Here is a 122,710-nt window from a genome sequence, read left to right on the forward strand (position 1 = left end):
TCATAGGTCTGGGGTCTAGGTCACTGTGACCCTGCATCTGTCTCATTCCCATGAATGTAGTTATCTTAAGAACACCTTAAAGGAATTTCTTCAAGTTTGGCACAAACATCCACAATGAGTCCACGGTGAACTGATCAGAATTTAGTGGTCAAAGGTCAACGTCACTGTAACCTCGTCTGTCGCATTCTCGTGAATCTGATACCTAAAGAAGACCTGGAGGGAGTTTCCTCAAATTTGGCACAAACATCCACTTTGGACTGAGGAATAAACAGATTAAAATTTGATGGTTGAGGGTAAAAGGTTACTGTGACCTAACAACTTATGTTTTTGGCCACAACTGAAGAATTTATACAGTAATTATGACCAAACTTGACACAAATGTCTAACAGGATAAAATAAAAAGAAATTTGGCACTAACGTTCACTTTGAGTCAAGGATGAACTGATTAGAATTTGGTGCTCAAAGGTCAGAAGTCACTGTGACCTTGCATCTGTCCCTATCTCGTGAACACGATATGTCAAGAATGGCTTGAGAGAATTTCCTCAGATCTGGCACAAACGTCCACTTGGGCTCAGCAATGAACTGGTTAGAATTTTGACCATAACTTAAGAATTCATACACTAATTTTGATAAAACGTCACACAAATGTCTAACAGAATAAAATAATGAAGGTCAAAAGGTCAGAGGTCAGCTTGACTGTGACATCATCATGTTTTAACGTCATATCTCAGGAACAGAAGGGGAGACATTTGGTCAGATACTGAATTGGTGACTCTAATCTTGAAACTGTGCTGATTGTTTAGATCTTCTGTGTGTGAAGCATCCATGTTTTTGCAACTTGACACGGAGGCATACAACCGTGAGGTGGTAAATCTGGTTTATATATTTAGAGGAGAGACTGCGTATTTAGATTTTGAAAATGTGGTCAGTTTATCCAAAAATGCCTTTTTGGGGAATTTTCTCAAATGTTCCTGTGAATGTGACGACCCTCCGGCCTGGTGTTGTGTCTCTGTCGTCTCTGTATCATTTTGATATGTGATAAAACTCCTGAGGGACAGGAGGTCTCAGAGTTTAAATCTAACATTTGTTGCTGCCACATTAGTTTGTATTAAGATGATTATTATTTTATTTAAAACAGTGAAGTTTGTTTTAACATGTGCAGGTTGTGACTGAGAGGAAATCTGCTCCATATAAAAACACCAGAATTGTCCTTTATTCTGCAGCACGCTTCCCTTCACAATAAAAGGCCGGGCGATTTGAATATGACCTGAAAACATCCTGATAATGTTTCCTTTAACCTCTGCTGTGATGTGGTGCGCTACAGTGGACAGCGCTGCATAATGAGTGTGTGAGTAAACAGTCGGGGGCTTCACTGCTTTAATCCTGCGCGCTCATGTTCGACCTCCGCACGATTAGAAACATGATCACGGCTCCGTCGTCGTGTCTGTTTGACATTCAGAGGTTTATTCAGCTGCACGACGCCTCGGGGCGACCAACACACCACAGTCAGTATGTTAACATTCATTAAGATCAGCACACAGTGTGGACAGAGGCGCACTCAGGGTCTGATGGGCCACAGTGAGCGTGGGCCCCTGAATACCAAACCCTCTATAATCTGATGTTTCTGTGGAGTCAGTGGGGTTAATCTGATACAGGCAGAGGTGGGGGAAGTAAATGAAGCAGTACCACAGTGTGCAAATACTCTGTTACAAGTACAGTAAATAAAACTTTCTCTTACTGTGCTGGACAGAAACATTTGTCGTTTAAACACAGATAAAGTGTCAGCTTTTTGTCAGCATTAAAGGGACAGTTCACCCCAGAATCCAGAAAACATTTACACATACAGATGTCTGCCTTCTAGATTACACTCAGTTTGTGAAAGAAAATATAAACATCAATGTCACGTTCCAGAAATCGTGAACTAGTTACTTCACAGACCTTGTTGTGAGCAGTTTCATGTAGGAACTGTTTTCTTTCCACTGAACTACACCCACCTGCTGCATCACCACGCAAAGAAACTCTACTGTCAGCTCACCTAGCATCACTGAGTTAGCTGACGTTACAGCTCAGCCGAGGAGGACAGCATTAACGTTAACATCTTGTGCTGTCATGAGCATGAGCCTCGCATCCTCGATGTGCAGTGCCATGTTTATATGTGAGAGAGGGCAGACGTCTCACCTGCTGATATCTCCAACACTCAACAACTCACCAAAACGCAGCTCACCTGTTTTTCCATGACACATTTTCAGCAACAAACAAGCAGTGAAAATGTTTTGTTGATGATCATATTCACATTGCACCATCAATCACTCAAGTCAAATCAAGTTTCAATGTTTATATCTGTCAGAGACATGAAAAAACTAAAAGTATTTAATTTTGACGTTGATGTTTGATGTTGATTGGTCAGTAGAGGACGGTCACTCTGGTTTTATGTTTATTTGTTGATGGCTCCCCATTAGCTGACGCCTGGACGAACAGCTAGTCTTCCTGGGGTCCATAGTCATAAAACTCATAACATAATACAAAAAGTATACAAACAAGAATACATAATTGAAAAATAATAAAATGGAGTATATTAAAAAAGAGAAAAGACAAAAGCAGAGAAAATAAATGACAGACTTACAACATTCTCAGTATTCTCAGTTTTCTCTTGAAACAATTCCTGTCTCTGGTCCTGTGAATATATCTTGGGAGTAGATTCCATAAACTTGTGGCTCTATACAAAACTGATTTCTTCAAGAAATTGGATTTAGGACGTGGCAGAATTATATGCTCATTGCTGGCAGCTCTTGTGGAGTGTGAATGAATTTCATTGGTGTAGATTATCTTTTGAGCAAGAAATTGTGGAGTTTTTTCACAACACTATAAAAATTAACCAATAAATTCATTAAAATTCTTCTCTCAACATAGAGCCAACCCAAACTGTAATGCATATCAATTGTACTTGTCAATGTAACCTCTGTTCATACATCAGTAAACTACAACTATAAAATTACTTCATTCACTGGGCCGACTGCCGGCAACTTTTAAGGTGGAACGTTAACTTGTAATGTTACTCAATGCATGAGTTGATGACGTGAATCCATCAGCACACCTTAAATTTCACTGTGACAACTTTGAGCATCACTTTAGTTTTTATATGACACACACTTTTAGTAATGACTTTAAAAATATAGATTAATTTGGAGCGGATTATGTGAAGGTCATATATTCTAATCCTCACTTCCTGTGGGCTACAGCAACACTAAACCCCTGAGCTTGCCTGAGAAGGACTAAATGCACAAAGCTGCTATTTTTAAATATCCCATGGAGAGAGACTCTCACTGCAGCCTGTTCTATTTTGTTGTGAAAATGTGGGCGTGCAGCCTCGTTCTGTGGACGATAAACCAGGTGCAGACTTCCATCTGTGTCACCGCTGATGAGGAAATACAGCGAGTGCTGGACGGAGCAGTGAGTGACAACAACCCCGCCCACATTTAAGAGGACTGTCTGAACAGACCCAGGGTCTAGGTACCATGTCTGAAGGCTTACTGCTGGTTCCAAAGGTGCTGGACTGAAAGGGTTTGGTGGAGACGGGGCTTATGGATTCATGGGTATGTGGAGAATCAGCTTTCAGTTGAGGAAATACAGATGTTACAGCAGCAGCTCTGCAGCTGCACCAGTGTCTGTGTGATCACTGCACACATGAGCGTTTGGAGTCATTTTAGTGTTCTAGTGTAGACGGAGATATTTTGTAAAATGATGCTGTGTGGACAGATTTTTTTTACAGAGGGAAAAATACCTGTTTACAAAAATATATTTACGTACAGACAGGGCCTCAGTCACCATTGTATTACCTCACTCAGTGATAGACAATGACCCCAACAGAATCTTATTTAAATGAAAATCTTTGAGATCAATCAGCATTTCTTGATTATTTTTTCTTCTTTTGGTTTAGTTCAGTTAATTTTAATATCACTAGATTAAGTAGGACCATGCTTATCTTGACTTGTCATATATTCACTCTGCTCTCAGCTCCTCTTTGGTCTTGAGGGTGTTGGTGTTAAATGAAATGTAAATCATCATATTTTTTTCAGCCTTGTAAACGGATTGTATTATTTGTAAAACATAAATTAAAGCATTCAAGGAAGATGAGTGTATTTTCTATCCAGATTTTTATAACTTGCAGATGCTGATTTATATTTTTATGTGTATATTTTTACACTTTATGAATGGTGTAAAGAATGTTTCCTGTGCAGCATGAGGCCGTGCTGCTGATTTAACAATAACAGAATCACAGGATCACTGGGGATGTAAATGTGACGCTGTGCAGCTGCTGTGTTTTACCGGCCAAACTGTCATCATGAGATGTTTTCACACCTTAAAGATCCTGTCCACACACACACACACACACACACACACGCTGGCACAGTGCTGCTGTTCGTGGCTGCAGAGTGTCTGGGGAGAGGCGGTGGACGGACGGGTCACCCAGCTCGGTTGGCAGCTCGGCTCTGGCCTTGGCTCGGATCGTCACCGCCGTCTGCGTGCACTCATGGTGTTGGCAGGTCACACTCAAACCAACAACCCCCCCCCACCACCACCACCACCACCCTCTCCTGGCTGCAGATTACACACCTACATGCTGGACGGGAGGTGAGGGGTGGAGGAGGGGGATGATGGGGGAAGGGAAGCCCTAACTCCCTCAACAACCCCCCCAACACACACACACACACACACACACACACAGTCCTGATGTCAGCTGGCTGTGAAAGGCGGAGGCTGACCGCTCGCTGTGATTAAGCACCAACTGGGCTCCGGCCAGCGGACTGGAGCCTCGCCATGCTGCCCCGTCCTGCTCCTCCACCAGCCAACATCCTCCTCCTTCATCTCCTCCTCCTCCTCCTCTCTGAGGACATGTCCACACTCAGCTGGCTGAATCTGAAAACTCATCTTTTCTTCTCTAGTTTGGCCTCACGTCCTCACCAAGTGTTTCACACCCAAGAAGAAGAGGTTTGTGCTCCTCAGGGTTGATTTACAAACTGATGGTCACAATGTGAGGAGGGCAACTTCCTGTCTTTTCCAACCCCTCTTCTTCTGATGACTCATTCTGAGACCATGGGTGCATCCCAGGTCTCTTAACTTGCATCCACCTTTCCCTCACTTGCGTCTTTTCCTTGTGTCTTCGTCCCTCCCACCAGGGATGCATGGAGAGACATGAGGAAACCATGTTAAGGGAGGAAAGAGGAAGTATGTTTGCAGGAAAATGAGATGTCATTTTCTCAGAACGGTCACGTGAAGTGAGTGCTTCACATGAAAACAGACATAATGGTCATAAATCAGGCAAGGCAATTCAATATGAAAGGACATTTAAAACACTTTACAACATGGATTAACTGATTCATAGAGTTGTAAAACTATAAATCATAAAATCAAGGAAGATTTTAAGAGTTGCAGCAGCGTGAAGCATGAATAGAAAGTAAAAGCGCAAACACAAATAGTTTCAGACCTGTACGAGGACGTCAGAGCGAGTTAAAGTCTAAAGTGAACAGATATGTTTTTAGCTTTCTGTTAAAAATATTCAGCGAGCAGCTTCTCTGATATCTGTGTGTTCACAGCTTTGAGGCGTCACTGACAAAGGCTGCATCCCTGATCTTCTTCCAATAAACCAGCAGCAGATGATCGCAGTGTTCTTGGAGGCAAATAGTTAACAAGGCAGTTATAGCTCAGTGGTGTTTTTTGGAGGTCAGTAAAAGGTTTGTACAGTCGTCGAGGCGACTTTAAATAAAGACATGAATCAGTTTCTCTGCATCTTTTTCATTTAGAAAAGGTCGTACCTTAGTGATGTTTCTGAGGTGGAAAATGTCTTGGTCATCTTGTTAACGTGTGAATCAAGGATCACACCAAGACTTGTCACCTCAGAATTTAATCCAGGGAGTTAAATGCCCCAGATTATTGAGCAGCATGTCTCTTTTTGTTTTATCAGGATTTCAGTTTTGTCTTTATTTAACTTATAAAGTATTGCTCATCCATTTATTTATTACCTAAAGACAGGTCGTGATGAAGCTTATGGCTGCAGCATCGTATGGCTCAGCACAGATGTACAGTTGCGTGTCATCTGCATAACTATGGGAACAGACATTTTGTTCTCTGATGATGTCATCAAGTGGCATCATGTACAGTGACAATAACAATGGACCAAGGTAGATACCTTGTGCAACCCCAAAACAGAGGTCATGTTTCTCAGACACATGATCTCCGAGACTGATGTAAAACTTCCTCCCTTAGATGTTTTGAACCAGTTTAGCACAAAGTCAGAAAGACCAACCAACTGTTCATTCAAAATAATATATATGTATATAATATATGATAGAGACACACAGTTATCACTGGAAGAACAGCAGCAGTGTTTTCTCTCCGTTTAAATTTAAATTTAAAATTTGAATATTGAAACTCATCAACCCGAAGTTCAGGAGTGATCAGCTTCACATGTGACTGATTGGAGATGACCATCATGTAAAAGATGCTGACAGACACACTCTCTTTGACTTCAGTTGTCTCCATGACAAAAGATAATGGCATAAATAACACATCGTGAAAAGAAAAATCTTACAAAGCTACAGAGCAAAGCAGGGAGCAACAATCAGTTCAGTCATTCAACACTAGATTGAATTCTGCTGCTTGACAGTCAGTGGTGTAGTGGAGGGTATATGCTGGTATATGGAGCATACCTGGCTGTTTACAGTACACCGACGTCTCAGCCAAAAAGCCACTGGAGCATATAGCAGAGTAAGCCCACTTCCTCCTTGATAACCTACCCATCTACCTCGTAGTACACACACCTCCTCAACTAGTGCTGCACCACTGCTGACAACGTACAAGCATTTCAAGACAGAGATTTAAGCTGGGACTGTGACTGGTGAGAATACTGTGTGTAAAGAGATTTTACGCCTCCTCACTGGCAACATTATGTTTTCATGTTCTCCGTCCCATTCTCATGAAGGTCACATCTTGAGGGCATTTCTTAAGATTTGGCACAAATGTTCACTTTGAGTCAAGGATGAACTGATTAGAATTTGGTGCTCAAAGGTCAGAAGTCACTGTGACCTTGCATCTGTCCCAATCTCGTGAACGCGATATGTCAAGAATGGCTTGAGAGAATTTCCTCAGATTTGGCACGAACGTCCACTTTGGCTCAGCAATGAACTGCTTAGAATTTGATGGTCAAAAGTCAAAGGTTAATGTGACCTCACAAAACGTGTTTTTGGCCACAACTCATGAATTCATACACTAATTTTGACAAAACTTGACACAAATGTCTGACAGGATAAACTAATGAAGTGATCGTCATATCTCAGGAACAGAAGGGGAGACATTTGGTCAGATACTGAATTGGTGACTCTAATCTTGAAACTGTGCTGATTGTATAGATCTTCTGTGTGTGAAGCATCCATGTTTTCACTGACATGGATGGAGACTTGATGGGACTTTGGGGGCCAGGCAGAGGACAGAGTCTCTGCAGATAAATACACCTTTACGCACAGAGAGTGGGTCATAAATGATGACTGGGAGGGATACTTCTGTATGAGTCTGTACATTGTGTAATTTTAGTAAATCTTAAAACTGTTTAGATCGGCTCTTTCACAGAGTTTCATAATTTATTAATCCAATTTGTGAAAGCAGTGGCATTCTGCATGTTTCACCTTATGCTGCTGCCGCAGTCTTCAGACTTGTTGCGTTAAAAGTGTTCTGCTGGCCTCAGACTACACAATATCAACCCAATAATAACCCAACCTGGCAGAGTTAGGGCATCGGCTCGGATGACAGTGGACACTGGACGTGACAATTGAGCGTTTTATCCTATGTAGTGAGTCATAGTAAATGACAGCTGACGCCTCATGATGCAGCTCATCCTCACTGTGACCTCGTCACATGTCCACGTTTGGTCATGGACTTTCCACGTCCACATATGACGTCCAAGGTACCCTGGGTGTGTTGGTTGTTGACGTTCTGGGACGCCGTGTCAACTTCAGCCTGTTACATGCATTGTCTGTTTTCAAAATACACTTCTGTTTTCACAGGAAATGTACAGTTTGCATCCATCTATCCATTCATTTTCAAACGGTTGGAGTGAGAATGTGTTGGTGAGAGAGATATAGATCACCGGGGGACTCAGACTTCTTCTGCAAAAGGCCAAGGATTTGGTGCTACGCCTTTGTGTAAAGTCTCCAAACTGAACTCCCTGCGTCACAGTATTTTGGTTTATTTCTGCACATTTTCACACCTTGCATATATTCTCAAAACTGTGAAAGATGGCATGGTCTTTAGTCAGTATTTTGCACATTTACATTACATTGCACATCCTCCTCATGCAGCTCTTTTTGCTCTAAAACAAATATATATATATATATAATTGTCCATATTTTTTATTGTAAATTTCTATTTAAGATACATAAATAATAATGAAAGGCATATAGCTAGAATAAGAACAGAAGTAAAACAAAGCAACGATTGTGATTTCACTTAGAATAAGTACATGATTGAGTTTCATGGACCTGTGTTGTTAAGTTTACAATATTAGCCACTTAGTGATGATTTGAGAACATTTTTGGACCCATCCATCAACCCATCAGTCTTGTCGCTCTTTAACATCACCTGACTTCCTCCATTGCTCCCATCATACGACCACTAGACTGGTGCACTGACTTGAGCGTAAACATTTGCTGGAACGACTGCTGGTGTCAAATCTTTGCTTAAATTAAACCAGAGTTATCTTCATATCCGTGCAGAGTAGAGACGTGATCAGAGCTTCCTTCTGACAACCAGAGTCACTGATCTAATATTCAATCAATATAGGATCAATCAAAAAGCATCACATCAGATCAGAGGTGAACCTCACATGAAAGTTACATATGAAAGAGAGAGAAAGATGGCTTCCTGTTCAAAGCAGAAACACTGTGGACCTTAGCCCAGCTCCAAAGATAGAACGCACACACACACACACACACACACACACACACACTCAGCAGGACAGGACTCTGGCTGATGATGCATGAAGTCCGGACTGCAGCCAACTCCTCTCCAGCCTCGGCGAGCTAATCTGAAGCTACTGCTCGCCTGCTGCTTCACTGAGCGTGCTCCATGGGATGCACGCCATCCAGCCCGCTGCCGCTCCGCCTCGCCCAGCCTGTAGCCTCAAGTCTATCCATCCATCCCTCCATCCATCCATCCATCCACCCAGGCCGGGTTAGCCTGAGCCCACGCCGCCTCTAAACACGCATGATGGCCGGGTTTCAGCAGGACCCCCGGGGACGGATGGAGAGCACGGAGATGTCACGTCAGAAGGAGTTTGTGGTGATATTGACTTGAGATGGACGAATGAATCATTCTGAGGAGATGACACAAGGTGAAGGTTTTTAATGCAAATAGTTTACACTTTCACTGCTGAGCATTTTACCAGTCATCCCTCTGTTAAACTAACCTGCAGAGATGAGAAACATGCTACAGAGAACACCACCTGTAAACATGGCCAGATTCATTTACAATCGCCGGATGAAGACTGCGGCTATAAACCTGCCATCAGCTGGCTATTTTGGTTGGCATTCTCTCTCCTCTTCTCTGTGTGCTTACAACCACCATTGAGCTGTTAAATGGTCCCAACAAAATCAAAGATGTGATCGCACAGCAGGAAAACAAAACAAAAAAAATCGGTAAGCTCCTCAGGCTTCAGTGCCAGGGGCCAGCACTTTTGCTCTTGGACCCTGATTAAAGCTGCAAGCAGCAATGAACGGGCCCTCTCTTCCCGATTATACCACCCAAATTTGAAACGATTCCAATAAACTTTAGGAGCACTTTGAAAAAGTTTGCGTAAAATACACAGAAAATGCACAAAATTCAAAATGGCTGACTTCTGGGTGGGAGGACCTAATGCAATCCAAATAATTCAAGGAATGTGTGTATCACATTTTGTGAATGTTGGAGCAACTTTGTCCCATCTGCAGCCTTTCCTGCATAAGACTGCTAAACACACTGAAGCCAATCGCCAAATATTCACGTAATGTTCACAGGTGTCCACGTGGGCCTCAGGTTTTGAGTTATCCAATAAAACAAGGCTGTCAAAAATTCTGTCAATGGGAAAAAGTAGGCTGGAAGTGCAAACTAAAATTATACCACCAAATAAAAAAAATGGCCACTTCAAACATGTATGCAGAGTTTTGTGAGTTTTTGTGCATCCCAAAGTCCCCAAACATGTGTTTTTAAAATGAGAATTAACACATGAAATCCAACATGGCTGACTTTCTGTTGGGGGAAAAAAATGCAAAACATTTCTGAGTTGAGGGCAATGATCCACACCAATTTTGTGAACATCAAGTCAAGTCAAGTTTATTTATATAGCACATTTCATATGACAAGCATAAACTCAATGTGCTTAAAAAGGCAAGACAGATAAAATCATACATGCCAAGAACATACCATTTCATAGGCAATACATATATAAAACATATAAAATAAGGATAAAATAAACAAGAACATTTCATACATATAAAATAAAGATGAAGCTTTTAATACAAACACTAGACCTGATTAAAAAATTGTGAAAAAAGATATGTTTTTAGTTTGCTTTTAAAAGAAGATATTGTTGCAACAGACCTGAGATCATGTGGTAAAGAGTTCCAGAGAGTAGGTCCGTAATGACTGAAGGCACCTTGAGCTGATTTAGAATGAATTCTGGGTATAGTGAGGAAACCTTTACTTAATGATGTCAGAGGTCTTTCCAGTATATATTCAGTGAGCATGTCAGAGATGTAGGAGGGTGCTAGGCCATTCATGGCTTTAAAAACAATAAGTAAAATTTTAAAATCAATTCTTTGTTTTATAGGAAGCCAGTGAAGAGAAGCCAGAACAGGAGAGATGCGTTCATATCTTTTGGTTCTGGTTAGTACTCTAGCTGAAGTGTTCTTAATAAGCTGAAGTCCAGTGAGTGATTGCTTTGCTAGTGAAGCAAAAAGTGCATTACAATAATCAAGCCGACTGGAAACAAATGCATGAACGTACTTTTCAGAATCTGAGAGTGTAAGGAAGGATCTAACCTTAGAAAGATGATAAAAAGCAGTTTTGGAGATATTACAAATGTGTTTTTGAAAGTTAAGATCAGCATCAATAATTACACCTAAATTCTTGACATGCTCACAGGGTTTTCCCAGTAGGAGAGACAACAAAGTGCTAATTTCGTGTCTAAGAGCCTTTGGACCTGTTAATAAAATCTCTGTCTTGTCCTTGTTTAGCTGTAGAAAGTTTCTGGCCATCCAATACCTGACATTAGTAATGCATTGGATGAGATCATTCACTGGTTGATGATGGTCGGCAGAAACAGATATGTATAACTGGGTGTCGTCAGCATAGGAGTGATATGATATGTTGTGTTGCTGAATAATGGGCCCAAGCGGGAGCATATACAAATTGAACAGTAAAGGACCAAGAATGGATCCTTGAGGAACTCCATATGGAATGCTGACTTTGTTTGATTTAAAATCACCAACAGAAACAGAGAAGGATCTACCAGAGAGATATGAAGCAAGCCAGTTGAGGACAGTGCCTTTAAAACCTAAACATTGTTGAAGATGCTGAAGGGAACATTATCCACACCATGGCGTGCGCTATGGAGCCTGCTGGCCAATTTTTGAGCATCCTAAGACCCTCAAAAATGAGATATCATTGTAAAAAAAAATAAAAGTCTCTCTGACTTTTACTCTGACTTTATGCTCTGTCCGTAATAATCACTAGCGATTACAGTAGGGTCCTCACACCGGTCGGTGCTCGGGTCCTAAAAACTGACTGTCACTGACCTCCACGTACGTGTGCCATGTTAAGTTACACAGACTTAGCAGCTGAATACCTTATCACTACCTTTTTATTTTTTACCTTAATCATTCTGTTTTGGTTTTTAGATCTTGTCTTTTTCAGCTGCCAATTCAGTTGAATTCAAAAAAGCTTTATTGGCATAGGAAACGTACTTTTGCAATGTCAAAGCGTGAAAACAAACAAAAAGTATGTATGACATTTAAAGATTTACTACAATAAAGAAATGAACAAATATGGCTCTGTAACATTACCATCTAAAATTCTAAGGCGGATTAACTGACAGCAAACAAATCAAATCTAATCTCTCATTGTCTTTTGCACAGAATCTGTTTCGCTTGTTTTTGTCTTCTAAGTCCATCTGTTTCCCAGAGTGAACTGGGAAGTTTGACATTTGGGAGTGTCCTTGAACGCACCAACAGGAAGAGTTTTCCAGACAAACTCAGCTGGCACCACCTGCAGCAGCAAAAAGTTTGACTCCATCTGAGTCTGACCACAAAGAATAACCTGCAGGAGGTTTCTCTGCAGACTTCACTTCTGCTGTTCGGGATGACTCTCAACAGGAAGTAAGTCTGAATTCATCTGTCAGATATTTTGAATTAACTGAGAAAACACTTTGCTCATTATTCACACTGCTCTTCTGACTATAGTGCGTGTAAGATCACCTGACCAGGACTTTGGCTCTCCTCTCTGAAACAACTTCTCCAAATATTTTTTTTTTTTATTTTTTTTACTGTTTTGACTGTGTTGGTCCAATGTGCATTTCCTGTTGTTTTCTACTATTTTTGTTTGTTTGTTTTTTCCTTCCAACTTTTATCCTTCCAATCTTCAATGCATGGAAAGCACTTTCTGACTCAGGGAGGAATTTATGTTTGGCATGCATTGTGTCTTTTCAAAATACACATACAAGTTTCTGCTGCTTAGATGCAACCAGTCTTTTTCAAAATACACTTCAAACAACATCGGTAAAACACCTCAACTTTATGTTTATTTCTTTGTGCAACAAAAGCATGTGGTTAGGTTTAGAAAAAAAAAACATAATGGTTTTGCTCAGCATTCAAACAGGAAGTGAACAGCAGCCTCTGGGGTAAAAGTCCGGGGTTCGTTGGACCAATCCACCTCCCCTCCCACCGGCCTGATAGGGACCTTCTAGCTCTTTATATTACGCTGTTACCTGCAGCGCTTCAAACTGATCCCGTCTGGTGATGTTATAAACTGGCGCTGCTGGACTGATGATGAAATCATTGACAGAGTGGCTGTATTTGACAAGTTGGGAATGAGAACAGGCAGATTTTAGACGGTGGCCATAAGTGGAACTACACCGTCCAGGTTCATCACGTGATGCCCTGCGGCCCAAAAAGACTTTTTCCCATCGATCTGTAAATCAGTGGATACATTTTTTTTGAGTGTCACAACCCCTGTGAAATGACCCTTTTTACTATCCAGATTTGATCCATTCTGTCTGACAACATTTGGAAAGTTCAGAGGAGCTGCAAGATTAAACAATTTTCAAATTAGCGGAGCGCTAAACCGGAAGTTAGCAATTTGGCTGCACTCGGCCACTGTGAATCCAGTGTTGGGCAGTAGCGTCACTACAGGTAGAGATGTCACTCTCAGCAGCGTGGTGGTGATGTCACTACTTTCTGAGTCAAATAGCTTTTCAGAAGTGAAACTGATTAATTGACTGAGCAGCAGAGCAGCGTTCACAAAAGTTCCACGCTCTTTTTTTCCCAGGAAAAGCTCTGAGGTGCAGCCGACTGTTTTTCTGTGGAGGTCTGGATAAAAGTCAGGATAATAAGACTGAGGAGAAGTCATGTGACTGACGCCAGCGCCACACTGTCATGGTGTCAGGTGTTATCTGCAGGACACGTTCATGTCCTAATGTCCCAAAAAAAAAAATTACTGTCTTTTATTTATGATGGTTTTACTGAGTGAAAAATATATTGTGGAATTCAGTTTTTGAATCAGTGACAGAGCCATGCAGAGAGCAACAGGCCGACTGATGATGTCATGTTATTGGAGGCCAAATTTAAAAAAATAAAAGAAAAGAAAAGAATGAAAGTAAGATCGCACGAACTCAGACGAAGACATCCATGAAACTTGTTTTGGTCCAACAATCAGCTTATTAGATTTTTGTTGATCGTCTTGGATCTTCAGTAATAACTAAGATTTTGAAAGCTTTGTTTTCAGTGACAGGAGCAATGTGTCGGTGAATCGAGTGATGACTGTGCTTTGGTCCAGTGGAGATGCACCGATCGTGCAGCAGGATGCCTTCAGGTCTGCAGTGATATTAGATCCAGAGTTTTGGCGTCTCGGTGGGTCTCAGCAGGTCTCTGCAGGCCTTCAGCTACAGGACACTATCACAACCCAAAACCACTTTAATATCATGTGTGTGTTTGGTTGTGTGCCCAGGTTATCCTGCGTGTGTTTGTGATCCTGAGAGCGGACTGCCAAACGGCTCCTGGAGGCCCCTGGAGGTTCCTGTTAGCTCGCTGTCTCTCGCTAACGGCCCCCGTTCTCATATTAATCAGATCCATGGACTCCGTCAGAGGTTGATGACTGTGGTTGTGTGTGTGTAGACTTGTTGGTGTGTTGATGATGTGAGAGGAAAGGTCAGAGGTCGTCACTCAGTAACAGAGGAAGAGGACGAGGGGCCGGCTGTCCTCGCGGCAGTGAACGCACCGTCGAGCCGCTTCCTCATTTCATGTGGAAAAACCAACTAATTACGTGGAAATATGATAATATATTACGCTGGGGGAGCCCCCCGCCTGGCGCCGCTCATTACCCAGACTCCCCCACTCCTTCCCTCCCTCTTTCTCTCCTGGTATTTCTCCCAGGGAGTCTCGCCCTTTCACGACTGGAGAAACATTAGCGGCCAGTCCGGCTTGTTTTGCATCAAGACGACGCCTCATTTGCATAATCTGAGGATGAGCTCCTCCCTCCTCATCACTGCCAGGGGAGGTCAGACTCCCCCCAAACCCTCCCCCATCTTCCTCAGGAGGTGAAACCCCTCCCACACCACTTCCTCCTCTTTCCTCTCGTCCATCCAGTCGTCTGCTTCAGTCCAGCCTCACCTGATGCTGCTGGCCACGCTTCAGGCAGGTGTGTGTGTGTGTGTGTGTGTGTGTGTGTGTGTGTGATCCATTCCCCCTTGTTGAGCCCCAAGGCCCCCCCCCCCCCCACTCTCCCGGGGGATGAGGATGGAAGGAGTAGGGTGTCAGTCAGTCAGTCAGTCATTCTGACCTATTAAAGCTGACAGGTTCCCAGTGTGACTCTGAACCTCCACTGGTCACCAGTATGACTCTTTAATGGGAGTAATGGGCCTGAGAGGAGATCAGGCTCAACTATAACAGACACACAGACACCGAGAGACACCGTCAGTAAGTTGCCACACACACCAGTCGTGTCTTACAACGAGGGACGCATGATACGGCCGACAGCTAATAATTACCTGCTCTTTATGGTCGATACTGTTAATTTCACATTTTTGTATTTTAAAAATAATATGGGATGCACAATATATATCGGGCCGATAATGAGACATATTCATAATTCTGCATTATTCTGATTAGTAAAATTATAGCTGATAAATAGCACCGATAATTCAAAGCCAGACTGCTTTCATTGACTGAACAAGGGCAGCATCTACACACCGACACAGTGGCGGGCGCTACGTGTACCTTTAAACTTGGTTTGTTAGCTGCCAATGAACACAGAAAAGAAGAACAACAACTGCAGCAGCTGTCTAGAGGGCAGAACATGTTGCAGTGTGGACGTCTTTCACAGTTCCAGAGGAAGACAACAGGATTGTGCCAAGAGTCTGATCTCTGACCACCGAACAGGTTAGGCACAGCGCTGGGGGACTGTCTCCAGAGTGTTAGCACGAGCTAATTAGCAGCAGTGGCTAACATCCAACACAGAGCCTTTAAAAGGCTACACTGCTGCTAAAGTTAGTGTTTATTTGCATCATTACCTCTCAGACTGTGTGTGTGTGAGACACTTGTTTGTCTGAGTTGAGTGTTAATGTGTGAGGTGAATCAGGAGCCCTTTTTGGACAGGAATTGTGCAAATTAGCAGGAAAGCCCAATCAGTGTTTTTTCAGCATTGGCAGAATAAAAACAAAATCGGGGAGTGCAGCAAAATGCCGCCTACCTACTTTTGTTTATACAGAATGCACCTTTTTCGGGGCAATGGGGGGCGTGAGCAAGTAACAAAACGTGTAGCTCAGCGTGTGACGTAAACCGTGACGTGGGAGGGAAGCCGTGAGATTCTCTCGTAAGTCGGCCTGTTCTTCTCCGTCCCCGTCATCTGACGGTTAATGGCCTCTACGTTTGCGAGGACAAGGAGGGCGCACAATTCCTTGTCTCCCCAGTTGCTCATCTTTACAGTGTCTGTCAGGTTTGTGTTTCCCTCTTGCTACTAGCTGCTCGCTAATTCCTGCCAGCAGCTGTTTCCTGTTTATCCACCGCCAGTGGCTCGCACGTGCGGCGTCATCAACAGCTCCTCCCACAAGTCATCAACAGCCCCTCCCGTTGCGGAAGGCTGCCTCGGTCTGTTTAAACCAAAAAGGTTCCTCCAATATGTCTACCCTACAAGGCGGAAAATTGGGCACCTCGGATCAACTCGCCAATCCGGCTCTGTGTGTCTAAACGCTCGCAGCTTGGCAGCAAAACGGCCCAACATTCGTGGAAAATCTGGCAGTGTAAAAGGGGCTACCTACTATCGCTAGTATATTGGGCGTGACAATATAAACATTTCATACAGCAGATGTAAGGTGGTGCTGCAGATATTGATGTTCGTCAGCTGTCAGTGTTTGTCTCTGTTCGTAGAGACTCCACTCAGCAGTGTAGTTTATACAGAGAATCACGCAGGAACACTGGGCTTCATCATCATCATCCTCTGTCTCACTGCTAACGTTAAATTTAATACTGATTAAAGTCATTTTACTTTCACATCCTTGTGTTTATGATGTTCATCTGTAGTGTAGGGTCATATGGGGGCGGGGCCAGTGAGAGTAGACCTGATGTTGGCAGGTATGAAGAGTCACACAGTCTGTTGTTTGTGTTTGTTGTGTTTACATGAGTGATTTCAGTTTGATTTGCTGCAGTCAGAGCTGTGGAATATTAAATCATCCATCTTTGCTCACTACGGCCTTTCTTACCCTCAGGTGAACAGAAACTACAGGTTATACACTCCTTTTTTAAAAGACTAAAATGTGAAATTATCGGTTATCCACCATGCGAAGAAAAAAATCCATTTCGGTACATCCCTAAAAAATAAGTTAATAACTTGTAGTTTAGGTTCACCTGAGAGCAAGAAAGGCCAAGGTATAGTGAGCAAAGATGGATGATTTAATATTCCAGCTCTGACCGAACCAAATGCCGAACTCAAACCGCTGAGTGACGTCATGGTAGCTACGTCCGTTATTTATACAGTCTGTGGTTCTACGCTGTAGACAAATTATGCGTTAGCTTGAATTTGTTTGAACTTGACTTTTTGGAAAAGCGACAGCCCTAAACAGAGGACAGTATGTACTATGTGTAACAGGGCAGCGGCTATTATTATTGATTAATCTGGCAATTATTGTTTTTTCTATTTATGGATTAATATTGTCAGTAAATGCATATTATTATTTTTGGTGCTCTTGTTTTTATGCTTCTATGCGGATGATAGCCATGTTCTTGAGTTGTCTGTCCCACTCTTGTTCATGGGATGTCTGAAGAACACCCTGAGGGAGTCTCTTTAAATTTGGCACAAACATCCACTGGGACTCAACAATGAAGTGATCAGATTTTGGTGGTCAAAGGTCAGAGGCTGCGGTAAATTTGAACCTGCATCTGTCTCACTCTTGTGAACATGATATCTCAAGAACACCTTGTGGGAATTTCTTCACCTCTGGGACAAACGTCAAATATGAATTGATTAGAATTTGATGGTCAAAGGTCACAGTGACACTGTCTGTTGCATTCTTCAGAAAATTTTGTTCATGGGATATCTGAAGAACACCTTAAGGCAGTTTAAATGCACAAATGTCCACTTGGACTTATTGATGAACTCATTAGATTTTGGTGGTTAAAGGCCAAGGTCACTGTGACCTTGTGTCTGTTGTCTTCTCATGAACGTGATATCTCAATAAGACTTTGAGGGAATTTCCTTAAATATGGCACAAACTTCCACTTGGACTCTAATCAAAGGTCAAGGTCAGTCTAACCTCACAAAACATGTTTTTGGCCATGACTCAAGAATTCATATGCTAATTAAATACAGTACAGGCCAAAAGTTTGGACACACCTTCTCATTCAATGCGTTTTCTTTATTTTCATGACTATTTACATTGTAGATTCTCACCGAAGGCATCAAAACTATGAATGAACACATGTGGAGTTATGTACTTAACAAAAAAAGGTGAAATAACTGAAAACATGTTTTATATTCTAGTTTCTTCAAAATAGCCACCCTTTGCTCTGATTACTGCTTTGCACACTCTTGGCATTCTCTCCATGAGCTTCAAGAGGTAGTCACCTGAAATGGTTTTCCAACAGTCTTGAAGGAGTTCCCAGAGGTGTTTAGCACTTGTTGGCCCCTTTGCCTTCACTCTGCGGTCCAGCTCACCCCAAACCATCTGGATTGGGTTCAGGTCCGGTGACTGTGGAGGCCAGGTCATCTGCCGCAGCACTCCATCACTCTCCTTCTTGGTCAAATAGCCCTTACACAGCCTGGAGGTGTGTTTGGGGTCATTGTCCTGTTGAAAAATAAATGATCGTCCAACTAAACGCAAACCGGATGGGATGGCATGTCGCTGCAGGATGCTGTGGTAGCCATGCTGGTTCAGTGTGCCTTCAATTTTGAATAAATCCCCAACAGTGTCACCAGCAAAACACCCCCACACCATCACACCTCCTCCTCCATGCTTCACAGTGGGAACCAGGCATGTGGAATCCATCCGTTCACCTTTTCTGCGTCTCACAAAGACACGGCGGTTGGAACCAAAGATCTCAAATTTGGACTCATCAGACCAAAGCACAGATTTCCACTGGTCTAATGTCCATTCCTTGTGTTTCTTGGCCCAAACAAATCTCTTCTGCTTGTTGCCTCTCCTTAGCAGTGGTTTCCTAGCAGCTATTTGACCATGAAGGCCTGATTGGCGCAGTCTCCTCTTAACAGTTGTTCTAGAGATGGGTCTGCTGCTAGAACTCTGTGTGGCATTCATCTGGTCTCTGATCTGAGCTGCTGTTAACTTGCCATTTCTGAGGCTGGTGACTCGGATGAACTTATCCTCAGAAGCAGAGGTGACTCTTGGTCTTCCTTTCCTGGGTCGGTCCTCATGTGTGCCAGTTTGGTTGTAGCGCTTGATGGTTTTTGCGACTCCACTTGGGGACACATTTAAAGTTTTTGCAATTTTCCGGACTGACTGACCTTCATTTCTTAAAGTAATGATGGCCACTCGTTTTTCTTTAGTTAGCTGATTGGTTCTTGCCATAATATGAATTTTAACAGTTGTCCAATAGGGCTGTCGGCTGTGTATTAACCTGACTTCTGCACAACACAACTGATGGTCCCAACCCCATTGATAAAGCAAGAAATTCCACTAATTAACCCTGATAAGGCACACCTGTGAAGTGGAAACCATTTCAGGTGACTACCTCTTGAAGCTCATGGAGAGAATGCCAAGAGTGTGCAAAGCAGTAATCAGAGCAAAGGGTGGCTATTTTGAAGAAACTAAAATATAAAACATGTTTTCAGTTATTTCACCTTTTTTTGTTAAGTACATAACTCCACATGTGTTCATTCATAGTTTTGATGCCTTCAGTGAGAATCTACAATGTAAATAGTCATGAAAATAAAGAAAACGCATTGAATGAGAAGGTGTGTCCAAACTTTTGGCCTGTACTGTATATAAATGTGATGACATTTTATATCCAAAAGGTCAAAGGTCAGCTTGACTGTGACATCATCATGTTTTAACGTCATATCTCAGGAACAGAAGGGGAGACATTTGGTCAGATACTGAATTGGTGACTCTAATCTTGAAACTGTGCTGATTGTATAGATCTTCTGTGTGTGAAGCATCCATGTTTTCACTGACATGGATGGAGACTGTAGCTGCAGTGTGACTGGTTTACAGAGGGATACAACTGTGAGGCAGTGGTTCTAGTTTTCCGTGTATAAATAGGAACATAGTTTTGACCCTGTAGCTGCAGCCCTAATTTCTATATTCTCCTACATAACGTGTGTTTATTGGTTGTGTAATGTTGTTGTTTTTTAGTTGCATGACTAACTATAAAAATGGCAGCTGTAGAGACGACCCTGGTTTCATGTCACATGATGAAAGAGATACTCCAAACACCTGATCGTAACTGTGTGGATGCTCATTTGTCATCTTCTTTGCTGCTCCTCTGCAGACAGGAAGTAAAAGCGTGCACTTTACATGTGTGATAATGATGTGAAACCCTGAGTTGTCGTTATTGTTGTCGTCTCTCACAGTCTGTGGATCACACTGACACTGAGCAGGCAGTAATGATGGAGGAGTATTCCAAGTTTCACTGTGAGTCTCTTAATAAAGACGTGTTCCTCTCGCTGTGAGAGGGAGGGAGGGGGAAGCCGCCTGTGGACTCTGGATCTTCATGGGCCGGTGCCATCGAGCTGAACGGGTGCCACGAGGCTGGCAGCGGCCCGGCGCTCTGATTCTGCTGCCAACCCAGCGCCGGTGGAGAGGCTTCAGTGGACGGAGCTGCTGCTTTAATCTCTCACTGCAGAAACCCTCGGCTTCGACAGAGAGGCTGTCTTACCTGATAATTACTGAACTCCAGAAAACTGTCTTTCAAAGCCGCGCGGGCCGATCCTCCTCACTTTCTCGGCCAACAGATCTGTTAGAAGGCGTCGGCCGCCAGCAGAGGGAAGGCCTGCAGTATCCAGCTCCACCTCTGCAGATTCAATACCCAGAGAATCCCAGCGCTCCATCAACACACAGACAAAATGTTCTCCAAGTTCATGGCCAACAAAAAGAAGATTCTTCTTCTTGTTTCTTTCCTGCCTCCACTCATCAGCACAGACTGTTCCAGGATTTAATTATGGGTCAGTGAGGAAGGGAAATTAATTTCAGGCAATGGAGGAGTCACGGCGTCAGGCTGACAGGGGCCCCCGGGGGCTGAGGAGGAGGTGGGCAGGGGGCCAAACGCCATGGCAAAGTCTCGAGTCACCACACAAAGGGTAGCAGTCAGAAGTGATCAGAGAGTGCCGGACAGTCGGCTGGACGTCAGTCAGAGCTGCAGCGACGTTTCTGGCACCGAAGCCTCTGAATAAACCTAAATCCAGTGTGACAGACGCGCCTCAACTTCAGACAACTTTCTTTATCTGACCTCTCACTGCTGAGGTCACAACACAGAGACGTTTTCTTAGTTTTATTTTTTTTTTTGTAATTTTTGTAATTTTATTTTCTTCACAAAACCATTTCTGTGTACAGACTCACAGAGAAGCTGTTTTCTGTCCCTTCAAGTCTAAAATCAGTAGTAAAAATTTTAAGTTGCACTAAAGTCAGACAGTTTAAAGGGAGCAGAATTAACAGATAAAAAAACAAATAATAATTTTAAATATAAATATAAATAGAAATAGGGGCGGCATGGTGGTGTGGTGGTTAGCACTCTTGCCTCACAGCAAGAGGGTTGCTGGTTCGATCCCAGGTGTGTGAGCCCTTTTGTGCGTTAGGGTTAGGGGTTAGGGGTTAGTTTGCATGTTCTCCCTGTGTCAGCGTGGGTTTCCTCCAGGTGCTCCAGCTTCCTCCCACAGTCCAAAGACATGCAGGTTAATTGGTGACTCTAAATTGTCCGTAGGTGTGAATGTGAGTGTGAATGGTTGTCTGTCTCTATGTGTCAGCCCTGTGATAGTCTGGTGACCTGTCCAGGGTGAACCCTGCCTCTCACCCAGTGTCAGCTGGGATAGGCTCCAGCCCCCTGCGACCCTCAAGAGGATGAAGCGGTTAGAAAATGAATGAATGAATGAATAAATAGAAATATACACATCATTTCATAGAGAGATGATATTAATCAGATTTTGGGGGATTTAGTGGCGTCTAACTGTGAGGACTGCAGATTACAACCACCTGAAACTTCTCCTGGTTAGAATTCCTTCAGTGTTCGTTGTTCAGGAGCTGAATTATCCACAGAGGTCTCCTCCTCTGAAATACTGAATGTCTCTATCTAGAGTCAGTGTTTAGTTTGTCCATTCTGGGCTACTGTAGAAACATGGCGGTGCAATATGGCGATCTCCGTAGATATACACAGCTCAGTCTAAGGTATGTAAAACACAATGATTGTTATTTCAGGTGATTCTACATCAAAGCTTATGTCTGCTCTGTTAAATGGTATCTCCCAGGCGCATTACATCATCAAACCATGTGATGTTTGGTATTGCCCGATTCAGGAAGCTCTCGACTTTTCAAAAGTAACATTGTTTTTCTTTTATTTATTCTGTATTTTGCACCAGAGCAGCCTAAACACACAAAGTCCAAAATCGTGATGAGTGGTGACAAGTCATGTCATGCTGTTTTTCAACGGGAAAAGTTAAAGGATTACTCACGATCTTATGTGGAGCTGTTAGCGGGCACGTAGCTGTTTTATAAAAGGTAAGAGTCTCACTCCTACCACTATTTCTGGCTGAGATATACCATCTAGAAAGTGGGATCATATCTTTCACGTTTCATATGGCTTTATTTGGTGATATTTTATGGTGTTTCTGTGTCATAAACAACATCAGCTATCATAATCACACCTGATTTCAATAATGTTTGAAGCTGGCTGAGTGTTGTTTGATCACTGATAGGACTGTTTTGAAGCTGAGTGAGCACTCTTGTCATTTGGAGCTCCGCCTGGATCTTGTCATGGTAAAAACACTGTAGAATGGTCATACTTTGAGCAGTCTTCTTCAAATTTGAAACAAGTGTTCATTGATAATGTGCCTACAGCCCCACAGTGTCATTTACCTGCTCAGATGAAGCCACAGACAGTTATTCATCCTGAAACACATTTTTTATTTTATTTTAGGCAAAATCTTCAATTTTTTATTGACTTCAGAGGCCCATTACTCTGTCTCTGTATCACCTAGAGTGTTTCTGACACTTTCACAAGAAACTTCAGGGAGTTTTCTTTCTGGCAAGACCTCATGCATGCATGTAGTCAGAGCGGCTCAGAAGCTACAGTCATTTTAATTTGGGTATGTCATTTTAGGCGTTTTTGCTACAAAATGGGGGTGGAGTACATTGTTTTCAGCAGTGATCCAAAATGAAAATCTGCAGAATTCTGAGGAATGTTTTTTTTTTTTTTTTTTTAATAATAATAATGTGATAATAGACAGTATTCATTTATGATAACAATTGTTTTTGAACAAAAAGAACCTCACACAGTACATTAAACACTAAAATGACTTCAGACAGGCTGAAAGAACTGCTTAGAAGATTTTAATCGAAACTTTGAATCAGAAATTTGATTTAATCATGAATACTGCAATAAAACATGCAAACACATGTTGGAAAGGGCGATCAATAAACTGTGGGACACATGGTCTTTAACAAGGAAGCTTCAGTATGGAGCAGAGAGGATAAACATTAAATCTATTAACAATCTGTTAACAGTAAATGACATTTCTTCTCACCACACGACTCACTTTGATTTAAATGCACAAGCTGGTGGAGGAGACAGTGACGACATTCTGAGTTTTACAAGCAGCATTGATAATTTGAAAATCTGCAGAGTTCTGCGGGCGCACTGGAGCTTTAAGGGTTAAAACAGTCTCATCAGTAGACCAACAAAAACCTAATAATGCTGCGTATGTTCCTCATTTTTACCCTTTCATTTTAGTGAGTTTAACTACCTACTACAGTACAGCTACAAACTAAGAGACCAAGAAAAGAAAATCAAAAAGGTTTGCGTGTACATGACAAAATGATTTAGGCATTTTTTCAAAGGAGTTTCAAAGGTGTGTTTGTTCTTTAGTGGGTCAGCAAGTGTTTAAAACAGTAAAGTGTAAAAGCTTTCACAGCGTGGATGAGTGCTGGGCTGAAGAAGAGGAGCATTTAAAGATTCTACATGAATCATCCTTTTGTCTTCGCTCAGTGGAGATCACAGATGTAACTGATGGTAACAGCTGGACGAGGCAGAAAACAGGAAAACAAACACATTCCTGATTGGTCGCTGTGCTGATATGATGAAGAGTGACAGCTCCGAGACCTCGTCCCGTTCAGTAGTGAAAGAAGCATTCAGATCCTTTACTGAAGTAAAAGTACCCCAGTAATACTGCACTGTGAAAATACTCCACTACAAGTAAAAGTGCTCCATTTTAAAACCTTGCTGAAGTAAAAGAATGTAGGTGTCATTAGCCATGAAAGTCAGTTTGAAGCAGTAAAATGTTTTCCACTTCTCTCTGATGTTTTTGGATGAATATTCCTGCTGCATTAATGTGTGTGTGTCATTTTACTGCTGTAGATGTTTAAGGTTGTGTGAGTCCATTTTTAGGGGCCATACACATTCAATGAGGGAGCGGCAGACACGCTCAGACGCCAGAGCAACGCCATTGCGCCACGCACACATTCCTGAGTGCCGATTTTTCAGGGTGCAGTAAATATCAGTCTGTGATAAATATGGAAAAGTTGATCATGTTCGTGCAGATCTGTCCCACAGACGACAGGCCTTCACACTTAGAAACAGCTCCTGGAAGAAGATCAGCCCTGAGGTAAACAGGCTATATGATGCCTGTTAAGATGCAACCTGCCACTGTGCTCTTGAAAGCTGGCACAGAAAAGGCACAAGAGTAGCGCCCAGAGCCTCCAAGCGGTTAAAAAAAAAAAAAATTGTGAAAAAAAAAATCTAATTGTGGCGACAGATGTCTTTATTGTTGCGGACCACCACAAATGTACGAATGTGTGGGAAACCCTGACCACTTAGAAAAACAACCCTGTTCTCAGCTTTGTGATGATGCATCATCCAGCTGATCCAAGAGGGTTTTTGAAGAGTTTATTAAACTTATGAAGTAGGAGAATTTTTGCAGCACAAGTGAACAGGCAATCCTCAAGTGCAAAGTTAGTCCACTAAACAAGCTTTTTTTCCACAAAGACCGCCTCATATCGTTAGGATAAATGTCAGAGAACATATAGAAAACGACATGTAAACGTGTTGTCTTACCTTACCGGTGTGCTGCCATGTTTGTTTACCATTTAGCTCTGCTTTCCAAAGCGCGGCCGAAATATATCTCGCGAGAACAAGCAGCGATCTCATATCGTGCCTGAAATCTCGCAAGAACAAGCAGCAACAGCTGGAAGGCAGAACCGGACAGTAGCCTGAAAAGTTCATTCATTTATTTTATGAAAGATTTATAGAATAATGGCTGACTTTTTGCCAGACTTCAACTTTGTGGAGGAGGAATTTGATTTTGCAGAGTTTGATGGCCGCCCTTATTTATTTGAGCCAGAATACACTGACGAAGAGCTTCGTGAAATTGAAGAACGGAGGAGGAGAGAGAGAGAGGCGCAACAGGTAGAGGACGAGAGAGGAGGAATGGCTGCCGCAAGGCTGCGTAGCTCTGGAGATTGGTGATGTACCTGTGAATGCTGCACCCCAGTGCCCACAGAAGAGGAATGCCTCTGTTGCAAGGAATGGGACCGGTTGCAGCCTTATTTTCAAGGTCTGGATGTGACCGAGGACGAGACACCTCCACCTGGAGTAGTATCCAGCTGGGCTTTATCTAGAGCTCGCAAGATATATTTCGGCCGCGCTTTGGAAAGCAGAGCTAAATGGTAAACAAACATGGCAGCACACCGGTAAGGTAAGACAACACGTTTACATGTCGTTTTCTATATGTTCTCTGACATTTATCCTAACGATATGAGGCGGTCTTTGTGGAAAAAAAGCTTGTTTAGTGGACTAACTTTGCACTTGAAGGTTGCCCGTTCACTTATGTTTTAACAGGTCTGACGCTACTATGCGCCCCGGCTGTATCTAGGCTAACGGCTAACATGCTAACTATTATTTTTATGTCACTAGTCACTTGAAATAAATTTAGGACGATAGAAGACAGGTTGAAATAAACCGAAATTTCCCTTTAAGGGCTGACCTGAATAACCAAAAATACTAAATAGCCTTGTGCATCAATATTTATTATTTCTAGTTGTTCTCAGACAAGAACATTTAAACTTAGTGATGGTTTTGTGTCGAATACCAGCGCTTGGTCAGTGACTTCCAGCCTCAGACACCCTGACCAAAAAAAAAGCCGTCCTTTTACATCGGCATGATACACTGCTGGTTGCATTTATTGTTTAACAGCACCAGGCGGCGTCAGGGGGAAATACGGTGGGACAACAGCGTAGGGAGCGAAAGTCCGAGTGGGGCAAGTCCAACAACCTCCAACTTTCACCCGGGAGACCGGCGTTTGCTTCATGTAAGATTGTAAAGCCAAACCCTGTTTTTTTTTTCCTAAACCCAACCACATGCTTTTGTTGCCTAAACCACATGCATGCAAGTTTAACATTAACTGAGCTTAACTGTTCACTCTGCTGGGTCTAAAAGTTTGGATTAACTCGCAGCAGCTGCTCCTCTTATCCATCGATTTGATCAGCTCTGAATGGATCGACTAATCAAAGAGTCACAAACTGCTGCTGAGGAAAAGAAGGAACTCATGTAGAGCTTCGCTTGCGCTGTGTTCATGGACCCACAAAAACGTATTGATAAAAATAGGCAACATCTAATAGTATTAGAAAATGAAAATACTTCAGTACAAGTATCTTGAGTAAATATACTTAGTTACATTCCACTGCTGATAATGAGAGAAGAGAAATGACAGAACAGGCCGGACATCCTAACCCATCAGATTTCCTTCCTCCTGAATGGATTTCCCAGCGATCATCTGACCCTCCACAGACCACATGTGTTCAATCACTCAGACTGTGAGGAGGCTCTCTGACTGCTGAGCTGACACACCAGCACACCGCAGCACAGAGAAGAGAAAAACAAAAACCACCGACCACATTTCCAGAGAACTCTGTGACCTCTGACCTTTCCTCTGGTGCCAAATTCACAAGAAACATTGAAATCTACCGGGCAGATTTCAGTCCAGTTAACTGAGGACTAGACAATGAATCCCTCCACATCTTAAGACACCTTTTCACAGGCGTTACCCCCCCCCCCCCCAGAATAAATGTCACCTTTTATTGAGGATGTTAAAACTGAGCACAAGTGTGATCTCCCAGGTTGTGAAGCGGTCGTTTGTTACAGTTGTGAAGAATCAGGATCACTTTCCTTTTTTACTGCTGCTTCTTCCATTAAACTGGATTTATTTTTCCTACATCACCTGTAGAAGCAATCCACTGCTGTGTGTGTGTGTGTGTGTGTGTGTGTGTGTGTGAGAGAGAGAGTGTGTGTGTGTGAGTAAGTGTTGGGTAAGAGGTGAAACAGGTCACCTCCGCTCTGTTTCTTTCACTCACTTGTGAGCAGCGTCTCGGTGGGGGAGTGACCTGTGTTTGTGTTTTAATGAGGGCGACAGACTGGAGCAGCAACAACAGCTCTGTGACAGATATAAAAAACTCTCCTCGCTTACCTCGGTGGGTTTTCACACAGGACTCGTGCAGGAGAAAGAAAGTGTTTGGAGGCTGAATTTGTTGCAGCAGTTTTAGTGGCATCTCGCAGTGACGACTGCAGAGTACGAGCTGAAGCTTCTCCTGGTTAAGTAGGATTTATAATTGTGCATCAGCTCTATGCAGAGCCATGCCCTCGCCTGCGCACGTGGCCTACACTGTTATGAGCATTTATCAATTTCCCATGTTATGTTTTTTGTTTTTATGCTGTATGCTTCATTCTTCTGGACTGTAACTGTAAGGCAACAATACTCGTGCAGCTCCTGAGTCCAAGAAGAATCTTCCTGTGGGGACAATAAAATACATCGTATTGTATCCTTTCTCCAAAAGGGTCAAAGTGTCTCCCATCAAGTCTGTTTTTACAGATCACAACTTTTGTGTGGGAAGTGCCGTACACTTCCTTCAGGCCTTGTTTTGTGCGTATGCAAAGTTTATAAATGACACCCCTGGTGATTAAACCACCATAAACATCGGATGAAATAGTTTCATGTTACAAATCAGTGTTTCTCTGACACTGTTTGGCATGTCAGAGGCGGGCTGCCAGACCAGCACCTGCAAACGTGTGTTCACTTTTTTCTCCGATAACTTAAGATCCAGATGTTCAGGAGGTTTTTACCAGGAGCTGAGTTATCTGCAGAGGTCTCTTCCTCTCCAGAACAAACAGACCAGGTGATTTAAACCAGTAAAGACACTTCCAACGCTGTCCTTAGCACGGGCTGCTAACTGTGGTGGCCAAAGTAAAAACATGAATGTCCCTATCGAGAGTATTTGGTTTGTCCATTCTGGGCTACTGTAGAAATGTGGTGGTGTAACATGGTGATCTCTGTAGACGAGGACCTGCTCCCTGTGTAGATATAAAGGGCTCATTCTGAGGAATCAAAAATACAACGATTCTTATTGTCAGGTGATTATGAAGTTAAGAAAACAGACTGATTATATTTCTGTCAGTATATCCCCCTAAATCCTGCATTGGAGCTCAAAGTACTTTTACTTTGCTGAAGCTCACCAAATAGTCCAATGAATGTTTTTTAAAAGTAACTGCAGTGGTAGAAAGTAACTAACTAGATTTACTTAAGTACTGTATTTTATTGCAGTTTGTAAGTACTTGTAAGTGAGTGTTTCCATTTTATATTATTTTATACTTCTACTCCTCTACATGTCAGAGGGAAACCTTGTGCTTTTTACTGCAGAACATTTCTCAGCTTTACAGAGTCAGATTATTAATACAAAATATAATGATGATGTAGGGGCGGCACGGTGCTGTGGTGGTTAGCACTCTCGCCTCACAGCAAGAGGGTTGCCCCGCACTCCGGCTTCCTCCCACAGTCCAAAGACATGCAGGTTAATTGGTGACTCTAAATTGTCCGTAGGTGTGAATGTGAGTGTGAATGGTTGTCTGTCTCTATGTGTCAGCCCTGCGATAGTCTGGTGACCTGTCCAGGGTGAACCCTGCCTCTCACCCGATGTCAGCTGGGATAGGCTCCAGCCCCCCCGCGACCCTCAAGAGGATGAAGCGGTTAGAAGATGAATGAATGAATAATGATGATGTATCTTACTATATAATGATGAAAACTCTGTGTGTGTGTGTGTGTGTGTGTGTGTGTGTGTTCCATGTTTTTCTCCTCACTGACTCGGTCAATCCATGTGAAATTTGGCACAGTGGTAGAGGGTCATGGGAGGATGCCAATGAAGCAATATTACATCAATTGGCCAAAGGGGGGCGCTATAGCAACCCACTGAAATGTCAAACTTTGAATGGGCATATCTCATGCCCCGTATGTCGTAGAGACATGAAACTTTGCACAGAGATGCCTCTCCTCATCAGGAACACATTTGCCTCAAGAACCCATAACTTGCGCTTATATAGATTTTCCGCCATTTTGAATTATTTGAAAAACACTTCAAATGGATCTCTTCCTAGGAAGTTTGAGCGATCTGCATGAAACTGGGTGAACATAATCTAGGGACCAATATCTAAAGTTCCCTCTTGGCAAAAGTTGGAAAACTTACTAAAACTGAGCTTCTATAAGGCAATGAATATTGCGGAGGGCGTGGCTCATCACATAAAGGTGTATAACATCTCAAGGGTTTCACCCATCACCACGCAACTTTGTAGGCATATGACCTCAAGGTGACTGGAGAAATTTAACTCTAATTGGCAACTGGGTGGCGCTATAACAACAGAAAAATGCTTCAAAATGGCTAAAATGCGACCGATCGCTGTGGCTCCCCCTGTGGACCAATGTTGGTGTTGTTTCTAATGTTTGGTATGACTAAGTCATGGTATGGTATGCTGTACATAATCACAGAAACTGTCAGTGTGTCATTCTGTCAGTCAGTCATTCTGTCTGTCCCACGTTTTTCTACTCACTGACGTGGTCAATCTATGTGAAACTACACATAGGCATTGAGGACTGGCATAGGTAGAAGGTGACAAAGCTACCAATGGCTATGGATAACTTATTATAGATTAAACTACCTAGCAGTAAATGAAGTATTTAAAAGGAGCTCATCCTTTATGAGCTGCCACATTACAGTGATGAACACATTAAGCTTTAGTTATTATAATCCAATAATGTAGTTTTGAAATGAGCCGTTCCTTTACTTTTGGAGCGTTAATAAAAATTGATGTTAATGTATTGGTACTTTTGCTTGAATAAAATTTTAAAAGCAGGACTTTTACTTGTCAGAGAATATTTTTACCACGTAGTGTGGCTGCTTTTACTTTAGTAAAAGATCTGAGTACTTCTTGAATTCTTGACCAACATTCATGAGATGAAACTTTTTTGTCGTGCAGCAGTTGCAGTACAAATAGGAAACAAGTGCAAATAAAACAGAATATAAACAATAGTCAATGTAGCATTTCAATAAATCTGATCACACAGGCACCGTCTGTAATCGTGATTACAACTGTAATCACATGAGGTCCTCGGGTAGTTCTGGTCTCGTGGGTCCAGGTCTTTGGTGTGGTTCAAAAATGAGAACAGAAGGTGAATTTTCATATTAATCTGCGTCACAGAAAGAAATAAAGACATAGAGAAAGAGAGGGAGAGTCAGAGGCAGTGGACCAGGGGGGCTGTAAAAATAAAAGTCCTGGAAACCTCTCAGCACATTTCCTGTCTGCTCTCCCTCTCTCTGGATTTTGGCTTCAGGACAGACTGGAGGAAACTCACTCGCCCTTTGTTCTCCCTATCTCACAGTTTACCCCCTCTTTCCCTCCCTCTCTCCTCTTTCTCTGTGCCGTTGGATGCCAGACGTCTCGGGTTGATGGCGAGCTGTGGAATAGAAGGGGGGTGGTGGCAAAGTGTGAAGTGTGTGTGAACGTGTGTGTGACAGCATTCCTCGTCCTTTGAGCGTGTGCAGAAGGTGAAGAAGACGAACAGAGAAGCTCCAACAACTTGGAGGTAGGTGCCAACCAGCTTTCACACACCCTTGATTGTTGCTCTCTCTCGTGCCGACACACACCTCCAGCAGGCCTCGACACAGAGGAGAAACACAAACTAGAGGAAAATGACGGGATTTCCTTCCTTTTATTTCCTTGCTCTTCTGTCTTTTGGCTTCTTTGTAATCTAAAACACTTGCAAACACAGTCATTCATGGAAGTGTGTCCCTTCAGTTTTACAGGCTGAGGATGTGATTAGAGCGGCAGGAGTTCGGTGGAAACTTTCTCGGCAGTGTTTTGTTGCAGTGTGTTGAGCTCCTGCAGGGCTGCAGCTGCTACCTGCTGCAACAACACAGAGCTGCTGCAGACCTGCATCTGAACTCACTGTGTGGACAAATAAACTCACCATACAGACAAATATTTGACTTTGTGGACACAAACTCATGAATGGACAGCTCAACTCACAAATAAATTGTTAGACGCACAAACCGTTAAACGTACAAACAGATAAACTGACTGTATGGAGAGATAAACTCAGGTATGAAAATATAAACCCAGGAACACACAGATAAACTTAGACATGGAAAGATACATTTATATGGGAACACATTACCTCATGTACAAACATATAAACTTACATACTGACATATAACCCTGCATACGAACAGATAAACTCAGATACAGACAGATAAACTCAGGCAATTCATGTATTAAAATGTGACATATAACGTTACGTACGAACAGATAAACTCATAGAGGAAGAGATAAACTTCTGCATGAACAGTTAAACTTAAATATGAAAGGATGAACTTATGTTCAAACAGAAACTCACGTAAATAGATAAAGTCTTGTACGAGCAGAAAAAACTCAGACAAAAAGATTAACTTACATGCAAACAGATAAACTCACGTACAGATAAATAAATGTATGAACAGTTAAACTTATATAAAATAGCTAAAGTTATGTATGAAAAGACAAAACTTATGTACAAACAGATTAAGTTAGTTACAGACAGATAATCTCAAGTACAAAAGACAAAATTAAATACTAACATATAACGTTACGTTCAAACGGAATAACTCTTAGACACAGAGAAACTCACAGATGATCAGATAAAGGTATGCATGAACAGTTAAATTTAAATACAAAAAAGATAAACGTATGTACGAATAGAAACTCACGTAAACAGATAAACTTGTACGAACAGATAAACTCATAGACAAACAGATAAACTGACGTACAAACAGATAAATTAATGTATGAACAAATAAACGTATGTACAACATATAACCTTACTTACAATCAGATAAACTCACGGATGAACAGAAACTTATATACAATAGCTAAAGTTACAAATGAAAAGATAAACGTATGTACAAACACAAGTTATGTACAGACAGATAAACTCACTTACAAACGATTAAGTTAAGTACTCATATATAACGTTACGTATGAACAGATAAACTCATAGAGGAAGAGATAAACTTATGTTCGAACAGAAAGTCATGTAAACAGATAAACTTTTGTACGAACAGATAAATGAATGTACGAACAGATAAACTTATGTATTAAACATTACCTTACGTATGAACAGAAAAACTCACGGATGAACAGAAACTTAGATACAATAGCTAAAGTTACGTATGAAAAGATAAACTTAAGTATGAACAGAAATTTTGATTCAATAGCTAAAGTTACGTTTGAAAAGATAAACTTACGTACGAACAGAAACTTAGATACAATAGCTAAAGTTATGTATGAAAAGATAAACTTACGTACGAACAGAAACTTAGATACAATAGCTAAAGTTATGTATGAAAAGATAAACTTACGTACGAACAGAAACTTAGATACAATAGCTAAAGTTATGTTTGAAAAGAGAAACTTACGTACAAACAGAAACTTAGATACAATAGCTAAAGTTACGTTTGAAAAGATAAACTTAACGTACAAACAGAAACTTAGATACAATAGCTAAAGTTATGTATGAAAAGATAAACTTACGTACGAACAGAAACTTAGATACAATAGCTAAAGTTACATATGAAAAGATGAACTTATGTACAAACAGAAACTTAGATACAATAGCTAAAGTTACGTATGAAAAGATACACTTATGTACAAACAGATAGTTACGTACACACAGATAAATTCACATACAAAAGATAACGTTAAGTACTATCGTATAGCGTTATGTACAAACGGAAAACTCTTGTACGAACAGATAGTTACAAATGAACAGATTAACTTACGTGTGAACACAAACTCACTTACAAACAGATAAAGTTATGTACGAACATATAATCTTACGTACGAACAGATAAACCAACGGATGAAAAGATTAAGTTAAACACAAATAGCAAAAGTTATGTATGTAAACACTGCGTACATTGGTGAGCTCAGACACCAGTAAAATGGTTTCCTTCATCATTTTCTTCCATCGTGGCCATCATCACACGTGTTGTCTTTACTAGTGGTACCAGTAGTAACTGGTGAGGTAGTGGCTGTACTGACCATGACAGTAGCATTAGTGGTTGTAGCATTTGTCACAGTGGTATTTGCAGCAGTAGTTGAAGTAGCCTTATTAGTATTCTGTGTTTTACTGGAGAATCTCGGAATCTTTTGTCACTTCACTGTATAAAACATGTAAATCTGAAGGAAACACTGAACACTTGGTATGTTTGGAATGAAATGTGGGCACAGTTACCAGCTTCAGACAGCCCCAGTCCAGGAAGTGTCAGCATCAGTGTTCAAAGGCCCGTGTGGGTCTGACTGTGGTCGGATCTGAACCTAATTATCATGTTTCATTCAGAGCCGTGTCAGTTCACCTCAGAGCTGCAGTGTATGTTTCCTATTCAGCAGCCGTGAGTCACTTCCAGTCGCTGCAGCAGCTGGTGGATCATTTAACAGACGCCCTGCCTCAGCCTGCTGTTTGGATCCAACGCTCAGTCGTTTCTGCAGAGACAAGAACACCAATCCTCAGGCTGGAAACTGAGTGGAAGTATTTCTGTTATCTGCCTGAAGGACTTGGGGTAAAAAAACTTTATTTCTAAAACTTTATCTGGCGTACCAACCTGTGTAAGCTAGGCTACAACCAAACATAAACCCCATTTACACTTGGCTTTCAAATGAATTTTGGTGACTGAACACAAGCGGACAGTCGAGACACATCAACGTTTACAATTGTGTCTTACATTGTGTCTCCAAGGTGTCCCGCTGTCCACTTGTGTTCAGATTTCGTAGCATCAGTTTGTATCATCAGGTTGTATCAGTACAGCTGAAGATATCGTCAGCAGAATCCAATATGTCTCCTTTCCAGTGTTAATTTTGTTGATGGAAGTGCATTTGTCAATGACCTTTTTTCCATGACGAAAACAAGAGGATGACAAGCTAACAATAGATCTTGAAAAAAACAAATATGACGAAATCTGTGTTTTATTTTCATTGATGAGACGGGATGAAAATCACAGTGGTGAACTATCGGACACTCAAAGTGAGACAAGAGGAGAACTATACGGCCAACAACTGCTATGCTTGCATTTATTTTCAAATGCCTGATGAGCGACAGGCTGTAAACTGCACCAGGATGTTTGGGTTGGTGCGAGTTGTGAGCTGTAACTCAGCAGTAAATAATCAGCTGTGTGTGTCTGACTGTGGATGGTGGAGCTGCTGAATGGATTTGTGGAGTTTGTTAGTTGCAGCGGTGGCTGTTAGCAGCTAGCTCCGCTCGCAGCCTTCACAGCTTCACCCCGCAGGACTCCACTCAGTCCGGACTGGAGAAGGTTTGTGGGTTGATGGTGTTTGACAGGCAGGTAGGAGGCTCAGTTATCTGTGAGTGTAGCTGTGCTGTAAGTAAACAGTCTGAACTCAGATCAGTTTTCTCTGACAGAGATGAAAGTTTAGTTTGAATCACCAACTCTGTGAGAGGACACCAGTTTAAACCTCCAGACTAACATGTTGCACATGAAGAAACAAGTTATGTTTCTGCTTCTTAACAGTCACATGGATAAGTCAGAGTTTACAATGAATCTGGGGACAAATCCTAGTCAAAAATCTAATATGATAATAAACTGTATTTATCTTGCACCTTTTAAAGCACAGTTACAAAGTACGTTACAAAACCGAATAACAGACAAAACAAATAAAACAAAATAAAGGCAATAAAAACAGGAAACACGTAACAGAGTAAAACACACAATAATAAAGCAGGTAAAATCGCTGAAAGGCAAATTTAGGTTTTCAGAAGTGACTTAAAGATGACACTGAGTTTGCAGCCCTGATCTCGTCCAGCAGGTCATCCCAAAGTCAACAAGCTCTGACTGCAAAAGCTCTAGAATGAATCTAGACCTCTGAACAACAAGAAAAGATGCATCTGAGGATCTCAGGGTGCCAGAGGGAACATAGAGTGATACAAGATCTGTTATATAACTTGGAGCAAGGCCTCTCAGGGCTTTGTAAGTAATCAATAAAATCTTAAAATCAATTCTAAAAGCAGCAGGTAGCCAGTGGAGGGAGGCCAGCATCTGTGCGATGTGGTCGTGTTTTCTAGTGCGAGTCAAGATTCTGGCAGCTGAGTTTTGGATGAGCTGAAGGTGTGAGAGGGATTTCTTTTTACTGTTGCCACAGAGCGAAGGAATTGCAATAATCTAAGTGGCTGGTAATTTGTTGGCTATTTGAGTTTTTGAGACCATATAGAGATTTTTCACCATGATCAGTGTGTGCTCGGAAATCATCCTTTAAACCTGTGAAAACTCTGCTGGAGAAAAATTCAAGTTTGTAAACCTGTAGAAATTATTTGCTGTTGTAGGAAAACAAAATAGGACTAAATGAAATGTTTATACAACATGTCACCTTGATTCTAATTTCTGATTCCTGTAGTAGCCTAATTAGGAAAGTTAAAATAAATTTTGACCCAAGTAATGACTAAAAGTTGACTCAAACATTTTGAATATGAAGGGTAAAAATGACTAAAATGTGATTAAACTAATAAACAATTCCATCTCAAGATTCAGACTGAATCTAAAATAGCTGCCAAAATTGACACCGGTCCTTTCAAAGGGCAAAACGATTGTGACGCAACACGTACGGGCAAATTAAAGAGCACTGATGTGCTGTCAGACACCTCATTACTACACTGACAGTACATAAAATACATGTAACATCATTAAAGACATGCACCCAGCTGCTGCTTTAAAAACACCAATCTGAGGCAAAACTAAATCCTGAACAATTTACAAAGTTTTCACTAAGCTTTGTGGATTTTCTGTGACAGCGTGATAAAGATCACACACATCCTGATCTCCATGTAAGGTCTGTCTCCACAGAGCTGCACTCACATCCAGCTCTAACCAAACTAACGAACCGACGCTCGTCTGCCTGGATGGGAAGTGACACGCCGGCTCCAGTTGGTGCCCTGCTTTGATCCTGAAAACACCTCCTCCCCCTCCTTCCCCCCCGCTCCGCCTGTCCTTTGCCATTTCCAGCACCTCTGCGGGGTCACACAGATTAACCCCTTGTTTCCTGCAGTGGGTTTTAGTTTTGAAGTGAAATGGAGGGTGAAAGCGTTTTCCGGCTGGGAGTGTGGGGCAGCGGGGGAAGAAGTGGGGCCAGCCAGCTGCATGCTGGGAGTTTTTTGGAGGATTTAGAGGAGTTTTGGGGCAGTTGTAAGGATTTAGGGCTGAGCAGCTGATCATTTTTAAGAGTTTTAAGGGGTAGATGGTGACGTTGGAGAAGGTTTGGAGCTGTTCAGGAGCTTGTCTTGTAAGTATTCACGTAAGAGCATCCTCAGATTCAGGGGTGAGGGGAGAAGTTTGTGTGTTGGACGAGGTCAAGGGTCACGTTTACAGCTGTTTGCTTTTTTTTTTTCAATTAAAGGTTTAGTGTGTAAGATTTAGGGGGATTTTGTGGCATCTAGCAGTGAGGATTACAGATTGCAACTAGCTGAAACTTCTGGTTAGAATTCAGAGCTGAATTATTCACAGAGGTCTCTTCCTCTCAGAAACAAACAGACCAGGAGTCAGATGCATAAAACTGTGTGTAGGCACAAAGGCAGAAATGTGCAGACGCATTCTTTTCATCAGATTTATAAAGCTGTGCGTACACCTGATTGTGTTTTATGAATCGCCATCATTGTGGGGCTTCCTGCACACACGAGCCTCATTTCCAAACTGTTTTCCTGTCGTGTAGGTGTTTGGGTGTGGATGGAGGTCTCAGCAGCGCAGTGTGGACAAACTCAGAGTTATATTTGTTTGTTCTTCAAACTCTCCTGCAGGTTGTTGACACCAGACTAAAGAAGACGATGTGGTTGGAGGCAGAGTGAATGGAAAACACTGACTTCTTCACTTCAGAACACAACTATTCACCCAAACCTGTGCAACAAGGAAGCCTCACTGATCCAAAATGGCCGCTGTCAGCGTGCTGTTGCTGCTGGCCATGTTGGCCGTCTGCAGCGGGAGTCTGGTGGTGGTGAACTCGGGTGTGGAGGTCACCAGAGGTCGCTTGGTGTTCATCACACAGAAGGAGCTGCAGATCAGCGTGGATCCGACTGCCGACTGTAAGGTGGAGGTGGTGATGAACGAGCCTGTCAGTCAGAGGGTGGGGAGGCTGACTCCACAGGTGAGGACACACCTGCTGCACATATAGAGGTACAGATAACAGTGGTGTTACTGGTGTTTGGTTCTCTGCAGGTGTTTGACTGCAGCTTCCTGGAGGACGAGGTGAAATATGTCCACAATGGAAGTCCTCTGCTGGACGAGGACACAGTGATGCTGAGAGTCTACAGGTCAGTTAGCAGCAGTGTTAGCATTCAGCTGAAAACACACCGGCGCCACCGCCCCAGCACACACAGGACGCGTCACACTGCAGCTCGTCAACAGTCGACCACACAAAGTTATTACTACTTTTACTGAAAGATCTGAAGCTCTTCCAACTCTGCATTAGCTACGAATTATGTGTCGACAGCAACTCATTAAACTTGATTTCTCACCTGAAGAGCCGATCTCCAGAGCTATGACTCAACAAGTTAAAGCTTCTTGGCCATGGTCTTTACAATGACGGGATTGTGGGTCGTTTAGCTCGGGATATTTCTCAACCTCAACAACGAGTCTCTCAGCTGCAGAGTTCTCTTTATACATCCATGGAGAGGAGTCAAGCTGCTACAGGAGCAGAGAAAAAGAGCTGCTGTGAGAGCTGGTTTGTACAAGCAGAGAGCGAGTGGGAAAAATGCATTTAATTTTTGGTCAGTCCCTCCAGGATGCTTTGATGCTGCGATCGCACACAGTTTGTATTAAATAATTACTACTAGAAACTCTTGACACACAGTGCTGAGCTGCATCTCAAATGATGATGAATACAACTTTTATGTTGCATATACTGTTGACCTGCGACCTCCCCTTAAAGATCCCCTACCCTCCCAAAAAATGGACCAACCAAGGTTAAATTTACCCTGAAACTTTACTAAAGTGTCAGATCAGCTCTTCCCAGCTGTTTAATGCCTCCACACTGGTGATGACTGCAGCTGGAGGGGTTATGTTTTCGGCCTGTCCGTCAGTCAGTCCCACTCTCCTGATATCTCTGGAACAAAAATTTCTTCAAATTTGACACAAACATCCGCTTGGACCGAAGAATAAACTGGTTAGCATTTGGCTGTGGAAGGTCAAAAGTCGAGGGTATAGTGACTTGATGACATTTTATATCCAAAAGGTCAAAGGTCAGCTTGACTGTGACATCATCATGTTTTAACGTCATATCTCAGGAACAGAAGGGGAGACATTTGGTCAGATACTGATGACACATTTAAACAAACCTGACAGACTGTCTTTTAACCTGCTGTGTGGTTTCTGTCTGGAGGTTCACGTCCTCAGATACGCAGGTGGAAACGATGGTTCTGCAGGTGCGGGTGGTGGAGTCAGGGTCTGTTGTGGTGGAGCTGGGCAGCACTCCGCTCGTGGTTCCTCTCTTCTACGGCTTATCCAACGCCATTGACAGCTCCGTCCTGAGCATCCGAACCACGGCAGACCTGGTCTGCAGCATCCGGCTCATGACCACCGACACCAGCGTCCCCGCTCTGGGTCAGCTGGTGAGGGAGGAGGACTCCACGCAGAGGAAGGGTACGTCACATCTGGACACATTGCAGCACTGGTTCATGGTCTGAATTATTCGTCGACTTTTAAACCATAGCCACAAAAATACTAACAAAATATAACAAACTAAAAAATATATATATATTATTCTTAAATTCTGTTTTTAATTTGTTGAAACAATATGAAACAAAATAAAAAAAATTATGAAAAAATATTTAGGAAAAATGATGACAAAACAATAAAAGAATAACAGACATAAATAAATATCTAATATAATAGTTAAATGACAAACAATTCAAGTTAATAATAAATCAAACTGCACAACAAAAATATTGGAATAAAATATAAAAATAAAATATGAATTATTAATTAATAAAAAATAAGAATAGTAAAATATTAAGAAATGATTTTGTGTGTTCTTGATGTTTGAAGCTTGCACATGTGAAACAAAACTTGAAGCTGCTGCATCTCCTCAGTTGGATTTGTTCTGTTTGTCTTCGTCCTTCAGGCAGAGAGACGGCAGCGCTCTGTCCCGGGAACAAACCGTGTCTTCACGACACCAAGGAGGTCCGGTTCCTCAAAACCAGCTGCCAGGACTTCCTGAGCTCTGGTCTCAAGTACCAGCACCTCAGTCCTCCGTCACCAGAGATCGACTACATCCCCATCAGGGTGGAGCTGAGGGAGCAGGCTACCAGGGCCCTGCTGGAGGTACGGGCAACATCCAGAGATTAAAGCTGATATTATCCAGCGTTCACTTCCCTCATACGTCAAGGTTGGAAACAGTAACTTGTAGTAACGTTACTGAAAAGTGCTCTAATTGACAAAGTTGATAAACTGCAGCTTCAGTCGTACCCAGGTCGGATGTTTTCCAGGCGAGATCGGCGTCACAGGCGTGGAGAGGTTTTTTGGCAGTTAAAAGGTGACATCTCATGTTCTCAGCTCTGTGGATGTGAAGGATGTGGAGCAGGAAGTTTCAGAGGCTCCAAAAAATCCTTAATGTTAAAACCATTTTTTTCCTCTGCTTGTTAACTCGTTAACGGCGTGTCTTTATTACGAAGACCTGTCATCTCTAACACGTCTGATCCTCTATTCTGGGGCTTACTCTTTAACACCACATATAACAGCAAAAGTTGTCGCGGTATGTGTTGATTTCTACGTGATGCATGTTGTGTTAAAACTTACATGTGTCCCAAAAACAAAGGAAGAGAGGCGCTCTCTGGGACAAACATGGCATCTTTTTTTTCTCTTCACCCCCCTGGCAGGCAGAGTCAGTGTGGTTGCCGGTTCTGATCCATGGTGCGATGCAGAACCAGCCGCCTCAGGCCGCCTTCATGGCCTCCTTCATCCTGGAGGTGGACCAGTTCATCCTGACCCCAATCACCACCGCCTCCCTGGACGCCAAAGATCATGAGACGCCGCAGGAGAGGCTGGTCTTCAATGTGACCGTCCCGCCCGCCGACGGCTACATCACCCACCTGGATGACCACACGAAGCCCGTCACGTCCTTCACCTGGCTTGACCTCCACGAGATGAAGGTTGCCTATCAGCCGCCCAACAGCAGCCAATCACACCGCAGGAACTACGAGGTACTGCAAGTTATGCTAATTATGGTAAAGGGTTTATAACAGACATGAAACATTGAGAATCATGTCTCAGAAAAAATTTATCAGGTAAGAAACATATAATCAAAAAACTTGTGCTGCTAGAGCTACCTTCAATGTTTTTTTTTTAGCCTGAGACGATAACAGGAAGTACGTTTCAGGAAAAATAAAATAAAAATGGAAAAAAAGAAGAAAAAGTTAAAATACAAAAAATAAATAAATAAATAAATAAAAAAAAATAGGAGCAAATTTGAAAAGATCAGGGACAAGAAAATCACATATTGAAAAATAAAATTTATGATAAAAAAGTAAAATTGAAAATGAAATTAAAATTGAATAAAAAAAAGTGCGAATAGAAATAAAAAAATCAATGAAAAGAAAAAATGAAATATGGTAAAAAAAAATCAAACAAAGCAAAATGAATTAAAAAGTAAAAAAAAATAAATATAAGATTTAAATTGAGAGAAATTTACATTGAAAAAAATAGGGGCAAATAGAAATAAAGAATGTAAAAGAAAAACAAAAAAAGACAAACAAATAAGAAAGATAAAATCATTTAATTACAAATAAAATTAAAATTGACCAAAAATAAGAGCAAACATAAAATTAAACAAATTAATTTAAAAGAAAACAAAAGATTAAATAATAAAATAAGGAGTAAAAGAAGTTAAATCAAAAATAAAATTTAAATTGAATTAAAATTAAAAGCAAATAGAAATAAAAAAAAGTTCAGTAAAAACAAAACATAAAACTGGAAAATTAAATTAAAGAGATTAAAAAAGATAGATAAAGAACTGATTTAAAATGAATAAAAAAAGAGTAAATAGAACTTAAAAAATCTGAATGAAAACAAAATATGAAAAATAAATATAAAGATAATTTAAAAAAAAGGTATGTTAAAAATCAAAATGATCAAATATGATAAAAAAATACAACTGAATTGAAGATAGGAGGAATATTTTAAGTCGAGCCTCGTCTCATGAGCATTTATGATGAATTTGACCATATAAAGAAATCTGTCTCAATCTGACATCAGCTTGTCGTGTTGGGGTTACATATGTTTACCTCAATATTTGAAACTTTGGTCACATTTACTATAAACATCCAACATTTATACATTATCTGTCTGACAGGAAATGAGGAGGAGCTCAGTTGTTCCCTTTTAATTAATAGATCTGTTATGTCTGTGGTCAAATATTACGTCTCCTGTCATAAACCTTGTAACATACTGCTGATGTTTGTTAATGTAAGGTGGAGTTTCAGGCTATAGACAGTTCCTACATGACCAGCCCGCCCATCATGGTCCACATCTCCATCAGGGCGGCTGAAACAAACGCACCCAGAGTCTCCTGGAACATGGGTACAAAAGTTTTCCAATAAACATATAATTTAATCAATTTAACTTATATTTGTAAAAGGATTCTGTCCTCAGATCTGTCGTCATCTGTCTCTGATGTCTCAGGTTTGGACCTGCTGGAGGGTCAGTCCCGACCAATCACGTGGGAGGAGCTGCAGATAGTCGACAGCGACAACATCGACGCCGTCTACCTGGTGGCCGTGGACGGACCTCTTCATGGACGCCTCAGTGTCAGAGGTGAGGTCAGAGGTCACTGGATTTACATTTGAATGAGGACACACAGTGCCTGCGCCATAATTAACCATCATCTGTTGGTTCATTTAAATTCTTTAACGAAATACGTGGTGACTTGTTGTTGTTCAGCTTCTTGCTCAGTTACAGTTCAGTCACGTCATGTAAGACGCAACATATTTCCATCTGTGCATTACGAAATATTTTAAAACAAAGGAAAAAAGAAAAATATATAGCAACAAATATAACATATAATAAGACCTAACGTAAACTGTAATAAAATAAACAAATAAAATAAGAAATAATTAAATGAATAAGTACACATACAGGCATACAAATATAATGAAACAAAACAGTTTTGAAAATTAAAATTAGATAAAAAATAAAAAAATCACAGCAATTTTCAAACCTGTTAATTTTTTTTTTACTGTTTTTGAGTTTCTCCATGAATCCAACCACTTTCATGTTGTGGTATAAAGTATATATACAACATAATATATCACTAAGACCTTACCTAACCTTTAATAAAGTAAGTTTACAAAATAAATGAAATAAAAATTAATGAAATAAATAAGTACACATATAAACATGCACACATACATATTTAGTCATCCAAAAAATAGTGAAAGCCGCCGGCCACGTGACCAGCTGACTGAGTGTCAGGTGACACCATCAGCTTGAGTCGAGCTCAGACGACCAGTTCACACCGCTGACACTTTTCTTTGCTACGTTCTGAAACGGTTTCGTCTTGTTGAGAATCTTTGGTCTGAACTGTGCTTAACGTTTATTTGCACCAAACAAAACGACAGAAATGAGCAACAAATGAAGAACAAGTTGTGCAACTGAGATTTAAGAATCCTCCGGGGGCCTGTTCGGTCTCTCACCTCAGTAACATTTAAAATCGATCAATTAAATAAATAAAATAGAAATGAAGTAAAGTGCGCACATACAAAATAATGAGACAAAACTTTTTTTTTTTCACATAAAATAAAATAAACATTGAATAATATTTTTTAAGACTACAAGAAGCCCACACTGCTGCATTTCTTTAACCTGTGAATATTTACTGTTATTCAAGAAACATTTCCTCCATGAGTTCCACCTCTGGTATCCTGAGGTGTAAGTGAGGGTTTAAAGTACAAAGCACAACAAGAAGCATCATGTCAGCACCTCTCTGACTGGATGCAGCACGTGTACCGGGTGCAGCCTGATGATGGAGGGCAGCAAAACAGACATTTGTAGTTTTTCATTTTACATGCAGTGTACAGATGGGGCCCCGTTACTGTGAGAAAGAGCCCCAGTTTGATCCTCTGTTCTCGTACCTCGGCTCCTTAACTCCCGTGCTGGTATTCCGACACACACACACACACACACACACACACACACACACCGCCTTGGGAATTCCCAGAGAACGTCGTCTGGCCTTTTCCGCCCTTTTTCCTCCATGTGTTGCCCATCCGTCAGGGACTATGGTGTGGCTGGGGAAGCATATGTCTAGTGGCCCTGCATGTGTTTCCTAATCAGGTGTAAAATGGGGCCGCGGCCACTTTGGCCGGGGGGAGGGGGGGCTGCTGCTGCCGCCGCCTCCCTCTCCGTCCACGTCTGTCCCTTCCAGCCCAGCGCGTTGGGAGGACGGCCTCTTTGTCTCTGGACCGAGCAGATTGGAGAGGATTTATGCCATTTCATGCCGCCGTGCACAGGGAGCAGATGCACTGTCCCCAAACAGGTTTTCATGCTACCAGCTAGGAGGGGAGCGGAGAGGGGGTGAGGTGGCAGGAGTGCAGGCGCCCCGGGGGGTTCATGCAGGGAGTTAACCTTTCATGGCTGCTTTAGACGTGCAGGAACAGAGGGAGGCTCAGAGGGAGAGGAGGAGTGTTCTCTGCTGATTCTCCGACTCGTTTCATCACATTTGTGGCTGATATTTAACATCTTCAATTTAGACACAATTAATAATCGTGACCTGCAGGAGCACCTCGCAGAGGGCTCTCACTCAGGAAATCTGGGTTTGGAGATTAATTTAGCATCTTAATGCAAGTGGAGGAGACCAAACTCACAAACCCAAACTTTCTCCTGCTCCTTCAGGAGGATGTTTGAATATTTAGTATCTGACAGAAAAAAAATCAAAAACTTCTCATGACCTCTTAGATTTGTCTTCCTGACCCTGAGGTCGTTCAAACGGTTGCAAAAGAGTCAGAAAATGTGAAAATTAAAGACTCCCATTGACAGACAATGAAACAATCACTAACAATAAATATTCAGGATGGAAATGATTTGAATCATAATGATGTTTAAACTCTGTTTAACACACTTTTTGAGTGTGTGTTGTTTGACAGAATGACTGAGGTGAAACTTTTTTTGGTAAAAATTATTAGATGTAATTATGTTGTTAATCAGGACCATCAATGGCAACCACTTAAAGGATAGTGCACCCAAAAATGAAAATTCAGCCATTATCTACTCACCCATATGTCGAGGGAGGCTCAGGTGAAGTTTTAGAGTCCTCACATCACTTGCGGAGATCCAAGGGGAGAGGAGGTAGCAACACAACTCCACCTAATGGAGGCTGACGGCGCCCCAGATTCAAACGTCCAAAAACACATAATTGAAACCACAAAATATCTCCATACTGCTCGTCCGTAGTGATCCAGCACACACGTGAGCTTGGTGCACAGAGAGGCAGTCAGAGCTACAGGCTACAATGAGGCTAAAAACAGAGTTCAAATGACGTTTTTCCAAACAACTTTTTATGTCGGGGCTTCAGGACACTTGGATCACTACGGACGAGCAGTATAAAACCAACAAAGATGGCAAACAGCAAACCATGCATCCCAAACTACGGTAAATACATTTTTAATATTAGCTGCATAAGTGCATTGGTGCATTTACTCGTGTGTGCACAGGCATTTGTTTGAGAGACAACTGACCCTTCGCTAAGTCCCACCCTCATACGCAGACTTTATGGTGTAGCATCAGCCAGTTCCGACACGGGTCTCACATCTACGCGGCTGTACTCCTCATACAGTCGTTTCAGATTTCCTTCATTTCCAGATTGTTTTTGTTTTTTATTTGGAGCTAAAGGTTGTGCCTTGAGCATGTCGTGTATAGACCCTTTTAAGGCCGACGTCACGATGACATCATGTTATCAGCTGGAGGTGCAGCTGCCTCTCCCCCACAGGGCTGTAGGCTCCATAGGAGTGTTAAAATGTGTTTGTCTTGTTGTGTTATTGGGAGCCAGAATAGAAGGAGTCATGGCTCAAAACCAGCCGCCACTGCCCGTCAACAAAAACAAAGATGGTTAAATGTGATAAGACCAAAGGACTGGACGGAGGCCATCATCAAAAATGCTCACATGTGCAGCGCACACTTCATATCAGGTTAGGGAAAAAGTATTTCCTGTTGTAGGGATGAATAAGGTTATGTGTATTAAGGGTTATCATGTCCACCTCATCAGAAACTGGGGAGGGATTAAGAGGAAGATTGGATTTCTCTGCAACGCTAACTTTTTAGCACATTAGCTAACGTTAGCTTCCATAGCAAAACAAACAAGTGTGGTCCTCCTTTGTAAGATTGGCTTCCTGTGACATCATCCATCCACTGAGTGAGAGCATACGGGTCGGCCAGTCTGGTCCCGTTGGTCAGTGTTTACTTATTCAAGTAACACTGGCGGTCCGGAGAGTGAGTGACCTGACATGGTGCGTTGGTAAATTCAGTCTGACGCTCTACACTAAAATGAGAGCCCTGTTGGTGGAAGAAACGCAGCTAGTTAATCACACATTCACTCCGCTGCTCCGTCTCCACAGACAGAAATCAGAAAAACTTGACATCACGTGTGGCAATTTAATTTAATTTGTCTTTTTTGAATTAGAAGATTATTATAACTAAATTCATCAACATTAGTTTGTCTGAAGTTATTGAATATTTTTCCAATGAAATTCCCCCAAATTATGCAGAACACTTTTTTCAACCTCAGTGTAATAGTATAACCAACAGGAGACCACTGATGTGTGAAGTGTTTTTTGGGATACTGCACGTTATAAGAGTGAAGTTATTGAATATTTTTATCGCATCTCTTTTCAGTGTTGCACTTTGTGGACGGTCCCTGTTGACTCGTCCCACAGTCCCCCCTGTTTTTACTGACTCTCTGTTTTGTTTTTTGTTTTTTTTTAACATCAAAACCAGCGCACACACACCATATTCATCACCACAGTGTAGTAGTTGGATGGTTGTTGAAACTTTTGTCCCACTCGGCATGTTTCCACCCCCCTCCCCTCCCCTCCCCTCCCCCTCCTCCATGTTAGACAGCAGCACCTGCTCCAGCATCATTTTTATCTCCAGTTTGGACTCTTGTTTATCTGCCGCTCGTTGTTTAGAAGGAACAAAAGTTTGGCTCTGCACATGTGTGTCTGTCTGTCTGTCAGATAGTATGTATGTATGAATGTATGTATGTTGGAAGCAGTGAGTGGGTCCTCTGGTGGAGCTGTGTCTCAGAGGAGAGCGCCACTGACCCTCCATGCTGTGACTCGGGGGGGGACAGTCACTGCAGGCTTGGTCCAACGCCTTCAGCCAAATGGATGGCTGCCTGTCCTGCTGCACACACACACACACACACACACACACACCTCCCATCCCATTTCTTCTTTATGGGCCTGCTGCCCAACGCCACCTTTGGGCCCAATTACCAAGTTGTTTCCATCACTTGGACCAGTAGCCAGTTTCCCTCGGTAAAGTTGCTAATGAGGTTCGGGCTCGCGACCGCTCGTCTCTCAATCTGTCTGCTGACCTTGCCCTTCTGTCTCTCTGGCACGCGCAGGGAGACAGGAAGCCCCCCAATCCTGGCAACCGGGCGGCCACCGGGAAGGACGCCATGTTTTACCCCACCGGTGTTCGCAGCACAAACCCCAGCCAGCGCCTCACGGTGCCTTCAGGCGCTAAGAGAAACTTGTTATTTCCAAGTGACAATGGGAGATAAAAAAAACAGTGCCTGTGTTGGAGACGGTAATTGAATCAAAGTGCGAAGCTTTGGCTGGAAACGGAGCCGTCCTCTGACAACAACACATGTCCGACAGTAGGCCGCTCTGCTGTTAGCGGTTAGCATGTTGTACAGTGTGAGGGAGGCCAGCCAGCAGCAGAGAGCTGACAGATGGACACGGCCTACATTTCATTAATGTAGGACACACAAGTTTTTCATGTTCGGTCCAACTCTTCAGACTGACAACGATGAGTTCAGGCGCCACTGTTTCTATTAGAAGTTATTGATACTAAAAAACATTATCTTGTGGAGCTAAAAGAAGATTATAGACACATATTTTTAAGCGTTAACTTTAAAGCTCCAGTGTGTAGGATTAAGAGGGGATATATCTGCAGAAATGGAACATAATCAGTGTGTTTTCTTCAGTGTATAATCACCTGAAAATAAGAGTTCTTGTGTTTTGTTCCCTCACAATGAGACGTTTATATCTACACTGGGAGCAGGTCCTCGTCTACAGAGATCACCATGTTTCTAGATGAGCCCACATGGAAATTCTGACCAATCAAGAGCAGCTTTCTGTCGCAGGCATTTGATCTGGTCCGCTTGTAAATGCTGCCTTGAGAACATGAACCAACTCTAGGCAAAATTAGCCCCTGATTCAGACCAAAGCAGGACAGAACTCGAAACTGCTTTATTCAGTGTTTTTACCGGTTTAAATCAGCTGGTCTGTTTGTTTCTGAGAGGAAGAGACCTCTGTGATAATTTAGCTCCTGAAAAATGAACACTGGAGGAATTCTGACCAGGAGAAGTTTCAGATGGTTGTAATCTGTAATCTGTAATCTGTAATCCTCACCACTGAATCCCCCTGAATTTTACACACTGGACCTTTAATAATATACATTTCAAAAGTGTTTGTCCATGTATTTTTTCTTTTAACCTGGTGACTGTAAACATTAATTTACATTATTGTAATTTTAAGGTTGTTCCGTTTTTGATGGCAACTTTATGGCTGAGTGACATGAAAATGATTTCACTGAAAAAATATCATATGATTTCATGTGACAAATATATTGACTGATTGATGGATTAAAATCAATTAATGTCACAATAATATTTTTCCAAATAAATACAGATTGATACAACACATAAATGAAAAAATATATTAAACATTAAATATGTAAATGTGTGTCACGTGTAATGGACTGTGGTCCGCTGCTGTGAATGGAAAACTTAAATCAGGATGTTATGACTATGATAATATTACTGTGTCATCATGTCACAATTTCAATGAAAAATCATTGATGGCTTTATTGAAATAATTATTTTCCAGCCTTCCAGTCTGATGGTGTTTCCTGTTTCCTGTCTTCAAGGCGGGAAGGCGTTCATGTTTCGTGTGCGGGACCTGAGAGAGGGTGTGGTCATCTACCATCACTCCGACAGCGACACCACCCGCGACCACATAGTCTTCCGCATCAGTGACGGCCGACACAGCATCCGCCACAAGTTCCCCATCAACATCCTGCCCAAAGATGACTCCCCGCCGTTCCTCATCAACAACGTGGCGGTGGAGGTGCAGGAGGGCGGCACCGTGAGGCTGGAGGAGTACATGCTGCTGGCCTCTGACCTGGACTCTAGTGATGACTACATCCTCTATGAGCTGGTCTCCAGCCCGCGGGCGGGGCAGCTGGTCAGAAAGACCTCCACCCACGAGAAAGGTGAGGGTGGGTCACGTGATTAAATATGATATATAAGATAGAATATATGTTTGTATAACATTAGAGGGAGGTGCAGTTGGTTTAAATCCTCTGAACTCTTCAGACTTTGTAACCCAAATGTTGCAGAGTTGTAGCAGGTTAACAAACACACTGAGGATTCCGTGATGCAGCTGCTGGGTTTTAATTATTGATGATGTGTTTGCTGTCTATGCAGGAGATCCTGTGGACAGTTTCCTGCAGAGAGATCTGATCCAGGGTCAGATCTACTACCAGCACTCAGGAGAGGAACAGTTCGAGGACTCCTTCGACTTCACTCTGTCTGACAGCCACCAGCCGCCCAACCTCTCCCAAACATACGTGAGTCAAAGAAGTGACGAGTTTGATTTCTCTCATCAGAAAAGAAAAGTATTCCATATATCCCGTCACACTGACCCGTCTCCTCTCTGCGGATCCAGACTGTGGTGGTCCATGTTTTCCCAGTGAAAGACCAGCTGCCGGTGGAAGTCTCCGGCAGTGTGCGCTCTCTGACAGTGAAGGAGACGGAGGTGGTTTACGTCACCCAGGCTCATCTCCACTTCACCGACAGAGAGCATCCAGACACAGACCTGACCTACGTCATCACGCAGCCCTGCTTCAGCCCACTGCATCCTGGGTAAGGACAGGGGCGGGACTTGCTCTCTGCTGTTTTCAGGTCCAGGATGGGTTTAGCCTAGCTTAGTACAAAAAAAGCAAAATAATTAAAACTCTGAACACCTCTAAAATCTGACTGATTTGCACTTTTATTCTGATCTCTGGAGAAGAAACACGTATTGATCCTATATATTGTTTTTATCTTCAGGCTGATGGATGCAGGACGTCTGTTCTACACAGACAGCACCAACGCCATGAAGAGAGACCACATGGTGCCGGTGTTGAAGTCCTTCACACAGGTTTGAAATACATAAAACATCCTCAAACATACCAGCAGATGAGAATTCAGTCGGACAAGAAGTAGTTGTAGTACAGTGCTCGTGCAAGCAAGCACGGCTTCTGTGGTCAGTGTAGCAGCTTCAGTTGGTTATAGTGAACGTGCCCCGCTGTGGGCATGCTGCAGCAGACTGGTCATGTATTTTGGCCATAAAACTTTACTGAAATAAAGTACTGGAGTATAAATACTCAATTGTTTCACCTTGTGTTCTCTCAGCATGCAGTGAACCACATGAAAGTGGCCTTCATGCCTCCCGTGGAGGACATCGGCCCGGAGCCACTGTTCATCCAGTTTGTCTTCTCCGTCAGTGACCACCACGACGGCACCGTCTCCGGCCTTCTCTTCAACATCACCGTCACCCCTGTGGACGACCAAGCACCAGAGGTCAGAGTTCAAACACAGACCGAGCTTTTTGAAGATTATTGATATGAAATGTGGTATGAAATATGATGATCTCCAACTGGAGGGTTTTATATTTTCCGCATCAGATCCATCAAAGTGAAAATACAGTAAACCTTTACTCCTCTTGAAATTATTTTGTCATACGAGCACTTTGAAATGTCAACAATCAACACTCATCATTTGAAGATCCAGATTTGTTGGTTGACCCTTTGTGTGGTTGTCAGGCCTTCACCAACCTGCTGCAGGTGGAGGAGGGCGGAGGGGCCTTTGTGACCGAGGAGCACCTCCTGGTTCAGGACCGGGACAGCCGTGAGGAGGCTCTGAGGGTGGAGCTTCAGAGGACGGCTCGCCACGGCCGGCTGGAGCTGCAGGGTCGGACGCTGCTGCAGGGGGACAGATTCACCCTGCAGGACCTGAGAAGACTCCGACTCAGGTCAGACACAGTGTGTGTGTGTGTGTGTGTGGGGGGATGGATCTTGTACTTGGTTTAGGTTTTAGTTTACATGCTTTAATGGTTAACAAAACCTTTATTTTCCTCATGCTGTCTGTGCTGGAGCACCTGTTTTCACCTTCTGTCTGAGACACCAGACCAGCACCAGTCTCCAGTATCATCCCAGAGCCGGGAAGCCACTGTTTTAGATGTGTGCATGTGTGACTTCCAGAGCCACCATTTTTTGACGTAGCCAGTCATTTCTTAATGAGGCCAGTCAGAGACTCACAATCCCATGTCAGTCAAATGCTTATCAATTTTCAAGTCCGCCAATTGCTTCACAGTAATGGGAGTAGTCAACTTGTATCTGCGTATCAACTTCCTGATCATTACAGAATATAATAACTTCAAACAGCGTTCATGTTTTCACATACTTGGATGTAAACTTTAACTGCAACCTAACTGAGGCACTCGCTTAGATTTAAAACACAGTAGACAGAATATAATACACAGTTTAAATAGGCATCCTTGGTTTTTGTTTCTCCCCCACATCACTGGTTTAGATGATGGGATTGAACAAGAAAAAAATCAAAATAAGACGTAATAAACGTAATAATAAACATTAATAAACTGTAAAATAACTCTGGAACAGCACAGTAAGTTGACCGGCTGCAGCCTCATGGAGACCAAACATGATCAAAGCTGTGTGAATATCACAGAAAAAAATCCACAGCACACTAATGAGATGGTTTCATACTTGAGTTCCACGATGACACACTGCAGACCCACATGTAAACTGTTAGTCTGCAGCCTTTTGACTTGATGTTGGTGGACTTGGTGTTTACAGTGTCCTCACTGATCCAGCTGCTGAAGCCCACAGTAACATAAACTAAAACCTCAGGAGGAAATAACACATTCAGTCTCCTCTGTGATTCGGATGTGGCTATTTAAACGTGGGTGTATGAGTCTGAGTTGAAACCTTTGGTCTCAGTATTCTGGCTCTCGTCTCCTCACTTCATTTCACCAAACCTAAAAATATTATTTTCAAAAATAATTTTCGCACCTGAGGAAAAAAGTGTCATTATATATTATTTAAATGATAAATGAAAGGTGATAGATATAGGATTCATACTTCCTGGTCAGTAGGTGTCGCACTCACCCGCTCTCGCTCTCGCTCCACTCTTCAATTGACCTATGGCTAAGCCACGCCCCCTCCACTCACTCGGACAAACTATCAACATTCAGTGACCGGCGCTATGGCAGGTGTCACAGTACACGGCATTTCACAGGAGGCAACTGATGATTTTTGGAGACATAACGATCAGATGTCATCTACGCACGTCAACTACGCATTGGAGGGATATATTCATCATTTTATTGTTGAGAAGGTCGATGAAAAGCTTAAATTACAAGCCAAAATTTACAGGTCACAGTGTACGCTTGTGAACCGCATCTGGTTGCCGTCACCATCAAAGACAACAAGTTAAAGTGCCACTGAAGTTAAGGTTTTTGGCTCAGAATATGAGAAAAGGATAACGGCCTTTTTACCATCTTTACCAAGAGTGTCTCTCCGTTAGTTTGGTGCTGCAGTATTTACACTGAATCATTCAGCATAACGTTTGCCAACCTTTGTTATCTCTGCCATTACAGATAAGTTAATGAAGCTAAGCTCCAGAAGTTAACGTTAGCTTAACTAGAGCCCTTTGGACAACAGCTAACAATGATGTACGATCACCAAAGTACAAAACTAGAACAAAATAGGCTAATGAACTCCCAGCAAACAAGGTGACATGATGAACAACGCAGCTAGGAGCTAACGTTAGGCTAACTTTAGCTAACGTTAGCTAGAGATGTTAAAGATAACTTTATATTTCTTTCCAGCAAAGTGACAATATGTTGCCTCAAACACAATGTTGACTTACCTTAGAACAGATGTAGACATCATTGTTAATCTTATTCACGTTGAGTTGATGTTGTGGTCTAACGTTACCACACAACTTTATCCAAAGGAGACACTTTTCTCGCTTGAGATGTGGTTTAAAGTGTAAAAAATACACCTGGTCGCCCAGCCTCTCAGGATACCTTGTGTCAGAGTTGCATGTACCCCATGCACACCGTTTGACCATTTTTAAACTTCAAATCTCAGAAAAAGTTCATAAAACCAAACAAACTGACTTTCTGTAATGCATTTCAATGGACGTCCAGGCAGAGAATGTCCCAGTGTATGGGAATGGCTATACGCACTGTGATTGGCTCATCGCGTTTGAGGGCGGGGCTTAGCCATAGGCCAATTCTACAGGTTGCCAGGTTCGTAAACGACAGACACTGGAGACAGCGATGTCAAGTGAAGAGTCTTCTGTGGTATAGTAATTAAAAAATAATAATAATAAATCATGAATCCTCTCTTGTGCGCCCAGTAACACACTGTAACAATCTCCGTAAAGCATTTTTAGCTCTACTCGTCACTAATGCTAACGTAATTAGTCAGTTAGGATCCTTTGTCGTGGTGGACACACGGATTCCCTGATTTAACAACGTCCTGTACACACACAAAAACACGAAAGTGTTCTTGATATTAAAACGGCAAATATATTCCTCTGTTATAAGTTCCCACCAATAATAATAATAATAATAACATGATAGTTCGGCTGTACTAGATATTTGATAAATTCAGTAGATTTACTTCTTTACAACTCTATTTTACAACAAGCCATAACAAACTAACGTTACCGTCCCAAAAACACTGTCTAGAGTATTAGGTAAAATATCTGAAATTAGCTGACATTTGAACTTTTTCTTAACATATTTCATCTAGGTGCAGTGTCATTACTAGTTTGGCTTTACTAGACATGTGATATATTCAGTAGATTTACTTTTTTAGGACTATGTTTGACAACTCTACAACTGGAACAATCACAGTCCCAATTAACGCCGTTTCTAGAGAACTTGCTAAAATATCTGAAATTTAACATCATCCTTACTTTTTCTTAACATAGTTCATCTAGATGCAGTGTCATTACTAGTTTGGCTTTATTAGATATTTGATACATTCAGCAGATATATCTTTTTACGACCCTGCTGCGTTAGTTAGCAAACATTAGCTTACCTGTCCAGAAGGAAAGCGGCAACCTCTGCGTGGCTTTTTAGCCCTTTTTCTGCCTTCAGCTAACACCAACAATTAAAAGCTGAACCGATGTTGATTCTGGTTTTGCTTCTCCGTTGGTCGGCTAGAATTTGCGACGGATAGCGCTGGGATGACGCCATACCTCTGCAGCTATCACAATCTGGCAACCCAGAGCTCCCCCCCTGTAACCAACGTAACCAAATCAAAATATTGACATATTTTAGACCCATCAAAATTTCTAAAACAATTATTTCTCTACTGTAATTATTTTTTTCAGGAAAATATAGACTTTAATTCTACACCTTTCTAGACATTCTATGGGTGTTTTTTTTTATTTTTATTTTAAATATTCGTTTTGACGAAACAGCTATCCATATGACCTTTAACTGGCTGAACTCGATCAGATGTGAGGAAAGCAAGTAAATGATGTCTGATGTCAGGAGCGTAACATTGGGTTGAACAGCCACTAGAAAGCAACACATTATAATTAAGATGGCTGTCGTGCTTAGTTTAAGTATTCTTCTAGAAAAGTGGTAAATATACATCAGAAAAAGATGTCACACTGTCTGCATGTTTAACCCAGAAGCCTTACCTGAACATGCTGTGGTATCAAGCTTTACTTTAAAGAATAAATCCATAGCACAATATTTATGGCGCCATCAATAGATGATGCTCCAGCTGCAGCCTCAGTCAAAACATATAAAAAACATACCAATATATGAAATATCTAAAAATAATAGACAACGCGATAGACAACAATAAAAAAAAAAAAATTGAATGCAGTTAAAAACTTGTACAGCGTGGGACAAAAGGATCTGCACGTGAAAGAGTGAAATTAGTGAAATGAATAAATAGAACAATCAATGAAATTAAAGTTAAGAGAATGTCCTTGTATATAAATAGGTTTCAAGAAGTGACTTGAGGTTAAAAGTGGGTTCAGGCCATAAACTCTGTGAAAGAACACTTTTAAAGTGGTTTTCATGAGGGATTTAAACGAGCCGGGACAGAAAAGGCCCGGTCACCCTTGGTTTTCAGACTAGATTGTGGAATGGCCAGCAAAGCCTTGACTGAGGACTTCAGGTTACGACCGGCCGCGTACAGAGTCAGAGGATCTGAGATGTACGTGGGTGCGAGTCCAGGGTTGTCAATAATATCACAAAATCAAATTTAAAATCCACTGAAAGCCAATGAAGAGAAGCTGCAATAGAGTCATGTGCTTTCTTTCTTGGCGAGGAGTCTGGCTGCTGAATTTTGGACTAGCTCAGATATGTGTACAGAGAGTTGCAGTAGTCCAGATGAGAGTAAATAAAAAACATGTGTGACAATCTCCAGATTTCTGTGGAATAAAACTGAACTGATCTTGAGTCTCCTGAGCTGCAGAAAACACAACTGGACAACTGAGTTGACAGTTAGGTTATTATCAAGGTATCATCAAGATTTGGTGACATCAAGATTGCAGTCTGGGGCAATGAGTCCAGATGTTTTGAAGTATGGGCATTAACTGTGCCAAGGCCAGGAATGATTACCTCAGTCTTATCAATATTTAGCTGTAGGAATATCCTTTGAGGTCACAGACGCAGCTGTTGATTCTCCGAGCTCCCTCCGGATGTCTGAGCTCCTCCCCCTATCTCTAAGGCTGGGCCCAGACACCCCACAGAGGAAGCTCATTTTAGCCACTTGTATCCTCGATCTTATCCCCAAAGCTCATGATCATAGGTGAGGGTTGGGACGTAGATGGACCGGTATATCAAAAGCTTTGCCTTCCAGCTCAGCTCCCTCTCCACCACGACAATCTGCGGATGCTGCACCGAACCGCCGATCCATCTCACGTTCCATTCTACCCTCACTCTTGAACAAGACCCTGAGATAATTCCTTGGTAAAGCAGCAGTTATACCATGATGTCTGTAAACTAGAAATTTAGAAAGTTTGGTTTGCTTGTTTAGCCTGGAAATCCAGACCCAAATCTAGAAAGATTTAGGGTCTGGCCATGAGTAATGCAAATGGCCCAACTCGAGGGGCGGCACCAAGCATGCATTTGAAAATATCACTGCACGCAATTGGATAACACTACAACCAATCAGAACAATACTTAGCGCTTAGCTACCAGCGGAACTAACTGGTAGATTAGACTCTTGCCGTATCCGGTCAGCAAAACAGCAAAATGTCCTTCTTGCAAAGGAAAGACTCGAGCGCCGTCTTCTCCACCTATATCAGATACACTGATGTGATTGGTGCAGCTCAGCTCCAACAGCATGGGTAATGAGCATCATTACTGACTGCCAGAGTGACTCGCTGAGCAAATTCAAATTGTGCTCTCGCGAGAACTCTGAATTTCCAGGGTATTGTTTGTTGTCTTTCAACATGAACCTTCGTCATGTTGCCAGGTAAAAGAAAGAGGAGGAAAACTGTCTATGAAAATAAATCGGATCATTAAATCCTCCACAGAGCCGTTACCTCCGAGAAACATTTATAAAACTAAAACTACATATTGTAACGTGACATGTGCACTGACAAATGGACTCTTTGTGTTGCAGGTACATCCACGATGACTCTGAGACCACTGAGGATGACGTCGGTCTGAAGGTGACGGACGGTCTGAACTCGGCAGATGTCATCCTGCATATTCAGGTGAGTTTCCTGCAGATACGGGCGAGGTGACTGCAGGCTCAGGTGAGAAACTTGCAGGTTCAGGTGAGTTTCCTGCTGTCAAAACAGACGACGATATCATCAACCATCAATGAGTATTTACGGTACGTGATGCCTCTCCTCCCATCCTCAGGTCCTGCCCATGAACGATGAACCTCCCCAGCTGGGTGGGGGTCTGCGTGGGGAGCTGAGCTGCGAGGAGGGGGGGCGGGTCCAGGTAACGGTGGACTACCTGTCGGCCACAGACCGGGACAGCGACGACTCCAGACTGACCTACATGCTGGCCCGCAGTCCAGGCAGAGGGGAGCTGCAGAGAGCCGGACTGACTGTGGACAAGTTCTCCCAGCAGGACCTGCTGCAGGGACACATCTACTACGTCCACACAGGTGAGACGGCATCATGGGAGATGATGCTGTGTTCAGGGCACGTGGGAAAAATGTCAGTCCAGGTTCAAGAAATGTAGCTTACTGTTTCTTTGTTCAGGAGGAGAGATCGGAGCTGAGCCGGTGTTTGACACCGTCACCCTCATCATCTCTGATGGCGAGGCTGGAGGGACAGAAGGCTGTTGTCATGGAGATGCCCCGCCCCCACCTGTACCTCTCCATGGCACACTTCCTGTCTACGACCTCAACATCACCGTACTTCCCGTCAACAACAAAGTCCCAGCCGTCACTCTGGGTGAGCCATCTAATGTATTTTTACTTTTATGTTGTGTTCATACAACGAGCGACACAGCAACAGGACGTAAGTCATTTTCAATGGAAACCAGCGACATGAAGCTACAAACTTGGCAAACTACAACAACTTGGCGATAAAGTAGCAGAACACGCTGTTGTGGTGTCGCCTGTAGGGTGTCTAAGATGTGAGGAACAGTTTATCTCCAGCGTATCTCTTATGAACACTGAATTTAGTTTCCTCTAAGTAGTCCTACATCATCTGTTGGGGGTAATTTTCTGCTGCTTATCTTCGTCCACGCCGTGTTAATCTAAGTAATGACGTCAGTAGGAATTATTGTTATACTCTGCTGGAAAGACTGAAATAAGAGGACTGTGATGTAATGATAAATAATTGTTGTAGGTCACATTGTCCCGACTGGGTTCCCATCATACTTTCATACTTTGTTTGGTGTGATAGTGAAACAGGTATTAGATATAATTCTGTGATATTACAGGGTCTTAAACAGTCAGCAAAATATTTCTGTTGGTTTTGGTAACAAATAGATTTGCGGATGTTTTCCAGCTCAGCTTCAGTGTGAATGGAGCCATGTTTCACAGAAAATGTCTCAATAAGAATCCAACGAGAGACTGACAGAGATAAATGCTGTGTGTGTGTGTGTGTGTGTGTGTGTGTGTGTGTTTACTGCCGACAATCCTCTTAATGCAGTGGAGCAGCTCTGACCCGACGACACGCCGTCACCTATCAGTCCGACACACACTCTGCACTGGGAAGGTGGGGGGGTGGTGTGAAGGATAACATACATGACATGCATTCACACACGCACGCACACACACACACACACACACACACACACACACACACACACTCTCTCTCTCTCTCTCTCTCTCTCTCTCTCTCTCTCTCTCTCTCTCTCTTTCCTGGGGAGGATGATAGTTCTCGCCGGAGTCGGAGCCAAGAAAAGGGATTGGAGGAGCTCTGTGGTTATCAATGGAGACCAGTGACCACTGGGACTCACACTGGGATGACTGAGAGATGGTTTGCGTGTGTGGGAGTGTGTGTATGTGTGTGTGTTAGATAGAGAGAGAGACACCATCATGTTTGTGTGCTGCAAAAAAATCTTTTCTTTTTTTGGTTCATAAATGCTAAAAAAAAAAAAAAAAAAATGTCCAAACCTGCCGTTCGGATAATATAATAATAAATAATGATAATAATAATAATAATTATAATAATTATAATATAATAATAATAAATAATTTCAGTTTCAAGTTTAAAAAAAAATCAGCTTGTTTCAGAAATATTATCGGACTGCTTTTTCTTCTTGTTGCACTGATCTTATTCTGTCTCACTTTGAAAGCGTTGTTTTAAAAAACCCTTGTGGGGACAGACATTGTTTGCTACACAACAATAAACACCCAACTTTACAAGTTATGGTGCCTCATATTCAGACTTTAATGCTCTAACTAACTAACTTCACTACTTGTTATCCATTTTTTTTAATCTGTTTAAAGCATGTTAGAAAGGAGTATGAACAAGCGAAACAATTACATTAAGCAGTAACTGTTCAATGTACAGTGTACAGTACAGGCCAAAAGTTTGGACACACCTTCTCATTCAATGCGTTTTCTTTATTTTCATGACTATTTACATTGTAGATTCTCACTGAAGGCATCAAAACTATGAATGAACACATGTGGAGTTATGTACTTAACAAAAAAAGGTGAAATAACTGAAAACATGTTTTATATTCTAGTTTCTTCAAAATAGCCACCCTTTGCTCTGATTACTGCTTTGCACACTCTTGGCATTCTCTCCATGAGCTTCAAGAGGTAGTCACCTGAAATGGTTTCCACTTCACAGGTGTGCCTTATCAGGGTTAATTAGTGGAATTTCTTGCTTTATCAATGGGGTTGGGACCATCAGTTGTGTTGTGCAGAAGTCAGGTTAATACACAGCCGACAGCCCTATTGGACAACTGTTAAAATTCATATTATGGCAAGAACCAATCAGCTAACTAAAGAAAAACGAGTGGCCATCATTACTTTAAGAAATGAAGGTCAGTCAGTCCGGAAAATTGCAAAAACTTTAAATGTGTCCCCAAGTGGAGTCGCAAAAACCATCAAGCGCTACAACCAAACTGGCACACATGAGGACCGACCCAGGAAAGGAAGACCAAGAGTCACCTCTGCTTCTGAGGATAAGTTCATCCGAGTCACCAGCCTCAGAAATGGCAAGTTAACAGCAGCTCAGATCAGAGACCAGATGAATGCCACACAGAGTTCTAGCAGCAGACCCATCTCTAGAACAAGTGTTAAGAGGAGACTGCGCCAATCAGGCCTTCATGGTCAAATAGCTGCTAGGAAACCACTGCTAAGGAGAGGCAACAAGCAGAAGAGATTTGTTTGGGCCAAGAAACACAAGGAATGGACATTAGACCAGTGGAAATCTGTGCTTTGGTCTGATGAGTCCAAATTTGAGATCTTTGGTTCCAACCGCCGTGTCTTTGTGAGACGCAGAAAAGGTGAACGGATGGATTCCACATGCCTGGTTCCCACTGTGAAGCATGGAGGAGGAGGTGTGATGGTGTGGGGGTGTTTTGCTGGTGACACTGTTGGGGATTTATTCAAAATTGAAGGCACACTGAACCAGCATGGCTACCACAGCATCCTGCAGCGACATGCCATCCCATCCGGTTTGCGTTTAGTTGGACCATCATTTATTTTTCAACAGGACAATGACCCCAAACACACCTCCAGGCTGTGTAAGGGCTATTTGACCAAGAAGGAGAGTGATGGAGTGCTGCGGCAGATGACCTGGCCTCCACAGTCACCGGACCTGAACCCAATCCAGATGGTTTGGGGTGAGCTGGACCGCAGAGTGAAGGCAAAGGGGCCAACAAGTGCTAAACACCTCTGGGAACTCCTTCAAGACTGTTGGAAAACCATTTCAGGTGACTACCTCTTGAAGCTCATGGAGAGAATGCCAAGAGTGTGCAAAGCAGTAATCAGAGCAAAGGGTGGCTATTTTGAAGAAACTAGAATATAAAACATGTTTTCAGTTATTTCACCTTTTTTTGTTAAGTACATAACTCCACATGTGTTCATTCATAGTTTTGATGCCTTCAGTGAGAATCTACAATGTAAATAGTCATGAAAATAAAGAAAACGCATTGAATGAGAAGGTGTGTCCAAACTTTTGGCCTGTACTGTACATCCGGGCACCTGACTGCTGTTCTTTCTGTTGCACTTTAGCGACAAAGTCGTGGTGGATGGTAGGGATGGGCATTTAAAGTAACTTCAGTATTCAAGTTCTTGCATTAAATTATTATAAAGTGCTTGCAAAACACACTAGAATTACTGCCCAGTGGTTGTATGACTCCACCCACCAGTCCACCCTGTAGTTGTATGACTCCACCCACCAGCCCACCCTGTGGTTGTATGACTCCGCCCACCAGTCCAGTGTCTCTGACAGTCTCCATCCATCTATACAATCAGCACAGTTTCAAAATTAGAGTCACCAATTCAGTATCTGACCAAATGTCTCCCCTTCTGTTCCTGAGATATGACGTTAAGACATGATGATGTCACAGTCAAGCTGACCTTTGACCTTTTGACCTTCATTATCCTGTTAGACAATTGTGTCAAGTTTGGTCAGAATTATGGCATGAATACTTCAGTTGTGGCCAAAAACATATGTTGTTAGGTCACAGTGACCTTTGACCCTCAACCACCAAATTCTAATCAGTTTATTCCTCAGTCCAAAGTGGATGTTTGTGCCAAATTTGAGGAAACTCCCTCCAGGTCTTCTTTAGGTATCAGATTCACGAGAATGCGACAGACAAGGTTACAGTGACGTTGACCTTTGACCACTAAATTCTGGTCAGTTCACCGTGGACTCATTGTGGATGTTTGTGCCAAACTTGAAATAAAGAAATTCCTTTAAGTTGTTCTTAAGATAACTACATTCATGGGAATGAGACAGATGCAGGGTCACAGTGACCTAGACCCCAGACCTATGACTTTTGACATTTTTAGACATTTGTGTCAAGTTTGGTCAGAATTAGTGTATGAACTCTTGAGCTATGGCAACAAAACATGTTTTGTTAGATCATGCTGACCTTTGACCACCAAATTCTAAACAGTTTGTGTTTTAGTCCAGGTAGACGTTTGAAGAAATCCCCTCAAGGTGTTCTTGAGATATTGTGTTCACCTGAATGAGATGGATCTAAGGTCATGATTACCTTAAATTTTAACCCTTGACCACCAAAAAAATTCAAATTCAAATCTGTTCAGTCCTGATGTTTCTATCTGTGTTTTCTCTTTAAACTAACCCAGTGAGGCTGATTCATGGATCATAAATCAGACTCAAGGTGACAGGTTGTATAAGATAATGTGTGTGTCATGTCTCCAGCAGTGTGTGACAGGTTTAAGGGCTGATTTACGAGCACACACTTACTGATCTTCATTTGAAAAGCTCAACATGTCTCTATTTATGCTCTCAACAAATAACTAATGTGAGCCAACTAGGATTTGTCCCCAGGTTCATTGTAAACTCTGACTTATCCATGTGACTGTTAAGAAGCAGAAACATAACTTGTTTCTTCATGTGCAACATGTTAGTCTGGAGGTTTAAACTGGTGTCCTCTCACAGAGTTGGTGATTCAAACTAAACTTTCATCAGAGAAAACTGATCTGAGTTCAGACTGTTTACTTACAACACAGCTACACTCACAGATAACTGAGCCTCCTACCTGCCTGTCAAACACCATCAACCCACAAACCTTCTCCAGTCCGGACTGAGTGGAGTCTTGCGGGGTGAAGCTGTGAAGGCTGCGAGCGGAGCTAGCTGCTAACAGCCACCGCTGCAACTAACAAACTCCACAAATCCATTCAGCAGCTCCACCATCCACAGTCAGACACACACGGCTGATTATTTACTGCTGAGTTACAGCTCACAACTCGCACCAACCCAAACATCCTGGTGCAGACTATTTACTGGAGTTTACAGCCTGTCACTCATCAGGCATCTGAAGATCATTACAAGCTGTCAGTGTCCGACAGTCCACCACCAACATCATCAACGTCATCGTCAATGAAAATTAAACGTAGATTTTGTCTTGGTTTTTATTATGAAGATCTATTCTTAGCTCGTCATCATCTTGTTTTCATCATGGAAAAAAGGTAACTGATGAAAACATTTTCGTCATAGTTTTGGTCAATGAAATGAAAACTGGTGTCCACCTTGAAGCTGTGCTGATTGTATAGGTCTGTGTTACTGGGGAGAAATGTGTGTGATGCATCCATGATTGAGCAACTTGACAGGTTTGCGGAGGCATATGACCGCCAGGCAGTAATTCTGATTTTTCTTTTGATTATTAACATCAACTTTATCAAATTTTAACCTTTAAATAGTTGTTGTACTTAAACTTCACCAAACACTTGTACATGTATAAACGAGCTGTCCTGCTGACACAAGACCTGCAAAAGTGCAAAAGTTATAATTTAAATATAATATACCAGGTAAAACACCTGGAGCACATCTCAGTTTTATTTCTGGATCAAGGAAAGTGTTTCTTGTTTTTCTGACACACTGAAGCTCATTTCTAAAAACTTCCTGAAACTTGGAACAAGTGGGATTGTTTCTCAAATTAAAACACTCATATTGAGTTTAAAGTTCAGACTAAAACAGTCCCTGTCGCATTTCTTGCAGTGTGTGTGTTGTGTGTGTGTTGTGTGTTCAGCTGAGTCCAAAGTCTCATTGTTTGCACATTGCATTGTGGGTGATTTTTGGCATTTGTGTGTGTGTTGTCAGCATGTCGGCCGGGCTAACGAGGTTGGCACCGACGTGTTTTAGGTGAAATCTGCCTTTTGTCTGCTGGTATTACACACACACAAACACACACACACACACACACACATACACAGACATACACACAGCTGGGTGAGATTATCACTTTCCTGTGTGTGTGTGTGTGTGTGTGTGTGTTCCCCAGGAGACGGTGGACAATGAGGGTCTTTTCAAAACAAAAGCAGAAAGAAGCGCATCCCTCGGTCACAATAGCGACGTGTACTAGCCGTCTCGCTAGCCGGATTACCGCGGTGCTACCAGCGGCAGGATAACTCTCTAATCCTGCCAGCATATCTCGCCATTCATTCAACACCAGCACCGCCACACAGTGCAGGGCTCGTTGGGGGGGGGGATACGTGGTCTAATTAATTAGCAGTGAATAAAGATGCAGAGTAAGAGCATTAGTGTGGCGAAAACACGAAGAGTCCGGCTTTACGTTGTTTCTCATTTTAGTTTATCAGCGAGATCCAGGACTGTCCGTTGTTAGTGCTCACACACACTCACACAATGTAAACATACACATATATAATTAATACATACACACAGACTCTGGCAGTATGGATCCAGGGCCAGAGGGGATTGTGTCTGTTAATTAACAGAAGTAAGAAGGAAGATGGGTGAGTGATGGATTTATTAGCAGCTGACAGCAGGATGGATGGATGGATGGATGGTATGGACGAACAGTTTCCCGGTGGATCGCTGCACAGATTGGGACAATACAGGTCCAAGCAGAGTGGACCATCCAGCCCAGTTTGGTTCTGGGCGGTCGTCAGCTTCTCACCGTTTCAACATCGGGTTCAGTGACTGTAGATAAAGATGGACACCATGACGGACCCTCCCAAAGTGAAGCCACAACCTTTCAGTCGCCCCCTGGTGACTTGGAGGAGTATAGGTCATAAACCCTGCCCCCTCCAACGTATCCTCATACAATGTTTTGTATGATATCCTACGAATAAGTACCCCATGAATGACATCACGTCCTCAACGTTACGTAATAAGCATAAAGTTATGGAAGTTAGGTTTAGGCAAGTAAAGTCACTGTGGTAAGGTTTGAAAAAAGAAACATGTTGAGGATGTACCTTAAAATGACTCAAATGTCACACGGTTCTGAACACAAGTGTCCAGGGGGGAGTCAGCGCCTTTTGTGACCCATCGACCAACCCAACCTGCTTCTTTACGTGACTGCTTGGGACTGCTTCCTTGTTTACCCCCGACAGTGCATTGGTCACATGACCGCAGCCTTTCAAAATACATGGGATATGTGCAAATTTGGGTACTTTTCGTAGAAAGCCGTGTGAGCAGTTTATGAGAACAGCCTGGTTAGCTGATGGGACATGGGATAAACTATGGATGTATAAAGAGAACTGGATACAGTGTTGGAGGCAGAAGTTCGACTTCCCAGGTATGAAATGACCTGGATCTTGTGCACTGTGTGGACCAAAGAGCAGAATCACTACAGAATTCTGCCGGCAAAGCGGCTAGCTCCTGGTTCTAACTCGAAGGGTGATAAAATGATTTAATCATGCGGCTCTTCTAGACTTTTAAAATGTCGTTGAAACAAATGGATCAAGTCCTGATAATGAAACGAGTCATTCTGTGGAGGTTGTGACGCTCCAAAAAAAAAGCCCCCAAAGGTCAAAACACAACATTTAAATAAATTTTTAAAAAAAAAGGAAACATGAAAGGATTTTGATTTATCATCAGAAACAAACAAAACAACAAAGATATGAGCAGCGACATGAAGAGCCTCGACTGAGAATTTATTTTCCTCCGCTCTGTCAGAAGGTCACGTGTGGCAGTACGAGGCTTACATGTAAATGGTTGTCTTTGTTCAGGTGGGTCCATGTTGATGGTGGACGAGGGCTCCTCCGCCTGTCTGTGTGGGGGGGTCCTGGGGGCCTCGGACCCTGACAGCCCCCCCGACCACCTCACCTTCTACGTGGAGACTCCTCCTCTGCACGGCTTCCTAGAAAACACGCTGCCAACGCCGGGCTCAGAGAAGAGCAACGCCGGAGTCCGAGTGGGTCAGTGTGTGTGTGTGTGTGTGTGTGTGTGTGTGTGTAGCATACACCCGACCTGACCCTGCTGTATTTCTTTCTCCCAGAATCCTTCAGTTTCGTCCACCTGACCTCGGGTTTCATCAACTACGTCCAGTCAGAGAGCAAAGGGGCGGAGCCGACTGTCGACCAGCTGTCCATCAGTGTGAGTGATGGGCTGCACCGTTCCGCCCCCGTCCCCTTCTACATCATCATCAATCCCACCAATGACGAGGCGCCTTCACTGCTGCTCGCCAACTTCACCGTACGTACATCCTTTAACCAATGAGCGCTAAGAATCTAAGAAGAATGAAGTTGTAGAGTCAATGCTGTTCTCCACCTCCTGCAGGTGAAGGAGGGCCGGGTGAGGGAGCTGACTCCGTCCATACTGAACGGTTTCGATCTGGATGCCCCGCCGGACATCCTGACCTTCACGGTGGTGCAGCCGCCGGCTCATGGCAGCCTGATCAACGGCATCTACGGCACAGACATGAGCCGCTACAAAGAGATGGGAGCCGACCTCCTGCAGAGGAGCCTCCCCGTCACCTCCTTCACCCTGCAGGAGCTCCGACAAGGTTAGAGAGACACCAACAGGCCGCTGTGTCACAGTCTGTATCCACCTACAGTATTTAAACTCTGTAAAGTACTGTACTATTCAAGTACAACTCTGTACAGCAAGGAAAAAAACAAATGCATCAGGATCTGTCTTTCATTTACTTTAAACAACACCCAAGACTGTTCGGACAAAGCATCCGAACATGTGCCCCAAGTTTGGGTACGATTGCTTGAGCCAATTTTGTTTTATGGACATTTACGTAAACTTGAACCTTTGGACAGAGGTTTAAAACATTCATGATTTCAACGCAGATCGTTGTATCAAAATTTCCCTGAAAATTTTTGCTTAGCGATGTCCGTAGACGATCCTGCGATCCTTTGGGGACGACTGGACCAAGTTCTCAAAAGTTGTATCCAGAGAAAATTGAGAAAAAGTCCCAAAGTTTGACATTTTTAGAGCAGAAGACCAACAGTGAGAAGATGCAGATAAATGAAGAAATTAAAATGGCGAAAGAATTTTGACTCTAAGCTGAGATGTTTTGTGAGATAACTGCAAAAAAGCGAACTTGATTGTTCGTAGGGCCGCCCCCCTCAAAGTCGGAGATTAGGCTCATCTGGCAGAGACCTCTCAGTCGACTGAGATTGCTTCAAATCAAGCAGTCATTTGTTTTGTCAGTGTGCAGCGGAGGCTTCTTCAGGGGAAGCTACCCAGATTTAGCTGCAGAGTGAGCACTCCTTGCTTTCACACTGCTCTTCGGTACAGGCAGCTGCACACACTGTAAGGCTCCGAGATATCATCATGTTCTGACTTTTGCTTAGAGGCGGTAAATTTTCAGCTCACAGCAACTTAATACGACACAGTCTCTGCCGTTTGTTTGATATCTAGTGTCAGCAAAAAAATTTCATTTGATATTTCCAGTCCGTGGTTAGCATAGTTAGCTTGTTTTTTATATTACGTCAACATCACTGTCACCCTGAACATCTGAGTCCCGCTCAAACCCTGGCCACGTTCAAATGAAGACATGTTTACCATGTTCACAAGATGAGTCCATATGAATGCGGACGAGAAAAGGGGGAGCGCACATTTCCGGAAGGGCGTGTCCTTTTAAAAAATGCAAGAGGCGTTGCTTTGTTGCCGTCCGTTTTCTCCGGTGTGTTAAACACACTTTAGAAAGGAGTGTCCCCAGACTATCAGAAGGCGGAGATCTCTGATTGTCTGGTGGTGAGACTAGTCATATGTAGATATCAGTCTGTGATAAATATGGAGAAGTTGATCATGTTAGTGCAGAGCTGTCAGAGCTTTACATCTGTCCCACAGACGATATTTTTGGTCTAATACACACTTAAACAACAGCACCTGGAAGAAGATCAGCTCTGCACTGGTCGCATAGCAACCTCAGACGCAACTTGCCGCCGCGCTCTTGAAAGCTGGCACGGAATAGGCACGCCCAGCACCCGACCTTGCATTTTCCAGACAGTTAAAGACGCAGTTTACAGGTTACAGGTTTCGCTGCACAAACCCTTTTAGCAAATGAAAATAAGGAGAAGAACTCCAGCAGCGAAAAAGGCAACAGGTCACACCAGGCTGTAAAAACTTATGGTATCAACCTGAAAATAACAAATACGGCTTGTCTTGTCCTCATCCCAGCGATCGGCAAATCAGGGTGGTGTCATCAAACGTGTGTTAGCATGTTGGGTGTGTTTCCACTCACAGACCCTACAACAGTGGAGCAACACCGACACACCGTCCTCGTCTTACACACAACTCTGTCTCGGTTGCTGTTGTAGCTGACCGGGAACCTGCAGGCGGGACATCCAGCTGCGGCGTTTCATCTGCAGTTACCATAGTGTCGCTGACTCACAGCTAATCAGCGTGTTGTGCAGCTAACCACAGCACATGTTGCTAACATGGCTAAAATAACTTGCTTTGTTTCTCTTTGTTATGTGCATCAAAACCGTGTATTCTGCGTGCAGTGAACCATGACGGTTCGACAAACATACACAAACCGTTACCGCCATGTTGTATATTCAGTATGTAGGTAAACACTTCTGTGTATTTGTCTTTTACATTTCTATATTTTCTTTTTAATAACAAATGGGAAGGCAAACAGAGAAGCGCTGCGTTTAACACTAATTCTATATCTAGCATTTTGCTTCTGCTTCCTCCTCTTCCTCCCTGCCCTCCCTCTCACCTGCCCTCCTCCTTCCTGCCTCCTCTTCATCCCTCCCCCCTTCACCATCCTCTTCCTCCCCCCTCCTCCTCCCACTGCAGGCATGAAGATCGTGTACATGCACGATGACACAGAAACCCTGAAGGACGTCGTGGCTCTGCGGCTGACAGATGGCGTCCACACAGTCCAGGGGACGGCTCAGGTCACCGTGCTGCCGGTCAACGACGAGAAGCCGCGGCTGCTAAAGTACACACACACACACACACACACACACACACACACACACACACACATGCACAGATGTGATCTGATATGAGGATTTAGTGCTTAATGCTTGTTAATATGATATTACTGGAAATATGTGGCTGTGGGAGGTTCTAGGTCAGGGTCAGTTCAGTTTTTTGAACGCTCTCATAAAGATGTGGAGCTGCAGTTGTTGGTATTAATATAATTTGACTGTCTACATATCAAGCATGGGTGGTTGACCTCTCTTGTTTCTCCGACACCTTTCGGCTTGTTGCAGAGGGGCCGCTAACTAAGCTCCTGCTAATGTGTGCTCTTCTTTTTTCTCTGATAACTTACAACCCAGACGTTGAGGAGGTTTTTTACCAGGAGCTGAGTTATCCACAGAGGTCTCTTCTTCTCCAAAACAAACAGACCAACTGAATAAAAGACTTTCAGGTTAAAAATCAGTGTTTCTTCTATGCTGTTTGGCACAGCAGGGGCTGAAGCCAAGCTGCCGCTAACATTTGCTCAGGTTGTTTCTTTGATAACTTCAGATCCAGACGTCCGATGATTCAAATTCTTCATCTGGTTAAAACATGGAGTTAAAACTGGATATAAAGTCAGTTTATGACAGCTTCTGGCAGACAGCTGCAACCGTGACACATGCACAGAGGAGATATGATGCCACTAACAGGCCCTAAACACTATCCCCGCCATTGACGAGATATTCTGGCAATCGGTGTTTTCACTGCTGTAGGATAGGGGACGCTGTTACACATCTTGTGAAATAGAACATCACTGCCGTGTCCAAAAACAAACAAAGAAGAACAAACCAGAAGGAGATGTTGTTTACAGAGATGTTGCAGCTTGTAAACTGCATGAAAATGCCTGCCGCCGCCGACGGTTGCACAAGCTGTGGAGACGTTGATGGACTCAGACTCCGACACTTCCTGTTTTGATCGACATTCTGAATCTGACTGGACAAAGAAACAAACGAGTTTGGTGAGACGAAACAGGATCTCCATGACGGTGACAGTGACACAAGACGACTACCGAGGAGACGGAGACAACAGAACACATTTATACAATTCAAACTGGTGTAAGGAAATGAAAAAAAATTAAAAAAAATCTAAATGTGAAATTGAATTTATACTTGAAAATGACATTCTTTGACAAAATGTATTTTTCCAGCTCTTTGTCAGAAATGTTGTTTTTTTTATCTCCTGTGTTGATAACAAAGAAATGGAATAAGATAGAATCAAATGTTTTTTGTGTTTTAAAACAGAAGGTCTCTTCTTTAGTTTCATGTTTATACTGTTTACATATTTATAGAACAAATTATTCTGTGGGTCTTGAAAGATCAGTGAATATGATCAAAAATGCAGGCAGTGACTGGCAACTTAAAAATAACACTCTGGTGAGAAAAGTGTTAAAATGTTAAAAGTTTCTCTGGGTTTTAAAATTGTTGGAACCATTTTGGATAATGTAAGTACACTCAACAAAATATTTAACGTAGGTCTAGTTGTTTTCAGACATTTTAATTACATATAAAGTTACACATTATATCTTTAAGACGTAGATGTTAAGTTGTCCTAAAATAGTATAAAGTGTTGTTTTATCGTTACATTCGTTGTTTCGTGTCGATGATGATCAGAAGTGTGCGCTGCAGTGAAATCCAGAGAAGCTCAGCAGGAGGAGGTCAGGAGGAGTCGACACGGGACAGAAGGGGGGAGGAGGGGGAGGAAACCTGTGTGTGCGCATGTGGCGGCTCACTCTGCATGACTGGGTGTTTACAGAGGAAATCTGTGACCCCCCTCCCTCCACCTCCACCTCCACCCATAATATTTTCATTTGAACGAGTGATTGGGAATTTGCATCCTTGACTGGGTTCCCCATTCTGTCCCTTCACCCCCCCACGCCTCGCCCACATGTGTGCTGTCCCCAGATCAGTGGTTGGTGTGCGTGGGTGCGTTGGCACAGGCCGAGCTGGTACTGTAAAGAGCACCGAGGCAGAAGTAACGCAGAGACTTGGCAGATGCCGGCCTCCTTGTTTTTGCGTTCCTGCAGGATGGACGTGGCAGCTTCCTCTCCTGCGTGGATTTTAGTTCCGAGTGAGGAAGCAGCCAGACGCTTTCTGATGTTCACCCACCCCCCTAAACACCACCCAACACCACCACCACCACCACCACCACCACCCAACAACATCACCCCCAGACCTCCATGATCCTGCTGGAACAGCCTGCTCTCACACAAACTTTCTTCTCATCAAACTGTCTCATTCACAACACTTTTAAAGGACAGCCTTATTCTTCTACTTGTGTCCATTATCACAAATATCGAGCTTCAAGTCTTTATGTGTCGAAGGCACAACAGTTACAGGACTTTTACTTGTAACAGAATATTTATATTGTGTGATATTGTGACTATCACTTAAAGGTCCAGTGTTTGGAACATGAAACGTCTTTACTCAGTGTTTTTACTGGTTTAAATCAGCTGGTCTGTTTCGTCTGGTGAGGCGGAGACCTCTGTGGATAATTCAGCTGCTGGTAAAAACCTCCTGAATGTCTGGGTCTTAACCTCCTGCGAGTCTGCGTCCTCATATAAAGACATTACATCTTGGGTTTGCTGCACATTACACTTAATTTTAAGATGGCAGCCATCTCTGACAAGTCAGTCTGCAGCCGACCCCGACACAGAAGTGGACAAGGTGCAAAACCTGATCACATTATTTGGTTGAAACTTGTTGATTTATGCTTAATAACATTTGTAGTTTGATATGGCTCACACATCTGAAATGTAAATCTAAATCTGCAAAGTTACTGTGGGGTGGTATTTAAATACTCAAATATTCCAGATGTATTTATCTGATCCTGGGATCACTGGTTTGATTTAGTCTCTTTTTCAGTAGTTTGGTAACGTTTAACATTGGAGCGGTAGAAGCTGGACGTTTCAACCTCTTTTTCAGTCCTTTTACTACAAAATAAAGTCCAATCTGATGCTGTCGTTTATCTGTTTATTCACTTGTTGAACTTGAACTTTGCAGATAAAAGTGACCAGAGTCAACTAAAATGATCCCAGTTCTAAAAATGTACAGTTATATTATAATTACTGACTTCATTTACATGCACCCTGTTATTCAGAATATGACAACATTTCAACATGTTCTGTTTGGATTTTCCAAATTAGGCCCTTTTCTGATTTTAACATTCTCCGATTTAGACATGAAATATGATATATATTCAGGCATAAGGAGTCAGGGTTCCCACAGTCATGAAAAACTTGGAAAAGTCATGGAATTTTACAATCACATTTTCAGGCCTGGAAATGTCCTAGAATTTTGTTGTGATTAATGAAATTGTTATGGTGATCTTCCCTGATTAACCTTCCACGTAATGTAACATAGCAGCACATTTATTTTCTGTAGCTGTCGACGTAACGCAGCTTTAATATATGTTGTTTAGTCAGTTTCTCCCTGTGTTCCCTCTCTCCCTTCATGTATGCCCTTACCTCAAATTATGTCTGAGTAGAGATGGACTCTGATATGTTTGAAAAATGCCAGGCAAGTGGAGCAAGTTTTTTTTATTTATTTATTTATTTATTTTATCATGGGTTCTTAAAAAGTCATGGAAAAGTTTGGAAATCTGTGGGAACCCTGAGGAGCTATCATTGGACATGTATACTGCACATTCAGAATGTACGTCTCATTTTGAGTTTTTACTGCAGTTTGCAACACTCGGCCTCTTGTCTGTTTACAGTCAGCTCTGTGTGTTGTACACAAACCAACTCACCAACAGTTTGCAGGGCCGGTGTAGAGATGCACACTGGCCGAGGCGCTCTGAGCATGCGCCACAGTTTCCACCCCGGGCTTTGACCTGGAAGTCCAATAGCATTAAATGTGTAAGAGAAGAAGAGAAGAAGAAATAAAGCGCACAGCTCATTTGAAAAGTACAGAGCTGTAAAGTTGTCCACCATGGTACCAGTTAGCTGCTAGCTAACCGTAGTTAACTTGTTTGTCCATTGTTTGGTCTGTGACGTAATAGGTCAACAGGAAAAAGGTCCAATACTAACAAGCTGAAAGGGGGCATATCTCCACCTATCGTAGAGGAGTCGCACATACTTGGCTCAATAAATGGATTCCCCTCCCGTGCTTGTATACTGGGACAAGGACAGTAGTCAGGGCCGTAACTATAGACAGTGTCCACACGGTCCAGCAGGTCTACCACTGGTGGAAAACTGATAAAATCCTATTTTGATGCAAAGGAGCAAAAAGACAAGCGGCTCCAGCTGTTTCACTTTTCTTTATTCGACATAATAAACAACACGTTAGAGCACTTTAGTCAGAGAACGCACAGCTGCATGTAAACTGGAATATTCATTTTCGTCAGCCATGTAAACACTTTCGCAGGAATGTCAACTTTTTTGGAACGAGGGCAAAAACTGAATATTTTGTGAATGCAAACGTAGTCAGTGTTCTCTTCTCCACTGGTGTCTCCAGGAACGCTGGGTTGGAGGTGGACTCTGGTGAGCGCAGGGTGATCTCCAGCGTGACTCTGGAGGCCGAGGACCTGGACACACCTCTGAACCAGGTGTACTACTTCCTGAACGCTGAACCACGCTTCGGCAAACTGCAGCTCAGGGTGAGGAAACAACAGTGTGTGTTGGGTTGAGAAATTTTGGAGAATGAGGGCACTTTGTCTGGTCCTCACCTCTTCACACGGCTGTTGGGGGAAAAGGGTTAGAATTCAAAAAAGAAACTCTGTATTTGGGACCAGTTTTTAAAGATTTCTGTCCTCAGTAGGAACCAGTGGGCTGAGAGCTGAGAGCCGTGACAGGAAGAGCTGAGAGATGGACAGACATGTTGTTGGTTTGAGTCTGCACATGAGATTCATTGACAAATAGAAAAATATAGATGTTTTCCATTATTTCTTTCATCTAATCATGGTAAACTTTGAGTTTGTTTCCAACGCCCATGTTCCTGCTGTTTCTATCATGAAGAATACACCTCGATTTATTGTCGAGCGGTGGAAGGAGAACTTTGAAGTACTCCTAAACCTGTCCATCATGTTCTTTGTGGAGGAGGCAGACCCTGAAGACTCAGGGTAACTCTCGTCTGTATCCCTGGCAGAGGTTGGTGAGGTAGTCAAAAGCTCCCCAGCAGGTGGAAGAGCAGGTGTGGATGAGATTTGCCCTGAGATGCTGACGGTTCTGGACATTGTTGGGCTGTCATCGCTGACACGCCTCTTCAGTGTTTCTTGGGGTCGGGTACAGTGCCTGTGGAGTGGCAGACTGGATAGTTGGTCCCATTTTTGAAAAAGGGGACCGGAAGGCATGCTCCAATGACAAAAGTCAGCAACTCCAAATCTGAGGCCACGGTTCTCTGCAGGAAACCAGTGGAGTGCCCCCTCTGGGTTGGGAGTTACTGCCCCAGGAGAAGGAGTTCAAGTATCTTGGGATCTTGTTCCTGAGCGAGGGTAGAATGGAGCGTGAGATGGATCGGCAGTTTGGTGCAGCATCTGCAGTAATTTGGCTGCTGTTCCGGAAGCTTTCGATTTCCTGGTCCATCTCCATCCCAACCCTCACCTATGGTCATGAGCTCTGGGTAGTGACTGAAAGAATGAGGTCACAGATACAAGCGTCTGAAATGAGTTTCCTCTGTAGGGTGTCTGGGCTCAGCCTTAGAGATAGGGGGAGGAGTCAGACATCTGGAGGGAGCTCGGAGTAGAGCCGCTGCTCCCTTGCGTTGAAAGGGGTCAGTTGAGGTGGTTCGGACATCTGATCAGGATCCTCCTGGGCACCTCCTGTTAGAGGTGTTCTGGGCACGTCCCACTGGTAGGAGGCCCCGGGGCAGACCCAGAACACACTGGAGGGGTTATATATCTTATTTGGTGTGGGAACACCTCAGGGTCCTCCAGGAGGAGCTGGAAAGTGTTGCTGGGGAGAGGGATGCTAGGGTGCTTTGCTCAGCCTGCTGCCTCTTCGACCTGGCTTTGGATAAGTGGTTGAAAATGAATGGATGGATGGATGGATGTTTCCCAATCTAAAGAAATAACACCCAGACGCATAGGTTTCCATTCAGATGAGCTCATGTTGTGGTGAGTGAATGATCCTCTCAGTGTTGTGATGGTTCTTCACTGTGTGTCCGCAGACAGAGTCGGGTTGGACCGAGCTGTCGGCCGGTCAGAACTTCACTCAGGACGACGTTGAGATGAACCGTCTGTGGTACGCACACAGAATCAGCACCAACAGCGCCGGGTTCAAAGGTCACGACAGCTTCCGCTTCACCCTCAGCGACCTGGACAACGAGACTCCTGCACAGAGCTTCTTCATCTCGGTCCACACCGTGCAGAAAGGTCAGAGGTCAAATTTACTATTCTGGTTTACAACTGTTACTGTCGAAGTGCGGCACTGTGAGCGTCTGTCAGGAGGAGTATATATGTGTGTGTGGGGTGGATCTGTGGAGCAGGTTAGATGAGCAGTTAAAGGGAACCACAAATATAGAGCTCTTTACCAAGATGTACAGACACAGTATATTTAGGACGTATGCAGATGATGGGTTGGTTTATTTACTTACCTGGGCTTAGTTGAGATGGGGTTTGTATATTTAATATCTAAGACTTGTTTATTTATCGTCATTAATGGCTCTAAATAAGTTTCTGATAGTTGTTGACAATTTCCTTTGTTAATGAAAGATGAATACTGAGAAGGGGGCAGGATTATATAAGTATACACTTCTTCCTGCTCCTTTCTGAGCATGTTGATGTTTTGTTTGTTTAGTTTTTATTTTTTCTAAGTCATTCATTCAAACAAACAAAAAGAGCTTAAAATGCTAGAACCCAGAGGTGAAATCTTACAAAGTACATTTACTCAGCTACTGTACTTAAGCACAATTTTGAGGTACTTAATACAAATTAAGTTACTTTGCTCAGAGTCATATTTTTAAAGTAAATTCCATCAACTATCCAAATTCAAAAAGAGTTTGGACGCTGTTTAAAACCTAAATAAAACCAATTAAGTGATTTTCAAATCTTTTTTTTTAGATATTTAATGTTCAAACTGATAAATATTTTTTGTAACTATAAACTCATTCTGAGTGTGATGCTACAACACGTTATAATAAAGTTGTGACTGCAGCATGTTTCCCACCTTTTCTTTTACCAACACTCAGTAAGTGTTTGGGAACTGAGGACACTAATTGTTGAAGTTTTTGTTGCTTGATATCCGACTTCAGTGTCTCAACAGTCTGTATTTTGTGCTTCATCATGTTCCACACATGTTCAGTGGGAGACAGGTAAGTCTGGTACCTGCACTCTGTCACTACAAAGCCACGCTGTTGGAGCACATGCACTATGTGTCTCATTGTCTCGCTGGAATAAGACGGGACGTCCCTGAAAAATACTGCATAATGAGCACTTTTACTTTTGGTACTTTAGATATATTTTGATACTTATCTTACTATATAATGACGAAAACCCTGTGTGTGTGTGTGTCCCACGTTTTTCTCCTCACTGACTTGGTCAATCCATGTGAAATTTGGCACAGTGGTAGAGGGTCATGGGAGGATGCCAATGAAGCAATATTACATCAATTGGCCAAAGGGGGGCGCTATAGCAACCCATTGAAATGTCAAACTTTGAATGGGCATATCTCATGCCCCGTATGTGGTAGAGACATGAAACTTTGCACAGAGATGCCTCTCCTCATGAGGAACACATTTGCCTCAAGAACCCATAACTTCCGCTTACATAGATTTTCCACCATTTTGAATTTTTTGAAAAACACTTCAAATGGATCTCTTCCTAGGAAGTTTGAGCAATCTGCATGAAACTGGGTGAACATAATCTAGGGAGCAATATCTAAAGTTCCCTCTTGGCAAAAGTTGGAAAACTTACTAAAACTGAGCTTCTATAAGGCAATGAATATTGCGGAGGGCGTGGCTCATCACATAAAGGTGTATAACATCTCAAGGGTTTCACCCATCACCACGCAACTTTGTAGGCATATGACCACACATAATCTGAGGGGACCCCTCCATTATTGACCCCATCAAACAAAATGGGGGCGCTAGAGAGCTCATTTCTTATCTAGGCCTAACCGCCATATGGATTTTTACTAAACTTGGTAGATATGTAGAACAGGACGCCTCAAGGTGACTGGAGAAATTTAACTCTAATTGGCAACTGGGTGGCGCTATAACAACAGAAAAATGCTTCAAAATGGCTAAAATGCGACCGATCGCTGTGGCTCCCCCTGTGGACCAATGTTGGTGCTGTTTTCTAATGTTTGGTATGACTAAGTCATGGTATGGTATGCTGTACATAATCAGGGAAACTGTCAGTGTGTCATTCTGTCAGTCAGTCATTCTGTCTGTCCCACGTTTTTCTACTCACTGACGTGGTCAATCTATGTGAAACTGCACATAGGCATTGAGGACTGGCATAGGTAGAAGGTGACAAAGCTACCAATGGATATGGACTAGTAATTTTGAAATTTCACAAAGTAAATATTTGAATGTACAACTTTTACTTGACTTGAAACAGAGTATTTCTGAGTACTTCTCCCACAGAAGTTAAAACAACGATAAGAAGCATGTTGTCACACACTCACTCTGTACCTTCACACACCTCGGCCCACTGTGGCCCCTCTGTGGCCCCTCTGTGATCCCTCTGGCCGGTCATGGTTCATGTATTATTGAGCGTCCCCCCCAACAGTGCCAGCTTTGCCAGTCGGGTGAACACAGTGCGTCGGGGCCTCGGCCCTTCTGGCTCCGGGCCCTCTGATCCTGGAGGAGCGGAGGTGAGAAACGACCTGCCTCCTCAGCCGCTGAATAATTAACGGAGGGGAGGTGGAGCAGCTGTGGAGGGGCGTTGGCTCGTCTCCTCTGGGTGCTCCACCACATCCCCCTCCTCCCCCTCCTCCTCCTCCTCTTCCTCCTCCTCCTCTTCATCCAACAACGCTCCAGTAACTGAGACACTTAGGCCTGTTTTTATCTTGTCTCATTTTGCCAAGTTGAAGTTGAATCAGTCCTTTTTTTAACTAAAAAGAAAAATAAATTTCTCTTTGACTTTTGCCAGCTGATGGAGACTTTAATCTCGAGCCATTTACAGTAAAAACTTTAATTTTAAGTTTCAGACGCTCAGGTGGGAATTTTTAAATCTTAATTTATGAGAATAGATAGAGGATACAGTGATGAGTGAGGGTCTCACAGTTGGTAAAAAATCTCAATGCACCATGATACACAGAGTAGAAGTAGAAGACCTTGATGGAATTTCTTTAAATTCTGTTCCTTCTGTAAAACTTTACTGTTTTGATGTTCTGCAAAAACTCTTCTGGCCTTTGCTCAGCGTCATAACTCAGGAGCGGAAACTGTGCTGATTGTAAAGATCTTCTGTGTGCGAAGCGTTCATGTTTAGAGCAACAGCAACATTTGAATGTCTACAGTCATGTCTACATCTGAGTCTGGACAGACATGGATATAAACTGTAACTACTGACTGGTTCGTGGAGACATACAACTGTGAGACAGTAATTCTTGTTGATTCTTTGGAATCGTGTAGAGTTTAGAAATTCATCATGTCACAGAAAAGACACCACAGTCCTTCTCAGTTAGTAACAAAAACAGGAAAAGGAAATGGAAAGAGTGATTGTCTTGGTATGTTTTCACCAGTTTTGTTTGATATTCAAAATAAATACCATTAAAATCCCAGAATCACTGAACATCTGAACATGTGTCTGAGTTAGCAGCTAAGTTTCTCCCTCCTCCTTCCGTGTGTTGACCTTCTCCCTCCGGCCGCCTCCAGGTGACTTGGTGCTGCTGACCAAAGCAGTACACCTGACGGAGGGGCAGCGGGTCGTCCTGAACACCGACATCCTGCTGGCATCGGACTCGGCCGGTCGTCCGGAGGAGCTGGTCTACACGGTGTTGGCCCTGCCTCTGCATGGCCTCGTCCACGCCGTCCAGCAGCCGGGCGTCCCTCTGATCACCTTCACACAGCTGGATGTCGCCGCACACCGAGTGTGCTACACCCACGACAACAGCCACCACGCAGAGACCGACTCCTTCAGGTCAGAGAACACACACACTGTACATAGCTGCTGATATTAAAATGAAATCATAACCAATTTGATCACTTAAAAAATGATTAGTCCTGATTAAAATAAAATGCAAATAGAGAAAATAAATCATTACAAACTAAATTTGATATTTTAATCCCAAACTAAAAGTGTGATTTTAACAATGTTCAAACCGAACTCGTCCGTGTTTCAGTGTGGAACAGCTGTTTGACTTCAGCCCTTGCAGTTAAATGAAGCTATTTTGCAGCACAGCATGAAATTCTGCACACATCAGGAGAATAAATGGCAAATGATCTGCCTACATATTGTGAGAGGAGGATATTTCTGTCAAAAAAAAAAAAAAGTATCACACACAACATTTGGCCGACGAAAGAAGAACTGGGCAGCGAGACGAGAGAGCGTCAGGAGACGAGGAGCTTTCTCTGCTGCAGTATGTTTATCTGCTTTTCCAGCCAATTTGGCAGCAGCAGGGTTTTTAAAGGGGGGAGGAGGACGGGGGGAGGAGGAGGAGGGGGAGGGTGACCTGGAGTGTGTGCAGACCCCGGGTTTGTCACCCAGACCTCTGCTGCCCCGACCGGCTGGTTGTCTGGCTCTAAAGGAGACGGTCAGATCAGAGCCAAGACTCAGAGACTCAGAGACTCAGAGACTGAGAGACTGAGGGATGGTGAGACGGACAGGCAGACAAACTGTCAGACAGACAAACTGTCAGACAGACAGACATACGGAGAGAGAGACAGGTATAAAAGGGGACCGACACCTGAAGTCCGCCTCACTCTGATAAAGTTGTCTCACTGCAGCATTGACAGTCGTCCACTGTCAGAGTCTTTGCCTCCGCTGCAACAATTACATAATAAACTTACAGATAAACTGGGTTTGATGGAAACCAGTTTGACTCCAGCTGACTCTTTTACAAATATGCGCACACATGTTGGCAGCAGAAGTGGCGTTTTGCTCCAAAGCCACTCAGACGAGTTATCGAGCTTCAAATTAAAACAGTTTCCAGCATCTTAACGTGTTGTTGTGTGTTCAGTGATCAGAATCAGACCAAAGTTTTAGAAGTTTTAGTTTTATTCCAACAGGATCAGGACTGTGTATACATGTACATATACATGTACTGTAAAACTTCAATTAGTAGCCCGAGCTATTATGTGCCTAAATCACTGAACTCAACAGGCCTTTATTTGGGCCTTCCAACTGAGTCCAACTGAGTCCAACTGAGCTAACCATGTGTAGCATCTCTAACTAACTAACTACCATTAGCTCCACTGGGTAGCCAAAACCCCGGTATTAAAGATCCAAAGAACTTCTATAAAAATGAACTGCTTGGGAACCAGACCAGACCTCTGATAGAGACAGGCCTTTATTTGTCAAAATGTGTAGCCACACCAGGTTAGTAAAAGGGACTAGGCTTTTAATTGAAATTTTAAGTTATATATTAGGGCTGTCACACGAGTTTTAATCACTCTTTTTAATTGAAGGTTTAAAATTAATTTCTTTTGTATTTCAACACAGTTTTAAAGTCCATCTTAAAACAAGGTGAAACAACTGTTGCCAGTGTTTTACTGGGAATCAAATGAACGCAACAAAACTGACTTTATCATCTTGTCTTTAGATTTATTTCTTTCAGATCAGTGCTGCACTGCTACAACAGTGTGGTTGAAGAGACAACAGCAGCATGCAATGAACCCTCTGAGACCTGCATACTGTAGACCCATTTTTGTCTTTTTCTGGGGCAGGGCTGTAACTCCGTCTGTCTGTCAGACTTACACATAATTTGTAGTTCTGCGTAGAATCGATGTGTAGGTTACGCCGTAGGCTCCACGTCGATTTGGGGCCTACGCCGTAACCTACGCCATAGCATAACGTGCACCTCTCCAGAATTGTAACTACGCATCGCGGTGACGCAGACCTCCTGTCTATCCCAGTATACTGACACCATTTCCCTCAGTGGAAACAAAGCTTTGATTTACTTTTAGTTCACAGATAAGAAACAATAAATTGTGAAGACAGTAAAGCCTCCACTAAAAAGCATTTTAAGTCTTGTGTGTGAATTATCCTTCAGGGATTTATACTTCGGGATTTATGCAGGTTTCATATGAGAAGAGGAAAAGTCTGCTAGCCACTAGGCTAATTTATACAATGTAAAATGCCATAGGCTTGTGCTAATAACGTTAGCATGTTGTATTTGTGTGGAAAATGTGTCCAGATAAAGACAAGTGTTTGTCTGTGAATGCTGCGAGTTATAGTGAAGCTGATTTGTGTTTGACACTGTCTCTATGAAGCCATGTTTAATGTGTGTTTAATGTGTGTTTAATGTGTTTTGAATCAACTAAACTTTACAGCACTTCACAGAAACCTGCCGCCCACTAGTGTTTTGGAGGTGTAACTGCAGAGTGACACAGACACACCACCGCATAAGTAAAAATGCTCACAACGGCGTGAGCTACGTGCATTAGATTTTCATAATTAATGTGTTATTTTAAGCCTAATTATTAAACAAGTAACATTCATACTGGTTTCAATAAACAATTGTATTTTTTTCCTGATCTTTGCTGAGTATCAGTTTTGTGTGAGAGGAATTAAAGGCCTGACCCAAATATAGGCCTGTTGAGTTCAGTGATTTAAGCAAATAATAGCCCGTTACTAATTTCAGTTTTACATTATAATGACAGTGACTGACTTGAGTAAATCACCTTCTGGGGAGTCGTCTTAGCAGCATATAAAACAAAAACAGAAATGACAGAAATGTAAAAGTATTAAAACTATTGTCGTAGTTTGGGCTTTTGTTTTTTGTGCAAATCAAGACTAACTGTCAGAAATGGTCTCGTAATATTGTAACGGGGCTAGATTACATTAATCGTGTTCGTAAAGCCTGGGGTTTAACAACACACGTATTTTATTAACTGTTCCAAGGGTTCAATACAAATATGTGTGTTGTTACACCCTAACTTTATATCTACATAGAGAGCAGGTCCTCGTCTATAGAGATCGCCATATTGCACCGCCATGTTTCTACAGTAGCCCAGAATGGACAAACCAAACGCTGGCTCTAGCAGGAATATCAGGCTCCTTTAGGTTTCTGTTGATGTGTTTGATCGTAGTGGTTTTAGTGAAAAGAAGTTAAAATAATTTGACGTGTGTGTGTGATGTATCTGGACAGAGCAGGACGTTATGCAGACTCAGGTGTGGCCACGTCTGAGACACACACACACCTGTACATCATTTGTGTGTGTGTGTTGTTGTGACAGCAGATGATGAATGGGCATTACTTTGAGAACAACAACAGCGTTGGCACGGCTATGGCGGCCAGAGCGCCGGCCACAGACGGCCGTCCCTGGGCAAATATGGCCGACATCGGAGCCAGATGTTACACCAGGACCTGCCTCTGAGTGTGTGTGGGTGTGTGTGTGGTGGCCGGTGTGCTGAGGCCCGGGGCAGTTAGTCAGCTGCAGGGCTGAGAGGCAGATTGTGTTGGCAGAGGGCTGAGACAGAGGACAAAATACACACACACACACACACACACACACACACATTTTTCAGGTCCACTGCCCTGTCAATTGTCACTATTGTGTGTGTGTATGTGTGTGTGTGTGTGGCCTTTATGTGAGTGATTGATGACTGAAGTCGGTGTGACTCAAAAGAAAGTCATGAGATTAATTACTGTAAATATTTCATAATCAAACTCCAAATCATGAGATTATTGTTCTTATTTTTAAGATATTTATAAAGCACATTTCTTTCTGGTAGAAGCACAATGTGCTTCACAAAGTGTGAGGTAAAACAAATCCATCAAAACTAAAAATAAATCTCATGAAATAATAATTAAGATAAAGAATAAACCAATAAAAGATACAAAGACATTTGACTTTCAACGGATTAAGAATTTGTTAAAAAATAAACATATATATATATATTACTAAAAGTTGACCATTAAAAGAGGATAATACATATGACTTAAAATAAATGAAATAACAGAAAACAGAATAAAGCAACATAAACAGACCAATAAAAGATAATAAGATAAAATCATAGATAAACCAATAAGCCAGGCAAAGTAAAAGCACACCTGAGTTAAAACCAATAAAAGAAATGAGATAAAATAAAAGGACAAAAATAAAATAACATTAAAGGACATAAATCAGACAAAATTGTTGAAAATATATAAAATGACATACAATAAAATAAAATAAATTAAAACAAAATAACTGAACCAGATTACTGGAGTGCACTGGTAAAAAAAAAGATGTCTTTAACTTAACTTTAGAAGATGAAACTGTTGGGGCACTCCTGATGAACATATTCCAGCGGCTCGGCGCATAAAAGCTAAAGATGGGAATAACCAGGAGATGTGTTCTACGTGACCTCAGGGGGCGGAGCCTTCTCATAGCTCACAAACCAACATATTCTTATAGAATGGTACGTATGATATCCTACGAATTTGTGCCCCACGGATGACGTTGCATCCTCAGACCTGCCAACCTTGAACAAAGGTTATGAGTACCACCTTATCAGACACTCGTGCATGGTCATGAACATATGTGGACACGGCGGCACTTTTTTTTTTTTTTTTTTACCATAAAAGTCAATATGCACATGTGGCAAACAGAAGAAACGAGCGTACGTTTACATATTCATATCTATAGGCCTAAGCCCCACATACATCCATAGACGCCCAATATTTGTTTTATGGCGCAGATCAAGGTCAGTTTCATCAGTCTGATGGTAGTATTGATCATCTGCTTAAAAAATACAGTAATATGTCCTGTTGTGACAAAAAGAAAGATTTCAAGTGGGATTCGGGGGGTTCTCCCCGAGAAAATTTTGAAACATCACATGGCGAAATCCTATTTTCATGCAATTTCATACAGAAATAGATAATAGATCATAGACAAGTGCATTACATTAGCATTCCTCATCATGTTCTTGTGTAGTACGACACCTATTAGAACTACTCTCTTCTTATTGCCTTGTTTTTTTCTTATAGAAATTCAGCAGACTCATCAAACAAAAAGTCTTTTTATCATAAGTGTGTTATAGTTATTCAGGAAGGGCACATGGTTTCATAACACAGTTGAATGTAAATTTGTCTGCAATTTGCTAACCGTGGTACAATTCTCACCAGCAACGTATCGACGACAGCCTTATGTTATTTATCTTATTTGCAGACCACGTGTCATTTCTGTCTCTACATGGTCGCACGTTTACAATCCTCCCCTGCTCTCTGTATTGCGCACGGCGGAGTTTGGCCCCGTTGGGCGCGCACACACACGTGCCCGCACACACACACACACACAAGTGAACACACTAGAGGGCGTAAAAAAATAAATAAAAAAGGACTCGGCGGTGGAGTGAGATTTCTTCAATGGGCGTGAGAAGGTGATACCGTCTACCGGACTGAACACATGGTAACTCCGGTCTGAGCTGACGGTGAGGAGCTAATAGGAGCTAACTGTTTACAGACAGAAGCTAACTGCTATGAGACTGTAGTTAACTGTTTACAGACAGACAATATGCAGCAATCTGATTGGCCAAAATCTTTTTGTTCCGTCTACGCGCCTATATTCACCGGGTATCAACTTGAGTGACATCTTGCATAGACAAATACACTGAAACCGGCGAAATGCGCGATCGAGTGATATGCGTACTTTTAGAGCATCAAATCATACCAGCGTACTTTGATGTCAAAATGCGTGCCTGGTACGCAAAATGCGTACAGGTTGGCAGGTCTGCGTCCTCAACGTACAGCTATGTGATTAACGTAAAGTTACAAAGGTTAGGTTTAAGTAATAAAAGTTACTGTGGTAAAGTTTAGGAAAAGAAACACGGTGAGGACGAACCTTAAAATGACTATAGCCCTGTCTCCACAGTGAAAGTTGTGGATGGTCCCAACAGAAGCGTTCCTTAGCGTCCCCATGTTTGGTCCCCCCTCTGTTGGGGTACCTAGCACACAGATCTGGTACTAAAAGGTGGAGCTAGAAACCCTGCAGTCTGATTGGTCAGTAGAGGACGCTCACTCTGGTTTTATGTAACCTCTGTTCATACATCAGTAAACTACAACTATAAAATGAAAGAGAAAAAAATAACTTCATTCACTGGGCCGACTGCCGGCAACTTTTAAGGTGGAACGTTAACTTGTAATGTTACTCAATGCATGAGTTGATGACGTGAATCCATCAGCACACCTTAAATTTCACTGTGACAACTTTGAGCATCACTTTAGTTTTTATATGACACACACTTTTAGTAATGACTTTAAAAATATAGATTAATTTGGAGCGGATTATGTGAAGGTCATATATTCTAATCCTCACTTCCTGTGGGCTACAGCAACACTAAACCCCTGAGCTTGCCTGAGAAGGACTAAATGCACAAAGCTGCTATTTTTAAATATCCCATGGAGAGAGACTCTCACTGCAGCCTGTTCTATTTTGTTGTGAAAATGTGGGCGTGCAGCCTCGTTCTGTGGACGATAAACCAGGTGCAGACTTCCATCTGTGTCACCGCTGATGAGGAAATACAGCGAGTGCTGGACGGAGCAGTGAGTGACAACAACCCCGCCCACATTTAAGAGGACTGTCTGAACACACCGAGAGTCTAGGTACCATGTCTGAAGGCTTACTGCTGGTTCCAAAGGTGCTGGACTGAAAGGGTTTGGTGGAGACGGGGCTTAAAGTTCACTCAAAGTTCACATGGTTCCAAACATTCAACGTCAGTGGAAAGTCTCGGGCCAAAGTCTGTTTTAATTTTGTGACACATCCACCCCAACCTGCCTCCTTACAGGCTCTCAGGGCTGCTTCCTTCTTTACTGCTGTCAGTGCATTGATCACATGATCGCACCCTTTCAAAATACGTGGGATATGTATTCGGGTGCATTACTTTTCGTAGGAAAACTTCAGAAAACATTTTCAGGGTCACCCTGAGATAAGAAGCTCCGTACCTGGTGCCTGAGATTAACCTCAAATCTGTTTCTGACTAAAATAACTTTTGCCTTCACAGTTTCGTCGTCACTAACGGCGACTCATCCCGCAGCGGCACCCTCCACTTCACCATCGAGCACGGCGACCGCATCCCACCCACCCTCCACCACAACACGGGCCTCCGGCTGCAGGATGGCTCCACAGAGACCATCACCACCGACCAGCTGCAACTCACCGACCCCGACACCGCCGCCGCCAACCTGATCTTCATCATCACGCAGGCGCCACGCCACGGCAAACTGCTTCTGAGAGGAGTTCCGTTGTCGCCGCTGCTGAGGTTCACCCAGACAGATGTGGATGAGCTGAACCTGGCCTACCAACATGACCTGGGCAGCCAGGCGGACATCGACAGGTTCTACTTCCTGCCGACCGACGGGAACAACAGAGGATACCTAGAGTTTGGGCAGCTGAGGGAGGAGCCTGCTGTCTTCAACATACAGGTGAGGAACACACACCAACACACACACACACACACACACACACACAGAACTCTGCAAGAAGTCCTCAGATCCTTTACTGGAGTACTATGAAAATACTCCACTACAGGTCAAAGTCCTGCATTTAAAACCTTACTGAAGTAAAAGTGTAGAGCTCTGATCGTGCCCAAAAAATCAGGCCTGATCCTCCATGAAGCTGCACAGTTTCTGTCCATGTCCAGCTCGAACCCGAACCACAGCAGCAGCTTTGAGCCCAATGAAAAACCCACATTCTACTATAAAATAAATAAATACATATATATATTTAATATTAAAATATTTATTACAGGTGAAGGGCTGATGTGTTTCCTTGCACCACTTCTCCTCCTTCTCTTCCTTGTTTTAATAGTCCGTTGTCTCGTGCACATCAGGTTCATCAGAGCAGTCGAACCCCTCGGTGTGTCTGCATGCACGGCGGTCCATGGTGATGTGTAGGGCTGGGCAATAGGGACAAAAACGAAACGGGCCACGTGTTCAGCTGCAGGTCAGAGCCACATTTGAGGCGTCACAAGCACTTTTATAAAATCAGAATAAGCAAGCAACACTGCCAACCTAGTCGCCCTGCAGCCTCCCTTCTCCTCTGTTGTCGTCTGTCCCTGTCTTGCGTGCGCTCTTTCTCTCCCTGGTTCTGTTCTGTTACTTTCCCCAGGGTTCCCATGGTCATGGAAAACCTGGAAAAGTCCTGGGATTAGTGAAAATCACTGACAGTTTTTGGAAAAGGCATGGAAATTTCGTGATGTGTCATGAAATTGTTACAGTAGTCTGTGTGGTTAACCTTCCATAAAATGTAACAGCTGGTGACGTAGCGTGGCTCTGATAAGTGTTGATTTCTACGTTTTCAAGTTTCTTCATTTTCTCGCCATGTTTCCTTTCTCCCTTCATGTTTGCCAGCCACCTGAAGTTCTGTTTAGAAAGACTTTGAATCTGTTGGATAAACGCTGTGCAAGTGGGTCAAGGAAAAAAATTCCTATTACAGGTCCTTGAAAAGTCCTGGAAAAGTTTTGAAATTTTGACCATGAAAATGTGTGGGGGGAACTGCCAGTTTCATTAAAGAGACAAAAACAAAAAAACAAAGCTGAGCTGGCAGGAACTCGACCCAGTTTAAGCCCAAACCTGGCGGGTCAGGCCCAGTTAGACTCAGAGAATCACAGCTCTGCTAAGAAGTCATAAAAACAGCCTGTTTTCAGCTGTGTGACGACTTCTCCAGCTGATCCGAGAGAGTTTGACAGAGTTTATTTTCAACATCAACACGTCTGGAGGGCGTACATGCTTTTCACTGGACAGGAAGGAGCTAAATCTGTCAGACACATGTAGAGCAGGAAGAGGTACCTAAGGTTAACCTCTGAGATGTGGAGGAGGAGGAGAAAGTTGGAAATACTCAAGTAAAGTACAAGTACCTTGAATCTGTACTTATTTACAGTACTTTAGTAAACGTACTGCCCTCGAGCTTCAGTCGGCTCTCAGCTGACGACTGAGGTACACAGATAAATATTTGAAGCAGAGAGCAGCAGGTGAGCCAAGAACCCCCCCCCCCCCCCATCATCACATGCTACCTGCTCTGAGATGGACACACACACACACACACACACACACACACAGGGAAGCAGCCAGGTGGCAACACGCTGTCCTGAGCCTCAGAGAGACTGGAGGCTGTTTGTGATTGGTCAGTGTGTTTGGTACTGTTTATGTGTGTGTGAAAAGAATTTAGTGTAAGTGTGTGTGTGTGTGTGTGTGTGTGTGTATTCAGAGGCTTCATGAATATTTGACACACACAGGTCGTCGCTCTGGGGCTCAAACAGCTCTTTAAAGTCACTAAAATCAGAGAAGAAGAAAGAGAAATCTGCTTATTCCTGTCTTCCAGCGTTCACATTAAACCACTGTAAGACTGCAATAAAAACCATCTCACTGTCTCTCAGAGTGCGAGGTGAAGGATAGAAGATTCAGGCACAAAACAAAGCCAGAAACTGACTGTAAAAGTCAATCAAATCCATCAGAACTAAGAATTAAACCTCAGGAAATTATGTTTAAATCAAGAATAAACCAATCAAAGATACGAAGACATGATTTAAAACTAATAAAGAATTTGTTAAAATTAAATAAAATAAATAAAAGAAGTACAAACAGAGCAAAATAAGATGAACAGACCAGCTGGGGATGTTCCTTCTTTGGAGACCTGGGGTCTCATTTATAAAATGTATGTGCGGACAAAAGCCAGAAACACTTGAGCCAAAAAGTATTCAACAGTTCTTACAATCAAGCTCCCAACTCACCATCTGCGTCACCAATTTCCCGTCTCCAAAATGTTCGTAACCATGGGTCAAAGTTTCTCCCATCAAGTCTGTTTTTACAAATCACTACTTTTGCGTTGGAGGTGGTGCGCACCGTTTTCAGGCACCATCTTGTTCCACATGCAGAGAGTTAGACACAGCGTTTCTCTCAGCTCGGTAATCTGTGATAGAAATATGACAACTGTTCATTTCAGATTTATGGAGAATGGCAGAAAGTGTCTGTGTGTGTGTGTGTGTATATGTTGTTCATTATGGTTTGCTCACATGTGTGTATTCCTACTATATGTTTATGTACAGTGTCTCTCATTTTGTAGACAAACATGAACATTCTGTTGGTCAAACTGCCTGTGAGAGTGTTGACTTGTACGTTTGCTGTTTGTGTTAAAATCAGAAAATATATAAATAAAATACAAGAGATGATAATGAGATAAAGTGATAGATAAAGTGATAAACCAGTAAAGTAAAAGCACACCTGACTAAAAACCAATGAAATTAAATTAAAATAAAATTAAAATTAAAATTAAAAAAAAAAAATCTAATTAAATTAAAAGTTAAAGTAGTCAAACCACCACTACTGGAATGTGCAGATACAAAGAAATGTCTTTAACTTAACTTTAAATGATGATAATAAGATAAAATAATAGAAATACCAGTAAAAGTAAATGCACACCTGAGTAAAAACCAATGAATTAAAATAGATTAAATGAAATTAAAATTTAAATTTAAATTTAAAAAATCAAATTAAATTAAATAAGTTAAAGTAGTCAAACCAGACCACTGGGATGTGCAGATAAAAAGAAATGTCTTCAACTTCATTTTAAAAGATGATACTGTGATATATATTTTGCTCAGCATTGATGATGAACTCATCACTTATATTACCTTATATTTACATTTGCAGTCAGCAAATTTGGGGCTCTGCTTCTTAAACAGCTTCAACAGTCAGTCAGGTAATTGTTGTTATTATTTATTTTGCATATCTCAGGTTTTAATTAGAGATAAATTAAATACAAGACATGGAGCTGAGTGAAATAAACACATTCTAAAATGACAGTGTAAGATGGTGAGGATTTAAGGATCTTGGAAAAAGTAAAACTTCATTAAACCATGACCCCAAAGACAGAGGAGCAGTGAAACAGGAAGTTAAATCACATGTACAGAAACATGTTTGTTGTTCCACTTGACAGGAGCGACCTCCAGTGGCTGAAACACACAGCTGCACCTCTGTCAGCTTCTCATCTCTCAGAGAGAATCTCTGACTTCCTGTTTGTGGACGTCCAGCAGAGGGAGCCTTTATCTTGTCTTCAGTCTGTCTCTGTTTGTGTTGGACACAGTCACATGTTGCTGCTCTTCAACATTTCAAAATGAAACATGAAAGAAATATCAGACAGCTAGAGACAGTTTGCATATCATGTTTTAAGATCAGATGGAACTTTATTTATCTTGAGGGAAGTCGTTGCTGTGCAGCAACCAGGTCACAAAGTGAGACACAGTGCAAATAAAACAAATATAAACAATAGAGATTATCAATAAGGTGCCAAAAACAAATGTGCACAACTTCAGAAATGCCAAAAATGAAACAGTTAACAATGAGGATCATGAATAAACAGGCTGGTGGTTATTTTACATCATCAGCTCTTATTTTGGGTTGTTTTAGTGTCTTTGTGTTTAAATTACTGTTTTTAATACTTTAATGTTGATGTTTTTTTCCACTTGCTTCAGAGGACAGAATGAAACAACCAAAATAAATAAATGATGATAATAATAATAACAATGATGATGATGATGATAATAACAAATTTTTTAAATTTAAATTATTATTTTACGATTCACAGTTCAGCAAACAAACATAACAATTAGAAATTATGGCAACATGTGCATTCACATACTACTACTAATAATAATAATACACACTAGTCCATAGCCACTGGTAGCTTTGTCACCTTCTACCTATGCCAGTCCTCAATGCCTATGTGCAGTTTCACATAGATTGACCACGTCAGTGAGTAGAAAAACGTGGGACAGACAGAATGACTGACTGACAGAATGACACACTGACAGTTTCCGTGATTATGTACAGCATACCATACCATGACTTAGTCATACCAAACATTAGAAAACAGCACCAACATTGGTCCACAGGGGGAGCCACAGCGATCGGTCGCATTTTAGCCATTTTGAAGCATTTTTCTGTTGTTATAGCGCCACCCAGTTGCCAATTAGAGTTAAATTTCTCCAGTCACCTTGAGGCGTCCTGTTCTACATATCTACCAAGTTTAGTAAAAATCCATATGGCGGTTAGGCCTAGATAAGAAATGAGCTCTCTAGCGCCCCCATTTTGTTTGATGGGGTCAATAATGGAGGGGTCCCCTCAGATTATGTGTGGTCATATGCCTACAAAGTTGCGTGGTGATGGGTGAAACCCTTGAGATGTTATACACCTTTATGTGATGAGCCACGCCCTCCGCAATATTCATTGCCTTATAGAAGCTCAGTTTTAGTAAGTTTTCCAACTTTTGCCAAGAGGGAACTTTAGATATTGGTCCCTAGATTATGTTCACCCAGTTTCATGCAGATCGCTCAAACTTCCTAGGAAGAGATCCATTTGAAGTGTTTTTCAAAAAATTCAAAATGGCGGAAAATCTATATAAGCGCAAGTTATGGGTTCTTGAGGCAAATGTGTTCCTCATGAGGAGAGGCATCTCTGTGCAAAGTTTCATGTCTCTACCACATACGGGGCATGAGATATGCCCATTCAAAGTTTGACATTTCAATGGGTTGCTATAGCGCCCCCCTTTGGCCAATTGATGTAATATTGCTTCATTGGCATCCTCCCATGACCCTCTACCACTGTGCCAAATTTCACATGGATTGACCAAGTTAGTGAGGAGAAAAACATGGAACAGACACACACACACACACACACACACACACAGAGTTTTCATCATTATATAGTAAGATAATACCTTTATTTGTATAGCACTTAACCTAAACAAGGTCACAAAATTAAAATTAAACAATAAAAAAATAGAGTCAAATAATTAAAAACAATGAGAAAAACTAATGTGCACAAGCAAAAACAGAGCAAAAATAAATAAATCACCAAAGTTACAAATAAGTCATTAAAAGGAAAAGTTTTTCTATAAAAATATGTTTAAAGCAATAATTTAAAAAAAAAAAAAAAAACAGGAAATGTGCTGGTGGAGAATATCAGAACCTGGGCGCTCCGATGGCAGCAGCCCGTTCACGTTAAGTAACCATATATAACATAGGGAGGAGTCTCCAAAAGATTTATTAATTTGATACAATTACAAAAACAAAAAATACTTTAAAGAAACATATTTCAGTTTTGGCCAAATTCACATCTCAATCAGTGCAGCATTCATTGAGTTCACTTTCTTTAACCCATCTTGCCCCTGATGGAGGGTGGGTGTTGGTGGTCTGAGCCAAGATAAAGTGATCTGCCAGTAAAAACACAGAACACTGTTCTGTTATCAGTAGCTCCATCAGGGACGCTCCTTAAATATAATACAATGGGTCTAATGGTAAATCAGTGTTCAAAGGGGCCAGTGTTTCTGAAGGACAGGTAGGAGGATCTTAATCTGCAAAGTTACCAGTAGCTTCATCTGTCAGATTAATGTGGAGGCGTAAAAGATACCTCTGAATTAAACAGTGAATGTAACCAGTGAAACTTTGCCTCCATATCTTTCACACATAATCCTCTAAACAAAATAACTTTGTACAAAAACCAGATGATCTGCTCCGACTGTCAGATCTCCTCCTCTGTTCTTCCTGCACTAAATGTTTTCAATAAAACTCTCCTGTTGTGTTCAGGTGGATCGGGTGGACAGGACGCCTCCCAGTCTGACCACCAGGCGGAGTCCCAGCACCGTGGTGGATCTGGGCGGCGGGCGTTTCGGCATCTTCATCACCTCCAAACACCTGCAGGCCTCCGACCCCGACAGCCCCACAGAGGAGCTGGAGTTCTCCATCACCAGGCCGCCGCACTTTGGCTACCTGGAGAACGCCCTCACAGGTGGGAGGGCTGCTGGTTTAAAGGGATATTTCGGATATTTTACAGTGGGATTGTACGAGGTTTTTATCCACAGTCAGTGTGCTACCTACGGCATATGTCAGTGGACACGCCCCCAGTTTGGAGAAGCAGACAGGAGTGCCAGCACAGAAACTAAGCATTGTACTGCTGTGGACATGCGCAGCAGCTAAACAGGTTTTAACCATCCAAAAAACTCAATATCAGGTTAAACGTATGTGAGAATATGTTCACTGCTTTAATTTGAAACCAGAAGGCACTTCCTGGTGGGGAACTGCAGCAGATATATATATGATGTTTATTAAATAAATACAATATACAACCATTTAAAGTTGAGTGTCCCTCCTCCCTCCAGGTGCTTACATCAAAGGTCGTTTCACCCAGCGGGATGTAGACCGGCGTGCGGTGGTGTTCGTCCTACCAGCCGACATGGAGGTGACAGCCGACAGCTTCCAGTTCCGCCTCACCGACCCGGCAGGAAACACCATGCTGCCTGAAATGTAGGTTTGTAGAAGGAAGTGATCTGACTGATGACATCACAGGAACACAAAACTGACCACATTTTGGTGGTCAAAGGTCAAGGTCGCTATGACCTAGCATCGGTCTAATATCTCAAGAACACCTTGAGGCAGTTCTTTTCAAATTTGGCACAAACTTCCACATGGACTCGCCTCACAGCAAGAGGGTTCCTGGTTGGGGAGCAGGAACCTTCTTGCTGTGAGACGACAATGCTAACCTCTGCACCACCGTGCCGCTGAACCTGAACACTGAAGCTTTAAGTAAAAGGTGCAGAAAAATAATTATTAGAAGTACAGGCATTGAAATATGATCAAAGTACCAAACATGAAAGCTCTCATATGCAGAGTGGCCCATTTCAGTACTGGATCATGATTATTGAGGCATTAACGTGTTCATCACTTTAATTTTGCAGCATGTAAAGGTGGAGCTCATTTTAAGTTCTTCATATACAGTTAACTATTGAAGTGCAGTTGTTTCCAGCCTAGGGGCCCGGCCCCTCCAAAGGGTCTCCAGATAGATCCGAGGGGTCTTGAGATGGTGATAAGTCCTGATACCCATATCTGCGTTCACTTGTGAAATATTGGATCATTTGAAGAGTAACCGAATTGAAACCATGTGAGAAGTTTGAGGGGGTTCAGCTGAGTGTCTCCTGCAGACTGGAGTTGTCCTGGTCTCGGGTGGAGTTGTCTGCGACCTGCTACAGAACCTGTGAGACGGCGGGAACCCTTCAGATCCAGATTCAACGCAGCGGGAAGAGTGTGGATCCGGCATACGTTGCCATCCAGGTACAGCTTCCTGATCTGTCTCCAGACTTCAAGCTGCTGCAGAGTTACTATTTTTAAAAGTGAAGGATATTTTCATTCTGAAGCAAATGGGTCGGTGCTCATTGTTTGTTTTATTGATTTGTTTGTGCAGGTGGAGGACGGATCGGCCAAACCCGGCAGAGACTTCACTCACAGCTCAGCCAGTCTGATCCAGTTTGACCCAGGTCTGATTCTACTGGACTCTGTTCAGGTCTACTAACATCGGCTAAGCTGTTAGCGGCCAGCGCCGCTGTTAGCTGTTAGCTGCTGTTAGCTGCTGTTAGCTGTGATTGCATTACCTTTCTCCTTCAGCAGCTCTCTCTACCTGGGAAAGGCTGCCCCGATGTTGACCCTTGTTTTTTCAATTCGCCGGTCACGCTGCCTTTTTGATTCCCTTTTGCGCTTTCTTGGCGACGAGGATTCCGTCTCCCATGATGCTGCATATGCATGATCCTGCATTATGCTCAAAGAGTGGGACTAGCAAGCGCCTCTTGCTCCTCTCCTCCGGCTCCTCAGTCACGCAGTGCTGGCCTGGCTCTCAACAAAAATGCCGAAGACGAAGCTGTATGTCCCTTCCTGGCGGATGTATTCTCAAGATGGAGAAACTTTATGGGACCCCCCAGACGACTTACCTGCACAATGTACAAACAAATCCGAAATTCTCTTTTTACGAGAATAAGTCAGATTATTGGTGGAAGTAATGATACACCAATGATGAAATGTTTATGAATGCAGACATCGATTTTTGCCAATAAACAACTGAAAATGTTACACAATGTCCCTTTAAAAAAGGCAAAAGTCTGAGACTGTACTCATAACATCTTTAGGAAGGAAGTCAACTACAAGTCCCAGAGTGCACTGCTGTCAGAAACATCCATCAGATTTAGTATTTTGGATAAATTCAGCAGCTCTGTTACTCCTCAAGGGAATTTTTTTAATTTGGCACAAACATCCACTTAGACTCAGCAATAAACAGACTAGATTTTAGTGGTCAAAGGTCAAGGTTGCTGTGACCTTGCGTCCATATCATGGTCATTTTTTTGAGACTGTATTTGTTTTAGCATTTGTTTTTATTGCTAGTATCTGTTTTCATAATAGTTATATTGCTTAGGGTGTTTTAAGTTTTTAGTGTTTGTTCTGTTATGATGATATTTATTTCTGTATTTTGCACCTTTGGTCTCTGAGAAATGCTCCTTTGGCAAAAACATCCACTTTGACTCAAGTCAAAAGTCACTGTGACCTCACAAAATGTGTTTTCAGCCATAAAGCAAGAATTCTTTTGCTTCTTATTATGACAGAACTTCACACAAATGTTTAACTTGATAAAATAATGAAGTGATGACATTGTATATTCAAAAGATCAAAGGTCAGCTTCACTGTGACATCATCATGTTCTGCAAAACACTTTTCTGTCCATTACTCAACATCAAGTTTTTCAAATCTTGAAACTGTGCTGATTGTGTAGCTCTCCTGTGTGTGAATGTTTTAGATTGTTTTTCTTTGCAGCAACATATCTGAAGCATCGTCTACTGTCACTGCTACAAGAGAGTCTGGACAGACATGGATGTAAACTGTAACGGCAACTTGATGCGTTGGCAGAGGCACACAACTGCGAGTTGGTAATTCTAGTTTCTTTCTGTTTCCTTGTCAGGAGTCAGTGTGAAGACCTGGAACATTTACCTGATAGACGACGGTCTGGAGGAAAACCACGAGACCTTCACTGTCACTCTGAAAAACCCTAAAAACGCCGTCCTGGGACAGAGGACGTCCGCCACTGTCGAGATCATCGACCCCAGGGGAGGTACACATTTTTCTGTTTTTAAAATTTCTTAATGTCCACAGGCCTTTTTTAGTCACCTTATAAAGACAGAGACGCCACTTGTTGTTATCGTCCCCTCAGTTTGCTCAACATCACTGTTGCTTGTTTTTTGTTCTTTTTCCCGTTTGTTAATTCAAATGTGGAGGAAAAATGAAGACAAAAAGGGTAAAAAAAAAAAAAAAAGTACTTTTTGGGACTTCTTTTTATGTATTTGACTCTCTTTCAATAAAAAGAGACTGATTGTCTTTGCACCTTATTCATTGTGTAAACCTTCAGTCTCTGATGTGTGCAGATGTTTTGTGTTATGCAGTAATCTATCTACGGATGTACCCTCTCTGCCTTCTATCAGGAAGGTGTGATCCAGATGACCTGAGGGTGGAGGAGGACGAGAAGAGACTCCCCCCACCTCATCCTCCTCCCCGCCTCCCTGACCCTCCCAAACCGGAGGAGGAGGACCCCGTCACCGACATCGAGGCGGAGCTGCTGTGGGAGAGCCAACCTCACCCTCCCCGCGGGGACGTCCCGAACCGCCGGGCCTACCCGGACTACGGAGAGGGGGAGCCACAGGACCAAGCGGTCCCCAACAGCTACAGCCAAATCCACCACTACAGCAGGCAGCTGCCGGGGACAGGCCCTGGGAGCACTGGAAGCACTGGGAGCACTGGGAGCACTGGACACAGGGTCAAACATGGAGGATTAAAGGTCAGTGAAGTTTTTGCTGCCACAAATCTCTCTCTTGTACTGATTAAAGGATGATTCCAGATAATTAAAAGTCTTATTTTTACAGTTAGATAGTCACACTGTTCCTGGTCAGAATTTCTTCATTTTGCTTTTTGTGGCTGAAGCAGCGTTTTCATCTCCATCATATGTTGCATTGTGGGACAGCAGTGTTCAGCAAGACCTCTCTCAAAAATCTAGCAATTTAGTCTGCATGTTGATTGTTTAAAGGAGCAGTGTGTGACATTTTAGGAGATCTAGTGGCATCTTGCAGTGAGGACTGCAGACTGACACCAGCTTAAACTTCTCCCGGTTAGAATTCCCTCAGTGTTGATTGTTGAGGAGGTTTTCACCAGGAGCTGAATTATCAGCAGAGGTCTCTTCTTCTCCAAAACAAACACACCAGGTGATTTAAACAACTAGAAACACTGAATAAAATGGTTTCATGTTAAAAAAAATCTGTGTTTTTCCAACGTTGTTCGTTGCTGAGCGGCTGTAAACTATGGTGGCTATGTGAAATCGCAAATAATACGAATGTATTCCAGTATTCCAGTCTCCTTTCTGTCAGCTCCACTAAAATTGCTCTGAATTTACACTCTTATTTACATTTTGCAAGTGCTGATGGTCCTTTTTGTGGTTGGCAACCAGAAACCACAGATCACCAGAACCATCCGGAAAATCGGACGATTATAAAGCAGCAGCCAACAATATAAGAAGACACAAAAAAAGGACTAAATTAGAGTGAACAAGTTAAAGGAGCTGACTTGATCACATTTCACTGGAGTTTTACCTTGTATAATTTAGTGTGACTAATAAATGATTGATTGATATTCCGTTCCTGCCAATATGTCCCCCTGAATCTCACACACTGGACCTTTAAATATTCTTGAACTGGTTGTTTGTTTGAGTGTGAATCTCTCTTAAAAGCTGATATTTTAATGTTTGACCTTTGACCTCTCTACTGCTGTTCAGGTCCATCTGTCAGGAGACAGGAGGTCTGAGGAGAAGGTCTGGACGGTAAGACTCACTGTCAGTTTATCTACAGTCAGATAACCAACACCCACACACTGTGTTAACGTCAGCATGGCTCTCCTCCTCCTCTTCCTCCTCCTTCTCCTCCTCTCCATCAGTTCCACAGTCTGACTCCTCTCCGGCTGGAGGAGCTGAAGCCGGGTGATGCCGGGTGGAGCTGGTCGCCACACGGTGGCCTCCTCCAGGACCTCCCAGTTGGAGACCCTCCTCAGATGGATCATCCAGAACTCAGACACCACCCAGAGCTACGGCAGCGCAAGGTACAAACACACACTGATGTTTTCTGTTCTCTAGAACTTTTTATAACTTGTCAACTACAACTACAATAATTGACCTTCAAGACTCCCAGTTTCCAGTCATGGAAAGTACATTTACTCAAGTACTGTAAAAGTACTGTCAAGTACTGTTTCTTTATACTTCCACACTACATTACTACATCTCAAAGGGAAATATTACTCACTTTTATTCATACAGCAACATTTATTTGATAACTTTAGTTACTTTGCAGGTTCAGATTAAAAGACAAAATGTAATTTTCTAATAAATTATGTGTTATTATAGATTACAGGCCCAGACACATTAAGTCAACTTCAGAGAACAAGCGGTGATGAAAGCCACCTGCTGCATCACCTCATGTCGTCTGTGTCTCGGTCAAAAAGTTGCACATGAACACACCACAAAGACTATAGCCGACAGCCAACCAGCATGTACGTTCTGCCCCTTTGTGAAAGGAAATGCCCCTCCACACCAGCAGATGGCGGTAGTCTTCAGGTCATTAAATGAGAGGATCGGTTTGAGTTTGGCAATGTTGCTAAATTGGAAAAAGCAACCTTTGTGACAGTGTTAATTGTTTGTCAAATTTTAAAATTAAATCAAAGATGACACTAAGATTTCTGGCACTGGCGTGAAGGTTAGACGCCAGGGGCCGTAGGTGGTTTGCTGTACCCCAGATGGAGTTGGAGGGGCCAAATAAAAATAAGTTCTCTCTTACTGTCATTTAATTGAAGACATCCAAGATTTCACATCTTGGAGGCAGTCGAGGAGGGACCTAACTGTGTTGATCTAATGGGGATGAAGCTGAGTATCATCGGCATAACGATGGTAGGAGATATTGTATTAATGGAAGATGGAGCCTAAAGGGAGCATGTAAGGGGCAAACAAGACGGGTCCCAAGATGGAGCCTTGGGGTACACCACAGGTGATTTGAGTGGAGGAGGAGAACAGGGATCAAGTAAAACATGTAATTATTAATACTATTAAACTAACTGTATGAAGACTGTAAACTAAAATAAAACATTCAGTGAGCTTCAGTAAAGTTCCTCTGTCAGTCTGACCTGTAAATAATCACAGTTGGTTTTGTTTGAGTTGATAACAGGAGTCAGAGGATGTTTGGACAGCTGGTTGTTCAGTGTTAAAATATCGTTACAGTTGTGATGATTCTTGCTTTCTGTTTTTCAGACAGGGAAGTCGGTGAGCAGCTCCTGTCCTGACGGTTGGACTCACTACAGGAGACGCTGTTACATCGTCAGCTCGTCTGTGGCCAGCTGGGCCAGCGCCGAGAGGAGCTGCTCGCTGCTGTAAATGACACAAACATATAACATAAGTTATTATCTCCATAAGGCGTGAGACTAGAGCGGATCATGCATTCAGTCGTGTGTTTGTGGGAGCGAGTGGGCCCGATACGATGAATTAGTCCTTGTTTTTGTTATCTTCACCACCATCTTGACTGTAAATTCCAGGTCAGACCAAAGACTGGCGACAAGATTGAGCCACTTTTGAACATTGGAGAGAGAAGTTGGAGCAGTGTGAACTGGCCGGTCTGAGCTCGACTCACCTGACACTCAGCTGGTCATATCGCTGTCAGCTGGTTTTAAAGCACGTCACCTGTTTCAACAGCCAATCAGCTTGTAGTGAAGTCCGCTGGTCAAGTCAAAATGACCACAGACGGCGTGTTGGCTTGCTGCAGCAGGTGCTCCGTCCCCACCGAGCCCTCTGTTTCTGATGTGCCGGTGTCAGATGGTGGATTGCCGCTTATTGTGGCGTATTGATTATGAATACAGTCCATCTGATGCTTTTTTTTTTTTTTTTGTTTCATCACTGTAGCCAGTATCTCACTATCACTATCCTCATTCAGATTTTAAGAAGCTACAAATTATATTCAGCCACAAAATAAGTCTGAAAAGCTGCAAATCGGAACGAAGTACAGAGAGTTGTTGACTAGAGATGATACGCCATCTCATGGTGGTCACTTCCTGTCGACGTTACAGATCAGAAGCACAGAGAGTCGTTGACTAGAGATGACACGCCGTCTCACGGTGGTCACTTCCTGTCGACGTTACAGATCAGAAGCACAGAGAGTCGTTGACTAGAGATGACACGCCGTCTCACGGTGGTCACTTCCTGTCGACGTTACAGATCAGAAGCACAGAGAGTCGTTGACTAGAGATGACACGCCGTCTCACGGCGGTCACTTCCTGTCGACGTTACAGATCAGAAGCACAGAGAGTCATTGACTAGAGATGACACGCCGTCTCACGGCGGTCACTTCCTGTCGACGTTACAGATCAGAAGCACAGAGAGTCGTTGACTAGAGATGATACGCCGTCTCATGGCGGTCACTTCCTGTCATTGTTACAGATCAGAAGCACAGAGAGCTGTTGACTAGAGATGATACGCCGTCTCATGGTGGTCACTTCCTGTCAACGTTACAGATCAGAAGCACAGAGAGTTGTTGACTAGAGATGATACGCCGTCTCCGCTCAGGTTTTATTTTTATAGTCTGAGGGCCTTTTCACCCCTGAAAGTCTGAACCAAAGTTGTCGTCTTCAAAAGGGCTGAAATCTATTTTAATCTGATGTAATGTTTATTAAATTCTAAACCTGAGTTTAGGTCCCTGCACAGGTGTCAAGTTTACTTTAGTTGTATTTGTGTGTGTGAACGCAGCTTTAGATGTGTGTTTGATACCTTGAACATTTTGTGTGTCAGGTTTAACAGCAGCCTGACCAGCGTGCGCTCCAGAAGAGACATGACCTGGCTATGGAAGTTTGCAGGGAGGAAGCCATTTTGGATTGGTAAGCGGCTCCAACAAATGTGCACTAAACACTTAACCACAAAAAAAATTGTCAAACTACCTCCCAGTTTTAAAGTTATGGTCCTATCATGCAAACAGATTTGTTTTTAAGCAGCACATGTGAGCGATCTGCTCTTCCTGGTTCTCAGGTCTGTCTGGAGGTCCAGGTCGCTGGATGTGGGCTGATGGTCGGTCAGTGTCCTTCTCCAGACTGAGGGGGGCGCCGCTGGGCCGCGGTGAGTCCGACATCGGCTCAGATTGTGTGCTGGTTGAAAACCCCAGAAGCTGGATCTCTACAAGCTGCTCCCCTGAAACTCAACACACATTCATCTGTTCATCTCCGGCTCACACTCACTGAGAGACTCATATTTTCTGCTACCAGCTCCGTCCTAACGACCTCTGTGAACGCTGTGTTGAAGTCATATTTAAAGATACGCAAAGATGCTGCTCTGTACATTAGTTTTCATATTTTTGTCATAATAAAGATCGCTGCACAAACTGAAATATGAGTATTTTAATCTAGTTTTAAATCAGCAGTTTGACAGATGATTATATCTGTTTAAACACTTCACTCACGTGCTGTGTACACATTAGAGGGACTTTTTTTTATGTAACCTTCTACTTCTGCTCCACTACAGTTATCTAACAGCTTTAAATATTTCACAAGTTAAGATTTTTACACACAAAACATATAAAGAGTTTAAAAATGATTTTAACTAGTTATCAATTTAAGAAACTGTTAGCTTACACAAGTACAGATGAAACTATTAGTCCATTAATCAGTTAGTCAACTGACAGAAAGTGAGTGTAAAACTATTTTGATGGTTGAAGTAATTTTTTTTGTATAAAACTTTTCCTTTGAATAATAGTTATAATTGCAGTGTGTTAGTAATAATGTTGAGGTTAGACTAACAAACACTGGGAAAATAGTACTTTGGGCTCTGGCTTATTGTGAAGCCATTTGCCACTATTTTCAATATTTTTACAAACCAAACCGTCTATTATTGGAGGAAATAATCAGCAGATTAATCAGTAATGAAAATAATCATTGCAGTTGCAGCCATAGTGCAGTGCTGTCTTTGTGAAACCAGCCTGAATGTATTGTAAAGCACTTAGCAGAGGGCAGCACAACACCACAGATACCTCTGAGGATTGCAAGACTGCTCTGACTCCAGTAGGTTAATCAATGCATATCTAAACAAACAAATAAATATACGTAATTATTATCTTGGCATCTCGATTGCACAAAAACTGGTCCACTTTTCAGGGAGTTTCACGAAAGGATGAAACAATTTTTACACTGTCAGAGTCCTTCACCTTAAGACAAGTTGTTTTTAATACTTCTTAAGACGTTTCCAGTGACACTCAAAATTACATTTAGGACCAATTATGGAAAAAACAATACTGAAGAAAAAACAAAACAGAAACCCACATCAATTAGGGACAATTTTGCCTAAATATTTATTGTAATATGAAACACAGCACTGGTTGACAGTAATGTGAGAGGCTTTCAGTAAGTTGTTATTTTTTTAATGCATTGTCAAAAAAAGGTATTTATAAAATCCTGCTTTCCATGTCTACGCACCTCTAATTAGTTTTAAAGATTGATTTAAGACATTTTTCGCCTTTAGATTAATGAATTCAGTGACTTTTAAGACTTTTAAAGGATCCGCAGGAACCCTTTCTGGTGAGTGAAATCTTAGTCATGATTGTGTGTCTTTCCATTTTCTTAAATTAGGTTTTTATCAAGCAGGTTATTGGCACAGTTGGTCATTTTATTGTGAATCTTAATTTCAGCGAAAAATATCCCAGTGAATTTTACTTGCTATTAGATTACTAAAGCGGACAGGACTGTCCTGAGCAGTATTTGATAATTGATTAAAATTGTACTAACTGCCATGTTAGTAAGCTTCTCGGTTGACATACAAGACTTGGCACAAAATAACAGTTTAATTTTACTGTTGGTAGTTTAGCTAAATGACAGGATTAGCAGCAGGCATATAGGCTATGCAATGATTTCCTTTTTTATCCTGCTCTTAATGTTTTGATTTGGCTCTGGGGCATTTTACATCCACCATTTTGTCACAGGAGCCAAATAATTTGGCAAAAATAAAACATTCTGCACCATTCACTGTCTAAGCACTCTGACAGTTTCTAAGTACTGCAGTTCAATAATCTGTGTAAGTTTTGTGAATGCCGTTGTTCTGCAATTGTAAATGTATTAGCTGTGAAACATGTTATGTTAACATTAATGTTGATAGTCTGTCTAGCTATATGACAACTATCAGATTGATTAACAGCATCGTATAGCCTACTGTTTTTACTCAATATCCTGCTACCAAGAGTATTTATACTGTTAATGTTTTGATTTGACTCTGGGGCCTTTTCCGTCCACCATTTTGTTACGGGAGCACGATGACTATGCAAAAATCAACACGTGCCTTTATTCTCTTTCAAAGCACTCCCGATGAAGCATTATTTGTAAGTATGATAATTCATTCAGCTATGGAAGTTTTGTAAATGCTGTTTATCTGTGGTTGTAATGTAGCAATATTAAGTAAGTTTAGGACGTCACTGGCTAGTAGCTATTAACATACTAAGGCCCAGTCCACACGGATCTGTGTACTTCTGAAACCGAAGTTTTTCGGGCTCCGGTTTCAAAAAAAAAATTTGTCCACAGAAGTGCTGTGATTAAAAAAAATATGATATCCACACGAAACTGCAAAACCCGCTACCAAGTGATGTAATACACATGCCAAAATAGTAGGTGGCGATGTAACTTCTAACGGAAAGGCCATTTTAACCAATCAGAAGTCAGAGCTGATACCGGAATAGGGAAGTGCGGAAAATAAAAACCACCAGATCCACAAAAGTAGTGTAGTTGGGGTAGCTAGCAACAGGAGCAGCCTCCTTCGTTGGTCGTTCAGGCGCCTGTGCTGTTGAATTAGGTCGAGCAGCAGGATATGCCATCCAAAGAGAGCAGATAGCATGCTCACAAATAAAGTTAGCACCAGCATGTTTGTTTGTTCTGCCATTTCACTAGCTATTTACCGTCGCTCTGACGTCAAACAATGGAGACAGGTAATAAAATACTGTAATAGTATTTTCTACATATCTACCAAGTTTAGTAAAAATCCATATGGCGGTTAGGCCTAGATAAGAAATGAGCTCTCTAGCGCCCCCATTTTGTTTGATGGGGTCAATAATGGAGGGGTCCCCTCAGATTATGTGTGGTCATATGCCTACAAAGTTGCGTGGTGATGGGTGAAACCCTTGAGATGTTATACACCTTTATGTGATGAGCCACGCCCTCCGCAATATTCATTGCCTTATAGAAGCTCAGTTTTAGTAAGTTTTCCAACTTTTGCCAAGAGGGAACTTTAGATATTGGTCCCTAGATTATGTTCACCCAGTTTCATGCAGATCGCTCAAACTTCCTAGGAAGAGATCCATTTGAAGTGTTTTTCAAAAAATTCAAAATGGCGGAAAATCTATATAAGCGGAAGTTATGGGTTCTTGAGGCAAATGTGTTCCTCATGAGGAGAGGCATCTCTGTGCAAAGTTTCATGTCTCTACGACATACGGGGCATGAGATATGCCCATTCAAAGTTTGACATTTCAATGGGTTGCTATAGCGCCCCCCTTTGGCCAATTGATGTAATATTGCTTCATTGGCATCCTCCCATGACCCTCTACCACTGTGCCAAATTTCACATGGATTGACCAAGTCAGTGAGGAGAAAAACGTGGAACACACACACAGAGTTTTCATCATTATACAGTAAGATTGTTGCTTAATAATTACAAATGTATTGTAGCATGTGTCACATGGTCTGCTTTGTCTTTTAAGTGGAAGCTGTAAATGTGTTAGTATGATGAAGTGTGTAACTTGTATGTTGCTGCTGGGCTGTAGTTGTCATCCTAAAGTCAGAACCACTTTTACAGTTTTATATTACAGTGAGTATTTTGGCGTTGACGTGGTCTGAATGCGAGCGTTCAATCTACGTCTACAAATAGTCGGTTTTAAACCACTTTTCAACAGACAAATGTTGGCTGGGAATATTTAACTTCCACTGACCTGCAAAGAAAATACGATGGGAAGCACTTTTCCTCTAACTCCAAATGTTAGATGAGATGGTTTAAGAGACGTAAATTTAAAATGAATAGGCTGTTCATGGTTAACATTGTGTGTATGGTATGTACAGTATTCTAGCCTAATCTGTTCGTATAGCTGCCAACATTCTGTAAATCTACTAATGTAGCGGGGGACAACACACTAACATGTTCAGTTGATTAAGGTGTGCTGATGATATCAAATCTGATCCTTTAGACGTCTTACCCTTTAAAAGTGCGTCACTAACGGTCTTTTCTGCACTGCTAACATGTGCTGCTGACTTCCAGGAGCTACTGAGAGGCTCCATGATCCGCCATTGCTGTAAAAAATAAAAAAAAGTCCATTGGAGTGAACGGAGATGACGTGACCCTGACTGTTCTACGGCTCTGGGTGGGACAAAGCAGAACAAAGCCTTCATGTGGCCATGACGGTACGCTGGTGAACGTGGGTGCTTGGCCTTCTCTGCGGGTGCTCGGGCCCCGAAGCACCCAGGGAAGCGGCGCCTATGGTGACAACAATCCCTGATGTGCCTGCAGAGCCTCATTCAGCTCATCATGTTGGAAAAGTTTGAGCATCAGCAGAGTTGAACCCGGAGCAGATCGTGGAGGACTTCAATGTTCCCGCTTCACAGGTTTCCATTGTTCAACCCATTTGTAGTTCTCTACGTTGTCAGCCATTTTGTCTTTGTGTCTTTGTCACTAGTGAGGATATATTGTGTGTTTTGTTTTGCTGGCTTTATTGTGAATGATTACCTCTGGAATCAAACCTTCTGTTTAATGTTACACACGAGTGAATGAATCCACCAACTACTGTGTCAAGAACTCCAAAATCCTTCTACCTTTACTATTGATGTGCTCATTGTGCTTATAGTTATCACTGAATTATTAACAGAGACTGATGGAATTAACTCTCTGTCATTTTTTCCTTTTCCAGCATGGAGCCCCACAACTTGATTTCATGTCAATTAAATTATATTTTTAAAATAATTAATCATCATTTTTAATAGTCATTAATTATTTCTGACAAACATTTTGATATTTTGAACCCTGAGTTCCAACAACTCCATTAACTTTACTGTAAAATGTGAAAAGTCTGTAGAACATTAAATGTCTAACTGTTGTGAGCTGAGTGTCACAGTTCTGGCTGCACCTTGTAAATGACAGATAACACACCCTGCCTCTTTGTGGAATGCAGTTAAGCCTGAAAAGCCTTCACTGTCCTCCCTCCCCCTGAAGCCAGCTCCACCCTGTCAACACATTTGTTTTTGATCAGAGAGAATCAAACTATTTGACAGTCGTCGTGTCAGAGAGGTGAAATGGCGCAGCGAGGAGTTGAGCTGGACCGAGAAACCTTGTCTTGTTCCATCTGTCTGGATCTACTGAAGGATCCGGGGACTCTTCCCTGTGGACACAGCTACTGCATCAACTGTATTCAAAGCTTCTGGGATGGAGAGGATGAGAAGAGAATCTACAGCTGCCCTCAGTGTAGGCAGAGCTTCACACCGAGGCCTGTCCTGAGGAAAAACACCATGTTAGCAGATTTAGTGGAGCAACTGAAGAAGACTGGACTCCAAGCTGCTCCTGCTGATCACTGCTATGCTGGAGCTGAAGATGTGGCCTGTGATGTCTGCACTGGGAGGAAACTGAAAGCCTTCAAGTCCTGTCTGCAGTGTGTGGCCTCTTACTGTGAGAAACACCTCCAGCCTCATCGTGACTCGGCTACATTCAAGAAACACAAGCTGGTGGAGCCCTCCAAGAAGCTGCAGGAGAACATCTGCTCTCGTCATGATGAGGTGATGAAGATGTTCTGCCGCACTGATCAGCAGTGTATCTGTTATCTCTGCTCTGTGGATGAACATAAAGGCCACGACACAGTGTCAGCTGCAGCAGAAAGGACTGAGAGGCAGAGAGAGCTGGAGGGGAGTCGACAAAACATCCAGCAGAGAATCCAGGACACAGAGAAAGATGTGAAGCTGCTCCAACAGGAGGTGGAGGCTATCAGTCGCTCTGCTGATAAAGCAGTGGAGCACAGTGAGAAGATCTTCACTGAGCTGATCCGTCTCATGGAGAAAAGACGCTCTGATGTGAAGCAGCAGCTCAGATGGCAGCAGGAAACTGAAGTGAGTCGAGTCAAAGAGCTTCAGGAGAAGCTGGAGCAGGAGATCACTGAGCTGAAGAGGAAAGACGCTGAGCTGGAGCAGCTCTCACACACAGAGGATCACACCCAGTTTCTACACAACTACCCCTCACTGTCAGCACTCAGTGAAGCCACACACTCATCCAGCATCAACATCCGTCCTCGCCGCTACTTTGAGGACGTGACAGCGGCTGTGTCAGGAGTCAGAGATAAACTACAGGACGCTCTGAGGGACACATGGACAAACGTCTCACTGACAGTGACTGAAGTGGATGTTTTACTGCCACAACCAGAGCCCAAGACCAGAGCTGAGTTCTTCAGATATTCACGTCACATCACACTGGATCCAAACACAGCAAACACACTGCTGTTATTATCTGAGGGGAACAGGAAAGTGACACGAATGAGTGAACAACAGTCTTATTCTAAACACCCAGACAGATTCACTGACTGGTGTCAGGTCCTGAGTAGAGAGAGTCTGAGTGGACGTTGTTACTGGGAGGTGGAGTGGAGAGGGAGAGGAGGAGTTTCTGTAGCAGTCGCATACAAGAATATCAGCAGAGCAGGGGGTGAATGTTTATTTGGACGAAATGACAAATCTTGGTCATTAGATTGTGTCAATAACAGTTATTACTTTTATCACAACAAAGTCCACACTCCCGTCTCAGGTCCTCGGTCCTCCAGAGTAGGAGTGTACCTGGATCACAGTGCAGGTATTCTGTCCTTCTACAGCGTCTCTGAAACCATGACTCTCCTCCACAGAGTCCAGACCACATTCACTCAGCCTCTCTATGCTGGACTTTGTCTTTATTATCCTGGAGACACTGCAGAGTTGTGTGAACTGAAATAGTCAGAAGTCATTTAAGGGTTAAACTCTGTCTTTAGTCTCCATGTTTGTTGCTGACAGCTGATTGTTGTGGCGTTTCTTCACTGCACACAGATCAGCTGTCAGTCAAACATTGTGGGCGGGACTTTGACATCTTCTCCTGAGTTGTTGTGTAAATGTTTGAGTGTGTTTAGGTGGCGCTCCTTCCTGTATGTGTCACCTCCTTTATCCTCCACACTTTGTTCTCTTCATCTGTAAAGAAATCTATAATCACATTTATTTGTTTGGCAGACCAGATGTTGTTGTTGTTATGAGGTTTTATAGAAGTGTAATGATCCTGATCATAATCAATAAGGACATCATTCATTATTGTCTTGTACACAGCTGAGATTCTTGTGTGGATGAAGTGAATCTGAACATGAAATCACTGAACAAGAGTCATTTAATAGTGTTTGCTTTCTGTTTTTGTGTCCATGAACATCAAATAAATTTGGATGCAGATCATAATTTGTGTCGTCACAAGTCATTCAAGTGAAATTTGTTATTTAAATCTTTGTTTTGATCAGATGTGGCCAGCACAAACATGATTTGTTCCTGAGCTTGTGGAATACAGACCAAAGACTGTTGTGGTTGGAGAACTGTGTCACAAAGTCCTCCTCAGTCCTGCTTCTCCCATTCTGCCTCTCTGTCCCTCCCTCCAGCCCCCTGCATCACCTCCATCCATCCACCAGATGTCCTCACACTTTCCCTCCTTGATGAAACGTTTCTTTAAATGTGGAGACAGAATGAAACTGGAAGATGGCACCACAAGAAAGGAACTTGCTTTAATTCCCGGCTTATGCCATGGAGCTAACTTCCTTTGTGTTGTCTGTCTTCTTCAGAGAGTTGAGTGTCTCATGCAGTGAGCCTGCAGCACTATCAGCAAGATCATTTTGGGAGGAATTAAAGTTGGCATGGGGCTCTTCTGTTATATCCTCCTGAGACCCAAGCTTTTGTTTGCTGTGCATTTTCAACTTCTCCTGGCTTTTTGGGATCAGTTGCACCTGATAAGTATAAAAAACTAAACATTGTCAACTATAATAAGTCCCAGTGTCCTCAAATGAGCACTTCCTAATTAACAGCATCTTGTTACTGGTGTCAAATTTGTTGCCATATCAAACTACAAACATTATTAATCATAAATAAACAAGTTTCAACCATAACATGTGATCAGGTTTTAGACCTTGTTGACCTTTGTGTCGGGATCAGCTGCAGACTGACTTGGCAGAGATGGCTGCCATCTTGTTTTTACATGGATCAGTGTATTGTGCTCTTACTGCCACTAGATGACACAAACAGTGTCCACGTATAAGGACAACAGGTCTGAGTTAAGGAGAATGAAAAATAAGGTCAAGCAAAGCCAAAATGTGACGTCCTCATGTGAGGACACTGGGTCTCGGGAAGATATTGAGAACTGGTATTGAATAAATAAAGTGACTGTGTGGATAAATGAAGTCCCAAATCACTGAACAGACTTTACTGATGGGGTGTGTGAACAAACTGAAGGTTGACATATAAATACACACGTTTGAAAAAAGTCTTTTCTTCTCGTCTTCGTTCCAGGGGATCAGACAAACCTGATGGAGAAAACGTGACACTGATTTGAGATTATAACTGAGGCACTTTTCCTCCTGTAACTTTCCTCACTGAAACAGCGTCACCACAGTCCTGGATGCCACTCATTTATTTCTCAGCTTCATTTCCTATCTATAGTATTTAGTATCATTTTTTGTTTATGCTCATTTTGATGCAGGTAATAATTTGTGCCCTCAGAATTCCCTCAAGTTTAATTTGTTGTTGAATCATTTAGTAGTTCTGAGCAAAAATGGCCACTAGATGTCGCCAGCAGACGCATGATTTATTCCTGAATTTGAGCTCTTATTTTAAAGTTCTAACTTTAATTGTAAACATTTATAATGTGTATACATGACAGTATTAATAAGAGGAAAATGTCCCCAGCAGACAGCACTTTGCAGAGACACTAGAAATCCAAAACATTAAACCACCAAGTCTCATTTCAGCGGTTGCACAAAGTTCCATCAATCAGAGCAACCTCAAACCGGAAGTTGTGGCATTTCCCTTTCAAAGTAGAACAGGGTGATGAGTGGTAGAAAAATGAATCAAGTCACTTGATAATCAGCTCTTTTTTGCATTTTACATCCACTTGAACCCCTCTATTTTTCACTTCTCACACATTTCATCACTCCCATTACTAATATTTTCATAACTTCCAGTTTGTTGAATCACGTTTTGCTCCTTCACACACTTTCCTTAAATGACACTTTTGTGTTGTGAGTGATGATTGATGAATGTGAGGTGGGGAAAATGATGAAGTATGGTTTTGTTTTCATCATGTTACGATTGCTTTAATCAAACCACATTTACAATGAATCAAATAACTTGATAATTCCTCACTTTATTTTGTTGTTTTCATCACCTCCATTTTGATCCATCAGTTTTTGTCACGTCCACTCCTCATAACGTGTTGCAGAGCAGTAAAAAGAAACTCAAGGTTAAAGGTCAAGAACAAAATAAAAGCAGGTGAAAGTATTTTTTAAATGTTATCCTTGACCTCCTCTGTTCAGGGATGTAGCACCACATATTGGATCCTTTGCATAAGCAGTCTGTGTGGGCCCCGCACCTTTCCCCTCTTGATCCATCTCTCTCTCACACACCTTTTGAATACTTTTCTTATTAAGTCAGTTTGCTTTCTTTCCCTTTCCTTTCTTCCTTTCTTCCTTACTTCCTTTCTCTTGCTTGGGGAAAGACCATGGACTGTCTATGGTCTATGGTCTGTCTATATCTTTGGGTTTTGTGGACTCAAGTTCGGCATTTCAGCCGTGGCCATCTTGGTTTTTGGAGCCAGAAGTGACCATATTTGGAGGAGAGGGTGGAGCTGTATGGAGTTAGATTTGTGTCTTTATTACATGCGAGAAAATAAATGATATGAGAGAAGAAAAAAAAATGTTTGAGAGAAAAAAATATTTGAGAGAAAAAGTTTTCACACTGATAGCAAAAAATAATAATATTTGAGACTAAAAAAAGTTTTGAGATTTAAAAAATGATTTCAAGAAAAAAAAACTGTCTCTCAAAAAACTTTTTCTTACTTTTTCTTACTTACTGGTCGATTCACTGTCATAGATGCACTGCATTATTTGGGAGCGGATATGCATACGTTAACATTATGCATAGAACCGTAGTAAAGTAACGTTAATGCGTTAATGGGATAACCTGGTTTACAGTAGGCTAGCTAGCTAGATGTAAAGTTAATGCTAGCTGGCTAGTGCAGTTAATAACACAATCTTGGTAAAATAACGTTAGGTGAGAAAAGCGATTCATTATAGGAATGATTTTGATAACCAACTTGCTCAGCTAGCTACCCATCGAGTTCTGTGTGTCATCATCTTACCCAAACAATGGAGTCTCCGCTCCCAAATAACGCAGTGCATCTATGACAGTGAATTGACCATGATGAATGAATGATTCAGTTGAATTCAACTCCCAAGATGATCCTCATCCAGCTGTCAATTCGATTGAGACTGGCCAATAGGAACGTGGCCCCGCCCATGACATTATTTTCACAGTGAAAGCAAAATTCTGACACGAGAGCAAAGACTTAGGTTTTGAAAGAGAGAAGAAAAATGTTTTGAGAGAAACTTTTTTTTGAGAGAGAAAATGTTTTCACACTGATAGCAAAAACATAATATTTGAGAGTAAAAAATGTTTTTTTTCTCGGAAATCATTTTTTAAATCTCAAATTATTATTTTTTTATATTCTATTACAAATTACTTTCTCTCAAAACTTTTTTTAGTCTAAAATATTATTTTTTTTTTTGCTATCAGTGTGAAACCTTTTTCTCTCAAATATTATTTTTTCTCTCAAACATTTTTGTTCTCTCATATTTATTTTCTCGCATATAATAAAGACACAAATCTAACTCCATACAGCTGTGGACTGTAGCGACGCCTCGCAGACAATCTGTCACTCAAAGTGGCCCCGCCCATAACCCTCTGAAACCTGAGCAAACTGGCTTTATTTCTTTAAACAACGCGTGAAAAAGGCAACTAAAGAAGAAATGACCCAAAAATTTATTGAACGTTAAAAACAAGAAAATATGAAAAATACAACAACCTGGAAAGAGCGCTTAAAAATTATAATAATTCTGTAACATCATTTTAAAATGTAATAATCATAACAATAATTACAAGTGTAGATTTTCCCGAGCTTTAAAAAAATAAACCTAATTTTTTTTTTTACTTTTTTTTGTCATTGAAAAATCTTCTCACCAAGTTTCTCATTGTCTTTTTTTCATGTTTTCTCACCACTGAGCTCAGGGTTCAAAGGGTTAAATATGTGTAACTTTGGGCCTTAAAAAATGTTACGTTAAAATTCACCCCGTGTACAGTTGTCACGAGTGTAGAAATGAACTATAAAGACCAAAACTGTTTTTGTAGCAGGCTGTAAACATGTTTACTAAACATTATTACTTGGGGCAAATTAAAAAAAAACAAAAAACTATATCATTACGTCTAAACATATACATGAATGAAAATATCCATTATAAAAATAATGATAAATCTTGCAATTAGCCTGTCGATGTTTTACCAATTGTGCTTATTTAAATGTTGTTGCTCATCGTCCTCCTTTTATTTTGAAATCCCTGACCGGAACCTGTATTGTTTCCTGTTTTCAGTTTAACAGCTGATGGTGAAGATAAGAAAGAAACCTTTTTATATTCACCTGTACAAACATGTCACAAACTAAAGTGCAGAACCAAATAATCTGGTGCATTCAGGTCCTGTGGGGATTCAGAGCTGCACCAAGTGACTAATTTGAATCAGCTGTTTAAATGTATTTATCATCAAAATACATCTTTTACTCAAAATGACTTTCTGAATTGAATCTGTTTTCTCTCAAACATAACTTAAAGACTTTCATCTGCTAATAGTTTAATTGTTGGAGTTTCATTACCTTTACAGCAGTGATTAAATTCTGTGTCTCATATTTACTGTTTTAGAATTATTGTAAACAATCATGAGTTTGATGAAACTTCATTACGGGACAGTTTAGAAAACTGTGGAGCCGTCTCCAAACCCTCTGATTCTTAGAAGAGTTTACCTCCTAAAAGATGAAGTGATCAGTGTTTTTAAATGAGAAATGAGCTCTGTTGTAAACAAGTGTTAAACACACAGTATCTCTGTCAAACTGCTCCTCTTCCTGGAATGACTCAGAGCTTGATGAGCCCTCCCTCCTCTTCCTGCTCTCACACACACAGCCAGCTCCACTCTGTCCACACATTTCCTTGTTCCCTCCCCTTCAGATCTACAGTGTGCAACCAACACGGTGGTGACGTCACAGAGCTGACAGGCTCCATTCACTGCAGGAACGCATGATGTTTAGATCAGAGCTCAAACTACTTTCACTTCTCAGAGAGTGAAACTCACACAGTCACTGCCACGAGGTGAAATGGCGCAGCGAGGAGTTGAGCTGGACCGAGAAACCTTGTCTTGTTCCATCTGTCTGGATCTACTGAAGGATCCGGGGACTCTTCCCTGTGGACACAGCTACTGCATCAACTGTATTCAAAGCTTCTGGGATGGAGAGGATGAGAAGAGAATCTACAGCTGCCCTCAGTGTAGGCAGAGCTTCACACCGAGGCCTGTCCTGAGGAAAAACACCATGTTAGCAGATTTAGTGGAGCAACTGAAGAAGACTGGACTCCAAGCTGCTCCTGCTGATCACTGCTATGCTGGAGCTGAAGATGTGGCCTGTGATGTCTGCACTGGGAGGAAACTGAAAGCCTTCAAGTCCTGTCTGCAGTGTGTGGCCTCTTACTGTGAGAAACACCTCCAGCCTCATCGTGACTCGGCTACATTCAAGAAACACAAGCTGGTGGAGCCCTCCAAGAAGCTGCAGGAGAACATCTGCTCTCGTCATGATGAGGTGATGAAGATGTTCTGCCGCACTGATCAGCAGTGTATCTGTTATCTCTGCTCTGTGGATGAACATAAAGGCCACGACACAGTGTCAGCTGCAGCAGAAAGGACTGAGAGGCAGAGAGAGCTGGAGGGGAGTCGACAAAACATCCAGCAGAGAATCCAGGACACAGAGAAAGATGTGAAGCTGCTCCAACAGGAGGTGGAGGCTATCAGTCGCTCTGCTGATAAAGCAGTGGAGCACAGTGAGAAGATCTTCACTGAGCTGATCCGTCTCATGGAGAAAAGACGCTCTGATGTGAAGCAGCAGCTCAGATGGCAGCAGGAAACTGAAGTGAGTCGAGTCAAAGAGCTTCAGGAGAAGCTGGAGCAGGAGATCACTGAGCTGAAGAGGAAAGACGCTGAGCTGGAGCAGCTCTCACACACAGAGGATCACACCCAGTTTCTACACAACTACCCCTCACTGTCAGCACTCAGTGAAGCCACACACTCATCCAGCATCAACATCCGTCCTCGCCGCTACTTTGAGGACGTGACAGCGGCTGTGTCAGGAGTCAGAGATAAACTACAGGACGCTCTGAGGGACACATGGACAAACGTCTCACTGACAGTGACTGAAGTGGATGTTTTACTGCCACAACCAGAACCCAAGACCAGAGCTGAGTTCTTCAGATATTCACGTCACATCACACTGGATCCAAACACAGCAAACAAATATCTGTTATTATCTGAGGGGAACAGGAAAGTGACACGAATGAGTGAACAACAGTCTTATTCTAAACACCCAGACAGATTCACTGACTGGTGTCAGGTCCTGAGTAGAGAGAGTCTGACTGGACGTTGTTACTGGGAGGTGGAGTGGAGTGGGAGAGGAGGAGTTTCTGTAGCAGTCGCATACAAGAATATCAGCAGAGCAGGGGGTGAATGTGGATTTGGACGAAATTACAAATCTTGGTCATTAGATTGTGTCAATAACAGTTATTACTTTTATCACAACAAAGTCCAAACTCCCGTCTCAGGTCCTCGGTCCTCCAGAGTAGGAGTGTACCTGGATCACAGTGCAGGTATTCTGTCCTTCTACAGCGTCTCTGAAACCATGACTCTCCTCCACAGAGTCCAGACCACATTCACTCAGCCTCTCTATGCTGGACTTTGTCTTTATTATCCTGGAGACACTGCAGAGTTGTGTGAACTGAAATAGTCAGAAGTCATTTAAGGGTTAAACTCTGTCTTTAGTCTCCATGTTTGTTGCTGACAGCTGATTGTTGTGGCGTTTCTTCACTGCACACAGATCAGCTGTCAGTCAAACATTGTGGGCGGGACTTTGACATCTTCTCCTGAGTTGTTGTGTAAATGTTTGAGTTTCTTTAGGTGCACTCTAAAATATGATTCATGGGGTCAGTGGGTAACGCTTCAAATACACAAGTTTGTCAGCAGAAACAAATGAAGTTTGTTTCATTAACGTGTTTTAGTCAGCTGACAACTTATTTTAACAAGTTCAAAAATGGTTTTGACATTTTTGAGTAGGATGGAATTAAAATAAATCAGTTAGAACATCTTAAATAAAATAATTTGACCACTAAATATCATTGCAACGCTATTTTTTAAAATTAATTGTATTACCTACGTTTTTCTGCATCATATTTTCTTTAATTTTACCTTTTTTTATATATATATTACATTTACCCTGTGACGTTTTCATGTCATATTTCGTATGTTTTCTGTCTTTGTCTCAATGTCACATGTTGTAAGTGCTGATTTCTCATTTGTCAAATAATATAATAAATAAGGTAAAGGCAGACATATTAATAACTGCAGCAACAAATGATGATTTGAGAAGTTTTTTTTATTTTATCTTCAATTTTAAAGGAAAATTTGATATTCAAGTGATGACTTTAACAATAATTAATTAAATTTTTGAGCTTGACAGTTGTTGTTTTTTTACCCTCAATTTAAAATCAATAAATGCACAAGGGGGGAAACTGAACTGAGGCTTCATTTGAAAGCAGGAAACAAAGTTCAAAGTGCTGCTGGTCGTCCTGGAATCAGCGCTCCCTCCTCTTCCTGCTCTCACACAACTAAATGCATTGTTATACGAGTGTTTTGATTTATTTTAATCACATTTATGAGTTATTGGCTTTATCTGTATTTTCTGTGGCTAATAAAAAAATTCCTGGGATTTTTTTCATTGACGTATTGCTTCTTTTCTGCCGTTATGTTTCTTTTGCGATGCTTTATTTTATCCCACAGACTTAAGTTTAGTAAATCTCTTTTTGTTGTTTTGTAGAACAGGATTTGTGCTGCAGTATTACACTGTAGTATTTGTCCTGTTTAATAAGTTGTTTGCCGTCTGAAGCTGTGAATAAATGCAGCTTTGTTTCAGGCTGATTTAGTGAAATTGAAATGTTTTCCCAGTGAACATTTCAGGACATTTTCAGTTTCAGATCTGTACATTTACATCACTCATTGAAAGTAACACTTGTGCTTACTGCTGCAAATGTGACACCCATGAATGTGTGGTCACATTATGTCATTTAATTCACAAAATGTCTGTAGAGGAGCGCTTCCGGGGCTCAGATTGTTTGCTTGAGGTGCTCTTTGGATGGGACAATCACATATAGCAAAACTCAGGAAACTCCAAGGCACTCTCTTTGGAAAAATTAAAAAGCCTTAATTATTATGTCTTGGTCATCTTAAACCTTTAAAAACTCTGATGCGTTTCGGCTTACAAGCCTTCATCAGGGAGTCAAACCGTTTTCAAAATGGAAAAGACTTCCTTAAAAGCTTTCAAACCACCAATCAGAGGCCTTCACTTGGCAGAAGCAGGTTTAGGGTTGTAGTACTATACAAAGACCACTAGATGTCCTCCTTCACACTTAATAGAACAGAATTTACATGCAAAGGTTACATACAATGCATGCATCACTACAACACATATTAAAGTCAAGGGTATGGTTTACAGGTCGACAAAAAACATCAAACCAAACACCATGGAAAAACTGTTAATTAAAGGAAGACACTAAAATCAAGTTCTTCGTTCAGGCCTGGGTATCTAGTAGCCTGCAGTTTGTCAATCCAGAAACTTTCTCTCTGGTTTAGTTGTTTTTGCCTGTGTCCTTTCCTTAGTGACAGTGGCATATGGTCAATCCCACAGGCCTGTAGGGTGGATGGGTCACTATTATGGTGTTCCATGTAGTGCCTCGCCATAGGATAGTTCATGTTGCCTGTGCGGATTGCATATTTACAGGGGTGTGAAAAAGTGTTTGCCCCCTTCCTGATTTCTTACTTTTTTGCATGTTTTCCACACTTAAATGTTTCAGATCATCAAACAAATTTAAACATTAGTCAAAGATAACACAAGTAAACAAAGGGTTTTATTAATGAGGAAGAAAAAAAATCCAAAGCTACATGGCCCTGTGTGAAAAAGTGTTTGCCCCCTAAACCTAATAACTGGTTGGGCCACCCTTAGCAGCAACTACTGCAATCAAGCGTTTGCGATAACTTGCAATGACTCTTTTACAACGCTGTGGAGGAATTTTGGCCCACTCATCTTTGCAGAATTGTTGTAATTCAGCCACATTGGAGGGTTTGAGCATGAACCGCCTTTTTAAGGTCATGCCACAGCATCTCAATAGGATTCAGGTCAGGACTTTGACTAGGCCACTCCAAAGTCTTCATTTTGTTTTTCTTCAGCCATTCAGAGGTGGACTTGCTGGTGTGTTTTGGATCATTGTCCTGCTGTAGAACCCAAGTTCGCTTCAGCTTGAGGTCACGAACAGATGGCCGGACATTCTCCTTCAGGATTTTTTGGTAGACAGCAGAATTCATGCTTCCATTTATCACAGCAAGTCTTCCAGGTCCTGAAGCAGCAAAACAGCCCCAGACCATCACACTGCCACCACCATATTTTACTGTTGGTATGATGTTCTGTTTCTGAAATGCGGTGTTACTTTTACGCCAGATGTAATGGGACACAGACCTTCCAAAAAGTTCAACTTTTGTCTCGTCAGTCCACAGAATATTTTCCCAAAAGTCTTGGGGATCATCAAGATGTTTTCTGGCAAAAATGAGACGAGCCTTAATTTTCTTTTTGCTTAGCAGTGGTTTTCGTCTTGGAACTCTGCCATGCAGGCCATTTTTGCCCAGTCTCTTTCTTATGGTGGAGTCATGAACACTGACTTTAACTGAGGCAAGTGATGCCTGCAGTTCTTTAGATGTTGTTGTGGGGTCTTTTGTCACCTCTTGGGTGAGTCGTCGCTGCGCTCTTGGGGTAATTTTGGTCAGCCGGCCACTCCTGGGAAAGTTCACCACTGTCCTGTGTTTTCGCCATTTGTGGATAATGGCTCTCACTGTGGTTCGCTGGAGTCCCAAAGCTTTAGAAATGACTTTATAACTTTTTCCAGACTGATAGATTTCAATTACTTTTTTTCTCATTTGTTCCTGAATTTCTTTGGATCTCAGCATGATGTCTGTAGCTTTTGAGGATCTTTTGGTCTACTTCACTTTGTCAGGTAGGTCCTATTTAAGTGATTTCTAGATTGGGAACAGGTGTGCAGTAATCAGGCCTGGGTGTGGCTACAGAAATTGAACTCAGGTGTGATCAACCACAGTTATGTTTTAACAGGAGCTGGGGGACAAACACTTTTTCACACAGGGCCATGTAGCTTTGGATTTTTTTCTTCCTCATTAAGAGGCCGTTTACACGTACACAGTGATTTTGATAAACGGAGACATCTTCCTTCGTTTGTGCCCTTCGTTTACACGCAAACTGAGATTTCTCCTCTGAAAACGAGTCTTTCTAAAAACTCCGGCCAGAGTGGAGATTTTGGAAAACTCCGGTTGCGCGTTTGCATGTAAACTGAGATAAACAGAGATAAACGGAGTTATAGGCAGCCGACGTCACAGTATGCGGCGGAACTTGCGCCTGTGTCAAAAGTGCGACCTATGTTGCTATGGTGACAATGGATACATGGAAGGCTTGAGCTTCTCGTTACACTGCCACCTACAGGTTTGGCATGCTCTTGTGTATATATACACGGGTAAGTGTAAACGAAGATCTTTTTGAAAACGGAGACGGTGAAATGTCCGTTTATGAAAATAGCCGGCCACGTGTAAACGGCCTCTAATAAAACCCTTCATTTAAAAACTGCATTTTGTGTTTACTTGTGTTATCTTTGACTAATGTTTAAATTTGTTTGATGATCTGAAACATTTAAGTGTGGAAAACATGCAAAAAAGTAAGAAATCAGGAAGGGGGCAAACACTTTTTCACACCACTGTATGTTCAGCCAATCTGTCCTGCAAACGTCTCTTTGTTCTTCCTATATAAAACACTTTGCAGTCAGGGCATTCCAGTCTATATATAACAAATACAGTTTTACAGTTTATGAAATGGTTAATGGTAAATTGTTTTTGGGATACAACACCACCAAAGGTTTTGGTCTGTAATACATTTGTACAATGATTGCAGCGCTGACATTTGTAAGACCCTTTGGGCTTAGATCCCAACTATGTTTTTTGGCCTTCTGGTTTCAAATGGCTTCGGACCAGTTTGTCTTGAATCATAGGACATCTACTGAAGGTGACCAGAGGTGACTCTGGAAACATCTGGCCAAGCATATCATCACTTTCAATAATACCCCATTTTTTTCTTATTATTCTCTTAATTTGTTCTGCCTCTGTACTATATGTAGTGACAAAAATAGGTCTGTCTTTTGTTGGCTTAGGTGGGTTTGTTTGTAGAAGTGATGCCCTGTCTACATGTTTGGCCCTTGTGTATGCTTTCTGGAGAGTTCCTTAAAACGTGACATCATCTCTTGTGCTTTACATTCAAGAGCATTATCTTGGTCACAAATTCTCCTGACTCTCTGGAATTGACCATAAGGCACATTTTCCTTCAGCCACGTAGGGTGGAAGCTTTTAGCATGCAGAATGGTGTTCCTGTCAGTAGGTTTTCTAAATACTGAAGTGTGTAGCACACCATGATTGTTTTGAAAGATAGTCAGGTCAAGGAAATTAATACAATCTTTTCTGGAATATAGTAAAGATTGCATTAATTTCCTTGACCTGACTATCTTTAATAGTTTCGTTTCAGGCCTGGACGAAGAACTTGATTTTAGTGTCTTCCTTTAATTAAATGTGTTTTTTTCCATGGTGTTTGGTTTGATGTTTTTTGTCGACCTGTAAACCATACCCTTGACTTTAATATGTGTTGTAGTGATGCATGCATTGTATGTAACCTTTGCATGTAGTCATGAAAATTCTGTTCTATTAAGTGTGAAGGAGGACATCTAGTGGTCTTTGTGTAGTACTACAATCCTAAACCTGCTTCTGCCACGTGAAGGCCTCTGATTGGTGGTTTGAAAGCTTTTAAGGAAGTCTTTTCCATTTTGAAAACTGTTTGACTCCCTGATGAAGGCTTGTATGCTGAAACGCGTCACAGTTTTTAAAGGTTTAAGATGACCAAGCCATAATAATTAAGGCGTTTTAATTTTTCCAAAGAGAGTGCCTTGGAGTTTCCTAAGTTTTGCTATATGTGATTTAATTGTTTCAGTTTTTATGTGTTTATTGTTGAAGAGCCTTTTTTCAGTTCATTGTATGTGTTTTTATATTTGGAGTCAATTCCTGATTTTCGCCACAAGAGGGCATCGCCTCGTTAGTGAGACGCTTGGTGAGGCTCCAGCTCTCGTCTTCAGTGCAACAGCAGCGAGCGAAGGAAACACACTAACGTTACAACCTGTTGCCTGTCTCATCATTACATTGTTCTTTCCAGGTTAGTAGCTGGTAAAATAACACATGTGACGTTTAGGTATGATGTATATGTAAAGCCCTGCTTGTGTTTTATCTGTCAGGAGGTTGATTTTTACGGTGGCCGACAAGGACAAATGCACTGCAAATACATAGATAGATATATATACATAGATGCTGCACCCTGCCTCGTGGGCTGTGTCAATACCGCCGCCATCTTGCCTAGGTGCTCTGACTGGTACAGACCCGCGTCAGACTCGGCAAAAATGCCACATTTTTGCTCTGCGTTTGGGTGTACGAATGACAGAAGTGTTAAAACCAAGCAGAAGGGAATAACATTCCACAGGTAAGAAGTTGTTTTACAATATTTTACTGTTACGAACATGTTTAATGAGATATATATCTCAGAAAGTGATCCTTCTTTTAAGCTAATCAAGTAACCTAATGCCAAATTAAGCTAACGCTATGTCACACAACTTAATGTTAACAAAGGTTAACATTTATATAATATTACTTATAAAATTATGAATTATGATGCTTTGTCAAACAGCTATGGTGTATGTGTTATTCCAAATTGTCAACTATCTGTTTCATGGCACCAACGTGACATAACGCAGTATAACGCTAGTAACAGTTAACTTGTAGCCTGAATAGTAACTACAAATTATGTGGAACTGCGTTTTTCTGACACACTTATTTTGTGTGTAGTTTCCCAAAAAACACAGATAGGAGACGGGCATGGGTAGCAGCAGTGAGGAGAAAGGACTTTGTCCCGAGTGACTCCTCAGTCATCTGCAGCTGTCACTTCAGACCTGAGGACTTCGACAGGACTGGGCAGACTGTCCGTTTAAGTTTACGGAGTGACTCCTTCTGTATTATATTTTTGTAAATATGACCTAATAATGTAAACAGTTCTGTGTCCAGGCTATACATATGAGATTAAAGCAAAATTTTGTGTAAACATGCAGCTCTAAGTCATTTATTTTCACTTGTACAAAACCAACATTTGTTAATCAGAATCTACACTGCAGCTCGGCACAACCCTGCTGATACACTATATTTTGCACATTGTGTGAAATGTGAATAAACATTTATAGTCAAAATTAATAATTAAATGACATCATGGTGGGCATTGTACATCTAGTAAGAAAAAAGAATATTTATTACATGGGGAAAGTTTAGTTTAAATGTGTTGTAGAACTATTACTGTTACTTTATCTACATAAGATCAAATATTTTGGTATGAAAAGCTGCATTTTTTATTTAACCAAGTATCCTGTATCATAACTACATGTCTGACGATTGTAACGAAGCAAAGCGTATGAAAATCGGTTGAGAATTCAGCGAGTAATGATGATTTTAATCGTAAATAATCTCCTGCCTCAATAGACGTACATGCATTAGGCAGCGCGGCTCCACCTGGGCAAGATGGCGCCGCGTTGACGTATCGCTCCAATGAGCAGCGCTGTTGAATGCGGCATCTATGTATATATATCTATGCTGCAAATAGAGAAACGCGCTGCAAATAAGAAAACAAATGCAAAAAGAAAACACTGCATATACACTCATACAACGGAAGTGCTCCAGGCCTCTAGGGGCAGTGCTGAGCTTCCACCCGAGAGACAGACGAGTGAGCGAGAAGAAGAAAGTTATGTGTTTGGAGGAAAGTTGGAGCCGGGACAGGCAACACAGAAAGGTATGTATTCTTTATTATATTTCTTTCTTTCTTGTTTTTCACATGTGGCCCTCATCTTTTACTGTATAATGAAAGTGAAGCTGATTTACACAGCTGACGTTAGCATGCTAGAGACTTTGAGTTCTACACGAGTAGTGTATCCGTAGTAGTAATGTTAGCTAACGTTACTGTAACTAACGTTACTTTCCTGGACACCCCAGGGGTTTGATTGCATTTAATGTTAGTTTATTTTCGACCTCGTCTCCACATGTGATTAGGGTTATAAGAGCAATGTATTCAGACAGAGTGTTTGTGAGTTTGATAGTACGATTGCGTTATTGAAAGTACAGTAGTACCATTGCCAATAGTGGGATAGTTAGTGGGCTAAAACTGTACATTAGTAGTTGAGGTAGCACGTTGAAAGGCAGATAGTTAAAGTGTTTATATGTTGTATTGACTTCAAAGTGGGCGCACTGGTAGTTCACATGGGAAAGGTGCGGCTAGCCCTTGTTGCAGCAGCATACCATACCATGACTTAGTCATACCAAACATTAGAAAACAACACCAACATTGGTCCACAGGGGGAGCCACAGCGATCGGTCGCATTTTAGCCATTTTGAAGCATTTTTCTGTTGTTATAGCGCCACCCAGTTGCCAATTAGAGTTAAATTTCTCCAGTCACCTTGAGGCGTCCCGTTCTACATATCTACCAAGTTTAGTAAGTTTAGTTTTCATGTCTCTACCACATACGGGCCATGAGATATGCCCATTCAAAGTTTGCAATTTCAATGGGTTGCTATAGCGCCCCCCTTTGGCCAATTGATGTAATATTGCTTCATTGGCATCCTCCCATGACCCTCTACCACTGTGCCAAATTTCACATGGATTGACCAAGTCAGTGAGGAGAAAAACGTGGAACACACACACACACACAGAGTTTTCATCATTACATAGTAAGACACCGTAACCAAACACTGGACAAACCAGATAAGGTCACTCAGTGATGTTTACAAGCAGTATGTTTCAGGGAGTGGTTGTGTTTCTGTGTAACTCTTGTTTTTGAATTTGCCTACGTTTGAATAAATGCAACAGAGTTGTCAGCAATGTGCCAGCAATGTGAGTGTTTTTCCTACATATCAGGCTGGCTACATTTGTGGGCTCTATTTATGTGGCAGCACTGCGACTAGTGCTCTGACAATCCGCACGACCGTGAAGATACATGAGGCTATGTGTGATGTAAAGTTCATATGACTGCACATGCGTAAGATATAAAATGGATTGCTTTGAATAAAACTTGTGTGCATGTGTAGGACTGTAAGTGCACAACTGCATCTACACACATTTTTGGCTTTTTTTTATTTTTATTAATCTTAGATCCAGTTATAGGCAGGGATTTGATTGGCTATTGGTGCTAAAGATGATGTTTTTTAAAATCTGCTGCTAAAACTGACACATTATGAGGGGGAAAGGTAAAAACAGAATAAAAAATAGAGTCAATTTGAGACAATTTCATGATTTTCATGAAGGCCTGAAATTTGTAAAATAGATT

The 122,710-nt window shown here is 42.2% G+C and overlaps 3 protein-coding genes across 4 annotated transcripts; all 3 read left to right on the forward strand.

Annotated features, from left to right (window-relative positions):
• Positions 1-12,294: 12,294 nt before the first annotated feature.
• Positions 12,295-100,192, forward strand: frem1b (Fras1 related extracellular matrix 1b). 2 transcript variants are annotated; one of them, XM_033622721.2, is made up of 37 exons: positions 12,295-12,401; positions 30,706-30,855; positions 37,105-37,448; positions 37,520-37,614; positions 38,682-38,941; positions 39,423-39,622; positions 40,177-40,500; positions 41,767-41,875; positions 41,978-42,109; positions 48,443-48,787; positions 49,002-49,144; positions 49,243-49,439; positions 49,626-49,716; positions 49,971-50,138; positions 50,381-50,589; positions 56,246-56,339; positions 56,491-56,743; positions 56,841-57,035; positions 64,715-64,903; positions 64,984-65,180; positions 65,265-65,490; positions 67,743-67,887; positions 72,362-72,503; positions 74,012-74,216; positions 77,663-77,927; positions 84,933-85,353; positions 91,512-91,713; positions 92,084-92,228; positions 92,903-93,032; positions 93,163-93,235; positions 94,702-94,851; positions 95,219-95,571; positions 96,559-96,603; positions 96,717-96,878; positions 98,077-98,195; positions 99,604-99,689; positions 99,838-100,192. In XM_033622721.2, the coding sequence occupies exons 3-37, from the start codon at positions 37,233-37,235 to the stop codon at positions 100,044-100,046; spliced, it is 6,495 nt and encodes a 2,164-aa protein (XP_033478612.2). In that variant the 5' UTR covers positions 12,295-12,401; positions 30,706-30,855; positions 37,105-37,232; the 3' UTR covers positions 100,047-100,192. The 2 variants fall into 2 exon arrangements, with proteins under 2 accessions (XP_033478612.2, XP_078024570.1); XM_078168444.1 differs by lacking the exon at positions 12,295-12,401 and having other exon boundaries at positions 30,601-30,855.
• A 4,285-nt stretch (positions 100,193-104,477) lies between these two features.
• Positions 104,478-107,126, forward strand: LOC144463644 (tripartite motif-containing protein 16-like). Its single transcript, XM_078168445.1, has one exon. The coding sequence runs from the start codon at positions 105,117-105,119 to the stop codon at positions 106,785-106,787; it is 1,671 nt and encodes a 556-aa protein (XP_078024571.1). The 5' UTR covers positions 104,478-105,116; the 3' UTR covers positions 106,788-107,126.
• A 4,995-nt stretch (positions 107,127-112,121) lies between these two features.
• On the forward strand, positions 112,122-114,918 carry LOC117254105 (tripartite motif-containing protein 16-like). Its single transcript, XM_033622112.2, has one exon. It carries the CDS (start codon positions 112,270-112,272, stop codon positions 113,938-113,940), a length of 1,671 nt encoding a protein of 556 aa, XP_033478003.2. The 5' UTR covers positions 112,122-112,269; the 3' UTR covers positions 113,941-114,918.
• The last annotated feature ends 7,792 nt before the right edge of the window (positions 114,919-122,710 follow it).

The sequence above is a fragment of the Epinephelus lanceolatus genome, chromosome 6 (genome assembly GCF_041903045.1).
Source record: "Epinephelus lanceolatus isolate andai-2023 chromosome 6, ASM4190304v1, whole genome shotgun sequence".
Lineage (NCBI taxonomy): Eukaryota > Metazoa > Chordata > Actinopteri > Perciformes > Serranidae > Epinephelus > Epinephelus lanceolatus.

Excerpts from the sequence above, each read along its gene's own strand:
- frem1b (XM_033622721.2), top strand. The coding sequence starts at position 37,233 with ATGGCCGCTGTCAGCGTGCTGTTGCTGCTGGCCATGTTGGCCGTCTGC. Across the intron at positions 37,615-38,681 it reads GTGATGCTGAGAGTCTACAG|GTTCACGTCCTCAGATACGC; the intron begins GTCAGTTAGCAG and ends TTCTGTCTGGAG. Across the intron at positions 96,879-98,076 it reads CAGAGCTACGGCAGCGCAAG|ACAGGGAAGTCGGTGAGCAG; the intron begins GTACAAACACAC and ends TCTGTTTTTCAG.
- LOC144463644 (XM_078168445.1), top strand. The coding sequence starts at position 105,117 with ATGGCGCAGCGAGGAGTTGAGCTGGACCGAGAAACCTTGTCTTGTTCC.
- LOC117254105 (XM_033622112.2), top strand. The coding sequence starts at position 112,270 with ATGGCGCAGCGAGGAGTTGAGCTGGACCGAGAAACCTTGTCTTGTTCC.